General features: G+C 44.6%; 8 protein-coding genes across 11 annotated transcripts; 4 read left to right on the top strand and 4 right to left on the bottom strand.

Moving 5' to 3' along the window:
* The first annotated feature begins 33,527 nt into the window (after positions 1–33,527).
* Positions 33,528–35,409, top strand: COX6A1 (cytochrome c oxidase subunit 6A1). Its single transcript, XM_081546205.1, has 3 exons — positions 33,528–33,648; positions 33,795–33,937; positions 35,123–35,409. The coding sequence occupies exons 1-3, from the start codon at positions 33,546–33,548 to the stop codon at positions 35,204–35,206; spliced, it is 330 nt and encodes a 109-aa protein (XP_081402331.1). The 5' UTR covers positions 33,528–33,545; the 3' UTR covers positions 35,207–35,409.
* A 1,139-nt stretch (positions 35,410–36,548) lies between these two features.
* TRIAP1 (TP53 regulated inhibitor of apoptosis 1) lies at positions 36,549–38,805 on the bottom strand. The gene is made up of 2 exons (XM_081546206.1): positions 38,638–38,805; positions 36,549–37,512 (listed from the first exon to the last, which is right to left on the bottom strand). The coding sequence occupies exons 1-2, from the start codon at positions 38,782–38,784 to the stop codon at positions 37,429–37,431; spliced, it is 231 nt and encodes a 76-aa protein (XP_081402332.1). The 5' UTR covers positions 38,785–38,805; the 3' UTR covers positions 36,549–37,428.
* Positions 38,806–38,881: 76 nt separating this feature from the next.
* On the top strand, positions 38,882–45,503 carry GATC (glutamyl-tRNA amidotransferase subunit C). Its single transcript, XM_081546204.1, has 4 exons — positions 38,882–38,970; positions 39,066–39,238; positions 43,169–43,272; positions 44,457–45,503. The coding sequence occupies exons 1-4, from the start codon at positions 38,890–38,892 to the stop codon at positions 44,507–44,509; spliced, it is 411 nt and encodes a 136-aa protein (XP_081402330.1). The 5' UTR covers positions 38,882–38,889; the 3' UTR covers positions 44,510–45,503.
* A 232-nt stretch (positions 45,504–45,735) lies between these two features.
* Positions 45,736–52,101, bottom strand: SRSF9 (serine and arginine rich splicing factor 9). The gene is made up of 4 exons (XM_081546203.1): positions 51,806–52,101; positions 49,300–49,460; positions 47,645–47,817; positions 45,736–46,229 (listed from the first exon to the last, which is right to left on the bottom strand). Exons 1-4 carry the CDS (start codon positions 51,991–51,993, stop codon positions 46,086–46,088), a joined length of 666 nt encoding a protein of 221 aa, XP_081402329.1. The 5' UTR covers positions 51,994–52,101; the 3' UTR covers positions 45,736–46,085.
* Positions 52,102–79,086: 26,985 nt separating this feature from the next.
* DYNLL1 (dynein light chain LC8-type 1) lies at positions 79,087–81,530 on the top strand. Its single transcript, XM_081546200.1, has 3 exons — positions 79,087–79,240; positions 79,423–79,560; positions 81,109–81,530. Exons 2-3 carry the CDS (start codon positions 79,429–79,431, stop codon positions 81,244–81,246), a joined length of 270 nt encoding a protein of 89 aa, XP_081402326.1. The 5' UTR covers positions 79,087–79,240; positions 79,423–79,428; the 3' UTR covers positions 81,247–81,530.
* A 2,605-nt stretch (positions 81,531–84,135) lies between these two features.
* COQ5 (coenzyme Q5, methyltransferase) lies at positions 84,136–97,108 on the bottom strand. 2 transcript variants are annotated; one of them, XM_081546197.1, is made up of 7 exons: positions 96,880–97,108; positions 93,774–93,923; positions 90,833–91,054; positions 86,802–86,908; positions 85,300–85,388; positions 84,625–84,736; positions 84,136–84,540 (listed from the first exon to the last, which is right to left on the bottom strand). In XM_081546197.1, exons 1-7 carry the CDS (start codon positions 97,088–97,090, stop codon positions 84,439–84,441), a joined length of 993 nt encoding a protein of 330 aa, XP_081402323.1. In that variant the 5' UTR covers positions 97,091–97,108; the 3' UTR covers positions 84,136–84,438. The 2 variants fall into 2 exon arrangements, with proteins under 2 accessions (XP_081402323.1, XP_081402322.1); XM_081546196.1 differs by having other exon boundaries at positions 96,889–97,108.
* Positions 97,109–100,368: 3,260 nt separating this feature from the next.
* RNF10 (ring finger protein 10) lies at positions 100,369–134,922 on the top strand. Of its 2 annotated transcripts, none has more exons than XM_081546195.1 (17): positions 100,369–100,983; positions 111,625–111,821; positions 116,849–117,048; positions 118,098–118,188; positions 119,377–119,561; positions 119,641–119,777; positions 122,422–122,582; positions 124,147–124,272; positions 124,531–124,804; positions 125,018–125,151; positions 127,693–127,810; positions 128,052–128,153; positions 129,137–129,292; positions 131,038–131,138; positions 133,730–133,787; positions 133,882–134,040; positions 134,636–134,922. In XM_081546195.1, exons 1-17 carry the CDS (start codon positions 100,827–100,829, stop codon positions 134,710–134,712), a joined length of 2,433 nt encoding a protein of 810 aa, XP_081402321.1. In that variant the 5' UTR covers positions 100,369–100,826; the 3' UTR covers positions 134,713–134,922. The 2 variants fall into 2 exon arrangements, with proteins under 2 accessions (XP_081402321.1, XP_081402320.1); XM_081546194.1 differs by having other exon boundaries at positions 124,498–124,804.
* A 1,605-nt stretch (positions 134,923–136,527) lies between these two features.
* Positions 136,528–139,042, bottom strand: POP5 (POP5 ribonuclease P/MRP subunit). 2 transcript variants are annotated; one of them, XM_081546198.1, is made up of 5 exons: positions 139,004–139,042; positions 138,660–138,922; positions 137,278–137,427; positions 137,027–137,110; positions 136,528–136,928 (listed from the first exon to the last, which is right to left on the bottom strand). In XM_081546198.1, exons 1-5 carry the CDS (start codon positions 139,021–139,023, stop codon positions 136,813–136,815), a joined length of 633 nt encoding a protein of 210 aa, XP_081402324.1. In that variant the 5' UTR covers positions 139,024–139,042; the 3' UTR covers positions 136,528–136,812. The 2 variants fall into 2 exon arrangements, with proteins under 2 accessions (XP_081402324.1, XP_081402325.1); XM_081546199.1 differs by having other exon boundaries at positions 138,780–138,922.
* Between the last annotated feature and the right edge of the window lie 1,159 nt (positions 139,043–140,201).

The following is a 140,201-nucleotide window of genomic DNA, read 5'->3' as shown; positions in this document are numbered from 1 at the left end:
GTAGAATAGTTATATATTTTTAAAACTGGCACGTCAAGCCTGTGAATTCACAAGTAATCTTGCTTAGGTTAAACGTGTTTATAGCAGTGTTATTCATAGTAGCCAAAAACCAGGAACAGCTGAGACATCCATCAAGGAGAGAATGGAAGAACAAACCGTGGTACAGCTATACAATGGAATAAACTTACTGATCCAAGCCGCAACGTGGACAAATCTCACAGACGGAATATTGGATGAAAGAAGCCAGACTGAAGACAGTACATACTATACGATTCCAGGTATATGAAGTTCCAAGAACAGACGGAAGTCAGATTAGTGGCTGCCGACTGGGGAGGGTCTCAAGAGGGAAGTGATCCAAGGGAACCTTCTGGGGTGATGGAAATACAGTGTATCTTGATCGCGTGCGATCACATGGGTGTCTGCATAGGTAAAAATGCATCTGGAGGTACATTTGATGTTTATTCAAATTGATGTGTGTAATGTATGCACCAGTAAACCACTGTTAATAATTTAAGTTAAAAAATAATGAATTCATGTAAAGAAAAATAGTGAATAAATAGTAGTTGTTCAGGGCACATGCAGATATGACCAAAACCAAACCAAAAGAAAAGAAAAAAATAAAATAATAAAAAAGCAAAACAAACAAAAAACAACTCCAGCGACTAAAGTTAGGAGAAGTATAAGCTTAAGTTGTATTCGGCTTCCTCTTCTCCCAGAGTGCCAGATGAACGTACAGGAAGCCTGGTTAAATTTGAATTTCAGATTAAAAAAAAACAAATACTTTTAAAGTATAAGTATGTCCCATGCAATAGTTGGGACATACTTAACACTAATTTCTTTTTGCTTTGCTTTTTATGTGTTGTTTGCCAGAAACACACATTTAATTGGGCGTCCTGTATTTTTATTTGCTAAAATCTGGCAACCGGACCCTCTCAGGACCCCACCCGGTCTCGCAGCCCGGTGCCCACCGCAGGCGGGAGAGCCCCACGCGGGGCAGTCACGCCCGGCGCAGCCTGGCAACGCAGCCACAAAGGGAGCCCGGGAGGCGGAATCTTTCCACATGCCTGATCAATGGGGGCGCGGAGACGGCGGCGCAAACAGGCCTGAGACAGCCGCACAAAGAGGAGGCCCCTCGGCCGCTCCCGCCTTCCATTGATCCCGGCCCTTTGTGGCTCGGACAACGCGGGCACGGGGAGGCGCCTCGCGGGGACTCGGCCCATTCGCATTAGGGGGAGAAGGCCCGGGAGGACCCCTGCCTGGCCAGCCCGCCCCACCATTCCCCCTCCCGTGGGCTCCAGGATTCAAGTCCAGGGGCTTCCAGATCCCTTCAGGGGCACAGAGTCGGGCGGGACCAGGCCAAGGAAGACCCTGTAGTCCATCTGGAAAGGTCTAGAGCCTGCCAGTGGAGCCTGCCACCCAAATCCGGCCTCCCGAGGACCCCCCAGTCTGCCCTGGCAGGCTTTCTCTGTCCCCCTGGTTACAGGCAGGCCTTGCAGTTTTTTGTGTTTTTTTTTCTTTTTGAACAAATATTTATTGAGCATTTGCTCCAAGCTGTTCCCACTCTCCTGCGCCCATGGCCACTTACACTGGCTAACTCCTCCTCCAAGTCTCACCTCTCTGCGAAAGCACCCCTGACCCCTCTCCCACCTCCTGGATTGGGCAGGGAGTCCCCTTCTCTCTGAGTGTGCCACCTTCCATCATGGTAGGAACAGTTAACAATTATTGAACACTTTCTGTGGCTTCCTAGGTGGAGCTGGTGGTAAAGAACCTGCCTGCCAATGCAGGAGACATAAGAGATGTCAGGAAGATTCCCTGGAGGAGGGCATGGCAACCCACTCCAGTATTCTTGCCTGGAGAATCCTCATGGACAGAGGAACCAGCAGGCTACAGTCCATGGTATCGCAGAGTTGGACATGACTGAAGTGACTTAGCACGCACTCACGAACACTTATTATGCTTGCTGGGCTAAGCATGCAAGGTTGCCCTCTTGTTTCATCCTCACAACAGCCCTCTAGGTTGAAGCAGTTTTGATAACTTCCAGGAGGTGGGAACTGAAGCTTGGTATGTTAAGGTGGTCGGTCACCCAAGGTCACACACCTAGCAAGGAGCAGAGTGAGGATTTGAACCCAGGGAGTAGATTCCAGAGTCAGGACTTCCTCCCCACAGTGCAGGCTCTAGGTTCTATACAGGATTCATTACTGTGACCCAGCTGGCACACCCTTGATGTCTCACTTACTCCATCAGAACACTGATCACACTGTCTTGTTATGTATTTGTTCATTTTCTTCTGTTTTCCTGACTAGATGGATAGGTCTGTGACCTCAGCACCCAGCACAAATAAAGATGCCCGAAGTATATTTATTTGTGTGTGTATGTGTTTTGTCTGGCTGTACCGTGCAGCTTGCAGGATCATAGTTTCCCAAGCAGGGATCGAACCCAGGCCTCCTGCGAGTTCTAACCACTGGACTGCCAGGGAATTACCAAGGTATGTTTGTTGATCTGCGCTATTGAGTTTGAGAATAGTTTGCTAGACCCTGGGGGTCGGAAGAGGGAGAAAAACCTAAAGATGAATCTGATCCAGTTTCTGCCCACAAATGGGCTTAAAATCAGACACTCAAAGAATATAAGAAGGGTTGCAGGACTTGGGAATCTGGTGAACAACTTTTTCCCCTTTAAAAAAAATCAACTTTATTGAGATACAATTTACAGGCAATAAAATGTACCCATCTTAAGTGTCCAGTTCAGTGAGCATTGGCAAATGCATACACCCATGTAACTAGCATCTCTGTCAGATGTAAAACATTTCCATCTCCTCAAAAGTTCCCCTGTGCCCTTTCGCAGTCAATGCCTACCCTCCCCACTCCACCCCTGGTTCCTAGGCAACCACTGATCTGCTTTCTGTCACTAAAGGTTAGTTTGCATTTTCTAGAATTTCATATAAATGAAATCATACAATGTATACTCTTTTGTGTCTGGCTTTCTTCCCTCAAAAGCTAGTTTGGAGATTCAACCATGCTGTTGAATGACCCTTAGTTTCAAATCTCCTCTCTCCTGACCTCTTTGAACTTCAGTCTCTTCGTCTGTAAGATGCGAGGGGATGCTGGGAGGGCTTGTTGAAGGACTGTCAGCAGAGTGTCCAGAACCTACCCATAGTAGGCACATAATAAGTGTTCTAGATTTGTATAGCATTTCTGATAGATGGCAAGTTCCATGACACGGTAAGCACGGGACCTGGACACAGTAGGCATTCAGTAAATGCTCTTGATTAGCATTAACTTTCTGCTTGACCGCAAGCTCCACGAGGACAGGTACCTCACTAGACATGGTGAACCCAGAGGTTCACAGAGATATAGCAACTTGCCTAAGATCACACAGCTGGTAAGAGGCAGAGGTGAGATTGAATTCAGTCAGTCTAGTCTTGGGGTTCTTATCATTTACTATTACTGTTGTTATAATTGCTGTGAAATATATAGGATCTTCACTCTTTTTCTTTCTTTAATTTCGGGCTGTGCCACATGGCTTGTGGGATCTCAGTTCTCCGACCAGGGATTCAACCTGGGCCACGGCAGTGAAAGCTATAAGGTTTTGCTGTTAATCACTATACAAAACTGCCTCACAGATACTTTTCTCGTCTCCCACCATCTCCCTGAACCATTTTGTCACCATCATCTTTACCAACGAAGTGGCAGTATTCTTGCCTGGGAAATCCCACGGACAGAAAAGCCTGGTGGGCTACGGTCCATTGAGTCACAAAGAGTAGGACATGAGTGAAGCAACTTAGCACATATGCACACATGGGGGCAACATAGTGTAAAAAAGAACAACTTTACTACCACTAATATATTTTTTGAGTTTATGTGCCAGGCAATATTCTGAGCCCTTCATGTATAATAATTCGTGTAATTCCCCAACCACACTGTAAGGTCAGTTCAGTGTTTCGTCCAATTTTACAGGTGAGTTGGCTGAGAGGCTGCAATTTTGGAGTCAGGACAAGCCTGGCGTGGCCACGCTCTCCATGATGGGCAAGGCTCTTCCCTCCCCAGCCGCAGCCTGTGTGTTCCCCCTGCCAAGGCTTCCTGAGCGCCCCTCCCTGGCCTGCCTTCTCCTTTCTGACCCCTCTGCAAGGTTTTCTCTTCCTGTGGATTCTAAATTTCTTTCCCCAGTCACTCCCTGGGCCTTGGCAAGTCCAGGCTACAATTTCAAAAGGAGTTGAGTTCCTTCAGGAAAGGGGCTGGGTCTGAGCCCTCCCCACCCTCTTGTCTCTTCCCATAAATACCCCCTGTGTGCAGCACCCAGGGGCCCCAGGGAGTCGGGCTGCTGACCTGTAATTAGAAACTTTTCTCCCTTCCCCAGCCGGGAGGAGGAGGGCCAGCCATTTTGCTTGTCATGAATTATTCAGGAGATGGGAAGTGGTGTTGAGAGGGCTCCTCTGCTGACCAGACATCACAGGCTCTGCCCAAAGCAAGCTAACCCACCAGCTCTGCCCCTTTCTCTGGTTCAGATCCAGAGACTAAACAACCTATAGGCCAGGCTCATTTACAGAGGAGATATTCATTGGATCCCGTGAGGGAGGTGTGTCCTCCAGCTGAGCAGGGCGACAAGGACTTACCCAAGAACACAATGCTAAGAAGTGGACCACTGAGCTGGGATTCAAACCCAAGGACGACGCTGAAGAGAGGGCCAGGGGGCAGGGGCTGTGGGGAGCAGGCTGGAAAGAAAAGACAGAGGTGATTCCCTTTTTCTCCTTTGCCACCCTTGCTAAATCTCTGGGGGTGTTGAGAAGGGAGATAATGTGAGAAAACTAGCACCAGCTAGGTGACAAGCAGGCATTGTTTTGCAGACAATGCAATTTTCACAACTTTCTAAGGAATGTGTTATTATGCCCACTTTATGGATTCAGAAACTGAGGGGAGACTAAGGGAGTTCATTCAAGGACACATAGAGCTGGTTAGTGGCAGAATGGGCTCAAACCTAGCACATCCCTCTGTGGCACTCTTTTCCACCACTCCTGGAGGGTGGGTGGGAAGGTATGGCTGCAGAGATCCTGTCTCTTAAACCCACAATGATCCTTGGATCTGACTTCCCTGTTGTCAAACCTCTCAGTATCCAAGGCACCAGATCCATGGCTCTGCTCCAAGAGAAATCCTTTGAGAATCATAAATGAGCCTCAGGATGCTACCTGCCATCCCACACTGGTTAGCCTTTGCAAGGTAACCCTTTAGAAGACTCAGGGCTTCCTCTGTGGCATGGAGTTGGCAATTCTGAACAGACCAGCTCTAAACGTAGTTCCCAGAGGAGCTAAGATCACAGGATTTGGGAAAGAACCACCTAGTTCCACTCCTTACTATCTGTACCAACTTGGCCCAGTGCCTTAAACACTCTAAACATCAGTTTGCCCATTGGTGAAGTTAGAGGATGCCAAGGAAAAAAATATGAAGAGTAAATATGATAATGCCTACAAAGCATTTAGCATAATGCCTGGCACACGGTGAGTGCTCAGTAAGAATTATTTATTATTATTATTACTGATAACAGCCTCTCCTTAAGCTTGGTTAACAGAGGAGTGGGAACTACCAGATAAACATATATCTTCTTCAGGGAATAGCACTCCAGTTTCCCTGGGGAACTCTCCCTCTGCCAATATTAGTCTGTGTACCTTGGATGGGGTTTACTCTACCCCTGTGATCCAGCCTGGGCATAGGATTGTTTGGAAGATGGACCTGTGACCCAATGAGAGCCAGTCAGAGACAGCCCTGAGATTTTGGCTGGGAAGAGGCAATTTCCTTTCCACTAGGAGGAGAAAGCAAGCATGGGGCTTCTGAGGGCCATCCTGTCACCCTGGGGATGAGTGTATCTGCCAGAGAACAAGCCGCTGAGGAAACCAGAGCCAAGACATGGCAAGAAAATTGAAATCTTTGGATGCCTGGATCCAGTTATGAGCCACAAAATAATAATTATTATTAATTATTACTTTTTTTGTTTGCGTCAGTTTAAGTTGAGTTTCTGCTGCTTACAACCAACCATTCTGACTAAATATACCAATTATGTCCTCTCTCTCTCTCTCTGTATGTATATGTATAGATATATGTACATATATATATGTGCTAAGTTGCTTCAGTCATGTCTGACTCTTTGAGACGCTATGGACTGTAGCTTGCCAGGCTCCTCTGTCCTCTTGCCTGGGGTTCTCCAGGCAAGAATACTGGAGTGGATTACCATGCCCTCCTCCAGGAGATCTTCCCCACCCAGGGATAGAACCCACATCTCTTTTATCTCTTGCATTGGCAGGCAGGTTCTTTACCACTAGTGCCACCTGGGATATATATACATACATGTATATGTATGTGTACATATGTATACGTATACATAAATATACATGTATATTTATACACATATAAATGTGTATATTTATATACATATATGTGTATATTTGTATATGTATATATGTATATTTATACTTATGTTTATATATTATGGACTTCCCTGGTGGCTCAGAGGTTAAAGCGTCTGCCTCCAATGCGGAAGACCTGGGTTCGATCCCTGGGTCGGGAAGATCCCCTGGAGAAGGAAATGGCAAACCACTCCAGTGTTCTCGCCTGGAGAATCCCATGGACGGAGGAGCCTGGCAGGCTACAGTCCACGGGGTCGCAAAGAGTCGGACACGACTGAGCGACTTTCCTTTCCTTTCCTTTTCCTTTATATATTATACACATATATATGGTGGCTCAGTGGTAGAGAATTCTCCTGCCAATGCAAGAGACTCAGGTTTGATCCCTGGGTCAGGAAATGGCAACCTACTTCAGTATTCTTGCCTGGGAAATCCCATGGACAGAGAAGCCTGGCAGGCTATAGACCATGGGGTGGCAAAGAGTCGGACAGGATTTAGCAACTAAACAACAACAACAATATACATACACACACACACACACACACACACACACACACACACACATACATACATATACATATGCACACACATATATTTGTGCATATATATCCTTAATTAAAATGACAGTGTACATTGAAGACTCACTTCTAATTATTACTTTTGTTTTACAAACTTAGGTCAAGAGGTAATGCCGAGTAAGACTTTAAGATTCACAACACCTACGTACAAATTATGGGCCTTTAACTCCCTAAACTTATCCTGTCATGGAGTCACAGACTTAGAGTCATGGCTTGGCTTTAACCATGGTTTTCCTTTCTGCTTTCAGGAAAACATTTAATTTCCACCCTGGGCGTAGTCTATCCCAGCTTCCTTGTGGCGCGCTGTTTCTGTCTGCCTTTTGTCTGTGTGCTGGTGGTGTCAGAGCCGGTAACTCTCTGTTTACAGTTTCAGGCAGCAGCATTAATTGCCTTTTGAACCTCCCATTTTCCTCTAAGAGCTCCCCTTGACTGTCTCAACTGTCTCACTTGTATTTCTTTCTGTACAAAGAAAAATGTCTATTTTTTTCCCCATAAAGTCTGAGCACCTGCGAATCCCTGTGCATTCTCTCGTGAGGAGGCAACATGAGAGAAAAACATGTAGGCAGCAAAATATCTGTGTTGAACAGACTTCACAGGACAAGTTGTCACAACCCAGAAGCTTCGAGGCCAAACAAGGAGGCAGCTGTGGGGTGATAAGAAGACCCCTGGAATTGGAGTGAGACCAACTTTTGAAATCTGGTGTTTATTTATTTTTTGCTCATTCGCTGTGTGACCTGGGGCAAGTTACTTCATTTTGCTGAGCTTTAGTTTCCTCATCTATAAAATCGGCATGATAGTACCTGCTTCACCAAGTTGGACACAACAGCTGCCGGACAAAATCACTTTCCTCTGGAAAAGCACTTTCCAGTGGCCTTTACTTGTTGGGTATGGGTTGAAAACGATAACAAAACTAGCATTTATTGAATACATACTATGGCTCAGCATTATTTCAAGTGGTATTCAGCCTTACAACAAATGCTATGAAGGAGCTACTTTTTAAAATTTTAATAAAATTTTAATTTATTTGTTTGGCTGCACTGAGTCTTGGTTGCAATACTTGGAATCTTCTATCTTTGTTGTGATGTGTGTGTGTGCTAAGTTGTTCAGTTGTGTCTGACCCTATGGGCTGTAGCCTGCCAGGCTCCTCTGTCCATGGGATTCTCTAGGCAAGAATACTGCAGTAGGTTGCTATGCAACCTACTTCCAGGGGATCTTCCCAACCCAGGGGTTGAACCCAAGTCTCTTATGTCTCCTGCATTGGCAGGCAGGTACTTTGCCACAGAGCCACCTGGGAAGTCCTTGTTATGGCATGAGGGATTTTTAGTTGCAGCATGAGAACTCTTAGTTGCAGCATGTGGGATCTAGTTCCCCAGCCAGGGATCGAAACAGGGCCGCCTGCTTTGGCAGTGCAAAGTCTGAGCCACTGGACCACCAGGGAAGTCCTGAAGCTACTATTATTAGGCACCCATTTTACAGAGTGGAAATGGAGGATCAGAGAGGGTAAGTAAGCAGCTGAAGTCACACAGGTCAGAGGCTAAGCTGGAATTTGAACCCAACAGTTTCACTCCACAGCCTTTTCTTATTGATAAGTACATGGCTCCCACTGAAGTAGCAGATACTAGCCACCCTGGCTGGAAGCCAGGCAAGGTCAGAGGCTGGGACTGCTGCCTCTGGAGCAAACTGCATCATTCTGACTTCCCTGTCCTGATCTCCAAGTCTACTCCACAGAGAACTTGATGTTTCCAAAGTCCAGACTCCACTACTCTTGGAAGGCATGGTGGGAATAAGGACATGATATTTTGGGTTTGGAATCCAAATCCTGCCCCTCACCCCTGAATATTCATTGGGAGGACTGATGCTGAAGCTCCATACTTTGGCCATCTGAGCCTACTCATCGGAAAAGACCCTGATGCTGGGAAAGATTGAGGGCAGGAGGAGAAGGGGGCGACAGAAGATGAAATGGTTGGATGGTGTCATTGGCACAATGGACATGAGTTTGAGCAAGCTCTGGGAGATAATGAAGGACAGGGAAGCCTGGCGTGCTGTAGTCCATGGGGTCGCAAAGCATCAGACATAACTGGGTGACTGAATGACAATGTCTTATACACATACTTACTCCTTCTGTATACCAAGGGGAAGAGGGAGAGAGCAGGGAGAAAGGTCCTGTGAGAGCCTGAGTGGGGGACCCTGGGTGCACATACATCCCCACATGCCTTGCCCAGGTACACTCATGTCAGCAGAGCACATTTTTTTGTTTGTTTGTTTTAATATTTGTTTTTATTACTTACGTATTTGACTGTACCTGGTCTTAGTCACGGTGCGTGAGTATCTAGTTTCCTGGCCAGGGATTGAACCCAGGCCTCCTGCCCTGGGAGCATGGAATCTTAACCACTGGACCACCAGGGAAGTCCCCAGAGCACATGTTAACACAGGCACGTTACACGGGCGCACACTCATGCCGTCACACTCATAGTGAACACAGGGGTACATGCATCCCTCCCCCCACATTTACACCTCCACCCACCCCACCCTGCACTGAATTCCTGGGTTTGGTCAGACCCCAGTAAGCAGTGTAGTGTACTGGTTAAGCACACAGACTCTGGCTCTTGACTGCTGAGTATGAATCCACGCCAGTTGTGTGGTTCTGGGCAAATCCTCTCCGCGATCTGTGCCTTGACTTTCCCATCTGCAAATGGGAGCCATAAGACTATCTACTCCCTGAGGGTGTTATCAGGCATTTTGTATGTAGCACATAGTACACACACAAGTGATGTCATATCCTTTATCCAACAGAGGCAGACTCAGAGACAGAGAGCTTAGCACGCAGAACTTTATTAGGAATTGCTCCTGGGGCCGAATCCTGTAGAAAGGGAAGGAAGGAAGTGGAAGTGGGTAGAGGGAAGAGTTGGGCTCTAATGAGTCTCACTGGGGGCCCCAGCCAATCGTCTGGGGAGCTCTGAAGCTAAGATGGTCCATCAGAGTGGTCCTGAGTTGACATGAGGGGGCCGAGCATTTATAGCTGCATTGAACTAGCCCAAGCACATAAGTTACCCTGAGAAAGGGGCATGATCTTGGTGCAACTGCAGCCTTCAGCTGTGAGGAAGCCACAAAATGGACTCAGCCACGACCGGTCCGCCACCAGCACCTGGGAAATGCATGCCTACGGGACCAGGGCAGTGGCCCACGACATGTGCTACACAGGCCCCAGATCACAGCCGGGTGGGGGGGCCTTCTCCCTTCCTCTCATCTCTGGACTCCAAACAAGGACCCTGAATACAATGAATCAAGGAGTGGAAACCTCTGGGACTTCCCTGTCATTCCAGTGGTTAAGACTCCACGCCCCCATTGCAGGGGGCATGGGTTCGATCCCTAGCCAGGGGAACTAAGATCGTGCAACTCAACTTTCCCTGACTTGACCAAGGTGTTTGCTTTTGCCTTTGTTATCCATGGCACCTTATTCAAACCTCGGGGCCCTATATAGAACATTCTTGAATAATAATAGGTGGCATTGGGCTTCCCTGGTGGTTCAGTGGTTAAGAATCCACCTTGCAATACAGGGGACCCGGGTTTGATCCCTGGTCTAGGAAGATCCCACATGCTACAGGATAACTAAGCCCGTGGGCCACAACTATTGAGCGTGTGCTCTAGAACCTGGGAGCTGTAACTACTGAAGCCCCCATGCCCTAGAGCCCAGCGATCTGTGACAAGAGAAGCCACCGCAGTGAGAAGTCTGCATACCACAACTAGAGAGTATTGCCCACTCGCTGCAACTAGAGAAAAGGCTGAGCAGCAGTGTAGACCCAGCACAACCATAAATAAATAATAGATAAAATTATTTAAAAAATAAGTGGCATTAGACTAAGGAGCATGTGCCCAATAGATATGAACCAGTTCTGAGTACCTTAAATGGATTAACTCATTTAAGAATTACAACAACCCTCTGAGGTGACTATAATACTGTTATCTGTACTTTATGGATGAAAGAACTAAGACACCAAAGAGGCTAGGAAATCTGTCTAAGGTCACTTGATTATGGGCTTCCCTGGGGGCTCAGACAGAAAAGAATCTGGCTGCAATGCTGGAGACTCAGGTTCGATCCCTGGGTCAGGAAGATCCCCTGGAGAAGGGAATGGCTACCTACTCCAGTATTCTTGCCTGGAGAATTCCATGGACAGAAGAGCTTGGCAGGCTACAGTCCGTGGGGTTGCAAAAAGAGTGGGACATGACTGAGTGACTGACACTTTCACACAGATTATATGTGTGGTAGAGCCAGGATTCAAACGTGGAGAGTCTGATTCTAGCACTCCATCTTAACCAGCATGCCCACTAGTAAACTAGTGGTTAGTGTTAGCATGGGTGATGGATACCCATGGATAGATGGATGGATGGAGAGAATGACTGGCAAATGGATGGACAAATCAATGGATATATGAATGCATGAACAGATGAATGGATGAGGGGACAGATGGATGAATACATGGATGGATGGATATCTATTATCTTGACCTTTTTTGGAATTTTCCATTCTACTAGTTGTCTTCCCATTAGAGTAGCTGAGTCCATATGTGAGCAGGGAGTGTGGCCCAGGCCTAAGCAAGGAAGACAGAGCTAGTTTCACCTCCTGCAGCTCTGATCGTCAACCAAGAGATGATGGGACTGTAACAGAAGGGACTCAAAAGCAATGACAGAACCCAGGCGTGCCATCCATGTGGCTATGGAGAACCTACCTCTCTCTGCCGCAGAGACCTTATCTGTAAAATGCAGTGACTGGAACTTCTAGGTCAGGCACACTACAGTTCTTTGAAGTGGGAACTCAGGCTGGGACACTTAGTCCTCTCTCACCTGCGGGGACCAGCCAATTCTAATTTATTTCTTCCAGGCATCAATCTCCTTCTCCACTGCTTGTTTTTGCAGCCTTCCTGCAGAATGCACTCATTTTTAAAGCATTTTTCCTTCTCCTCTTCTATTACCTCTTTTCTGTTTATCTTAATACTTCATGCTCCCAACCATGGAATGGCCATGGCTGAACATGCAGTGGGGCTGCCCGATTTCCTCCCTGTCTGGGCATGTGGGTGCTTAACTGCTATTTCCTTTTTTTTTTTATGACTGACAGGCAGCACCCAGCCCTGGAGGGGAGACGCACAGCCAGGGCTGTGGTTCTGAGAGACTCTGAATCTTGTTGGAACCAAAAAGCCCCACAGGCGGATTTTCGAAGGCAAAGAATTTTGGAACTCCTGCAGTCTTAACTCCCTGGATTAGCGCCCTGTGACCAGACAACAGAGCACAGCCAGAAAAAGTTCAGCAATTTGGACTTAGACTCTTTCTGACTTGGGACAATTTGCATCCCTTTTCTGCCTCAGTTTTTCTTATCTGTAAAATGAGAGCTTGATCAGCCTATAAATTCAGGGAAAGGAAATCAGATTACCTGGTTCAAACCTTAGGTGAACCACTTGCCAGCTATGTGACCTTGGGAACAACACTTGCCTCCCTAAATCTCAGTTTCCTCGTCTGTAAAATGGGGATGGTAAGACCACCCACCGAAGAATTGATGCTTTTGAACTGTGGTGTTGGAGAAGACTCTTGAGAGTCCCTTGGACTGCAAGGAGATCCAACCAGTTCACCCTAAAGGAAATCAGTCCTGAATATTCATTGGAAGGACTGATGCTGAAGCTGAAGCTCCAATCCTTTGGCCACCTGATGCAAAGAACTGACTCATTGGAAAAGACCTGATGCTGGGAAAGATTGAAGGCGGGAGGAGGAGGTGACAGAGGATGAGATGGTTGGATGGTATCACCGACTCAATGGACATGAATTTGAGTAAGCTCCGGGAGTTGGTGATGGATGGGGAAGCCTGGTGTGCTGCAGTCCATGGGGTCGCAAAGAGTCAGACACGACTGACTCAGCGACTGAACTGAACTGAACTAAACTGAAGACCACCTACCTAATAGGATTCTTGGAAGAAGTCAGTGAGATAATGGGTTTACAATGCAAAGCACAAAGTAAGTGCTTAGTAAATCGTGGTGGTTGCTGCAATCCTAGAGAAGAGAAAGAAAGAGGGTATCTGGCAACAGACAGGCAGAGATATATATTTAAATTTCAAGTGTTCCCATCCAATCTTGCTGAACCCACCCTCCTCCAGAATGCCTGTGCCCATCATACACAGTGAAATGGACAGGACATTTTAGAGACTGTAGGTGAAATGTAAGGGAGGGTAAGGCTTGAGAAACACTGGACAATGCTTTCTAAGTGCCAGAGAAATGGATATTGCCTTTAGCCCAATAGCTCCACTGCTGAGATACAAGGACATTATTTGACACCCACAAAAAAAGATTTAAGTACAAAGTGTTCATCTGAACTGCTTATAATAAAAAAGTTGGAAACAATTTAGCAGTCATTAATAGGGGAAGATTTGAATGAAGAATATTTTGTAACATTAAAACTAGACCTGCAGGAATTCCCTGGCAGTCCAGTGGTTGGGACTCTGCACTTCCACTGCAGGGGGCATGGGTTTGATTCCTGTTCCGGGGAAATAAGATCTTGCGTGCCACTCAGCAGAAAAAAAAAAGACAACAAAAACCTGCAGTTGCAAGTCATTTATAATAACATAGAAGAGCATATAAAAATAAACTAATGAATTAAAGGAAAACACAAATTTACATATATAGAAGGAATAGAGTCTAAAAAAAAATCAACTCCCCAAAGAAAATGCTGCAGAGAAACATTCAAAGTTTATACACTAAAATGTAAACAGTGGTTATTTCTGAATAGTAGGGCTTGAGTGGTATTTATTTCCTAACTTTGCTACAAATATATCTTTTGTGTATATTTTTCCACTAGTGCATTTTTCAAAGTTAAAAAAACTTCAGAAATAAAACTAGAAGGAAATAAACCAAAATGTTAACAGTAGAGTCTTTGGATGGTGGTGGTGGCTAGGTGGCTAAGTTATGCCTGACTCTTTGCAACCCCATGGACTGCAGCCTGCCAGCCTCCTCTTGTCCATGCGAAAGATTTCCCAGGCAAGAATACTGGAGTGGGTTGCCATTTCCTTCTCCAGGGGATCTTCCCCACCCATCAAACCTGAGTCTCCCGACTGGCAGGCAGATTCTTTACCACTGAGCCAGGGAAGCCCTTTAGATGGCATAAAGGATTATATTTTGAACTGTGGTGTTGGTATTTTCCTTAGTCAACACTGTATTTCTTTAATGAATTTTGTGTTTATTTAGTAAATATTGTACTTTCTTTAATGAACATATATTAGAGTCATATATAGCTAAACTATATTTTTGTTCACTGGTTTAAAAGTGTAAATATAACATATGCTCACATTAAAAGAAAAATTCAATCAGTACACAAAGGTGTAAGGTGAAAGTAAAACTTCCTGGACCCCTCTTTATCCTTCAGTCTCTTTCCCCAAAAGTAATTGTTACCACTTTCATGTGTGTCCTAGAAATTTCCTGTGCGTGTACACTTAGATGTGATTATACATTTTAAAAATGTGTTTATATATAGAGATTCATACAATATAATTTTGGAACTGGTTTTGTTATTCAATGCAATATAGATTTTTAGGTATTTTTTGCATGTACGGTATTCTGTTACAGTGGCTACAGAACATTCCACTGTAATGTGACATAGTTTATTTAATTAATCCCATCAAGGTTGATGATGAACATCAAGAGTGTTGCTAGATTTTGCTTTTATATTATAAACGCTGCTGCAATGAACTTATTTGTTTATACTATTTCTCTTTTACCAACTCATGTGACTACCTCTGTAGAACAGAATTTTATTTTATTTTGTTAATTTATTTATTTGGTCATGCTGCTTGGCCTGCAGGATCTTAGTTCCCTGAGCAGAGATTGAACTCTTGATCTTCAAAGTGAAGGCACAGATCCCAATCACTGGTCTGCCAGGGAATTCCCTGTGGAATAGAATTTAAGATATGGAATTGCTGGTGCCCAAGGGTTTGTATATTTTAAATTTCAAGATATTGCCATCCAGTAACATAAATATAGATATAGACATTTATAATATTTAAATATATAACTTTATTACATTATATTTATATAATAAATGATATACAAATGTATACTATATTTATATAATGCATTTAATATATTTAAATAAGAAATATATATAAATACATGTACGTTTATATACATGCTTCCGCTGCTGCTAAGTCGCTTCAGTCATGTCCGACTCTGTGCGACCCCATAGACGGCAGCCCACCAGGCTCCACCATCCCTGGGATTCTCCAGGCAAGAACACTGGAGTGGGTTGCCATTTCCTTCTCCAATGCAGGAAAGTGAAAAGTGAAAGTGAAGTCGCTCAGTCGTGTCCGACTCTTCGAGACCCCATGGACTGCAGCCTACCAGGCTCCTCTGTCCATGGGATTTTCCAGGCAAGAGTACTGGAGTGGGTTGCCATTGCCTTCTCCGGTTTATATACATACATTTATACAAATTTAAATGTATACTATATAAATACATAAAACACATGAAGAGACAAGACAAATGGAAGAAACCTCAATATGTTAAGTAGCACGCAAGTAGGCAGTATAGCATGCAAAAAAAACCAAAATAGAATGGAAAAAGTTTGAAATAAATCACCGAAGTCCATATCCTAAATATTAAAAGTGACTTTCTTTGGGTGGGAACACGGGTGGTTATGATGATTTCAGTGTTTTACGTTGAATATGAATTTCTTTTCTAATTAGAAAACAAGATCACAGATATTATGAAAAGTATCTCTTTTTTAATTACAAAAGGCAATATGTAGCCATTGCACTAAGTCAAAACTAAAGAAAAGGGTTAGAGAAGAATGTTAATAACGCCCCTCTCCTCACCTCCAAGTTCGTTCCCAGAGGTTAACAATGTGCAGGGCCTGGTGAGACTACTTCCATACTTCTTTTCCGGAGCAGGTTATTTTTACACCGGAAAAGAAAGAATGAATAAAAGACCCTCAAAAACTAATTTTTTTTTAAATTAAGACCCCCACGGCCCTTTCGCAGACCTTCCCTCCTTTAACACCCACTGTGCCAAACTGTGTACCCTCTTTCCACGTCCAAACATGTTGCCCTCAAAGAAACTCACTTGGGGCCCAGCTCCCCGGAGGCACCTGCGCCTCTTCCTGGTGCAGTCCCAGCCCCGCCGGCCCCGGGCTGGGCCGAAGCAGGCTCCGCGCGCCGGGCCCGGCTGGCCCGGGGCTCCCGGCAAGGCCTCCCTCCCACGTGGGCGGAGCCTGCGCCCGGCCGCCCTCCCGCCCGCTTTCTCTAGGAGTAATTAAGAGTGAAATCCCCCTCCTGGTGACCCCCGTGCTCTGGGCCCGGGCTGATTTACACATGAAAGGTCTACGGAGGGCCTGGGCTTTCTCCTTTTCACATTCACAATGAGGCGCGGCCTATAAATAAAACCTCTCTGAGAAACGGGAGGCTTCAAAAATGTCTTTGTGTGTGTGTGTGTGTGTGTGTGTGTGTGTGTGATGTGTGTGAGAGAGAGAGAGAGAAAGAGAGAGAGAGAGAGAGAGCAGAGAAAACGGAAAAGGGACCTCTACCAAGAGTTGGGATTTCTTGTTGAGTGCTTATTCTGCTCAGCATCCTTGCTTTGCTCAGGTGAGAGAGACACCATGGTGCCTGTCTCGTACATGAAGATACTGAGGCCCAGGCAGGGGTCTGCCCCAGATCCCACAGTGAATCAGGCGGAAAGCTTGGGCTCAGGAGGTGGGTTGAGCATGAGATATAAATGGTGTTCTCCATTATGACGGTTACAGGACTGTGTGGATTGGTCAAAACTCGCGGGACTATATACCCTCAAAAGGGAGAATTTTACTCTATGTAAAGCATACTGTAATACAGTGTTAGTCGCTGAGTTGTGCCTGACTCTTTGCAACCCTGTGGACTGTAGCCTGCCAGGCTCCACTGTTCATGGAATTCTCCAGGCAAGAATACTGGAGTGGGTAGCCATTCCCTTCTCCAGAGAATCTTCCTGACACAGGCAGGGATCAAACCTGGGTCTCCTGCGTTGCAGGTAGATTCTTCACTGTCTCAGCCACCAAGGAAGCCCATACTGTAATGATTCTGACTTCAAAAAGGTAAAGGAGGGGAACTTCCCTGACTCTTCAGTGGTTAAGACTTAGCCTTCCAATGTAGGGGGTGCAGGTTCGATTCCTGGCTGGGGAGCTAAGATCTCACATACCTTGTGGCCAAGAAAACCAAACCATAAAACAGAATATTGTAACAAATTCAATAAAGACTCAAAAAAATGGTCCACATTAAAAAAAATCTATTAAAAAAGAAACAGTAAAGGAAAATAAAATACACATACACATAAAAAGAAACAAAGGTACTCATGGGCCAAGAATGAGTGAGGTCCCCTGGGTGCTTGGGGCCTTTCTGCACCTTCCATCTAGCAGGGCTGTTTCCTTATTCACCTCTGTATCCTCAGGCTCAGGGATGCGGATACTGGGGAAATGTTTGCCTGCTTCGATGAATGAATGAGCTAAATAATTCTCTCTGATCCCATTTCTCCATCCACAAAATGAGAAATTGATGAAACACTAAGGTGAAGTCCCCCAACAGCTCAGAGGTCACCTCCTCGGGGAAGCCTTCCTGGATCCCCTCCCACTCTTAGGCTGGATCTGGTACCTCTTCTGGGCTCTCACAGAGCAAGGTTATACTCTCATCTCTGCACTGATCATACTGGATGGTATTTGTTGCTTCTGTGTGCTCTTCACGTGAATATTCAGGTTCTTTGCAGCAGGGCCTGCGTCTGTTTTATACTCCCAGTGCATGGCACAGAGCAGGTGCAATGTCTAATGAATTAATGAAGTGATGCCTTTATTAATTCTGCTCTGAAGTCCAAAACTGAATCATGCTGGTGTTGGCTGGAGCTGGGCAAGGGTCTGAAGCAGCAGAAATTGTCCAGGGCACAGAACCAGGAAATCCCTGTGCAGCAGAAATGAGTTGAAAGGCTTGACTTGTAGAGCACCAAGAAAACAATCCTGCTGTGACCCTTGCTGGAAATCCAAGCCTCCTCTTGCACCAGGCAGGGGGGCCCGGGAGGAGAACAGTCAGCCTCCTCCGGAGGGCAGATGGTTTGGAGGAGGAGGGCTCCCCTGGCAGCAGAAGCTGGCAATCTGCCTGCATCTGTTTGGGGCAGGGGTTGGGATGGGACATGTGAGGTACGTGAATGTTGTTAGGCCCCAGCTCTCCTATTTCTTAGCTGTCCTTCAGCCTCACCAAGCCTCAGTCTCCACGTCTGTGAAGTGAGCAGAGAGTAGACTCCTACCTACTTCAACCCATTTATCAGGAGCGCCAAGGGACTTAGTGAGGTTGAAATGCCTGCTATCTCGTGGTGCTCAAAAAGCTTTTCAACCTCCTAACATCTTTTCCGTTTTCTCCCAAAGGTATTTCACCCTAATTAGAGCGGCCACTCATGAGTTCCTAATAATAGCATTAACTCTTTCTAAGGTTTATTGAGTAGCTGCTGTGTGTTAGACACTGTTGTTCAGTCGCTAAGTTGTGTGTGACTGTTTGCGACCCCGTGGACTACAGATTTCCCTGTTGGGCACTGTACTATGTGCATTTTCTCATTTCCTCTTCACAACTATCTTGTAGGTTAGGTTTATTTTTATTCCCATTTTCCAGAGAGAAAACTGATTTAGAGAAGTACTCGTCAGAGATCACACAGCCTCTAAGTGGTAACCTGGGATGTGAAACATCTGTTAATTCCGGGGAACGTTGTAATTCCCTGGAAGGTTTGTTCAAACACAGATGACTGGGCCCCGCCTCTAAATTTCTGATGCAGCGGGTCTGGGGTGGAGCCTGAGAACTTGCATTTCTTACAAGTTCCCAGGTGATATTGCTGCTGCAGGTCCCAGGAGCACACTTTGAGAACTGCACTTTGAGCTTCATACCAAGGTTGCTCCACTGTCATTATCCCCATTAGGCAGGTTATGTCATGTCCAGCCTATTACATTAGGCTCAATTCAAAGAGTTTTGGTGGTTTTTTTGAATTTATTTTTGGCTGTGTTGGGTCTTTGTTGCTGTGCTTGGGCTTCTCCTTGCAGTGGCTTCTCTTGTGGGGCAAGAGCTCAGTAGTTGCAGCTCACAGGCTTAGTTGCTCTGCAGTGTGTGGGATCTTCTCATATCAGGGATCAAACCCACGTCCTTTATGTTGGCAGGTAGACTCCCAACCATTGGACTACCGGGGGAAGTCCTCAAAGACTTTGAAGTCTAGTATAATTTATTTGGCACTTGGCACCTATGACCTTATATTCCTCATTAACTCAAAATAAATAAATAAATAAAAACAACTATCAGCTGTTTTAAAGGGTGCAAAAAATAACTAGAAAATATAAATGAGCAGAAAGGACAGAATTAGTTCCTGTTACACCAATTACTCAGAGAGATAGCTTTTTGTTATACATGATTGTATGGTAGAGGCTCTCTAGATTAACTAACTTACTGAGGAATTTCCTGGTGTCCAGTGTTCAGGACTCAGTGCTTTCACTAATGGGGCCTGAGTTCAATCCCTGGTAGGAGAACTAAGACCCCACAGCCATGATGAAGCCAAAACAAAAAAGCAAAAAAATACCCAACTCACTGGAGCTGGCTCCTGGATTAGCCGTCACTCACCTAGCCTACTGTAAACCCCAGAACAGTATGAAGCCCACAGCAGCTGGAGGACTGATCTCTAGGACAACCAACCTCTTACTCCTCCTGCTGACTTAACAAGGATGCAACTGGGCTTCCCAAAAGTCAGCTGGGTGGGTTCTCCAGTCACTTACTCTTGTTATTAAATTACATAATTGTATACGACTGATAAAGTAGGAGTGGGAAAAGAAAACTGATGTTGGGACTTCCCTGGTAGTCCAGTGGTTAAGAATCTCCCCGCCAATGCAGGAGACACAGGTTTGATCCCTGATCCAGGAAGATTCCACATGGTACAGGGCAACTAAGTCTGTGAGCCACAACTACTGAAGCCCCATGCTAAGCAATGAGAGAAATCACTGCAAAGAGAGACCTGCTCAGCACAACTAGAGAGTAGCCCCTGCAGCAACGAAGACGCAGCACAGCAAAAATAAATATATAAATATATTAAAAAAAAAAAAGAAGAAGACTGATGTTTCTCCAAATGCAGTTGAATGCTCCGGAAAGATTCATTTAAAAAGTTAGTTGGCATGTGTCATTACAAACGTGTCCACACTCATAGACAGTACAACACCGTCACATCAGAGTGAGCCCTAATGTAAACTGTGGACTCCGAGTGATAATGATGGTTTAATATAGGTCCATTCGTTGCAACAAAGTACCACTCTGGTGGGGGATGTTGAGAACGGACGAGGCTGGGTATGTGTGTATTGTTGATGGGGGGAGGGTTATGAGAAATCTCTGTACCTCTTGATAATATTGCTGTGAATCTAAAACTGCTCTGAAAATAAATTTAAAAAGAAAGAAAGAAAGACGGAGCAAAGCCTCAGCTTAACACACAATGACCACATAATAGAAGCACAAAGTAAACTTTGCCATAAACCACTGGGGCTGGGACTAGGGATCGGGGGATGACGGGGTCGGGGGAGCCTGAAGGGAGTTATTTGAGTGAGGTGTGGCCTGGACAACTAGAGACTATTGGGTGGCGATGGAATTCTAAAAATGTAGACAACAAGGGCCTTAGGATCTACATCAACTTATAGAAGCTCAAGCTAGAACTCAGAGGAGTGGTTTTTGCAGGAAGGATGTGGGGGAACGCCAACCAGGTAACTCAGATCAAGCTCAAAGAAAAGGTTCTGGTCCTACATCAAAAGATGGGTGAATGAATATACAGCCATAGGTTTTTAAGTTAAAATAGAATATTTCAGGGATATATCCTTTTTTTTTTATCATTTCCTGCTTCGATGGACTTTTTCAATAGACTTGCCAACTGCTCATCTGATCAGATGGAATGAGAGACACTCCTTACAGATTACTTTTTAAAATTGGAGACAAGAGGGAAGGGATGGTGCAGTTCTTGATTTTTTTATTCTTTTTTGTGTGTGGGGGTGGGGAGCATCTTGCTTGTGGGATCTTAGTTCCCCCAACAGGGGTCAAAACCATCCCTCAGCAGTGAAAGCATGGAGTCCTAACCACTGGACCTCCAGGGAAGTCCCACTTTCCCATCTTGAAATGGTTAAAAGCTAATGTCCTCTTTAGGAAGTGGGCAGGTATAGAAAATTTTGCACTCCATTCCCAGATGTTCATAGAACACCTTCCTGACCTCCCCCCCCCCATTATATGTATATCTGCTCTCCCCCACCCCCGTGCAGGACCAGGGACTGAATTGGTGCACTCTTCAGTGAGAATGTAGAGTCCTGATCACTAGACTGCCAGGGAATTCCCAACCCCCACTATGGAGAGGGTGATCCATGGACCCTTGAGTAGGGAGCCCCTGAATTTGAGGATCTAAAGTCCCTCAAGCCCCTCATTGGAAAAGACTCTGATGGTGGGAAAGATTGAGGGCAGGAGAAGGAGACAACAGAGGTTGGATGGCATCACCTACTCAATAGACATGAGTCTGAGCAAACTCCAGGAGATAGTGAGGGACAGGGAAGCCTGGTGTGCTGCAGCCCGTGGGGTTGCAAAGAGTTGGACATGACTGAGCGACTGAACAGTAACCAGCCCCTCTAGCTCTGATGTTAATAGCTGTAGTAAAAACAACAGCAGTAATAATAACAGGGTCCCGGAAGTCTTCAGACACTGACTCTGGGCCAGCACTGTTACTTCATCTAATCTCTTCACAGCCCTGTGAATAATAATGATGCAAGCACTCTTATTATTATCATTTCTACTTGCAGATGAAGAAACTTAGGCTTAGAGGGACTCAATAACTTGCTCAGGGAGTACAGCTGAGAAATAGGGGCGCCGGTTTCCAATTCAGCACTGTGAACACGAGAATTTCAACACTCTTCCACAACCATTCCAGGAGAGGATGGAAACCCCATGGGGATGGGGCTCTTTCAAGGTGAAAATCAAGTTGTCGTGTTTGGAGAACATAGGAATGCTGGCAACCATTCATTCCTTCAAACATTCATTCAACCATCATGCACGTGTCAGACACAGGCTGACTAATGTGTGGCTTATGATAGATGATTGATGATGGTCCCTGCCCTCAAGCAGCCCCCTTTACTGCATCCTTCCTCTGACACCCCCAGCACCAGACTCAGGGTGTGAACAACCCCATGGCAGATCCTCAGGCCCTGTTCCAGTCCCTGGAATCAGACTCTCCGAGGTTGGAGCTGAGAATTTACATCTGACGAAGTTTCCCTAGGGTGACTTATAGACACCAAGATGCAGGAACTCCTGGATGGAGGGTGAGGGGACTGGACAAGCAAGGCTTACACAGAGCAATGCTTACACAGAGAAAATTGTCTCTCTGGATTGTGGAGGTCACCAGGGAAGGCTTCTTGGAAGAGGTGACCTTTTGAGATGAGATCTGAAGGGTGAGTAGGAGTGAACAGACAGAGAGGAAGGGGAAAGAGACAGAGCAAGGAAGAAGACAGTCTCTGGCTTTAGGGAATTCACAGCGGGGGAGGGGGTAGTGAGAGGAGAGAGGAGGGAAGGGGATAGCAGCTTAGCAGAAGAATGTGCCCAGGAGGCTCTGGGAAGGTGGAAAAGGCATCTGACTCAGCCTGAGGAATCAGGGGTGACTCTGAAGAGGAGGTGACTGTCTTCCAAAACCCAGATGTAAGTATCTGCTTCATTACATTTTTTTTTGTCACATGGCATGGCATGCATGCTCCTCAACCAGGGTTGAATTAGAACCCCTTGCACTGGAAGCACCAACGGAGTCTTAGCCACTGGACCACCAGTGAAGCCCCTTCATCGCACGCACCTCAAGTGAAGAGAATGGGCGTGGAAAAGAACCAGGACTGGCCAGTCTCCCAGGACATTAGAGGCCTCTTATCAGCCTACTAACAGTGGGAGGAAGCCACATCATCCTGTAATCGGGATGCTATTTTCACCTCCATTGTCAATGCTAAGCCTTTGTTTGTTTGAACTAAGTCCTTCCATCTAGAGTCCTTAGTGCCCAGTAGTAAATGGTGGAGCAGAATTCCTTTGTAATGGGACCTGGAGCACACCCGCTTAGAACCACCCTATCATAGAAGAAGCACCCAATCTCTTCCTGCTCGGAATAACCCTTCTAGACACCACTGATGACTCAGATTAGGTGAATGGTAAGTAGGACTGGCCCTGGTCAGCCTGGACTCAAATCCCCTGCCTTCCATTTAAAAAAATTATTTTTTATTTACTTATTTGGCTATTCTGGGTCTTAGTTGTGGCATGCGAGATCCCTAGTTTTATCATTCAGACTCTTAGTTGTGGCATGTGGGATCTCGTTCCCTGACCAGGCATGGAACCCGGGCCCCCTGCGTTGGGACCACAGAGTCTTAGCCACTGGACCACCAGGGAAGTCCCCCAGCCATTTTCTAATGACCTGTCCTCGTGCTATGTGACAAGACTTTCTGATGCCTCCATTTCCTCCTCCGGCAACACAGTCTACCAATGGTACCTCCTGTCTCCAAAGAGTTATGTTGAGAATGGAATGAATTTTCCTATGAAATGCTTAGAAAAATACCTGACATACAGCAGGACCTCAGAAAATGCTGGGTAATTAATAAGAAGCAAAAGCATAGATTATGATTTGTTCTATTAAAAAAAAATGAGACTTCCTATAAAGAAAGAGGTGCTCTTTTAGAGAGAGGAACCAGGGAAGCCCTCTCCAAGAAGGTTCCTCTTAAATAAGGGGAGACATAACCACACGACAAGTTGGGCGAAGAAGATTCCAGGCAGGGGGCACAGCATTTGCGAAGGCCTAGAGGTGGGGATGAATTTGGCTTGTGCAAGGAACAAGAAAGCCAATACAGGTACTTGCCTGGTGATCCGGTGGCTAAGACTCCAAGCTCCTAATGCAGGGGTCCCTGGTTCAAGCCCTGATCAGGGAATTAGATCCCACATGCTGCAACTAAAGTTCCTGCATGCCTCAACAGAGATCAAAGATCCCGTGTGCCACAACTAAGACCTGGTGAAGTCAAATCAATACATAAATATTAAAAAAAAAAAGAAAGCCAACACAGCTGAAATGTGATCCTATCATTACTGTTGTCATCTTCCAGCTGAAGAAAAATGGCTCAGAGAAAGCAAATGACTTGTCCAAGGGCACAGGAAGTGTTAGAGGGAAGATTTGAATCTGGGTTCAACTTGACCCAGGAATTTTATTTTTTTCTAGCAGGGTTCAAGTTCATGCAATGTTTACAAATTTGAATGGAGACCTGGAGGCTGATTGAAACCTGAGAATGGGCCTCCATTCCAGGTGTGATTTAAGCAGACTTCCTCTTCACCAGAGCCACTGGTGCCAATGTCTACCAACTCTAACGCAGAAGATATATAATGTTAAAATCAATGCTATGTGCATGAACAACTACAGGGTGGGGTGGGGGCTAGAAATTAAGAAGAGAAACAGATCCTCCAAGATCAGGCTCACAGGCAGGTGGGTGAGTCTTCTCTTCCTCCTCTGAAAAGTCTACAGATGGAAACAAGGATATAGGAGCCATTTAAATCAGCAGTGGTGAGACTTCCGCAGGCAGTCTAATGGCTAAGATGCCACGATTACGATGGGGGACATGGGTTAGATCCCTGGCTGAGCGGACTAAGATCCCACATGCCACTCAGCATGGCCAAAAGATAAAAAATAAATCAGCAGTGGCTCTAAAAGGGAGGGCCCATTGGGAACTCATACCTTCTAATTTATTTCTACCTGCAGTTTTTACAGTTGACATATTTTCTTTTGTCACCAGAATAAGAACAACAGCAAAATAATAATAAAACTCTTAAATGTAAAAAAAAAATTAGAACAGTATTTATTACTGGGCAGCCTAGCGTGGGAAATGCAAACAGAGGCTGACTATCTGGGTGCAGTTTAGGATATAACTACGGGGTACACCAAATCATTAGATAAAAACAAAAGACATGGTGTTATATTGCATGAAAGTGAAAGTGTTAGTTGCTCAGTCATGTCCGACTCTTTACCATCCAATGGTCTGCCCATGGAATTCTCCAGACGAGAATACTGGAGTGGGTTACCATTCCCTTCTCTAGGAGATCTTCCTGACCCATTTTGCATGGTAGAATCCAAACGTTGTTTCAAAATGTAGCAAGCAGAATCATTTCATTAAAAAAATATATTGATTAAGCACCTGGTTTATGTCAGGCACTGGGTTTGGTGCTGGGATACAGGAGTAAGCAAAGTGGACAAGGTCCCTCCTCTTATGAAGCTCCCTGGCTACTTTAAAGTTATCAAGACAAGAAGTGGGAAGAGAATTCCTGGCAGAGGGAACAACATGAGCCAAGGCCCTGAGGTTGGGAGGGACTTGCCATATTTCATAAACAGAAAAAAGGTTAGCTCAGATGATGACTGAGGTGTCCTTAGCGAATCTGGTGGCCAGAGGCAGTGATGGCCCTTTAGAAGAAGTATGTACTCCTAGTTTGCTAGCTTGGGGAGTGGATGGATGGTGGTGCTATTATAAGGCCAGCTACCCAGTGACAAGGGACCTCTAAATGAATAATCCAGTAAGAAAGTCAGGGACTGAGACAAGCACCCCTTACTGGATTATTCATTTTAGGGGTCCCTTGTACCATCTTTCTCAAGGTCTCCTCTGTCATTTTCACAACCAATCAACCAGCAAGTGAAAATGTCTCCATCTCTGTTTCATCACAGCCCCTGTTGCTCTCTCCACTGGACTAGTGCATTAGCATGAGGGCTGCTCTGTCCTTACAGGTTCACCGCCTCCAATCTGTTCCCCACCGAGCAGCTGGGGTGATCCTTCTAAAGGGCCAATCTGACTAGACCTCTCCTCTCTGCAACCCTTCAACGGCTTCCTGTTTGATTAGGATAAAACCCAGCGCCTCACTCTGACCTCCAAGGTCCTGTAGGCTGCACCATCACTGTACAGTGAAATATGCTGGGAGAGGCTGGCAGGGCCTCTGAGGGCTGGGAGAGGGGTAGATTCTGCCTGGGGAGATTCAAAGGGAAAAAGATCCCAATAAATGGAGCTGTTGGAGGGAGGCTAGAGGCTAGGAGGCTGGGGAGATGGCATCGTGATGCGGAGCTTGGAGACCTATGTGGGTGACGCATAGAGTGGGTGGAGGCGCCCCTGGGAGGCCCTGCATGCCAATCCAAGAAGTCAGTGAAGAGAAATTACATCCTGTTCTAGAAGAAGAGGACTTGGTCCTTCTTAAATTTTAGGAAGTCATTGATGAGTGTGTGAGAGGCAGTAATATAGGTGTTTGTCTAAGTATCAAATATCTCTAGAAGGATCATCAGAAATCTCTAGTATGATGATCTTCTTTGGAGTGAAACTGGGTAGCTGGAGAACAGGAATGGAGGAGGTTTTTAAATCTTTTTTATTTATTATAATTATTTTGTAATTTGTACTGTATAGATGTATGTATTCAATGCTTGAATACTTAATATAGTTTTCAAAAAATAATTTAATTAATTTATTTATTTAGGGTGTGCTGGGTCTTCGTTGCTGCCAATACCACAGGAAGGGTAGATTAAACAAATGCTATTAGTATTTTCTTAATGTAATTTAGATTGGAAGACACCCTCTCCAAGGATGTCTCAGTTTGACACAGGATGTGGGGGTGGAGGGAGGTGGGGAGGCAGAGGTAAGAGAGGGGATTGGAATCAGACTCAGCTGCGGTCCGCTTCTCTAAGCAAGCACTACCTCTCTGAGGCGCAATGACCCTTGCCCGCAAAATGGGATGCTAGCACACCTCTCTTCTAAGATCAAAGAGCTACTGGGTGGGGGCAGTTAGTCCACTGCCAAGCGCAGCAGGCTGTGAGTTATGAGTTGTGAGGATGACGATCTTCGGGGAGGACCTCTTTCTGTCTCTTCCAGGTTCCGGGGGCCTTTCAGTTTCTCCTCTCTGCCTCTCCTTGTGGGGTGAGGTGGCGTGAGGGAACATTCTCTAGAAAGTAAGGTTTTCGTTTCCTTGTTTCAATCAGGGGAAGATGCTGGAGACGTCTCAGAGGCGAGGCCTTAAGAAGGAGTCCCCGAACCTGGGCTCTCTCTATTCCTCTCGCAGATTCCACCTCTCTCCCTCCTACAAGGATCCTGAGATCAGACAGCCACGTTGAAGGTCTCAGGCGCGACTCATCTCTGGCCAGACTCGTGGGCGGCGCCCGCACATGCGGAGCCTGCCACCCACAGGGAGAGTGCGGTACTGCAGGTGAGGGTACCAGAGCCGCCCCCATCTATCCGGTCACCTTTCCGTCCATTACTCCGCGCCTTTTCGGTGCCAGGCAGAAGGGATTCCTGCCCTCATGGGGCTTACAGTCTAGGGACGAATATCAACAACAGAAGTGCTGGGAGCAACTTCATGGTCTGCTTTTTGGTGAAAGTCTTTGTTTTCATAGCACAAGTAATAAATATTCACTGCAGGATTTTTTAAAAGAAAATTAAAACCCAGACATACCTCTTTTAACATGTAAGTATAATACTTATCAATCCCTGAATATTCATTGGAAGAATTGCTGCTGAAGTTGAAGCTCTGATACTTTGGTCAACTGATGCCAAGAACTGACTCATTAGAAAAGACTCTGATGCCAGGAAAGACTGAAGGCAGGAGGAGAAGGGGACGACAGAGGATGAGATGGTTGGATGGCATAACCAACTTAATGGACATGAGTTTGAACAAGCTCCAGGAGATGGTGAAGGACAGAGAAGCCTGGCGTGCTTCAGTCCATGGGGTCACAAAATCAGACACGACTGAGCGACTGAACAACAACATAACCCTTATGGCATTTTCCCTGTGCATTTTTACAAAAATAGAAACACACATTTCACCATATTTTGTAGCCTGTTTTGTTGTGTTTAATAGTTTTATTAACATATATTTCACAGACCAGACACTGGTTCTGTTTTTAACTTAATGTAACAGTGGTGGTGGTTTAGTTACTAAGTTGTGTCCGACTCTTGCAACCCCATGGACTATAGCCTGCCAGGCTCCTCTCTCCATGGAATTCTCCAGGCAAGAATACTGGGATGGGTTGCCATTCCCTTCTCCAGGGGATATTCCCAACCCAGGAATTGAACCCGGCTCTCCTGCATGGCAGGCAGTTTCTTTACTGACTGGGCTATGAGGCAATCTCAATGTAACAGTAGCTGATTAATAATAATATAATACAAGTTGCTGCTATTTGTTAAACAAGATGCTAAGTGCTTTTACACACATCATCACTTTCAGTCCTCCCAACCAGCTTATTAGGTGAATATATACTATGATACTCCTTGTTCTGCAGATGAGGGAACTGAGTTTCAGAAAGGTGAAGGGGTTTGCCAACAAAAGTAGCAAAGCCAGGATTTTAATCCAGCTTTGACTGAAAAACTGAGTTCTTAACCATTTTGTTATGACTGCTCTGTGTGGCAGTTCAGAGGAATCTTAGGAAAGGGTGGGGGAAGGGAGATCTGGAACTCAGAGTGGAAAAGAGATGGAATAGTTCTCAAATACAGTGCAGTGAGCTTAAACCTCGCTAGGGGACCAGAGACCAGGGGCTCGGTGTAACCAGGAAAGGCTTCCTGTAGGAGGTGAAGGCTGAGGGGAGTATGCAGACAAAGATGGACAACAGGTCAGGAAGGGTATTTCTAGCCAGGAGAGGCCAGCCTGTGCAAAGCCTCAGGTGCACAGTTGAGTATCTCTCTCCTTGCTTAAAAGCAAGTCTTCTCAGGGAATTTCCTAGTGGTCCAATGGTTAAGGCTCTGCACTGAGGGTGAGAGTTCCATCCCTGGTCAGGGAACTAAAATCCCACAGGCTGTGTGGCCCAAAAAACCCAGAAAGTCTCTTCAGTACCTTTTGGATAAAATCCTAACTCAGCATAGCCTGCAGGACTCCTATAGGGTTGCTACTATTATTATCCCCATTTCACAGATGAGGAAACTGAGGCACAAGGAGAGGTGGGGCCAGAATTCTTGGGTTTGAATCCTGGGTCAGTCACTTCAAGCATTGTGAAACTTAGGCAGATGAATTCACCTCACATAATTTCATAGCTAAGTAGCTGACCTGAGACTTGAACATGTACCAAAGTTCATGCTGTACAGCCTCCCATTGAAGAAACTTATCACACTGACAGTAGTAACTGCTTATTTGTCAGTCTCTCCCTCTAGGCTGGGTGTTCCATAAGGTCACTGCTGTCGTTCCAGTTCAAGGATGTAGTTAAGACTCCAGTTAAATGAATTAATGATGCTGAGCAGCTCAGACAAGTTATTAGGATGATGGAAGTTTTGGTCACTGCACCCCAACCTCCCCTGCAGCATACTTGCAAAAATATTTCATGCCTTCTGCATAGTCCAGTCCCCTCTGCTCTGATGCCATAGAACCTGTACCCTTACCATGATCATAGCAAAAATAATAGTGAACAATAAGTGAACATGTAATTGAGACACAGCATTAGTCTCTTGGCAGACGAATATTTACTGGTCCAGGAACTAGATGAACTCTTAGCTGGGAGAAACCACAAGAGAAGTAGCAGGCAGAATGCCCCAGATAAGCTTTCCCTTAAGCAAGCCCTGTCCTTGGCTAGGCAGCCTCCCCTAGCCTCTCTCCAATTACCCCACCAGCAGCTGGCCCCAGGATTGGGATGCCTGCCTGCCAGCTCTCTATTTCAAGGAAATAGAGCGCCAGAGACCTTAGTGGCTTCAGCATGAGTGTAAACATCACCAGCTGCCAGAGAAGATGACGTCAAATCCAGGCCTGGCTGGCCATGGCCTTGGGGAGACTCCTTACACAGAGAGGCCAGAGGCCCTGGGGGTCACTGTGAGAGGCAGCACAAGGTGGGAACTTCCAGCTCAGCACCTAGAAAACACATCTGATGGTTCCATTCATTCTCAAGGGCCCCATGATTTGAAATATTTTTCTTTCCAAACCTACTGAAATCAGAAATTATGTAGCTCTCTTTTTTTTTTCTTGCTCATCCCTGTTCAGAGCATCAGACTAGCATGAGCTTGACAGGGTGACCTCTCAGAGTTGATGTCGTTCTACCTACAGCAAAGTCTGTATGGCTTTGAGGTTAAAAGAACTGACTTAACGGACTTTCCTGGTGGTCCAGTGGTTAAGAATACGCCTGCCAATGCAGGGGGCATGGGTTCGATCCCTGGTCGGGGTAAGATTCCACATTCTGCAGAGCAACCAAGCCTGTACACCACAACTACTGAGCCTGCATGCTCTAGAACCTGTGCTCTGCAACAAGAAAGCCATCGCAGTGAAAAGCCCTCATCGAAACTAGAGAACTCTCACAGCAACGAAGACCCAGCACAGTCAAAAATGAAATTAATTTTTAAAAAATTTTTTTAAAAAAGAAGAACTTGAGTCCCACACTGCCTGGTTCCACCAATTGCCTAAAGCTTGGGGATCTTGGGCAATATCCTCACAACTTCAAGTCTGTTTCCTTATTTGAAAAGGGGGGGAGAATAGTATCTAGTTCACAGGCTCATAGCTCAGTTGGTAAAGGCTCTGCCTGCAATGCAGGAAACCCTGGTTCAATACCTGGGTGGGGAAGATCCCCTGGAGAAGGAAATGGCAACTCACTTCAGTATTCTTGCCTGGAGAATCCCATGGACAGGGGTGCTTGGCAGGGCTACTGTCCATGGGGTTGCAAAGAGGTGGACATGACTGAGCAACTAAACCACTACAGGTTCATGGTTGGGATTAATGTACATTCAGCGAGGTCATATAAAGGGGCCAAGTGGTCACACCAGTGAGCAAATCATAGTCCCCGCTCCAGGCAGACCATAAACCGATAAATATTTAATACAGCAGATGGTGGGAAGTGCCACAAAGATAGCTAAGGCACAGTAAGGAGGATAAAGTGTCAGCGTGGGGAGGAGCTATTTCACTTCAGGGTGGTCTGCGAAGGCCTTTCTGATAAGAGATGACTTCTAAGACAATCCCTGAGTGAAATAAGGAATCAATTCATGCGGCTACCTGGGGGAAACTCTTCCAGGCAGAGAGATGAGCTTGTGCAAAAGTCCTGAGTCAGAGGCATGCCTGGCACGTTCACGGAAAGGCAGGAGGGTCAGTGTTGCTGGCGTGAAGTAGGCAAGGGGGCAGGTAGACTAGATGGTCTCAGAGGGACAGCTGGGGACAAGGTGTATAGGATCTGGCAGCCTACTCTCAGGGCTTTGGCATTTACTCTGAGTGAGATGGGAACCACCGAGGATTTTGAGCAGAGGAGGAAGATGACAAGTTAAGTTAGAGGATTCCCCTAGCTGCTCCCTAAGAATAGACCACGGAAGGGCCAGAAAGCAGGGAGACCAGTCAGGAGGTTTTGCAATTGTCCAGGTGAGAGCTAACACCTTTGATCAGATTGGGAGCAGTATATGGTAAGAAATGGTCAGATTCTGAGTAGAAATTGTGTGTGTTAAAAAAATAATAATAAAGTACAATAAAATAAAATGTGTGGGGGGACTTCCCTGGGGGTCCAGTGGTGAAGACTCTGTGCTTCCACAGCAGGGGGCATGGATTTGATTCTGATGGTCAGGGAATTGGATCCCACATGAGAGACAGAGAAGAGAGCAATCAAAGATAATTCCAAAGTGTTTCACTTGAGGAACTGAGTCACCATTTTCTGAGGTGGGGAAGACAATTTATGCAAAGTGCTTGTCATAGATATGAGCATGAAGTAAATGCTCAGTAAATATTAGCTATTTGTTGTATTGATGACTTTGGTTTCCTGGACTGTCTAAACTCAGTCACCCAAGGCTTTGAAAATGCTGAGCATACTTGGCAAGAATATCACAGGTATCATGCCTGAGGAGGTACTGTGTTCCAAACATATGACAATCCTTACTTAGCAGTACCACCTTGCAAGATGTATTAAAGTCCAATGGGAAAATAAACATTTGTTGAATTTTTAACAAATCCCAGGCACTGGGTATTTTTTGCTTAATCCTGTCTCTGACACTGAATCGTAAATTGCATGAGAGAGTTCTTACAGCTTTTGCATACTACTGTGTACACTTGGCACATGGTAGCCACTGTAGTTAGTATTTATTAAATTAACCATCATTACTATGAATGGAGGTTGAATAACTTCCCCAGGTGGAGCTGTGTCTTAAATAATTGTTTGTCAGATAAAGGAATAAATTAAGTGCATATTACATTCCCACTTTAGAGAAGAGGAATGGCTGAGGGCAGACCAGCTTTGAACCCAGGAATTTCTGATCCTTGAGCTCAAACCCTTTCCATGGCTACACTGTAGGGCTTCACAGACCCTTTGACTCTGTTCAAAGATACCTAGAGATTTGACAATTCTAATTTCATCATAACATGCAAAACCCAGGTTACTCAGAGAAAGAAAGATCAGGTTGTGAAGCTCTAGTAATATGATCCTGTTTTTGTTTTCATGAAACTGCAGGATGTTAAAGCATTTGTTTTATCTAACTTGCTCAAGGTCATACAGGCTGTGGGGGATGGGAATAAAAAAAATGAATCCAGTTTACCCACACCAAGTCTCTATTTATTCCTCTAAGTAGGGGTTCTTAACTTGGAGCACAGGACTCTTGGGGGTCTCTGGGTGCACTTTATAGTACCTTCTTCCCCTCCCATTGTGTGCTTACACTGTGTGTGCTGAGAAGCTGTATTAATATTTTCTTAGAGGAAAGGATTCAGAGCTTTCATTATATTTTTAAAGGAACCTATGGTCAAGAAATTTACTTTCATTTTATCTTATGTATCTATTTTTAAAGATTTTATTTATTTATTTTTATCTGGCTGCGCTGGGTCTTAATTGCCCCATGCCAGATCCAGCTCCCTGAGGAGGGATGGAACCTGAGCCCCCTGTATTGGGAGGGTGGAGTCTTAACCACTGGACGACCAAGGAAGTCTCTCTTGCGCATCTATTTTTAAAACTGTTTTTAGATGAGTAGAAGAAGAAGAAAAAAGAACGGTAGGAAAGAATTGCAGAGATAAAGTATAACAGATGCCAACTGTTTCCCGTTGCTATTCATTCATTCAAACATATTTGTGTTGAGCACCTGTTACTTGCCAGGCACGATCCCGGAGTTTGGGGATGCTGCAGGGGCAAAATCTTTTGTTTCTCCGATAGAATATAAGCTGTATGGTGCCTACAAAATAATAATGATGACAATTATTATGTCCTGGTGTCTTGAAAAAAAAAATAGCGCAGAGTCATGGGATGGGGAGGAGCGGAAAAAGCATTTTAGACAGGAGATTTGTGCTCGGAACCTCCTGTTGATGCGCACGGACTCCAACGAAGGGAGCGACCCTGGATGCCAAGTTGCCCTTCCACAAACCTTTTTTTTTTTTTTTTGCTCTTAACTTCACCGCGATGCTAAACTTAGGAACGCAGGAGTGCTGAGCGCATGCTCCCTCTGGCTCCTGCGTCTCCACGCTTTCAGACTACAATGCGCAGCCTCCGCGGAAAAGGTACCGCCCAATAGGAACTTCCTTTTAAGACTGTGGTCCCACCCCCTAACAGCCAACTTTCTATTTCCGCTTCCGGCGCGGCGGGGAACCCAGGTCGAAGATGGCGGCGGCAGCTGGATCTCGGGTTTCTGGGCTGCTGGGTCGTTCCCGGCTGCAGCTGAGTCGGTCTATGTCCAGTGGCGCCCACGGCGAGGAGGGCTCAGGTACTAGGGCCGGGGTCGCAGGGCGGGCCTCAGGTCTACTGAAGAGAAGAGCGGCGGGACTTTGACCTTGGCTTGAGGACTTGGGGGAGGGAGATGAGACGCGGGCGGCTCCCCGCCCGGCCTGAGCGGTCGTGCCCCCTCTGCAGCTCGCATGTGGAAGGCCCTCACCTACTTCGTGGCGCTCCCCGGGGTGGGAGTGAGCATGCTGAATGTCTTCCTGAAGTCGCACCACGGAGACGAGGAGAGACCCGAGTTCGTGGCCTACCCCCATCTCCGCATCAGGTCCAAGGTACCCCTTTGAAGTCTCTTTGTGTGTTCGCCTTTCCCCAAATGCCCTAGTCCAAGTTCTTAATTCTCTAAAACTGTGGGTGCCGGGCGTGTACAATTTCTCATTTAATCCTCCCAAACACATTTTTATTTTCTCCGGGCAGGCCTGAGTTGTCTTTTTTAAGGTCATACAACAAGTGCCCTTCGGTTTTTTCTCTGAGTCATCCCACCGTTTACGTTCTGATACTGTTAACAGTTGTCGGTTATACAAAACTTGGAGGTTTGTGAAATTCCCTTAAGCTGGCAGAGTCGGAAGGCGGTTCACTTCTCTAAAATCTGGGCATCTGACAGCTACTAGCTGCATAACGAAGAGATTGACGGCTTCTGATCTTCACCTCTATGCTAGTTACCACCCCAGCTGTGTCATTCTTTGACTCTTGATGTAGATACTTTAACTACTATCTCACTTAGCCCAGGTGGAAAATTAAGCTGGATTCTTAAATTCAAAAAGAATTGATGAGCCTCAGCGCCACTGCCACCCTTGTACAATTAGAATTAGAAGGCATACATGCAGCGAAATGTCTTAACCTCAGTACCATTGACATCCGGGGCTGGATAATTCTTGTTGGGGCAAGGGGCAGTCCTGTGAGTTACAGGATATTAGCAGCATCCTTGACTTCTAACCACTAAGTGGTAGTGGTACCCCCTCTTCAAGATATCTCCAGATACTGGCCTGTCTCTCCACAGGGGCAGAATCATCCTGGGTTGGAAATCACTGCCCTGGAGCAATGATTTTCAAAAGTACCATGCAGAATAATTGAGGGTATGTTGCAGTTTCTAATCCAGAGATTTGTTTCAGGTGCAGAACTCTGCATTGAATTCAGCATCTCCTCCCCTGTACCCGCCTCTACCATTCTGATACGGGTGATGGGAGGACTGCACTTTCAGAAACACAGCACTGAGGTTTAGTTACAAGGATGAGGCTTATGAGTAACAAACTTGAGTTTGCCTTTCCTACTGGCTTCTTTATGGGCTCCCCTGGAATTTATAAGAGCTCTCTTAAATTATGGGAGCATTGAAACATGGCAGTTATGTAAAGGACTAATTTCCATTTTGTTTTTATGTATTACCTGTTAATTGCCCTGTTTTAAGCAGTTCATGGCAGTGCTGAACTGAGAATTGCCTAATTGCCATCTTCACTCCACAGCCCTTTCCCTGGGGAGATGGTAACCATACCCTATTCCATAACCCTCATGTGAATCCGCTTCCAACCGGCTATGAAGACGAATAAAGAGAACCTGGACCACTACCCAGTGGGGACCACAGCACTGGTTTGGACCATTACTCTGCACGCATGGACCAGAAAAGTATACGGGACCTTAAGCTCACCACTTTGTATCCAGTGATGACCATTACACTTGAGGACCATTATACTGATGTTCCATCCCTTTGCTTATAGCAGGAGGAGATGGCTTAAATAAATAATTTAGTCATGACCTGAGAGTTTCATTCTTTGGTTGTTTTTCCCTCAGAAATTAGCATTAATATTCTGTTTGTGCAGTGACAGTCTGTGGCTACTGTTGACAGTGTTTCAGGTCCAGTTCAGGCCTCCCGAAGAACAGTGTTTGTAACAGACCTGGTCTTGGTTTCTTGTGCCTGGGGTGGGTAAAGAAAAGATCTAAATTGAGCTAATAGTCAAAATTGGGCCCTGGCAGACTTTGGATGGCAAAGACACTAGCATTTGCTGAAGGATACTCCCTAAAATCAGACAGTTTTCTCCAGAGGTGGCAAGTTGGCATCTTGGGTCCTCTCTCAGCTCCCTTCAGGCTGGAAGGGTTATAAACTTCTGGAGAAATAAAGGCAGTATGACACTTCCTACATATAGTACTAGTTTTGTTTGTGGAATTAAAAATTTCCTGCAGCCATAAGAATTAGGAGAAACAACAATCAATAATAGTTACAAAATCACCCTTAAAGAGCAATTAAGATTTTCTCTTCAAAATTTAAAACCTTTGAAATAGCTCAGATAGTTGGTCATTTTATGGGCAGGATAAAGTAAAAATAGCATGAGGAACAATCAGAAAAAAATTATTCCCTCAGCAGCAATTACAGTAAAATGTTTTATTCTCAAGGCTCAACCAGTTTTGTGGTAAGATTCAAGAGGCCACAAGGTTTTGACTGACTTGTGGCCAGGCTTATTTCAGGGCAGTTATACCTAACTCCAGTTTGCTGCCTGGCCTCCCTCAGCTGGGTTCCAAATATCTTTTGTATAATGGACTTTAGCCAGCCAGAATATAAATGCAGAATGTACTGCAATGGCATTAAGGACTGGTCACGTTAAATATGAAGTTAATAACTGGTCAAGTGGAAAAGAGATAATAGAATCTAGGCTTTCTGTAAATCAAGTTTCATACTGTGTGGGCACATACAAAATTTTCTGGGTTGGGTGCCAGTATATAAACATTGAAATCAGGTTTCCATTTGCTATACCATACTACCTAGCTTACATAAATCTTCATTTTTAAATTATAAAGCATATAAAACTCCCTCAGTGTACATATGAGATGTGTGGGGTTCATAGGATGGAATTCGTTCCATAAAATGCACTGAGTTCCAGGAATAAATAATGAATATAAACTAAATGTTACAATTTATTCCATCTTCATGATTTCAGGCATTACAGGGCAGGGTGAGTAAACAATGCAAGTAAAGTAACCTCTTCACCCCCCCCCATTTAATCATATGCAGCATTTTGGCATTTTTATGATATACAGGTTGACTTAATTCATTGACTTAAGTTGAAAGCTGGCAGCAGCAAATCTTGGTAATTTAGGATCTTCCTCAGCCACTCCAAGGATTTTAATTCCCGAACTACACCAAGTGCTCTGACATGGTGTTCATGAAGCTTTCACATCTTGGTGTGAAATCTGATACCTCTTGTTAAGGTAGGAAACTGTAGAAAGCTGTCTTGCTCTTGGCTAACCCAGTCAACCAACAATCTTTAACAGTTAAATTACTATATAAAAATATAACTGTGCTTCCAAGCATTGACTGAAACTGTTGTGCTGGGGACCCTTTCTAGAGTATTAGCTCCCTCAGAGAAAAGAGATTTTAACCAGTTGCTTCCATGAACAAATAACCCCAGTAGAGTGTACGTAATGTCCTTGAAAGAATGACTTGAGGTCAGGCAACCTTAGTCATGCTGATAAGCTTACGAGAGTTTTTATACAAGATATATTTAAAACTGATCCCAGACCAAGTACTGCAACCATAATCCCAAATAATCCCATTATTTAGAATACTGAGTTCTTGCTGTGATGCCAAAGCCAGAAATCTCAAAGCAAAGAGTGATGGTTCATCATTTTTTACAGATGAGAGAAAGACACCAGGGAGGAAAGGAAATTCCTCCCTCCTAAATTCATCAAATCAATGCTGTCTTCAGTTTTAATTGACATGATCCAGAGTCCTCAATTTCCTGATTTGAGGAGTCCACTTTCAAGGTGACTGTCAAGGTCAAGAAGAGCTTTCAGGCTTTTCTTTGCCATGGCCCATGAACTCCAGTCCTTCAATAGGAATCTCCTTCTCCTTTATCGCTTTCTGATGGAAGAAAACATAGGATAAAGGGACTACGTGAAGCCTGAAGTCCAAACTTTAGTAATATTTTGTAGAATATTTTGTATTTTAGGTACAAAAGTAAATCCAACTGTACCATAAGGACTACCAAACATGACAAACCCTAAGTATGATTACAAAGAAATTAAGTGTAAGACCAGAGAGAGATTGGAGAGTTGTGACAAAATTCAGAAGTGCAATTTAAGCAGTATCACTACTCTGTTATGATACTTGTTTAGTCCCTAAATTGTGTCTGACTTTTGTGACCTCTGCCAGTCTCCTCTGTCCACGTGATTTCCCAGGCAAGAGTACTGGAGTGGGTTGCCATTTCCTTCTGCAGGGGATCTTCCCAACCCAGTAATCGAACCAGCATCTCCTGCGCTGCAGGTGAATTCTTTACCACTGAGCCACCTGGGAAGCCCCTATTATGACAGACACAAGTTCACATCGGTCCCAGGACTTACTGGCTATGTAACGTTGAGCAAGCCTCTCTTTCCAATCTGTATATAGGACAAAGACAGCAACTCCACCTGGACTTACTGAGGATGTTTAAGTTAACTAATTGGGAATGCCTTGCCCAGGGCTGTTCTTATAATCAGATATGTTTCACATTCACTGTGCTGGAATAAAGATGTTCTAACTGGCCAAGAAAAAAAAAATAGGCCGGTGAAGGCATTGTGACAACATAAGGGGACCCTCCATGAGGTCTAAGGCCAGAGAGACTTAACACCCCATCTTTCCCCTCAGCAACAGTGGAAAAGTGCACCACCGCAAAATCCAAGGACACTTGATTCTAGTGAACTTCGACTACTCGTAACTATTTCTGGGCGTGAGTGTTCCACGGATAAAATACAAATAACGGCTCACTTTGCAAGTTCAGGTTCATCACCAAATGAACCAAAGAATGTTACTGGGCTCCGCAGAAAGTAAGGTGCTGCAAAAAGATTTATCTTTGACATTCGGAGAGATACCAGGCATCCTGGGTGGTGAATGGTAAGGGAGAGAACTGCTGCCACTGGTCTCATCGAGGCTTTTCTTCCACCCTGCCCGTCCCAACCCCCTCGAGCCGGGGCCTAGGGCAGAGGCGAGAGGGCCCCGGTCGGAGCTCACCTGAACACACTGCTGGTAGCGCTTGAAGAGGTCGGTGCATGGGTCCCCGGAGCCGTCCCCCTTGAGGAACTTCTCGGCAAACCAGCGATTGAAGCACTGGTCGTACTCGCGCTTCATGTCGGTGCAAGCCTCCCCTACGCTGTTCATGGCGTCGGCGTCCGCGGCGGTGGCGGCGCTCTCGGATGTCATCACTTTTAAGCGCGTCGCGCGACCTTAGGAGAGGATGCGCTACGGCGGCCGAGACGGAGCGAAATGTGGGCGCGCGCCGTGCGCCTGGGTCTTCGGGCTGCGGCGCGCTGGCGCCGGGGCTTCACCTCCAAGGCGGATCCTCAGGTAGGGGCCGCGGCGTCCAGGCGGGTGTCGGAGCGGGGCGGAAGGCGGAGCAGGCCCCACCCGTAACCCACATCCTCCGCCTCATTCCCCCCCAGGGAAGTGGCCGGGTCACGGGCGAGCTGATCCAGCACCTGGAGCGGCTGTCGCTGGTGGACTTCGGCAGCCAGGAGGCCGTGGCCCGGCTGGAGAAAGCCATCGCCTTCGCCGACCGGCTCCGCGCGGTGAATACCGACGGAGTGGAGCCCATGGAATCAGTCCTGGAGGACAGGTAAGCTCGCGGCCGCGGCCCTCGAAGGCTTGCCCGCGGCGCCTTCGCTACCAGTTAAGGCTGGAGCTTAGTGTCTCATTCCACCGAGGGGAAAAAGAGCATTAGCCACACGCGAGAACTTGACCACGGTCACCCTGCGGGTAAGCGCTTTCGCTCTTTGCCTCGTTCGTTAAGGATCCTCTCCCTCCCTTTTAAAATCCTTGAGCCCTCCCGGTGTAACTAGGAACAAAATCCAAACGGCTAAGCTTTCACCTTCGAGGCCCAACTTCCTAGAGCGCCCCCTACCTCATCACTCCGACCACGTTGACTTCCTGCCTGTTTCTGCTGCACGCCTGATTCGTGACTTCTCTAGGTCTTTGCACTTGCTTTTCTTTTTGTTGGACAATTCATCTCTTTGGCCTCTCCTAACCACTCTAAATTCTCCCTCCACTCCCTCCAGTCACTACCTCCTTATCCTGTCGGGTTTTCTTCCACTGTTTTTCTTGATTATCTTATTTTTGTTGACTTGTACTATTTCTTGTTATTGGAATGTGAGCTCACATCTGACTTGCTCACTCCTGGATTCCTGTCTCAAAAATTTTTTAGACACATTTTCTGACCTAGTGGTTCCCTGTCTGTGACATATATCTGTGACAGTGCATCAAGATGTGTGCACGAGCATTCAGGGTATGCAAATCTGTTGATAATACAGAACAACAGAAAAGAAACAATCAGCGTCCTTCATGGCTAAATACATCTTCATACACTGAAATGGCAGTTAAAAATAATGAAATAACTATATATGCTGATATGGAAAGGTTTCCAGGGTATACTTATTAATAATAAAAGAGGCAAGGTTCAGAATATGGTTTGTGGGTTTATTGATACTTTATGTGTAATCTATTTTATATACTCTGGCGCACGCATTAAGTTTTGTTTTGTTCCATGAAAGGGCATGCAAGAAACTGTTAACCATGGTTACTGTTAGAGAAGGTGTAAATGCAGAGGGAAGTTTTACCTTTGAATGCTTAAGGGGGCAGAGTAATAACCCAAGTAGTGAAGTAGTGTAATGTAACCCGGAGTGCTGGGTCTTTGACAAAGCAGCTTGTGTATACTGTACTTACAGGGTGCAGCCCCTCACAACCTTTACCAGTTGTTGCCAAATCTTAATACATTTTTTAAAGAAAAGACTCTTTTTTGCAAAGCAGACTTGTTTTCCATTTGGGAGTGCAGCTTCTTGGGAAGGACAAGTATGCAGCTTATAAAGATAGGGGCAATCTACAATCCTGTCCTAGCCTTTTCCTGATGGAATTTTTAAAAATAAATTCCTGGTAGAAGTGGGAGAAAGCGGCCATTAGTCAGTGCCAGTCAGGAGAGCCATAGTGCTTGCTAGCCTCAGGACTTCCCCGGGGTCCCAGTGGTTAAGACTCTTCACTTCTACTGCAGGGGTCATGGGCTCATGGGTCCAGAACTAAGATCCTGCAAGGAGTATGGGGTGGCCATAAAAAAAGTCATCCCATAGAAACTATTTTTTTTCATCTCAGAGCCAGAGACTGACTCGCATGGCATCTCTGATTGCAGTCAAATAACTTCAATACTTAAGACATCCCTCAGGGTCTTGTTTGCCACATCGATTAGCTCTCATTTCAATCTGCATGAAACTAAATTAAAAGGCTTGTAGATGGAAGTAGACTGATGCCCAGAGAAACAGCTCCTAGCAGCCGATAGCAGGGAAGAGGCAGAAAGAAGCTAAAATAACAGCAGAACTGTCCCATTGATCAGCCCCAGGGCCAGCTGAGGCACTTCTTCCATCATGCTGCCATAGTGCTTTCCATGAAATTAAGTGCAGTGCCCACAGTTACTGGTTTAAGTGCCTTGTCCATGAGCTTTAGAGGGCAGAGATTTCTAATTCACAGTTGAAACTGTTCTCAACCAGGGCTTTTCATCTGATTGAGAACACAGAAAGATCAATGGACTCTTTTTCAATTCTTCCACGGATGGTACACAACTAACAACTAGACCAGATGCGTAGAAGTTGTCCTACATTTCTGAACTAAACTCTCTTGTAGAATCCCGACTGAGAAAGATGAGGTGAGGTAGACCTTCATAATTGACAGGACCTGAAGAGCTCATCTGGTCCTGTTTGGTGTTTTATGCATGATTCCAGGGTCAAGAAAAGTTAAGCAACTTGCCAAGTGAGGGGTCTGCTTGGTGTGCCACCCTCACAGAGACTCTGGGTTCAGTAGCCTATGGTTAAGAAAATAGGGAGGTGTAGATTTATTCTACACACAGCTTCATCTTAAGCAGTAATTAGGTAGAAATGTGTGATAGTTAAAGATGTGAATGTCATCCTTCAGGAAACCTTACTAGGAAACCCAATTACCAAATGAGTGACCCTGGGAAATTTTTTATATTGGCTGCGCTGGGTGTTCGTTGAGGTGTGCGAGCTTTGCTTATTGAGAAGCACGAGTTCTAGAGCATGTGGGCTTAGTTGCCCCCCGGCTCAGACCTTTTTAAACATCATCCCAGAAATTCTCTGAACCTTTTTAGAAATAAGGTAACTAATACATGGAAAGAATAAGTAACTTGCATACAGGCCATGTGCAGCTCTGGGGTTTGAATTCCACAGTGATTCAGGGACCTCAGCTCTTAAACGTTTTGTTACATTGCCCAACAGAATTACAAACTCCAGAAAGTCCAATGGTCACCTTTACAGATGATTTTTACTGTTGTTTTCCAAGCTTCCTTAAATGAGTATGAGTGCATATTCCTTATATGGTTTAAAAAAAAAAAAATCTAGCGCAACCTTCACTTTTTTGGCAAGAAACTTAAGGTCTAGAAAGATCATACTTGTCCAAGGTCACACAGTTAAGACAGTGCCAGTCCTAGAACAGAGTTCAGCTTTGAACTCTTTGTACCATTAATAAGTGTTTATCATGTCTCCTTCAGGGCTGGGTGCCCCAAAGAAACAGAACCAATTCTTTCCTAAAAGAAATTTATGATTACATCTGGGCTTTCTGTACAGCCTCTACAGATGTTGGTGTCACATCCTTGCCCTACTACGTTTAGCCCTCAGTCTGTGTCCGGTTCAGAGCAGAAAGAGCTTGGCTGCTACCCTGTTAGTGATTGAGCATACTGCTTACTTTTCAGCCCAAGTATCTGGAAGCCATCTCAAACCCCTTGTCATGCACTTTCAAACCTTAAAACAGTAGTAAAGCCCCACAGATGTGTTCAACTCCTGTTTGGTTTCACTAGTCTGCCATCTGGATAGTTAGTGGCTTCATTAAAGCCACTAAGCCCCGAAAACAGTACAAGATTCTTGGGCTGTTTGTGGTACATCTTGCAAGGGAAGGTACTTTTATATCCAAAGGTGGTTGTGATGAAGAAACCACTCATCTTAGGGGTACCAGAACCGGGCTCGGATCCCAACCCTGCCCCTTAGCAGCTTAAGTCACTTATAACCACTGTTGAGAAAGTTTCTGTACCTTACTCATTTCCCATCCCCGTCGTCCCCCACCCCTGAAATCCAGCTCTTTCTTGACCATGGTTAAGGGGTGACATCAACCTGAGGACTGCAGACTGGGTGGGGTCCCCTTATCAATTTCCTTGGCAAGCGTCGCTTACCTCATTAGACTTAATACACTGTATTGTAATTGCCTTTTTACTATCTCCGCCAAAAGCACCTTACCCATAGTAATCATCAAAAATATTAAAACTTGTCAATACCGAGGAATAATTATTAATACCACTTATCTCACAGGGTTGTTGGGGAAATCAATAAACGGTAGGCCGCTATTTGGTCTGCTGTTGACAATAGCACTTCTGTCTTTGAGCAGTGACCGTAACTCGAGTATATGCTGCTGTCTTCTTCCCTTCCCACCCTTGACCCTTTCCACCCATGCCCTTGAAGCTATGTTCTGAGAAGGTAATCTTAAGCTTCTGGTTTTGTAGATGTCTGTACTTGAGGTCCGACAATGTGGTAGAAGGCAGCTGTGCTGAAGAACTACTACAGAACTCCCACCGAGTTGTGGAGGAGTATTTTGTGGCTCCGCCAGGTACGTGCCGCCCAAAATGGCTTAACAGACTGTGCCACAGTAAACTGAGAATGCCGTAGGAACTGAGGCCCAGATCTGCTCTGTGAAAGCACTCTGACCAAGTATAAAGGGGCAATGGTGGTTGTCCAAGGGTACAGACTTCTAGTTATAAGTTAAATAAGTCCTGGGGATGTGATGTACAGCATGGTGACTCTAGTTAACAATACTGTATTGTATATTTGAAAGTTGCTAAGAGATAGATCTTAAAGTTCTCATCACAAGAGAAGAAACTGAGAGATGATGGACATTAACTAACCCTGTTACGGGAATCAATTTGCAGTATACACATACATCGGATCATTGTGTTGCACATCTTAAACTTATAAAATTTATGTGTCAGTTATCTCAATACAACTGGGAATAACAAAAACACAGTATGTACAGGTGGCAAGGTGGCAGGAGATTCCGGAAGTCACATTCACCTCTAGGGGTCAGCTGGTAACAGGAATGAGCAAAACAAAAACAGGACTGGAGTGGGGAGGGCTGTGCTGGAGCTCTGCCTTAAACGGACAGCTGGCATGTGCTACTTCTCTCATTCAGGGCCAGGCAGGGAGGGGAGCCCAGAGAACCTGGACATCTGGCATTCTGTGTGCTGGTTCCCAAATTTTAAGTGTTAATTGAAGATTTTAAAAAAGTAAAATACCATGAAAATAAAAAACATACCTGCAAGCCAGATGCATCCTGTGAATCATCAGTTTGCAACCCCAAGCGTGGAGATTTGCATCTTTAAACCTCACTGTAACTATTTTAAAACTCTGGGCCAATAATAACACCCAGAACTTTGGGTGTTCATCTCTGATGCTTGTTACTGTTTGAGCAGACATAGCCATTGATCACATCCGCTGTTTCTCACATAGGACCTTGTGTCAGGTTTTGCTTCTTGGGAAAAATTGAGTTCACAGTCTCTCCTTCCTCTCCTATATGCATACAAATTCTAATTAACCTGTCTGCTACTTATTGAAAAGTGTGCATTAATTAGGCTTCACTTATAACTGTCGTTCTTTCACAGTTATACAGGGTATAAAACAGGGTAATAGCTACACTTACTTCCATTATTTTTCATAGCAAATCAGTTAGCTCTGTGTAGAGCCAGCTGGGAAGCAGACTTAACTATAACATTCCCTTTTGTTATTCTTTTCAAACAGGTAATATCTCTTGGTCAAAGCTGGATGAAAAACAGCCCTTCTCAGATCACTGAGTAGCTATTCTGGGAAGGGGCGTTCTATGAACACCTGGAAGTGCAGCAACTATTTTGCAACAACTATTTTGTTATTATGAACACTAATGTACCACTTCCTTCAGTCACCTGAAAAAAGTGATGGCTAGGTATCTTTTAGTAACTAATTCTTCTGAAGATAGAACTGGGAAAGATCTAGCCAAAATAAGGCAGAGTCCCTGATGCCAACAGGAAGTGGAAGGTATGGCCGATTTCGAAGGAAATGGATCAAGTATATTCATAAGATACTCACAGACCATTCAGTATGGAAGACTTTATCCCTCCCCAAACTGCACTTAAGTGAATCTCGTTATGTAACTGTTACAGACCTTGCATCCAGTCACTTCGTGACAACCTTCTCAGTTGCTGTTTCCGTCAACCTGAGCAGCCTTTTATCTTTACTAAACATCCTTAAATTTGTTCTTGGGTACCCACTGTGTTTCAAGCAGAGTGCTGACTTTCTGCTACAGTTAAAGGTGCAGGGCGGCAGTTTGGGGAGGTGATGGGTGTTTATGACCTTCATGGTTGTCATTTCATGTGTGCATACTTCACCCCAAACTCATTGAGTTGTATAGCTCAATGTAAAAAGTACAGCTTTTTACAGGTTCATTATATTTCAATAAAGTGGTTTAAAAAAATAGCCTGTGACAATGTAGCCCCCTTCCCCCTGCTCCCTGCCCCCTGCCCCATGATTACTGAACTAAGCAGAATCCAAGACAGTGGGAGGTTTTGGTTTTGGGGTTTGTCTTTTTTTAAATAGATACCAAGGACAAATATGAGACAGATTTAGGAGTGAAAGTGACAGAACCAAAACTTAAATGAGTTTTTTTCCCTAACCAACTGCTAAAGTTGGTTTTGGTTAAGAATTTCCCAGTGATCTTTATGCTGGCACCCACTTATAAAAGCCTGTTTTTAGCCTTCTCATTCCCTTCCCCTATCTGCAATGCTCCCCTTTTCATTAAAGCAGCTTAGTTTACATGGTTGGCCTTGAATTATAAGAGAACCCTGAAACTTCCCTTGGATGTGACGTTCTCAGACCACCATCAGAGCAACTAACTTTATCCCCAAATAAGTAATCCACTCCTGCTCCTTACCATTGGGCACAAGTTGCCACTGCAACTCAATGTTTTTTGTTTTTTTAAACACATCAGTGTGCCTGTGTGCCTGTTGGTGAAATCTATGAACACAATCAAAGACAACCACACCTGTCAGTTATTAAACGTTTAAAATATATTTCTAAACAGAATGGGCCGACTCGGTCACAGTAACTGCTCATCTCCATAGAAGAGCAACCCACAAGGATACAGCACTGATTTTTTTCCCATCATCGGGGTGAAAAATATACAACTCGTTTCTGAACCAAAACCACAATTTCTGCAGTTAAAAATGTTTCACTGCTAATATGGCCCTGGTAGAAATTATGTAGTTTTATTTCCTTTAAAAAAAAAAAATTAAAAAAATCTCCTAAGACACTAAATCATCAATCTGGAATGTAGATTCTGAGCATAAAGCAGCTCAGTTCACCTAAAAAATAAAGAAAAAATTCCCACCACCTGTCTCAGTAGGGTCTGAAAGGAGAGAAGTAGTGTGGGGAACCCCTGCTTTGGTATGGAGAGTCACGGCCCCTCGACCCAGACCGAGACCGTGAGTAGCCATAGCTGGTGCTTCTCTCTGGATAAACTCGGATGTAGGATGTTTCACCCTGAAAATCGAACAAAAAAGTAAAGGAAAAAATAAGACCTAAAAGAATAAAGCACACCAACACCTAATATGGCCACCTAACAATAATGTAGTGTTGAGCACCGTTTGGCACGATAGTGCCACAGGTAGGTATTCTTGCTCAAGGTAACAAATAATAAATGGCAACTCGATTATGTGGTAAATAACTCAAATACTGGCTACTATGGTTAATGAACCTAAATTACTACCACTGATCCCCATAATCGAAGAACTGGAAAGGCTCTCAGAGGTCATAGATACATGGTTCAATCCCCTGCCACCTTTTCTGGTGGGTACCTACGGAAGAAGCTGACCAGTATTCAGCACCTCCCAGGTGTCAGGACCTGGGCAAGATGCTTCATAATTTAGCTTCCTGACAAGTCTTATAAGATAATGCTATTATTGGGAACTATTTGCATATAGAGGAACCAGGGTTTGAAGTTGCTCAGCTAAGATTTTAATAAGCAGCAGAGGAGTTTGTGTCCAGGCAGGCCTATCTCCAGGCTCTTTGCCCTCAGCTACCATTCTCAGATTTAAAGATGCTACGATGAGAGAAGCCAGATGCTTTTTCCCCTCAGTGAACTCAAGAATTTGATTACCCTAACCAAGGCCCCACTCTGTATAACTGAGAAACAGGTGCCGTTTTGTTTCTGCTCCAAATTCAAGTCCTAGAGGATAGTCTGAGCAACAGCACTGTTAAGGCATGCAGCCTCTGAGCCATAAAGTTAGGGAAGTGAATCCTCAGAAAAAGAAATGGGCCCCCAAGTTGATGTTTCAAGACATCCTTAAACCCCACAGCAAGCCAGGACAGTGTAACCAGAAAAAAAAAGTCCAATCCGTGGTATCAAAGGAATAGCTACCATGAGAATCAGACTGAGGTCCAAAACAGCAGCCACCTACTTGAAGGGAAGAACATGGAAAGCTAAGTCCCCAGGGTGAGATGATGAACAAGAAAACCTGAGCCAAGGGCTCAGGTTTCAAAGAGGCTTCTGCACCACTTTGGGAAAGGCAAAGGGAAGTGACAACCAGCCCCAACAGCAGTACCTAAGAGGGTAAGGTGATAAGGCTGGCTTGCCGAGTCCAGACCAGACTCAGAGGAGGGAGAGCCAAAATAATTAAGTTCATGGAGGGACACTGTGGATTAAGTCAGTCACCAAGTGACAGACTGTACCAGTATTCTCTCTGGATTAAAAATATTATGGCTGCAGACTTCTCTCTGCTATGACCCTGCATTGCCTGGCTATGAGGAATTCCTTGGCTTTGTCCACTTAAGATAGATCTTTACTGGTATTATAAGGTCATCGAATGGCAAACACATGGCCTGTTGCTACTGCTGCTAGGTCAGCTTCAGGTGGAGTGGTCTGGGAACGAGCTCCTCAACAGCAGGTGGGGACTCACCTCATGAGAGCGGAATTTGGTTTCATCCAGTTTACGCAGGGCATATTCCATGTCTTCTTTTCTGAGATACTCGACCATCCCCATTCCATCTTTCTGCACATCTGCGTAACAGACGTCCCCAGCTTCTCGCATGTGATCTTTCAGGTCCTGCCAGCTGCCTGATGGAGGAAGTCCTGGGCACATAGAACACAAGAGAAGAGGCCACATCCTTCATCCATGTTAAGAGCCCCAAAACCTAGGGTCCCTTCCCCTACTTTTAAATCCTGATGGTCCCCAAATCACAGATTTTGACAAGGGACACAAAACCAAAGAAGAACACTAAAGTATGGGTGATAAACCACCATAAGAAGCTGGTCCTAGGCTACTCTTCCAGAGACTAAGCCTTTCTTGACACAGCAAGAAGTCCATCCCATTACAGATTTAGTATCTCTAAGAATTCAAAGCATCTCTTTCTCTGTCCTTCACAATAACAAACTCCCAAGACTTTGAGTTCTAAATTTTTCCATTATGAAATTTATCGGTACCAATTATTTCTTGTCTGATTGGGTTCACAGGACATGGGAATTTTCAAACCATCCAATAAAATAACCAAGGTGTAGATGAAGTAACACAAGAAAAACCTTAAGTTTGTTTTCTTGTAGGTGGGAATGACTGACAAACTAGACAAAATACCTCTTAAAAGATCACCAACACTCTTCAATACAGTAGGGGGAAAGGTAAGACTCAGACGCTAAAACTAGTCGGGAGTCATACAACCCTACCTGATGTCATGAAAGGGAAATGTGCTCCTGCTCTCAAAGGCTGTGTTTACCGCTCACAGCTCAGGACTGCAGCCATTTCCTAATAGTTTTCTAAGCAGGATTTCAGAGCAGCATGGAGAGAAAAAGAGATATGTATGACATCCTGAAGGAGGGAATAGAGTTCTGGGGTTAAAAACTTACAAAGGGACACAGGCAGCTACTGACAGTATCCCTCTTCAGCACCACGGGAGTCTGCTGCAACTGTGTGACATTCACATCTAAGGTGCCAGGTTCCTCAATACACGTCACTCTGCCAGGGGCCTAAAACACCCAACAACGTGCAGAAGGCCCCAGGTTTTTACCAGTGTGTTAATATTTCCAAAAAATGCATAAATCTCTGAGCTTAGCATCTCATCACTTGTCAACACTAGACATTTTGTTCTGTCCTTTGCAATACAATCCCTAAGACTCCAAATTGTTGTTTGGTTTCTTTTTTACATAATTCCAAAACCATCACAAAATCTGGCTTATTTTAGGATCCAAGGCTAGGTATAATTTGTTCAAATCTGGCTTCCGGAATGTCTTTCTAGCAAGTCAGATGCCAAGGTACATTTCCAGAAGAAAATGTCTTTAGAATGCTGGCTGAAGAGGTTTGGCCATCATCTTCTCTTTCAACACTAGAAAAGTCCTTTTCTATAAGAAGCAAGTTTATGTTCTATCAAGGCTGCACTATCAGTGCAATTTCATTGGCAAGGTACGTGCCTCACCGGCAAGGCTTCAGACTGTCACTGTGCATGAGAAGAAAACCCCACACATCCTTAGGCACTGAAAAACAACAGCTAACATTTCTTGGAGGCCAGACTCTGTGCTAAGTATTTCACATGCATCATCTCATTGAGTTTGAAAGGAACATACCTGAAACAAGAACTCGGAAATCAGATCTTCTTGTAGGAGGTCCACTCCTCCCACCACGGGGCCACCCACCCCGACCTCCGTAAGTCCTGGGGAACTCCACACGAAGCCGACACTGGCCATAATCATAACCGTTCCTTCCATAAATTGCATCTTCAGCATCTCTGCAGAGAAAAGTCTGGAGTTAGTGTTGCTCAGGAGGACTGACTGATTTCTCTGTAAGGGGCATGAGTAACAGGTATAAAAAAAAAAACCTGAAGTGAGAAAAAAGCAAAAGAACAAAAACCAGGAATTTGATATACTGCTGCTTTGGTTTGAAGACCTTTCATGACACTGGAATTAAACTTACAGCTGTCACAGGGTTTTCTAGGTATGAAATGATAATGAATAAACAGGTAAGAGAATTCAGAAAAAATAAACTGTTAGCAGATGATTGATTTTGCCAAAGAACAGTGTTTCTTTGACCTTGAGGAGCTGTTTCTCAAAATGCACACCACACACTAGTCCTTTAACATTCTTCCTCAAGGCCTAGTACATTCAGGTCTACAGAAGTAAAAACTCGTTTAAAAATAGGTAAGGCTCAAAAGACAAACGAATATTAGTGTTTTGTGAGGAATACGGAATTCCCTCTAGTGCACCTTTTCAGCGTGGCTTCGAGGACTAAGTTGTCAAAACCACTCTCTGGGTACAGTTTTGCCAAAAGAGACAAATATTCAATAGAGTAATACTTTAAAGTCTTTCCTAGGGTCTAGGAGAGTGAGGAACACTAAGCTGGCTCTCCAGATTTGATAGGAAAGAGAATGCTCTGAGGCTGGGGGGACAAACAGCTGAAGACATACTAATGAGAGCATCATTCAGATGTCAGAGGCACATAATTGCTTATGAAGATTCTAGTCCCAGGATGAAAAGCAAGGAGGACCACATCCAGTTCAACCCTAGCTATATTCAGGATACACTGGGAGAGAGGCAGTACTGCTAAGGTTTAATGTTGTGAATAAATATTGACCTCAGTTCAAATCATTCTGCTACTTACTAGTAGTTGTCTCTGGGTAAGTATGTGATCAGGATTTCACATCTAAACTTAAAATGCTAGTTTTGAAAGGATTAAATAAGATAACTATGTGTGCAGTGCTTTGCTTGAAACTTGGCACTAATGTATCAAAAAGATAGCTTTTCCATTATGAAAGGAAGGAGAGGAAAAAAAGACAATGTAGCACATCACACAGTAAGTTTGTGTTCTAAAGGGCTGAACAGAGGGTTCAAATCCTACCTTCCCTGGTAGCCCTCCCTTTTATCAACTCTATCCTCAGTTAACTCATCTGTCAAAAGTAACAGCCTACCTAGTAGGCTGTTGAAAATGCTTAGTAATACATAGTATATAATACATGACACATAGCAACTGTTAAAAAAAAACAAAAAACACCGGTACTGTTAATAATTCTTAGAGGTGCAACCTTTTCCAGTTTAGGTGTGGAAACGCCTAGTTCCATTTTTGAGGCAAATGGCAAAGACACTAGGAACGATTTCTGTCAGAATCTTCAGTCATCAAAGCCTCAGGGTGCGTCCTGCCTCCCCATCCTCAGACGCTCCCCTTGCCTCGTATCACCCGCCCCCATCCCCCAAGATGGGCAAGACGCCTGCAGGGCGCAGACTAGGCAAAGCGCTCCCCGAGCCAATGCTGGAAACCGGGGAGCAGGCTCCGAGTCACCCCAAGCGTAGTAGCCAGCACAGTGCGGTGGCTTCTAAGAACCAACAACTGCAGTTTTGAAAGTTCCCAGGCCTTTTCTGGGAAACAAGGGCCGACACTCTGCAAAATCACAAAGACTCCTTCGAGCCCGTTTTCGGATCGAGCGCGTCCAAACCCTCGGAGACCTTTATTATCTATCGGTGCTTCCTCTTATTAGGGAAGGAAGAGTGAAATCCGAGACCCCATCAGACTATTTTATAAGTCTCCCCAAATCCCTGATGCTTTTATCAGAGCGAGGCTCTGGCCCCTGCGGGGCAGGGTGCGCGTGGATGGAAATCCGGTCCATCCAAGTGCCAGCCCGCTTTCGGCCCTGCAAAGGCATCCACATTGCCCCGCACTGTGCGCCCCCACAAAGGCGAGTTCCAGCGGAGGGGATGGGAGGGTAAAGAGGACAACCGGTCTCCTCACTCCTCACCGAGTCCTTTCCGGGCGGCCTCAGGGGCCAAGCTTCCCAAGCTCTGGGCCGCTTCCCCCGAAGGGTGCCTGGGTACCAGCCCCGAGGGTGATCTGGGCGGGCTTGAGCCCTCCTCAGACCCGGCTTTTGTATTTAAATAAAAAAAATAATAATAGAGGAAGTGACGGAGCAAAGGACTGCCTGGAGCCCCGCGGTGAGAGGAGGCCTCAGCCTCCACCCGGGGGCGCCCTGAGGGGTCTGCGGCGAGGGGGGAGGGGAGGCCCTGGAAGCGAAGGGAGAGAAAGGGAAGGCGGGGGCCCGGGGCCTCAGGCTGACTGACGGGCGGGCGGGAGGCGCGGGGCCCTCACCGGGGGTCCTCGAAGCGCACGAAAGCGAAGGGCACGAGGCCGTGCCGATTCTTGAGCTCGATCTCGCTGATGCGGCCGTACTTGTAGAACAGGTCCTCCAGATCCTTCTCGCGCACGTCGCTCGGAAGGTTCCCCACGTAGATGCGCCCGTCGCCCTCGCCGCCGCGCTCGTCCGCCCAGCCCGACATCCGCACCGCCCGACGCCGCGGGCCCGCCGCAGCCCACGTCGCCGCCGCCGCCGCCTCAGCCGGTGATCCCCCCACAGCGTCCCCGCGGGCTCCGAGGCACTCAGCCGCACAGCATTGTGGGAACGAGAGCGGAAGCGGAGGGGTCGGGAGGAGGCAAAAAAGGATCCTCTTAAAGGGGACGCGGCTGCGACGACTGCGCGTGCGCATGCGCCCCCTGTAGGCGCCCAGGGGACTCGGGGGGCGACGACGGAGGGGGATTTTAGAGTCCGGCGATTTGGATTCAGTTCCTGAGGGCAAGTCACACTCCCCAGCTGTGTCGACTTGGGCAAGTGACTCAGGCTTCCTGGGCTTCGATTTTTTCCCTGTGGAGCGCTGCCTATCTCACAGGCTTTTGTGAGCATTTGCTGAGGTAGACGCGGGTGTAGCGCCCGGGGTGGGTCCTCCGGCCGTCACTCCGTGTGCGGGGCGCCCGAGGGAGGGAGTTGGCTGGGGCCTCAGGCTGACCCCGCAGCGACCTGGAGGAGCACCCCCCCCCCCATCACTACGTTGAGCGGGGCCATCGCAGCCTTCAGCCTCAGGTCTGTAGTCCCCTGGGCCACTCTGTCCCTGTTTTACAATCGCTTAGAACTAAGAGGGTAAGGTGGACTATGATGAGTGCAAAGAGGCAGAGCTGGCCTCCGTAGCTTGGACACGAAGTTTATTGGAAACCAAGAGGGAGTAAAAGAATCAGAACTGGGAATTCCCTGGAGCGCGCTTCCTCTGCTGGGTCACGGGTTCAATCCCTGGACTGGGAACTAAGATCCTGCGAGCCGCGCGTTGCGGCCAAAAAAGGGGAAAAAAAAAAAGAATCATAACTTTAGCGACTGTCATTATAGGGTGCGACTTGTGCTTTTAATACAGAATTTGGAGGGATTCCAATATTTAAGGGGAGAAAACGGAGGTATCATAGTGGGTCAGGATTAGAACCCAAAGCCATACTTCCAGCCTATGCGCCGAGTCCTTCAGAAGTTGGGGAACTCAGATTCTCATCTTGGAACGTTTCCACACTTAGGTTCCGTAGTGCAGAGCATTGAACCCGAGGACGTTACAAGAATGAGTCTTGATCAAAAAAGGTTTTTCATGTTAAAAATGAAACCCCTGGGGGATTTGCTGGAGGTCCAGCGGTTAGGACGCCCGAACGCTTCCACTGCTGGGATCTGGGTTCTGTCCCTGGTCCCTGGTCAGGGAACTAAGATTCCCTCAGGCTGCCTGGGTTGATCGATGAGTAAATTATGAGAAGGCAAACGCGGTAGAATGTTAACTGTAGAATCTAGATGGTGGATGTGTTCGGTGTGTTCACTGTACCATTCCTTCAACGTTTCTCTGTATTTAAAAACTTTCATAATATTGCAGGGAGTTATGAAACAAAAGCAAGCTCCATTAATGCATAGCAATAGAGAGAGAAGAAAACCAAACATTTAGCTCAGTTGTAGCTGATTTGTAGTTATACCACCTCTGAATCTTTTACAATCAAACAAAAAAATGAAACATCCACATATAACTACTGAGTGTATAGCTTTTTGGAAGTCAGATTGATGGTATATATTAAGTTTTGATCATATACCTCTTGACCCAGTAGTTCCACCTGTAGGATTTTATCACAAGAATGTAAGAAATCCTCACAAATTTTGTACGTTTGTTGCATTCTGTGCAATTAAAAAATTAAACTCCTGATAATAAGGAGGTGGTTCAGTCAATAATATTGAATGTTACGCAAGTATTAAATGATGTTTTGAAGGATATTAAAGTCTTGCTAATTTAGTTAACATTAAATGGCGCACATGTATGCATATAACTATTCTGAAGGAATCTATTAAACTGGTTGACACTAATTGTCTCTAAAAAATGCAGTTGTGAGAACTTTCAATTTAGATGTCATACATTTCTATAAAATTGAAGATTGTTACTGCAGCTGTTTTATTTGTATATTTTAGGGGTAAAAATTGAAGTAAAGTGTTATGCAATATTGTTCAGTTCTGTGCAAGAGAATACATCTTTTTTTTTTTCATTGCTAACCTCCCAAATGTTTGTGGAGATATCTCTTGATGCAAGTGGTTTCTGTATTTTTATTTGTCCTTTTTCATGTTTATTGTCTGTAATTGACATGTACTACTTTCATAGTTGGAATAAAACAATAAATTATTTCTAAAATAAAACAATCAGAACCATTTGTTGTATTCTGGATTATGTAAAGCTTCTAGATGTTCTTTGCTGGCCTACAGAAAGCAAGCAGGAAAGAGCCCTGGCCAGAGTATATAGGCGCTTATGTACCCTAAAGGCATCCTTAAGTCCAGAGGCCTCCTCATTTGAGGGGTGTGCTTAGGTATATTAATACCATTCTCTGAGGCCTACCGCTCCTACATGGTGTGGCCTGGAACGTGTTGGTGGAGACAGTTGGGTAGTCTAGAGAGAGAGACACATGGAGTCAGCTAAGTGACCTAATAAGACTCTAGGTATAAATAATAATGATTCAACTTGTATTGTGCAAAGTTTTGCAGCTTGCGATTACCAAAGGCGTTCATACCTAACATTGAAAATGTGCCCAGATATGTGCTGTGACAAGTACAACCTTTCTGGATTAGGAAGAATACAGCTAAATTGCTAAGACGCATTATCCAGGGAACCCCAAAGAACCTTTGCAAGTTGTAACCCAAGTGAAGGCAAAATTATGGTCTAATGCTTAAGGGGCCCCTGGGCTCCATTCTCTACTAAGGCCACAGACACTAGGCGGGGACACCCTTTTGAGCTTTTGCTCATCTAGTTATTCAGCATTATCAAGGGCATGCTATAATTTAGGCCCTTTTTGCATGCAGTAATAATCACTCTGACCTGTTGCTCATCAGTCATTTAGAGCACAGCTGTAATAAGGGTAAACTACCGTGAGACTACCTAATGCGGTGTTAGAGATGATAAGAAAGGCTTCCAGGAGATGTTTAGGTTGAGCCTTAAGGGACAGTAGGAGTTAACCATAGGGAAGAAGGAGAAGGCTTTTTAGACAAAAAGAACAGTGTGATCAATTGCCCAGATCATGAGATGATGGCAGAGTAGGGGCAACCCCCCATCACCCTACAGTTTGGCTGGGGCAAAGAGTTCAAGTAGGGAAAAGTGGGGGTGAAGGAGCTAGGGCCGGGGGCCTGCAAGGTCTAGTAGACCATTTTATGGAGTTTGGACTCTACTGAGGGCAGTGAGTAGCCATTAAAGGGTTTTAAGGAGTTATGTCGGGATGAGACCTTCTCAGAAGGAAGTGGCAGCTGAACAGATGGAAAATAAAGAGTAGGGGAGGAGACGAAGAGCTAATTTGAATGGAGGGCAGCTGCAGGATAGTGGGGAAGGGAAACGGAGTCAGGGAGAGATGTGGCAACAGCTGCCATTATAGGAGAACTTGGGGGAAAAGGAGAAATAAGGGGTCAGTATAGGAAGTGTTGCTGTGTAATCGCAATGTAACCCCCTTCCTGTGACTTCATTAAAACTCTGCATTCTCAGGACTTCCCTGGTGGTCCAGTGGTTGAGATTTCACCTTCCAGTGCAAGGGTTGCAGGTTCTATCTCTGGTCGGGGAGCTAAGACCTGACGTGCTTGTGGCCTAAAGACCAAAACATAAAACAGAAACAATATTGTAACAAATAAAGACCTTAAAAAAAGTCTGCATTCTCTGTTAATGATTTTGATTAGAGTTGGATTTGTATTGTTCTGGAAAGATAAGACAGTGTGCTCAGATTAGCCTAAAGGTGAACATAGGTAAGAACAGGGATAGCCCCAGGTGGCCTATTGACTAGCAAGATAAACGAGGAAGTAACATAGGAGTGGGTGCAGGGAGACACCAATGGGGAGACCACAGTGGTCATCCATGAGATGCCAGTCGCCTGATGAAAGGTGATAGCGTGCTTGTGTGCTCAGTCTCTTAGTCGTGTCTGACTTTTTTCAACATCGTGGACTGTAGCCTGCCAGGCTCCTCTGTCCTTGGAATCTTCCAGGCAAGGATACTGGAGTGGGTTGCCATTTCCTCCTCCAGGGGATCATCCCCATTCAGGGATTGAACCTGCATCTCCTGCATTGCCGGTGGATTCTTTACCACTGCATCACCTGGGAAGCCCAAGGTGATAGAGGTAGATGCTAAGGAGATGAGATAGCCCAAGGACAGAATCACAGGACTTGGAGATAGATTGGTCATGGGGGCTGAGAAGGAGGAGGAGTCTAGGTCGATTCCCAGGTTTCTGGCTTGGGGCACTGGCAAGGCAGTGGTATCATTCCGAGATGGGGAATGAAGCAGATTGAAGTGATCTGCAAAAGGACGGATAGCAATGAGTTCAGATACACGTGGAGGAGGTAAGAAGGAAGGATAAGAAGTGTAATGTCTGGGCCTTCCCTGGCAGTCCAGTGGTTAAGAATCCATTTTTCCACCGCAAGGGCGTGGGATCGAACCCTAGTCAAGAAAGTAAGATCCTGCATGCCGCACAGTGTAGCTAAAACAACAACAAAACCTGTAAAAGGAAAAAAGAAGTATGATAACTCTAGGCTGTATGTCCCCTCGCCACTGAAAACAGAGTCCCAGGTGCATGAGCAGGTGATGGTGGGTGGGCACTGGAGTCTTCAGGTACATGGGATAGACCTGCTCTTCCTACAGGGAGGAGCTTTCATTTAAACTAAGTTGTTGTTCAGTCGCACAGTTGTGTCCGACTCTTTGTAATCCCATGGACTGCAGCTTGTCAGGCTTTCCTGTCCTTTACCATCTCCCAGAGCTTGCTCAAACTCATGCCCTTTGAGTCAGCGATGCCATCCAACCATCTTGTCCTCTGTCGTCCCCTTCTCCTCCTGCCCTCAATCTTTCCCAGCATCAGGGTCTTTTCCAATAAGCTAGCTCTTCGCATCAGGTGGCCAAAGTATTGGAGCTTCAGCTTCAGCATGAGTCCTTCCAATGAATATTCAGGGTTGATTTCCTTTAGGATCCCATGAACAGTCTGAAAAGGAGGAGAAGGGGATGACAGAGGATAAGATGGTTAGGTGGCACCACCGACTCAATGGACATGAGTTTGGGTGAACTCTGGGAGTTGATAATAGACGAGGAGGCCTGGGTGCTGCGATTCATGGGGTCGCAAAGAGTCAGACATGACTGAGCGACTGAACTGAACTGAACTGATGGTAGCTCAATAAAATTCATCATTCCTAACATGATGATAAGAATGGCAGCAGTGGGATTGTCTTCAGATTGAAAAGAAGCCTTTGACCTTGGCAGACTGTTAAGAGTTAATGCATTTCCCACAGAAAGCCGTGCATTTACTCCCTACTACAGAGCAGGGCAGTGCCCAATAAAAAATAATAAGAAAACAATTAACACTGGGGATAAAACATTCTACAAACCTGCCCATCTGGTTTCCTCCCTTTGCCTATGACATCAGTCCCCTCTGGCATTCAGGCAAAATATTTTCTTCTCTGCTAGACTCACTCATGAGCTTCTCCCAGACCCTGGCCCTTGGGAGTTGTGGGCAGAAGAGGAAGTGATGGGGCAGTAAACCATCGGTGGGAATATGAGTCATCTCAGAGAGACTAGTCCAGGCTGGCAGGGAGGGCTTGGGCTGGGTCACTGTGGAATGTGTGTCTGGCCGCTGTACCCTGGGAGCTTTCTGTCATTTTTTGCCACTCTATTTGTGCACTGGAGTCAAGAGAAACATTCTGGAGAGCTACATCATTAAGAACTGAGCTGTGCAGGGGAGGAAGGGGACAAGCAGCAGCAGAACTAGGAGATCTGAATAGAGTTTGGAAGGAGGAGCAGAGAGCTTTAGGGAAGCAAGTGCCATGTGTGGGAGGATGAGAAGACAGAAGAAAGATGGGCAAGATAATTCAAGTAGAGTTACAGTACACCGTGAATATTTGGTCTTTTCTTAAGAGACTGTAGAATCATTAATATCTTCAATTGTTTTTGGATAATGAACTGACGTTTCTTTTTTTTTTTCAATTAATTTATTTATTTGGCTGCATCGGGTCTTAGTTCGAGGCGTTCGAACTCCTGGTTATGGTATGCGGGATCTAGTTCCCCAACCAGGGATTGAACCTAGACCTCTGCATTGGGAGCTCGGAGTCTTAGCCACTGGGACCACCAGGGAAGTCCCTGAACTGATGTTTCTGTGAATGTGGCCAGACAGGTAGGAACACAAGGACCTGATTTTATGGGAGGTATATCTAAAGCAGTCAGCATGCTGAATTTGTAGCACCCTCCTTGCTTTATTTTTGCCAACATCCTGTATTCTGAGATGGAGGCATCAAATAGCTTGTTGTGTCAGGGGTCCTTTTTCTTGGATCCATAGGCTTCAACTGTCAGCAGAGCACTGCCTCCTCACCCAACCCCAACAGACACCACCCTGTGAAGCTGTAAAAGTTGTAAAGTTGGACACAAAGTATTGCACATGAGCAAGAAAGTCTTGATTCTGGAAGGATATCGGTGCAGTGCTAGAACTTTGTATGAAAACAGAAATGTTCTCTTATCTGAGTTCTGTATAGTAACCACATGTGGCTACATGTAGCTCTTAAGCACTTGAGTGGTGGCTGCTACAGCTGAGAAGCCAAACTATTAATTGTATTTCATGGTAATTAATTAAATTTTATTTTAATAGCCAAACATGGCTAGTGGCTACCATACAGGTCATTGCAGTTTATCATTTTCAAAGATCTGTAAATCTATACCCCTCAACTCCCCACAAAAAAGATTAAGAATCACTGGGACCAATCCTTTCCCTTTACAGTCCTGTGTGTTGGCACACAGTAAGTGTTTAATAAACACCTGTTAATTTTATTACCTAATACTTAAATAAGAGTTGTTCTAGCTCTAGAAAAAGGCGAACTGAAGTATGAAATGACAAACGGACTTCTCAAGTTCACCAGGTTTTGTTTTCTAAGCCCTAAATTCCTTACCCTCAACCCAGAATTTTTCCCTAAACATTTTCCAGTCTGTCACATACCTTGGAAACCAGAGTGAACCGGAAAGACGAGCAAAGGGTAGAAGGGGTGTGAAATGAATAATGACAGTGCTGATAATGTTTTTTGATGCAGCAAGAAGATGTGTTGATTTAATAGAATCCTATATTTTACATTCAATTTTTTATTAAGCGGATTTAAAAAAAATATTTATTATTTATTTATTTGGCTGTGCCGAATCTTAGTTGCGGCACATGGGATCTTCAGTCTTCATTGCAACATTCAGGATCTTCTGGTTGCCGTATGTGGGATCTGGGGCTTCCCTGGCGGCTCAGACAGTAAAGAATCTGCCTGCAATGTGGGAGACCTGGGTTCGATCCCTGGGTGGGGAAGATCCCCTGGGGAAGGAAATGGCTGTCCATTCCAGTATTCTTGCCTGGAGAATCCCATGAACAGAGTTGCCTGTGGGCTACAGTCCATGGGATCACAAAGAGTCGGACACAACTGAGGTTTGTGGGCTCTAGTTCCCTGACCAGGGATCGAACCCATGCCCCCTGCTTTGGGAGTGCCAAGTCTTAGCCACTGGACCACCAGGGAAGTCCCTGTACTAAGATGATTTTTAATGAACTGCATCAGTATAACTTGGTAACAGCACCTCAAAAGTTCACACACTCCTTAAAGGTAAAAACAAATACGGAATATATTTGGAGATTTTATAAAAGTAAAAAACAAAACAAAAAAACCCAGCCTTCCGAGCCGTCCCTCCCCCAGTGCTAACACGTGCACAGTAGCTGAATTTCTTTCTGTCTGGCTGAGGCTGACTCTCCCCCTCAGCCAGCACATGTGCAGGGCTTCTGTGAATGTCACATTGACAAACGTTCCCTGGAGCTAGGCAGCTGGGGACCAGTTTCTTTTGTTATTCCATCCTTCTCGTGGGCTGCCAGTTTTTCTCGTTGTGGTACACTCCTTGACCGCGCCTGCAGAAGACCAGAGGTTTTTTCCCCCTCGTGAAACGCCCTGACCCCAGCTCTAAAAAGCCCAGGCTTGTGTCTCTGGCATCTGCGACTTCGATGGTTTTCCCCACTCCTTGCCCACTTGACATTTGTTCATTCATTCAACTGGATATTTACTGAGCCGCAGAACAGCCTGGCTCTGTGCTGGGCTCCAGGGACACAACAGTGATTAAGACCCGCACTGTTCACAGACAACTAAAGGGACAATGGCAATGGGTGCTCCTGCAGCCCCTTAACCTAGAGCTGAGTGAGGTGTTCAGGGAAGGCTTCCTGGAGGAGGTGGCTTCTGAGCTGAGACCTGAAGTTGCAGCTGGTGTTAACCAGGTACATGAGGAGAAGAGAAAAAAAACATTCCAGGACTTCCCTGGTGGTTCAGTGGTTAAGAATCCACCTGCCAGTGCAGGGGACTTGGGTTTGATCCCTGGTCCAGGAAAATCCCACACACTGGGAGGCAACTAAGCTCCGGTGCCACAGCTAGTGAAGCACATGCTCTGGAGTCCACAAGCTGCCCATGCACCACAACTGACGAGTAGCCTCTGTGGCTGCAACTAGAGAAAGCCTGCATGCAGCAAGGAAGACCCAGTTTATTTTTTAAATTAAATAAATAAATAAAACTAAAATAAATAAATAAAAGCGTTCTATGCAGAAGGAAGAGCATGTGCAAAGAAAGCTGGAAGAACAGAAAAGAGCTTGGTGCTTTTCCTAACCATAGTTAGGTGGGGGTAGGGGGGGCAGGGCGTTCTTCCTTTTTCACTCTAAAGCCACCGGTGACTTAGGGTGAGAAGCCCTAATGTAAGTCAGAGCCCGGCTGGGTTAAATTATACATGTAAATCCTAAGTATTTCAGCTGCTCATACAAATGTTTATTGTATATCCCTGACTAGGATGATTGTAAATGGGATGAGACACTCAAAGCTGGGGGAAGGCGAGAGCCTGAGGGGAATATAGTCTCACAGTCTCCTAGGGGAGTTGTGCAGAGCAAAGGGGTGTTTGTTGGGAAGCCAGAGGGAAAGCAGAAGAGGACCAAGCAGAAAGCCGGTGATCCCTCTCAGGCCTGAGGAAGAAGGGCTGCAAGGGGGGCTATATTCAAACTGCTGGGATATTTATTCATAACTATGATTCCCTAAGAAACTGGAAGCATCTCAGGGTCCATCCAGAGGATCAGAACTACATGGGAAACATGCAGTTCTGAATACCATGCAGATGTTAAAACAACGAAGTCCCTAAACGTAGTTATGAAAAGATCTGCGTGATATTTCTGGAACACCTACTGTGTGTACTGTGCTAGATGCTAGGGTCCCAGTGGTGGAGGGGACAGTGTCTGTCCCTCTGGAGAGAGCCCTATCTGTTCCCTTTTATCTTGACCTTTGTGATTTGCCTCCAGTCTCTGCCTCATCTCCCATTACTCCCAAACTGCCAGCTTCTCCAGGATCTGCTGTGTCTCAAAGCCTGTACTCTGTCTTGCAGGGGCTACTTCTTCTTAGAACATTGATTTCTCCACCTCTGCCTCCTCAGTCTTTAGCCTGGTCAAACCCTCCTTGACCTTCAGGTCCCTGACTTAGTAAGTTAGTCTTCAGTGGTGCCAAGACCTGTGTGACCCCAGCCTTGTACTTTCCTCCCAGTCTGTAGCTACTGTTCCTTTCATTCCCTCAGTATTTTTGCCAGTTGATTTGTCTAAGTACATTCTAGAATCTTTTTATCAATTTCTATATGGCACCTTCTGGTTTTTTCATTGGAATTGTGTTAAATCTACAAATTTACTTGGGGAAGATTTTTAAATTCTTGCTATATTTGGCTTTCCCATCCAGAAGTTTGGTATCACTATTTATCTTTTTTTCTTTTCTCCTATATGTGGCTTATAATTTTTGTCTTTATTGCAGTCTATATCTCTAGCACTGGGCAGATACCCAGGGACTACCCGTGGTGTCTTCTTTTGACACCACCTCTAGCACCAAATGTGTCATTTTTCCACATCAATTCTCCAATGTCAACTCTGTGTCCAGTAATTGACAACTACCCAATGTTAGTGCAGACCTCGCCCACCCCAGGTTAAGGGCTTAGTCCCACAAGAATTACCCTCAGTTCAGATGCCAGCCACAAATGGGGTTACCAGTCTACCCATACTTCTTCCTGGGAACTACAAATTTGCAGTTCCTATAGATGTTTATGTATCCCCCAAAATTCATATGTTGAAGCCTACCAGTCTCCTCTATCCATGGGATTTCTTAGGCAAGAATACTGGAGTGGGTTGCTATTTCCTCCTCCAGGGGATCTTCCTGACCAGGGATTGAACTCGGGTCTCCTGCATTGCAGGCAGATTCTTTACCATCTGAACCACCAGGGAAGCGACTAACACACATAGGCTATTTATGTATCTCCCAAAATTCGTATGTTGGAACCTAATCCCCAATGTGATAGTATTAGAAGGTGAGGCTTTGGGGGAGATAATTAGGCCATGAATAGGATTGAGACCCTTATGGAGGCAACCTCAGAGTGCTCCCTCACCCCCTCCATAATGTGAGGACACAGAGAGAAGATGGTCATCTGTGAACCAGGAAGTGGGCCCTCGCCAGAACCTGCCCATGCTGGCACCTTGATCTTGGACGTCCAGTCTCCAGAACTGTAAGAAATAAATGTCTATTGTTTATAAGCCACCCGGTCTCTGATACTCTGTGACTGCATCCTGAATGGACTAAGATAAGAGTCATGAGTATAGAGGTGGTATTCAAAGCCTTGAAAATGGAAACTATGAGAAGTGGTCCAAAGAATGAGGCCCAGGACACTTCATCCTTTAGAGGTCAGGAAGAAGAGCTGGAGCAGGTAGATGAAGCTAAGAAGGGACAACCAGTGAGACAGGAGGGGAACTCTTCCAGGGATGCTGGAAGCCAAGCGAAGAATGAGCTTCAGAGAGAAGGAGAGCAATGGGGACGGTGACAAGTACATCAATGAAGGATGCTGAGAACTGGTCACTGGATTTAGCAGCATGGTGGTCACTGGTAACCTTGATAAGCTGGTTTGGTGGAATGGACTGAAAAGTGAATGGACTGAAGTATCTTAGTCTGTTTGGGCTGCTAGAACAAAATACCATGTGCATCTCATTCATTGTCCAATTCCTCTACACACAAAATGTAAACTCCATGAAGAACAGGAGCCACGTCTGAGATGCTCCCTTTCATGTCCCTCCTGCCTAGTTGGGGGCCTTGTACCAAGTAGGTGTTCGATAAATATCTCTTGAAAAAATGAGCAAGTGACTAAGACACAGGGCAGGAATTCTCAATGTTTATCCTCTAATCGGCCAAAGCATTTAGGCAGGAAAAATTAAATAAGTAATGGAGATTCTCTTGGGCAAGTGCTGAGGGATTTACATCTCTGTACCTAACACCTAGCTTGGGGCCTGGCTTTCAGTGAAAGCTCAGAAAATATTGCTACCTGGATAAGCCTTACCTCTTCTATCTACACATACTGCTCCCACTGGTGGTGATCTCATCATGTCCCATGGTTTTAAATGTCATCTGTAATCTGATGACTCCCCAAATGATAGCTCTAGCCTAGACCTCTTCCCAGAACACATATATCCAACTGCATATTTGACATCTCCACTTGAAATTCTAATAGGCATCTCAAACTAACATAGCCAAAACAACTTTTTGTTTCTCTTTTGGCCAGCATTCCCCATCTCAATCCACTCTTCTCACTGTTCAGGTCACAAGTCTTGGAGTTATGCTTGACTCCTCTCTTTCCCTCACACCCTGCATTTAATCAATCAGCAAATCTGTCAGCTCCACCTCCAGAATATATCCAGAATCCAGCCACCACTCATCCGACCTCTGCTGCATCTGTCCTGGTCCAAGCCACCGTCACCTCTCACCTGGACTATTGCAGGGTCCTGTCTTGGCCTCTCTGCTCCCACTGGCTTCAGCACACTCTATCCTCCACCCAATAGCCAGGTCATAAAGTCTTGGCTCAGATGGCACCTTCTCAGAGAGCCCTGCCTGGAAACCTCTGTTTAAGACAAGATCCCTCACTCTATCCCTTTTGGTTCTCTTATTCTATTTTTTTTATCCATTACACTTATCAGAGTCAGACATATTTTTGCTTGTTTATTATCTTGATTCACTTGCTAGAATATAAGTTCCATGAAGAAGGGGTTTTGCCTGTTTGGTTCTCTTGTGCATCCCTAATAGGGTTCTGGTCACCAATTACGATGTGTGTGGGGAGTGAGAGTCTCCCTCAGACCAACAAACAATTCTCTGGACATGAGCTGGTGTCCTAGAATTCAACTCAATCCTGACACCATCTACCTGGAGATGACATCAGATTCCACTGTCCAGTGTTCAGTTCTATAAGACTACCCCTCAGCCCCACTTCAGAAACCAGTTGCAAGCCTGGGTTGTTACCTATACTTTTGACCAACTGACTGTAAGTCAGAGGTACCCACAGCTCCCTCCTTGAGTTCAATTAATTTGCTAGAGCAGTTCACAGAACTCAGAGAAACATTTTACTTACTAAATCACTGGTTCATTATGAAAAGATATAAGTTAGGAACAGCCAGATGGGAGAGACACAAGGTATGGTGGAAGGGTGAGAGGGCTCACACGTCCTCTTCAGCACACTGCCCTCCCCAAACCTCCACGTGTTCACCAACCTGGAAGCTCTCTGAACCCCATCCTTTTGGGGTTTTATGGATGCTTTATTACACAGGCACGGTTGATTAAATCGTTGTTTAGTCGCAAAATCATGTCCTACTCTTTTGTGACCCCACGGACTTTAGCTCGCCAGTCTCCTCTGTCCATGGGGTTTCCCAGGCAAGAATAGTGGAGTAGGTAGCCATTTCCTTCTCCAGGGGATCTTCTCAACCCAGGGATCAAACCCAGGTGTGTTACATTGGAAGGCAGATTCTTTACTACAGAGCCACCAGGAAAGCCCAATTAAATCATTGGTCATTGGAATATGAACTCAAACTCCAGCCCCTCTTACCCCCTTGGGGGCCAGGGATGGGACTGAAATTTCCAAGCTTTTAATCCCATCATTGACTCCACTGACAACCAGCCCCCCACCTTAGGTGGTTTCTGAAAGTCAACTCATTAGCAGAAACCCATTTGTAGTGGAAAGGAGCTTATTATGAAAAATAATAAGCTTATAATAATAAGCTTATTATGAAAAAGACACTCATTGTACCTTTATGGCTCTGAAATGATTTCAGGAACTGAGGACAGGAGACCAAATATTATAACAAAAGATGTTATAAAGCTCTTGTTGTTCAGAAAATTACATGGGTTTGGGAGCTGTGACCTAGGAAACCGACGAAGAAAAATACATATTTCTTTCTATTTATTATGTATTTATTTGGCTGAGCTGGGTCTTAGTTGTGTTGCAGAGAAGAACCAATTCCGACTCCATGTTAGAACTGTTTCTTTGACTTGCTTTTCATTGCGGTTGCCTCAAAGGATGCTGCTTCTCCACCAGACTGTTAAACTCAAGTTCCTCGGTTCGGCTGATAGAGATTAACTGACCCTGCCCAACTGAATGGCTGCGAGAAAAAAAGAAGAGATTAACATAGCCGTTCCAAAGGCTGGCTCTTCCCAGAGACTTTTGCAAGACTGAAGACCCTTTTTTCTTTACTTCCTGACTGTCTCTCCCTCTCTATTCTGCCTTTTGACTTTAGTTTCTCGTTGCTTCTCTCTCTAGTTCTATAGGGTTTCCCTGGTGGCTCAGCAGTAAAGAATCCGCCTGCAATGCAGGAGCCTCCAGAGGCATGGATTCAAATACCTGGATCAGGGAAGACTCCCTGGAGGAGGGCATGACAACCCACTCCAGCATTCTTGCCTGGAGAATCCAATGGACAGAAGAGTCTGGCAGCCTACAGTCGAGTAAACAACTGTAGCTTACATGTGGCAAGCCTAGGAAACTTGGACTCGGTAAAAATTGTGGTATGTTGGATCTTTCGTTGAAGTATGTAGGATCTAGTTCCCTGACCAGGGATCAAACCTGGGTCCCCCTGCATTAGGAGCATGGAGTCTCAGTCACTGCACCTGTAGGGAAGTCCCTACTGATTAAAAAAGAAAAAAATATTTATTTGGCTGTGCCAGGTCTTATGGAGAAGGCAATGGCACCCCACTCCAGTACTCTTGCCTGGAAAATCCCATGGACAGAGGAGCCTGGTGGGCTGCAGTCCATGGGGTCGTGAAGAGTCAGACTCGACTGAGCGACTTCACTTTCTCTTTTCACTTTCGTGCATTGGAGAAGGAAATGGCAACCCACTCCAGTATTCTTGCCTGGAGAATCCCAGGGACGGGGGAGCCTGGTGGGCTGCCGTCTTTGGGGTCGCACAGAGTCGGACACGACTGAAGCTTCTTAGCAGCAGCAGCAGCAGCCAGGTCTTAGTTGCAGCATGAGGGATCTTCAGTCTTCATTGTGGCATGCGAGACCTTTAGTTATGGTGTGTGGGATCTAGTTTCCTGACTCGATTACTCGGGCCCCCTGCATTGGGAGCACAGAGTCTTAGCCACTGGACCTGGTTTTCTCTCAGCCGTCATGAATGTGATGCCCCAAGGATAAAGCAACATGGTGAAGGAGAAGGGTCTTGGAATGCAGAAACAGAAAAAACCAGACCCTTATCGCCCTTCCTGCCATGCTGTAACCACTGCGGAATTTTTGAGCCCTCCTGAGTAGTATGTCCTGTCTCTCCGCCTACCCCATATAAGGAGAAGGTATTTGCCTTCTTCTTCTCTCCCCCAGTATATGTGCACGTGAGTGCTAAGTCACTTCAGTCGTGTCCGACTCTTTGCGACTCTATGGACTGTAGCCCGCCAGGCTCTTCTGTCCATGGGATTCTCCAGGCAAAAATACTGGAGCGGGTGGCCATGTCCTCCTCCAGGGGATCTTCCCTGCCCAGGGATCTTACCCACATCTCTTACATCTTCTGCATTGGTAGGCAGGCTCTTTACCACTAGCAACACCTAGGAAGCCCTTATCCAATCAGCAAATGACTCTCAAGACCCCTACCCAGCTCCTTGTCCCCCCTTGGCTATAGAAACAGACCAAGGACTCGCTTTCAAGGTTGGCTCTCCCTGACTGTCAGGAAGTCAGCTCTCTGTGCTGACAGCAACCCTCTCTCCCCTGCTCTAATAAACTTTATTCTCCTTTCATTCTGCCTCGTGTCTGGAAGTTCTTTTTCAACCTGGACCACAACAGTGAATGAAAGTCTGAATGAACTCTTGAGTTCTGGGGAATTCAGGCTTTCTCCCAGTCAGTGAACAATAATGGAGATGCCAGAAGTCAGATACCAACTACCTGTCCTATTGTCTGGAGCCCTAGAATAACTGAGATTTTACTTGGGGCCACTTTGCATATAATTGAAGAGTGACAGCAAGGTCACCTAGTGAGTCAGAGGCGGCTCATATGCAGAGTCAGGTCCTGCCTCAGTCTGTGCAGGAGGGAACTTGCTCTGTAATTGGTAGACATTCCATCCCTTTGTAAGTAGGCCTGCCTGCCCTGTGGTCCTTACTCAGGGCTCTGAACTGAGGGATCTGAGGCATTCAGACTCATCCTAGATTATGTAGGGCTGCTGCTAAGTCGCTTCAGTCGTGTCCGACTCTGTGTGACCCCATAGACGGCAGCCCACCAGGCTCCGCCGTCCCTGGGATTCTCCAGGCAAGAATACTGGAGTGGGTTGCCAGTTCCTTCTCCAGTGCATGAAAGGGAAAAGTGAAAGTGAAGTTGCTCAGTCGTGTCCGACTCTTAGCGACCCCATGGACTGTAGCCTACCAGGCTCCTCTGTCCACGGGATTTTCCAGGCAAGAGTACTGGAGTGGGGTGCCATTGCCTTCTCCTTATGTAGGGCACTGGTTCTCAACTGGGGCGGGGGGGGGGCAATTTTACTCTCCAGGGAACATTGGACACTGTTTGCAGACTGGTTTTTTTTGGTCGTGGACTCTTAGTTTCCCAACCAGTGTTGAACTGACACCCTTGGCTGGGAGGGCGCAGAGTCCTAACCGCTGGATTGCCAGGGAATTTCCTGTCTGCAGACATTTTTGGCTAACAACTGGGAGTGAGTGCAATTGACTTCCAGTGGGCAGAGGCTAGAGATATGATGCTGTTAAACATCCTTCAATGCCCAGGACAGCCCCCCCATAATAAAAAACTTTCTAGTCCAAAATGTTGGCACTGAGGTAAAGAATCCTGGTTTAGGGAACCATTAATGATAATTGATAGCTAGCATCGTTGACCTTTGCTGTGGTGGTGGTTGTTTTAGTCGCTAAGTCGTATCCGACTCTTTGCAGCCCCATGGACTGTAGCCCGCCAAGCTCCTCTGTTCATGGAATTTTCCAGGCAAGAATACTGGAGTGGGTTGCCATTTCCTGCTCCAGAGGATCTTCCTGACCCAAGGATCAAACCCACATCTCTAGCATTGGCAGGGGGATCCTTTTATCTCTGAGCCCCCAAAGAAGCCCTGCCAAGTCGTTTACCACTTATTTTATTTTTCATTTATTTTTATTTTTAAAAATATTCATTATTTGACTGCACCGGATCTTAGTTGTGGCACTCAGGATCTTTAGTTGCAATATGCAGGATTTTTGATGATGGCATGCAAACTCTTAGTTGTGGCATGTAGGATCTAGCTCCCTGACCAGGGATTGAACCTGGGCCCCCTGTACTGGGAGCATGGAGTCTTAGCCATCGGACCACCAGGAGATTCTCTAAATCACCTGCTTTATATGTACCATCTCAATCTCCACATAGTCCTTGAGAAACAAGGACTATTACAATCCCCATTTCACAGATGAGGAAACTGAGGCTCAGAGAGGTACACACACAAAGGTCAAACATCTTAGTAGGGGCAGGGTAAGGCTGCACACTCAATTCTGCCTGTCTTCAAAGTCTGCACTTTTAGCCTCTCCTCTAGGTTGTTCTGCTTATTGACTGGGAGCTGCTTACTGACTAGGGCTCTCTGGACGTCCTTAAATTTATCTGCTGCCCCCATGTACAGGAGGCTGAGCAGTCAGGCCTTGGACGTATCTGTCCATTCAGGCCAGGCTTGGCTGTGGGCCAGAGGGAAGCGTTTTGTTCCCTGAGTTGTCCCAGGTCTGCCTGGCCTCACTCTCTCTGCACTGCAGTACAGTACTTGGCTCCAAAACTCAGTTCCCCTGCCAGCACCAGGGTAATGCCAGCCCTTCTTCATGGGGAGAAAGGTTCTAGATTGAGACCTAAGCCTTGCACACTTTTCCACTGAGCCCCTCCTTTCTGGACAGGGGTTCTTGAATCAACTCTGGGGACTGCAAGGTCATATTCCTCACACTTCCTTTCAGATAAGCGAGAGCTGGAGCTGCTAGGTTGGTGACAGAACTCACAGCCCAATGAAAGGGCTTGAGGTCCCAGAAAATCTTGAAAAGTGATTGCTGGACAGGGCTGGGGACAGTGCAGTCCTGGGCCAGTGGACGGGTGGAGGTGGAGCAGGCTGTGGTTTTGTGTCGCCCATTTGGGGAGGGTTGAGCTCCACTCCCTGCAGGAGATCCCTCAGTGTGCTTGTGAACAATTCCAAAGGGCTTTCTGAGGGCCCTGGGAAAGTCTGGGGACTAAAGTACAAACGAAATTTGTTCAGAGCAGAGCAAGACAGTCAAGGACCAATCTAGGGTCAAGTTTGAGAGGAAACAATGCTGAATTTGTTTGAGTTATTCTTTCTTCCATCCATCCATTCATTCATCCATCCATCCAACATATATTTAGGGAGCTCCTGCCAGGAGCCAGAGATGCTGAGAATCTCCAAGGACACTCATGGGCTCCATTTGTCTTGGGTAGGGGGGTGGCGGCAGCTCAGAGGCTCCATCTACTATGTGGGACTGTGGAGTCAAACAGAGCAGGGCTCAAATCCCAGCCCTGTCGTTTTCTAGTGTGACTTTAGGCAAGGGACTTCACCTCTCTGAACCTCATTTTCCTCATCTGTGTAAGGGAGAGACCAACAGCTCTTGACATCTGCCTCACAGAGTTGTGAGAAGTCAAGGAGATAATGTGTCCTAGATGCTTGGCACATAATAAGGTCTAAGTCAGCAGTAGCTACCATCTTTTGGACCTTGGCTAGGTTTTTTTTTTTTTTTTTTGGCTGTGCTGAGTCTTAGTTGTGGCAAGCAGGATCTTTGCTGCAGCATGTGGGATCTAGTTTCTTGACCAGGGATGGAACCCGGGCCCCCTGCATTGGGGAGCTCAGGATTTTAACCACTGGACTACCAGGGAAGTCCCTTGGCTAGGTCTTTAAGATGTATTCTTTAATATAATCCTTGCCACCACCCTACAATGAAGGTATTGCTAAGTCCCTTCAGCCATGTTCATCGACTCTTTGCGACGCTATGGACTGTCACCCACCAGGCTTCCCTGTCCATGAGGATTCTCCAGGCAACAATACTGGAGTGGGTTGCCATTTCCTCCTGCAATGAAGGTATTGCTGCTACTGCTGCTGCTAAGTCGCTTCAGTGGTGTCCTACTCTGTGCGACCCCATAGATGGCAGCCCACCAGGCTCCTCCGTCCCTGGGATTCTCCAGGCAAGAACACCGGAGTGGGTTGCCATTTTCTTCTCCAGTGCATGAAAGTGAAAAGTGAAAGTGAAGTCGCTTAGTCGTGTCCGACTCTTCGTGACCCCATGGACTGCAGCCTACCAGGCTCCTCTGTCCATGGGATTTTCCAGGCAAGAGTACTGGAGTGGGGTGCCATTGCCTTCTCCGAATGAAGGTATTATCTCCATTTAAAAGTCAAGGAATTCCCTGGTGGTCCAGTGGCTAAGACTTCAGTGCTCCCAAAGCAGGGGACCTGGGTTAGATCCCTGGTCAGGGAACTAGATCCCACATGCCAAGACTAAGACCTGGCACAGCCAAATAAATATTTTTTTTAAAAAATAGGAAACTATACCTCTGAGAGGCTAACTAACTCATAGGAGGACACACAACTTAGGTTTTTCCCAGGTATGTCTGATTCCGAAGGCTATGCTCTCAGTTTTGCCTCCCTCTAAATATGATTTTGGAGAAGGCACTGGCAACCCACTCCAGTACTCTTGCCTCGAATATCCCATGGATGGAGGAGCCTGGTAGGCTGCAGTCCATGGGGTCGCGAAGAGTCAGATGCGACTTCACTTTCACTTATCACTTTCATGCATTGGAGAAGGAAATGGCAACCCACTCCGGTGTTCTTGCCTGGAGAATCCCAGGGACGGAGGAGCCTGGTGGGCTGCCGTCTATGGGGTCGCACAGAGTCGGACACGACTGATGTGACTTAGCAGCAGCAGCAGCAAATATGATTTCCCGTAGTAAGAGTAGAAAATGCATGCTTTCAGGCTCAGAAGGGTTCTCAAGAAAATTTAGCAGCTAGGAGTGGAACAGAGTGAGTTGCCCAGGTATGTAATGCTATGGAACCCCAGATGGGTCAATTCAGTAGGACATGGTGAGAGAATCTTGCATTCATTCCAGGAGTACAGGTTATTGTAGAGCAATTGTTCTTTATCCTCCTTGGGTTCTGAATCCCTTTGTGACTCTGATGAAAGTTATAGATCCTTTTCCTGGAAAAATGCTTGTAAGCACAACACATATCTTGTACATAATTCCTGGGGACTTGTGAAACCTTTGCAATCCATACGTGGACCCCCCCACACACCTTAAGAACTCTCCGCTAGGGCAGCATTGCCCAAGTGTGGGACACATATCACTAGTGGGGTCCCAGGTAAGTTCAGCACTATGAGGACAAAACCTTTTATATTCTTTTTAAATTTCATTAATTAATTTTTGGCTGCACTGCATCTTCGTTGCCGCACGTGGGCTTTCCCCAGCTGCGGTAAGCAGGGGCTACTCTCTAGTTGTGGTACATGGGCTTCTCATTGTGGTGGCTTCTCTTCTTGTGGAACACTGGTTCTAGGACACGTGGGCTTCAGTAGTTGTGGCCCATGGGTGTAGTTGCTCCACAGCTTCTGGAATCTTCCTGGACCAGGGATCGAGTCTATGTCCCCTGTATCGACAGGCGATTCTTCATCACTGGACCACCAGGGAAGTCCAACATTTTATATTTTAATATTATTTATATTTTATAGTTATATTTTATTTATGATGAATGAGACTAGTTTTCCATTTATGGAATGATCCAGATTCACCTTTTAAAAATACACTTATTAAAAATAGGGAGTTTAATTAAAGAAAAATATTGAAGAAATAACAAAAGTAGGGTGCAGGTGTGGTAAAAATCATAAGGGTAAAAATCATGATTTAGGATATGTCTCAGGGGTTTCTACTTGGTGGAGTCATAGTGGGTTTACTGTAGCATCATATGAACTTCCAGAGGACTGTGGAAATGATCTATTCCTGGGCTCTCTACATCTGATGACATGGTGCTGATCAATCAAAAATGCTGTTGAGTCTCCACTTTCTTGCCTTCTCATGGAACCCCACCCCCACCCCCTTGTGAGGAGCTGAACCCTCCCTGCTGCCAATCAAAACTACATCAGATACTGTCTTCATGTAGCTCTGAGTGCAGGCATTTTGGTGCTGTACCCACTCATTTATTCAGCATCTATTCAGCAAACATCCTATGCCAAGTAGTCAGCATAGGCTGAGCTCCATTCATTTCCAGAAAGTGTGAAACCTCCAGCACCCAAGGGTGAATAAAGCCAACCTGTGTGATGTGATGGAAAGAGCACTAGGTTTAGAGTCAGATGAGGATCTTAGAAATCTGGTTCCATAACTAACTCACTGTGTAATCGCAGACAAATCCCTTTGCCCCTTCCCTTCTGTGGTGTCTTTTCTGACATCACTTCTGATACCATGTTTATTTATTTATTTCTCTTTCTTTCTTTTTTTGCGGCACTGTGGGGCTTGTGGGATCCCAGTTCCCCGACCAGGGATTGAACCCACTGCTCTCAGCAGTGAAATCATGAAGTTCTAACCACTGGACCACCAGGGAATTTCCTGTTTGTTTTTATTACATCAAATACTTATTTTTCCACATCACTTCTCCAATATCAACTAGATGTCCAACAATTCCATTCTGACACTGATTATCAGTGTTAATGCAGACCCACAGGCTAAAGGCACAGTCCAACAAGACTTCAGATGCCAGCTGCAAATGGTATTCCCAGGTTACCCTCACTTTGCCCAGCTAACTACAAATTTGGGTTCCCACAGTTACCTCCTCAGGTTTGATAATTCTCTAGAATGACTCACAGGAACTTAGGAAAGTACTCTCCTTACTATTACAGATTTATTATAAAAGATACAACCCCAGGAACAGCCAAATGGTGGAGACGCATAAGGCAGGGTATTGGGGGATGGGGTGGTAGAGAGTTCCCATGTCCTCTCAGGGTGCACCACCCTCATAGCACTTTTGGAGTTTATATGGAAAATTCATTACATGGGCATGGCCACTGGTGACTGAACTCAATCTCCAGCCACTCTCCCCTCCCAGGAGGTCAGGAGATGGGTAAGTAGAGGAAGGGGACATGGGAAGGAAGACAGGGTTGAAAGTTTCAACTCTCTAATCACATGGTTGTTTCTTTCCTCTGGTGACCAGCTATCCAGATATCTGAAACTATATGTATATCTGAAAGCATCTTGCCCGCCTCCTCACAAAGAGTCACGTCACCACATTACCTAAACGCCAGTGTAGTTGATAGGGGCTCATCATGATAACAAATGATGCTCTTAGCACTAAAATATTTTCAAAGGTTTTAAGAGTTCTGTGCCAGGATCCTTGGACAAAGACCAAATACATACATACATACATACATACATATACATACACATATATATATATATACACACACACACATATAAGTCAGTTCAGTTCAGTTGCTCAGTCATGTCTGACTCTTTGCAGCCCCATGGACTGCAGCATGCCAGGCTTCCCTGTCCATCACCAACTCCTGGAGCTTGCTCAAACTCCTGTCCATCGGGTTGGTGATCCCATTCAACCATCTCATCCTCTGTCGTCCCCTTCTCCTCCTGCCTTCAATTTTTCCCAGCATCAGGGTCTTTTCCAATGAGTTAGTTCTTCGCATCAGGTGGCCAAAGTATTGGAGTTTCAGCTTCAGCATCAGTTCTTCCAATGAATATTCAGGACCAATTTCCTTTAGGATTAACTGATTTGATCTCCTTGCAATCCAAGGGACTCTCAAGAGTCTTCCCCAACACCACAGTTCAAAAGCCAAAAGCATCAATTCTTCGGCACTCAGCTTTCTTTATAGTCCAACTCTCACATCCACACATGACTACTGGAAAAACCACAGCTTTGACTAGAGGGACCTTTGTTGGCAAAGCAATGTCTCTGCTTCTTAATATGCTATCTAGGTTGGTCATAGCTTTTCTTCCAAGGAGCAAGCATCTTTTAATTTCATTGCCTCAGTCACCATCTGCAGTGACCTTGGAGCCCCCCAAAACAAAGGCTGTCACTGTTTCCATTGTTTCCCCATCTATTTGCCATGAAGTGATGGGACCAGATGCCATGATCTTAGTTTTCTGAATGTTGAGCTTTAAGCCAACTTTTTCACTTTCCTCTTTCACTTTCATCAAGAGGCCCTTTAGTTCATAGCTTTCTGCCATAAGGGTGGTGTCATTTGCATATCTGAGCTTACTGATATTTCTCCTGGCAATCTTAATTCCAGCTTGTGCTTCATCCAGCCCAGCATTTCTCATGATATACTCTGCATATAAGTTAAATAAGCAGGGTGACAATATACAACCTTGACATACTCCTTTCCTGATTTGAAACCAGTCTGTTTTTCCATTTCCAGTTCTAACTGTTGCTTCTTGACCTGCATACAGATTTCTCAGGAGACGGGTAAGGTGGTCTAGTATTCCCATCTCTTGAAGAATTTTCCACAGTTTGTTGTGATCCACACGGTCAAAGGCTTTGGGGTAGTCAATAAAGCAGAAATAGATTTTTTTCTGGAGCTCTCTTGCTTTTTTGATGATCCAACAGATGTTGGCAATTTGATCTCTGGTTCCTCTACCCTTTCTAAATCCATCTTGAACATCTGGAAGTTCACGGTTCAGGTACTGTTGAAGCCTGCGGGCACAGAGACTCATTAGCTGTGGCTCATGGGCTGTAGAGTGCAGGGTCACCAGTTGTGGTGCATGGGCTTAGTTGCTCTGAGTCACGTGGGATCTTCCTGGACCAGGTATCGTACCTATGTCTTCTTCACTGGCAGGTGGGTTCTTATCCTCTGCGCCACCAGGGAAGTCCTGCACTGTGTTTTAAGAAATGAATTTGTGACCAACATTTGAAAATGATGGTATTTATAATAATTCCGATTTCTGGTCTCTCTTGAAAATCAGATGATTTAGCAAAACTGGGTCAATATTCCAATGTGGCAACATGGCACCTTTATTTTTTGGCCCCGCTGCTGCTTTCAGAATCCCCGGTCAGAGATTGAACTCATTCCCCCTGCGGTGGAAGCACAGAGTCGTAACTGCTGGACCATCAGGGAATTCCCTGCCTGGCACCTTTAAATGGGTTTTTCTGTTTGCCACAATTCTACCACCTCCCTCACCTCATTCAATGTTAGCTGCTTGGCCCCTATGATGTTGGAAAGATTAGGTTATTGTGAACCTGAAACTCGAGGATGGCACTGTAACTGACTCTGGTTGTATATTTCAAGCATCCAAATCCTGCACAGTACATTTCATTTACAACTAGGAGATATTTATTGCCTGCCTCAATAAATATCCTATAAGCAGATAGGAAATGAGAAATGATTCTGCAAAAATAAATGGTAAAGGAATGAAAAAGGCAGTTGGTTCCTAGAAACAATAACCCCCAAAAGATCTCTTGGGGTTAAACACAAGCCAGAAAAGCGTGAGTTTCTGACAATGCTCTTCCTTCCATTACAAAGGAAATAATTAGGGTCAGGAGCTGGTTGAGGTGGGCAACACAGGAGACTCTAGGGAAGGCAGGTGCTATAAATGGAAAAAAACCTACAGGCATTTATTGAACAAATCCTCTTATCTGTTAGAAAACCTTAATGTCATCCCATTTCAATCTCCTTTTCTTCAAACTGTAAGAAAAATGCACAGTCTCCTTAGCTCCTTAGCTAAACATATTAGAGTAATATTGAAGTTAAGAGAATGGTTTTTAGGGTCATCCAGACCTGGAATTTATTCATTAATTAACTGCTTGAGCTTTTAGTGAAAGTCAGTTTTCTAATCTGTAAAATAGGGAAATAAGACTTGGTATTTTTAAAAAATATTCATTTATTTGACTGTGCTGGGTTTTAGTTGTGGCACTTGGAATCTTTAGTTGCAATATGTGGGATCTAGTCCCCCGACCAGGGATAGAACCTAGGCCCCCTGCACTAGGAGTGCAGAGTCTTTGCCACTGGACCACCAGGGAAGAACCAAGACCTAGAATTTTTAATTCAATGCATATCTAAGTCAATGTATGCTATGTGGCAGACTCTGAATTCGATGCTGAAGATGTAGCAGTGAACAAGACAGGCGGGGACAGATAGATAATAACCAAGCAAATAAAGACATGAGATAATTCACGTGAATTTATTCTGCAGGAATAAATGAGGCAAGTACCATAGAGGAAATAAATAATAAAGTTATTTCAGTAGAGAGTAACTGAATGTGGTGGTAGAGGGTAAGTAGAGATGATTCCCTAGGGAAGGAGGCATTTGAGCCTCCTTCTGCTCAAATCTAAATGAGCAGAAGTTATGGCAAGAGGGAGATGGGAGCAAAGGGGTCCTAGGCACAGCTGTTGTGAAGAACAACTGAGTGAACGCAAAGCACTGGGAGGTAGGCAACCACTCAATACACAGCTGCTGTTCTACCTCATCCCTTTAACAACTCTCAGCTCCTTCTGTTCAAACAAGGAGAATCTGGCCAAACCATAGATCACAGAGAATAAAACTGTATCTATGAAAAGTAAAGGCCCCCAAGAGAGATTCAGGCTCTGGCATCATAGTTAGATTCCATAGCTCTGAATCATACACCCAAGTCAGGCAGAAGCACTAACCTAGCTTCACTCCTGTTGCCAATTCAACTTCTTCCTCAAAAGTGACACCAGGTAGAACTACATTAACTCCTCAAATAAATAACCCCACCACTGGAAACCTGAAACTGGGAAAAGCCTCTTAATTTAATTGATATGCATGTGTCCTACCAGAGTTTCTGATTATTCCCACCGGTTTCTCTTTGACTCTTGTGTGCCTTTGATCAAATTGCAAGGGGCTCTGGATTCCCTGCTGATTCAGATGGTAAAGAGTCTGCCTGCAGTGCCAGAGACCCAGGTTTGATCCCTGAAGGAAACAGCAACCCATTCCAGTATTCTTGCCTGGAAAATCCAATGGATGGAGGAGCCTGGCAGGCTACAGTCCATGAGGTCGCAAACAGACACGACTGAGCAACTTCCCTTTTCTTTTTTTTTCTGGACTAATGAAAATGGGTGGTCAAGTAGAAATAGGCAGAAATATAAACAGAAAGCTTTTGGTTACATGGTTAAACTGGTAACTTGTTTATGGAAGTTGAATAACACATTATAGGCGTTGAAGGGTTGGTTGTTCAAAACCTTGTCATGACTCTTGGGACAGTGCCCTAAGTTGACAGTTAATGGCAAAGTTCTTCCAGCCCTTGCTATGTGCAGAGTACTTCAAATGCTTTGAACGAAAGCGTGCAAGTGTTAGTCTCTCAGTCGTGTCCAACTCTTTGTGACCCTATGGACTGTAGCCCTCCAGGCTCCACTGTCCATGGAATTCTCCAGGCAAGAATACTGGAGTGGGTAGCCATTCTCCTCTCCAGGGGATCTTCCCATCCCAGGGATTGAACCCGGGTCTCCCTCATTGCAGGCAGATTCTTTCCCGTCCGAGCCACCAGGAAAGCCTATAAACAAATTACCAGTTTAACCATGTAACCAAAAGCTTTCTGTTTATATTTCTGCCTATTTCTACTTGACCACCCACTCTCACTAATTCAGGGGAAAAAAAAAAAGTGAAGTCACTCAGTCTTGTTTGACTCTTTGCGACCCCTTGCTATGTGCAGAGAACTTCAAATGCATTAGTTTATTTAATACTCCCAATATACCTATGTAGTGGTTTCCTTTTATATTTAGTTCCTTTACAGATTAGAAAATACGAGGTCCAAAAATCTAGTAAGATGACAGGGCTAACATTTAAATACTTAAAGCCAGACTTGACCCTGCTCCCAAATCCCCCACCCAAGTCCCTGTTGTTTTTTTAACCACTTAGTTGTTAGTCTCCCTAAACCAGAGGAAATACCTCTGAGGGATGCCTTTCTATTCATTAGGACACCTCGGCCCTAGAGGTAAATCTCCACCAAGAAACTCCCACACCGGAAAGACTGCCTCATCAGAGCAAGAAGCCCTACCCTGGTCACATCCCACATCAGCACTCCCAAATCCACCCAGAGGGTCCCCCACCCCCTTAACGGAGGTCAGCATTGCCCAGCCGGGAGATCCCACTCTTGGGAATAATCTTTAATTTATAAGGAAGCCCTCTTCCATTCCTGAGGTTCTCCGACTCTCCCCACCCCCCTATATTTCAGAGGCGGTCCGGCTGCATGATTTGCATGGCCCGATGCAATATAAAAATGTGGCGTTCCTTGTTTAAAAATAAAAATAAAAAAGAATTTCAACAGTGAGACAGCAGAGGATTAAACCAAGCCCTAGGGCTTCTTTTCTGAGACTGACCTGATCACTTGCCCACGAAGCCCTCTCAGCTTAAGAAATACCCTTTAGTGAAGGGACTGACTACCTCAGTCGAAAGGGTAGTTCTTTCTGACCTGGGGAGAGGCGGGGGGGGACGTAGGATACCCAACTTCAAAAGACTATCTTTATTCGCGAATGCATCCTGGGACAATCTCCGAAAATTTGTAATCACTTCTCTCGGCCCTGGCGGAAGCTCCCTTTGCACCTCTCTAGCTCCGGGTACATCCTCGCCACCCCGCCCCTGCACCATCTTCGCGATGTTTGGGCCTCACCTCGTGCGGCCCATTGCCGGGGTAACCGACGCCTAGAGCGGTGCATTGTGGTCTGCAACAAAATGCAGGAGAAAGATCCTGAGGGAACCATTGAGTCTATGGGCCAATGGGAGAGGTCTAAGGGCTGCGTCAAGCCAATAGGGACGGTCGGCGGGGGGCGGGGTCGACGGTAGAAGGGCGGGGCTTAGGTACTAGGCGGCGGCGGCTGGCGTGGGGCTCCTTAGATGCGCCACGGCTTCGGTAGCGACCGCCTCTCTACGCGGTTGAGAGCTTCGCCAGCCCCTCCCCCAGGAGACCGTTGCAGTCGGCCAGCCCCTGCTCCTTGGTGAGAAACTCAGGGTGCTCCGCTCTCTAGCTTCGTCCCCTGAAGGACTTCTCCCGCCTTCTGTTCGCGCGGCCCGCGCTTCCTGAGAAGTGGGGTGGGGGGCGGGCAGAGTGGGCCAGGGAAACTGCTCCTGCAGCCCATACTCCCAACTCCTCATCCTTTGCCTCGGCCTCGCCCCTCAGGTAACCATGTGTGACCGAAAGGCCGTGATCAAGAATGCCGATATGTCGGAGGAGATGCAACAGGACTCGGTGGAGTGTGCTACTCAGGCACTGGAGAAATATAATATAGAGAAGGACATTGCGGCCCATATCAAGAAGGTGAGGACGGGGCGCGGGCGGGGGGCTCGGGCAGTTTGCGCACTGTTGGGGCGAGTCACAACTTCTTCCCCTCGATAACACGTCCCCAGAGCGCTGGCAGGGATCTTTGGGGGCGCGCAAGGTGGCGCGGTGTAGAGGTTTCCAGAAAAGGACGCAAATGAATTTTGCACTTCTCTTGAAGACGGCCCCTCGGCGCCCGAAGTTTTTTTTTTTTTTTAACCCAGCTCCACGGGGAAAGCGCCACCTAGCAACGGTTTCTAGGATCAAGGAGCAGCGGTTCCCCCTTCTGCATGATTGCTGCGCCCAGGATCCATCTGGGTGTTGGAGAGGGGGGAGCTGCGTGGGTGTTTCCAGCAGGGCCGGAGGGAGATCTTGCCAGCCTCCAGTGGGGAGTCAGTCGGCAGTTGAGGGAAGGTGGGTGGTGGTGGTTAGGGACTGGGTTGGGGGATTGGTAAATGGCAGTCTGTAGAAAGCTGGCAGGTCTGCCAACTTCTCGAGCTGTGTTTTCTAGAAGGGAAGGAAACTGGCAGCCTAAGCCGTAGGAGGGTTCCAGTCGAGAATGAGATGAAAGATTTCAGATGGAACAGAAATAAATACCTTTTCTGAAAAAAGCAGCAACAGCAGTACGTTTGTCTAGTCTGTAAGAATGGTATTGCCCTTAATCTAAAAGACGTTCCCACTGTGTACAATACAGTAGTAGCCAAATTTCGCCTAACTCGCCAGAGACTCGTAATACTTTTATAGAGAAAGATTTCAGAGAAAGACTAGCTTTGGCCCCTACCTAGAGCTATCTAGTGATGAAATTAACACAGGCATTCTAGTTCCTAGAGCCTCTGGGGGTGGGGAAAATAGGGAAAAGTTGTTAGTGCAATTTGCTAGCCTTGAGGACCAGGTGGTAGGGTAGATTGGCACCATCAGGATAGATGTGGGAAGAAGGGCTGTTGACAGTAAAGATAAAGTTTGCCCAGGTGGCTGTCAGGTTCTGCTTCCAGCATTCTTTTTACGGGGACAGTGGAGTGCCAAGTGTCTTATCCTTTTAAATTTTGATCTCCAGTGGTTTAGCTGCTCACTGAGGCTCTGTTCTTTTTGGAAACCTTTTTGTTTTCAGCAATACTAAAATGAGTTACAATGGCGGTGTTTTGGGCTATTCTCTTGGATTTGGGGGTACATGTCATACGGTAGGATAGCTTAGTTCTTTTAGACATAAAAACTAGAGGGTAAAACTAGAACTGATGTCACCTGCTGTCCCTGAATATTATAGAAGTTAAAAAGTGTAATTACTATGATAACAAAGCATTCTCAGAGGCTGCCCTTTCTGACTTTTACCTCCCCAGCCCCCATTCCCAGTTTAGCTCAGGCCGCAAGTATGTTTGCATTAATGCAGTATGTAGGCGATTTGGAGCTGGGGAACATTCTTTCATTCTAAGAATTTGCAGATGCCGAAGTTCCTCCTTTCTGCTCCTACAGGCTCTGTTTATCTAGGAGGCAAACTCTGACCTCAGGTTTAGCACTGAAATTCTGTGTTTTTTCTCCACCTCCTCCCCCCAGGAGTTTGACAAGAAGTACAACCCCACCTGGCACTGCATCGTGGGGAGGAACTTCGGTAGTTACGTGACACATGAAACCAAACACTTCATCTACTTCTACCTGGGCCAAGTGGCCATCCTCCTGTTCAAATCTGGTTAAAAGCATGGACTGTGCCATACACCCAGTGATCCATCCAAAAACAAGGACTGCAGCCTAAATTCCAAATACCAGAGACTGAAGTCTTCAGCCTTGCCTAAGGGAACACCTCCATCTTTGAACCTTTATTGTGTTTTGTACAGGGCATTCTCTGTACTAGTTTGTGGTTATAAAGCAATTAGCAAAACAGCTTACATTTGTATTTATTTTCTATTCCATACCTCTCTGCCCCATGTTTTTTCTCCTCAAAATCCATTCCTTTGAAGAAATAAATCTGTTGAAGTGTGCGTTACTGTTTGTTCAAATCTATTGAAGATGGCCTATTACTTGATCTTGGGTAGGTTGGTGGGGGTGATTCCTTGAAGTTTCTGTGGGATGTAACAGACTAGCCTAGTCAACACTCTTGAGTTTCATTCTTGCCCATCCTGCTCCTGTTGTGCATGGAAGACTACTACTCAAAAGTGCATGTTGAGAAATGCATGGCTGAGAAACGACTGGATTAACTCTTACTCTTAACCTGATAAATACATTCCTTAAGTGCTCCTTTTGTGATAACTGCTCTCAAGTGTTCTGGGCCTTAGGCCTCAAGAGATGATCAATGTGTAGTAGAACTCTCCAAGTTTTCTATGGCTGTAAAAGGGAAATAAGCTGGTGAGAAAGTTGGGCTAATGAGAAATTTGTTGGGCTTTAGACATTTTCCCTCCCCTGCCTTGGCCAAAGTATCCTCTAAAGATGAAAGGTGGTCTTAAAGGGAAAAAGCTTTTGAGCAGCGGCCCTCCATTGATTCTAATCAAGTCTGCAGGAGTTTAAACGGACAAGCCTGCTGTGCTGGGCTTTAACTAGCTGTGTTCACATGTGAGTTGAAGCTTTCATTAAAAGGCCCAATTAAAGCTGTGTATAAGTCAAGTTTTCCTGCTATCAGTTTTAGGAAGACAGATCTCTGAATAAAAGCAAGTACAGCAGACAGCTTTTGTAGATAAAGGAAATGATGCCGAGGCTAAAACAACTCACATCTTGGGAAGCTGCAAGGAAAGTCCTGGCTTTTAGTTTCCCTTTGTTTTCAGTGTTTACATGAGGTAAGGCTCTTTTGTTTTAGACCTTGCAGCCAGGCTACAGCTATACAGAGGAAGTGATAGATTTGAACTGATCAATGACTCCCATCTTAAGAGTGGTATTAAATCTGTAACATCTTTGGGAGACCATCTTAATGAGAACTTTGGGGGTTTTAGAAGTTTTGATGAAGCTGAACAATGTTAGGACTGGGAAAGTTTCAGGGTAGAAAGCAAAAAATTAGGATAATGAAAATGGAAAAAGTTTTCCTGCTTTCTGCAGGAAAAGGATAAGGAGGTACTGTGGAACAGGGGGCTGCAATTGGGGTGATTGAGGTTTGGATTTATGTGAACAGACCTAAAAGGTTCCTGTAATTCATCTTTCTTCTAGCTCCTTTTCCACTTTTGTGATCTGGCTATATTTGTTTGAAACTCAACAGGTATTGAGCCTCCAAAGTTGCATCAATCTTTTCGATTTTAGCTCTTCTTAGAAGTAGTCCAGCAAAGAGCCTAAAGCTGCTTTCAGGCCATAAACAGCTGGACAGTGGAAGTTCTAATTTGACCTGGCCCATATCACCAGGAAGTGACAGCTTTTAACTTTTATTTCTTAATTCAGATACGAGAATCACTGCCACTGAGATAGGACTGGGTTGATCACCTATGAGGATTTTTCAGCGCCTGATCCTTGTTAATTTCAAAGACTTCAACTGGCTGAAAACGTAAGCTGAAAGTTTTTCTAAGGTTTAGCATTGTATCAAAAGTTCTTAGGTGCTGTTGTTTGAGACACTTGTATATAGAGAGTTGTATCTGGAAGCTTTTCAATGACAGGGCAAGATCTTGTGAGTGAAGGTACATAAATGACCTCTTATGTGCTGGGGCGAGAGGTGGCCTATCTGAAGACATTTCAAATAGCCTTGAACTGAGGTCTCTAAAGGACCTCCCTGATGGCTCCGCAGTAAAGAATCTGCCAGCCAATGCAGGAGATGTGGGTTCGATCCCTGCGTCGGGAAGATTCCTTGGAAAAGGAAATGGCAACCCACCCCAGTATTCTTGCCTAGGAAATCCCATGGACAGAGGAGCCTGGTGGGCTACAGTCCACGTGGTCGCAAAGAGTTGGACATGGCTTTAGTGACTCAAAAACTACAATAGCAATGTCTCTGCAGTTAAACTGCCAGCAACTCCCAGGTCGATTTCTGTAATTTCTTACCAGCCCTTCTCCCACCCCTACACCCCTGCAAAAAAGAAGACCCTTAAATTTCATCCACACTGAAAATATTTATGGTTTGATTTTAACTTCAAACAGTGGACTTTATTAAGGAGACAAGAGCTCTGCCCAGCTCTGCTGAGTACTGGAGGGGGCTTGGCTAGATAAATAGTTACCAAACTTTTTTTTGGCTATAAGATCCTTTCTTCAAATGTATTCTGACAAGCTCTCAAATTTTTAAATGTGAAAGCAGGAGTCTGCTGGTACATTTATTCTTTCAACAAGGATTTGTCAAGTTGTTTTCTTTATGACAGGCCCTGAGGACACAATAGTGGCTTTTGGTAGAAGAGTACTGAATGAATGATGAAGAAAGTGTATTTCTTTCACCTCCCTCAAGAAGAAACTGACAAATCCATGAAAATTGTAAACTCATTTAGTGTTTCAGTTGCACAGTTCTAGTTATGATCCTTAGCCCTCTACTTTGGGCCTTGGCTTTTGGCCCCAGTCTTAGTCGTAGGCTGAAAGGTGGACTTGGGTATAGCTAGCAAGTTTTCTGGTTCAAATCATCATTGGATTCAAATGATTCATTATCCCTCTGGAAGGCAGCACTGGCAGAGAAACTACAAATACACTTCAAAATTGAGTTTTAGTGCTGGTTTTACCTTAACCACATACTACTGCACAGCCAAGAAAAAACAGGAGTTAAGCAAAAAGTACAGACCAAATAACTCTGGGAGAAGGCCTGAAGCAGCCCCTAAGGAAAGCAGTCAAGTGACAGGAACTTGGTTCTTTCACTTTGAGATTGGTCACATCAGAACATGGGTCCAAGGTACACAGCCTTAAGCGGAGATGTTCTGCTGCTGGTCACACTAACCGGATTATCCTCCAGCTCCAGACTTCTGACCGGATATAACTGGTTCACGTTTCAGAATCTTAAAGGAGTTACAGTTTGAAACCAGAATGAATGGCTACAATGCCTGATGTGAGATTTTCATAAGTCACCTTCTGAAAACCTGCATCTTCTATCATCTCCTTGAACTCCTCCTAAAACACAAAGAAAGATACAGCAGAAATTGCCTGGATTTCAACTGTGGGGCCTTGGGTTGTAAGCTATAGATTTTTTTGTACCTGAGATGGGAACTGTCGGATACTCTCTACAAGGTATTGGTAGGACTTCCAATCTCCTGCAATGACTTCTCCCAGGACAGGAATGACCTGGAAGCTATATACATCATAGAGGCTAAACAAAATGGCAAAAGATTACGATTAGAACCTGACCGTTAATAAGCAAGAAGGTCTAAGCCTGGGATTATAAACTCAAAAATGCCTATAGGGGTCAACCAAGTACCTGAAATAAGTGACCCAGTTGAGGGTGTGGTGACAGGCACAATTAGGAAGGTCCAGAAAAGTGGGGAAGGGGCAGTTACTACCCAGCTCTGATTATTGCCATGTGGGAATATGGGCTTAACCAGGGTTGCCATATTTCTGACTTCTCAAGTGAAGTTGGAAATCCAAATTTTTATGTAAAATTCTCAATTTTAAAATATAGACATCTAAGTCAATTTTCTAAAATAACCATGAGCCAAACAAAATTCATATGCAGGCCCACTTGAGTCTCTGGTTACTGGTTTGAGACTCTTCTGGTCTAGATGTTGTCATTCAGAACTGGCTGACCTCACAGGTGGCACTGTCCCTCAGGGACTCTGAGGTTCATGCTTAAAGCTACTGGCTATTTTCTATCCATTTGGGGATGGGAAACCCTTGGCTGGATGGTGAAAATCAAGCCCTGTTAACAATACCAACCTGGATATGAGGGGATTGTTTACTTGGCTGAACTCCAGACAGAGAAACCTTCCTCCTGGTTTCAGGACCCGATGGGCTTCCTGTAGTGCCTGAGCAAGACAAGAACAATAGGACACACTCCTCAGCACCCCTCACTCATCTCTGGAAAGCTGAGGCGGCACTAGCTTCTGTGGGCGTTATAAAGAGTGCTTCCCACAGACCCCACGTTCAATCTCAGCTGGGAAGCTGTTAACAGCAGAACAAACAGTCTCCTAAATCTTTCAGGCATTCCGCTGCCCATGACTAGAGGTTACCTGGAGTAATCTAAACTGACTCAGATTGGGTGAGGGCAATTTTTGAATTACTTCTCAAAATTACGATGGATATCCCTCTTTGATCCAGCAATTTTCCTTCAAAGAGTCTGTCTTACAGAAATGCTTCTACTGTGGAAATGACGTGGGGTTATTCATTACAGCACAATTTGAACAGCGTAAGAGCAGAAGCATCTTAAGCATCAATGAGAGACTGGTTATATTAGGGAATATTTATACAAACGGAATCTATGCAGCTATTTAAAAAAGGAAGAGCCAGAGTTCTTTATGTGCTGACATGGAATCCAAGTCTGGAGATATATACATATGTATATATTTTTTGCAGGTATATTTTTAAGGGGAAAAAAAGCAATGGGAAAAATGTTTCATATGCTAATATTTGTATTAAAAAAAAGGAAATGAATACACTTAATATGCACAAGACATCTTTGCAAAGATATGCCACTCAGAAATTGGTGACCACGGCGGGAGGAGGCACTGACTGGTTAGCACACAAGGATGCAGATTTTTTAGTGCTGCTTGAGCTTTTGTGCTGTTTGAGCTTTGAATTTATTAAAATTTATTTTTTTTTTAATAAACTGGCTATAGGCACAGGAAAAAAATGAAATTGAAGTACACCATAAACGACTTCCCACCCAAAGCAGGCAACCAGGCAACTGGAGTCCACGTTACAGAAATGAAACTGGGGGCCTTGCCTGTCATCTTCAAATGTTTGGACAGAATGTTCAAGTAGAAATAAAAGAAGAGCTGCATCAAATTAAAGGCTGAACATTCCCTTCTTCCAACAGAGGATCCGTGAACCTAGACACCTTCTGCCAAAATAGGGGCTGAATGCCTTTTCCTGTGTCAGCCTTGGGAATTGCTCTGATCTGCAAACTCTGAGTCAGGAGGCGTCACGGAGAGAGAGGAAGCAGATGACATGAGAGAGCGAGACTGACAGGCTCGAAGATGTGAACACCAACTCAGACTCAAGCAACAAAGGCTTCTATGGGGATCTGCTCTGTGGTTTTGGTTTTTTCAATTTTGTGAGCAGGAAAATTGGCAACTTAAAGGATTAAGACCACTCAGCCTGAAACATTCAACTCAGGAGCTGGGCCCAGAGAAGAATCTCTCCCTTTCCTCATTCACTGTGGGGCCACCCCCAGAGAGCTAATATCCTGGGTCATGCCAGCAGATGCGGCCATTGGTTACCTGATCAATGTGTGTGACATTCCGGATCCCAAAGGCAATGGTGTAAACATCAAACTTGTCATCGTTGAAGGGCAGTTCTTCTGCATCTCCCAATATCCATGCAAGTCCTGAAAGAGAAAAGCAGTTCTGGCCTCAGCATGGGCTGCTGTCTCCTCTGCACCCAGGGAACTATCAAGCTTGAGAAGGGGGTTGTGGGAACCCCTGAATTTGTAGTCAGCTCGACAGAAGTGTGGGTACCCTGGACACCCTGTTTGTGGCTGTCTTGTGAAGTGGGGGCAGTCTTGTGGCAATAAGCCCTTAAACCTGTGGAATCTGACGCTAACTCTGGTAACTAGTGTTAGAACTGAATTGAATTGTCGGACAGCTGGCTGGCGCTGGAGAACTGGAGAACTGTATGGTGCTGGGGGAACATCACATGTGTGGTATCTGAAGCGGTGTCAGAAAACACACCTGCCTTCTCCAGTGGATTCCTGGCCACTGTCTTCAGGATGTCCTTCAGTCCTGAGAACTTGAAGTTTCTGCTGTCCTTGGAGTTTAGAGAGAAGTTTCCCCTAAGGTTCTCAGAGTAGGCACTGGTTACTTAGTTATGCCTTACCCTTAAGCAATTATCCAATTAGGGGTAAAGCACTGTGGTTAAGAGCCCAGGTCCTGGTGTTGCCTGGGTTCTAATGCCAGCTTCCCCAGTTAGTAGCTATATAACCTTTTTTTTTAAATAATACAAGTTTTTGAATAGAGTTATTTTTTATTTTTGGCTGTGCTGGGGCTTTGTTGCTGTGTGGGCTTTTCTCTAGTTTCAGAGAGCAGGGGCTACTCTCTATTGTGGTGCATGGGCATCTCATTGTGGTGGCTTCTCTTGTTGTGGAGCACAAACTCTAGGCTCCCGGCCTTCGGTAGTTGCAGTACGTGGTTTCAGTGGCTGCAGCTCTCGGGCTTTAGAGCACAGGCTCAGTAGTCGTGGTGCATGGGCTTAGCTGCTTCATGGCATGTGGGATCTTCCCGTACCAAGGATCAAACCCTTGTCTTCTGCACTGATAGGCAGATTCTTGACCACTGAGCCACCAGGGAAGCCCCTAGCTATATAATCTTGGATAAACTACGTTGCCTCAGTTTCCTCATGTGTAAAGTGGAGTCAATAGTAGTACCTACTTCAGATAGTCATTAGAATTTATTCTAAGTACTTAATTTAGCATGGTTATATTGGTTCTATTGGACTCACAGAGAAGCAGACCCCAAGTCTGGTCATGAATTCAGAAAACACCCAAGGGAGCTCCCTATCAGGGTTCAGCTTCAATATTATTCGACCTGCAGTGAATCAGACACGAAGTATGATTCAGAAGGGAGGCTTCATAGAGGAAGGTAAATGGAAATAATCTTCCTGGGAAGCACACTAACAGTATTTAACAAGAGTCTCGGCAATGAGCATACCCTTTAACCTAGACATTATCATCAAAGCTACTGCTTACTAAGCCCACGATGACGAGGTCTATGTAATCACTTTACATAATCTTCTACAGGCCCTCTGCAGTGAGAATGCAGAGTCCTAACCACTGGACCATTGGAATTCTCAGAAATTTTTCTTTTTAAGACTTTTTTTTTGATGTGGACTGTTTTTAAAGTCTTTATTAAATTTGGTTACAATATTGCTTCTGTTTTATGCTTTGTTTTTTTTGACTGTGAGGGGCATGAGGGATCTTGGCTCCCTGACCAAGGACCGAACTCCCACCTCCTGCATTGAAAGGCAATGTCTTAACCCTGGACCACCAGGGACATCCCCAGAAATTTTTAATAACATAGAAAAATCTCATGATACAATGCTGAATTAAAGCAGGATACTAAATTGTACCTCCAAGATGTTGTCAATATTATAAAAAGGAAGTGATTAGGAAAAAGCTCGGGAGGAAATCAGAGAAGGCAATGGCAATCCACTCCAGTGTTCTTGCCTGGAGAATCCCAGGGACGGAGGAACCTGGTGGGCTGCCATCTATGGGATCGCACAGAGTTGGACACGACTGAAGCGACTTAGCAGCAGCAGCAGCAGCAGGAAGGAAATATACTAAAATACTGAGGGTCATCTCTGGATGCTGGAACTATGGTTAATATTTACTTCTTCACACTTTTTCAAATGTTTGATTTCTAACATACCAAATTTTCCCAAATATATCACTTTTATAACCCATCAAACCTTTTTAAGGTTTCTGCCCTCCAAGCTTGTACTTTGGGAGGAAGTGCTACATGTAAATAAAATACATAATAGTGCTACACACAAAAAATGCCTTTATATATTAACTTTTATAATTATTAAATCATTTCTAGGATCCTTCTACTTAGTTTCAACTTTATTTTGGCATGATATGTGTTGCAAAGGCATTATTATTGGAGACTGGTACTTGGTAACTCAGCTGGTAAAGAATCTGCCTGCAATGAAGGAGACCCTGGTTCAGTTCCTGGGTTGGGAAGATCCCCTGGAGAAGGGAAAGGCTACCCACTCCAGTATTCTGGCCTGGAGAATTCCAAGGACTCCATGGGGTCGCAAAGAGTTGAACATGACTGAGTGACTTTCATTTCACTTTCAAAGCAAGGAGGAAAAATAAAACCAAACTCTGCAGCACATAATGATTCCTACACAGGTGAATCTGTCTTGGCTGTTAGGAGAGCCTGAAGGGCAAGCTATGCTATAGCAGAGATGATTCCAGAAGTGGAACGTTACCCATCATTCCCATCTTTGTTCTCCACTCTTCATGGCTGAGCACCAGAGAGAAGGGAAACACGTTTCTCAGTAGGAGTAAGAACACAGTGCCTTTGTCTAGAAACACTAGTGACTGTCGGCCTTCTGATCAGTGTTAATGGTTAACAAAAGAGCCCTTCATCTGGGGGGCCAAATGGGCTGCAGTTCGTCTAGGCAGCTCGTTCTGGGGGTGGAAGTAGGAGGAGGAAGAATTGAGCTAAAATAACCATAGACACTCGTGGTGGGGAGGTGGTGGGGGAGGAGAAAAGTGCTGATGTTGACCCAAGGGACTTGGGTTCTTTGTTGGGTACCACTGCCTCTCACGGGGGCTGCCTGCAGTGCTCGGCCATTGTGGAAGAGGGCACTACAGTGGCTCTGAAAAGCTGGGTATATGTGCTGCAGCTGCCAGATCAGTACGTCTATTGGGGCAAAATACTGGGGGCAAAAGTATTTCAAAATATTAAAACAGAAAGCCAAATGTAAAATGTGTATCTTTAAGCTAGAGCAGAAACTGTCCATTTGGGAGCTGCAGCAGCTGCCTGGAGATACCCAGTCACTTTCCCCTTGGCTGTAGAGTGGACTGTGTGAGGGAAGTTTGAAGAGTACCATTTATGGGTGATTCTTCAACTGAATCAGTTGTGCCCTCTGAGGCGCAAAATTTTCTTTTTTTGGGGGGGGTTGGTTGGGGGGTGAGGGGAGACACCTGGAAAAAAATAAAAAGAAGAGGAAGCCAGGATGTGTGGGAAGAGCCATGAGACCTTGATGCAGATCTGAGAAAGGCCTAGCTGACCCAGCAGGGGGCTCTGGAACAACTACCTGTGAAAAGAGCCCCCCGTGGCATATGGTCAGGCTTGGGAGCCCCATGGTCCTCAGTCACTGGCTGGGTGCTGCCAGGTTGGAAAGCTGAGGCAGAGCTTAGTTTTGGGAGGGGGATGAAATGGCTCAAGAACAGGGCATTGGGATCATTGGAGAGCTGCTGGGAATTGAAAGCCAAACTTCTGTCTCAGGGTGCAAGAGCTGAGACCCAAAGAGTCAGTCCCCATTTCGGATCTGCCATTTAAACTGCGTGACTTGAACAAGATACTTAACCTCTTTTGGTCTGGGTTGTCTCCCCTGTCACTTGAGGCTGATAACTGGTTGCTGAAATAACATATGTAATAGTACACATGCTGGGCTCGGCCACACAAATTATCTTCCACTCCTATGTATCTATAAGTTTTTGAAATCTGGAAAAGAAAGCACTTCAGCATTGTACACATTCCATCTTATAAACATCTCCTCCAGGTCCACTTTCTGCAGGACTTACCAGCTTTGTATCCTTGAGCATGGGCTTTCTGTTTTCCAATCTTTAGCATCTCCTTGTTGATGTCACAGACCATGACACGAGAACCGCCCAAGGAATCCTCTTTATTCTGGTACTTTCTGGCAATTTCTTCCCAGGATAAATTTTGTTGGGCCCTTAACTGCCTCTTCTGCTTTCTCTGATTCTGCGCCTGAACATAATTAAGGAACCGGAATGCAATGTCACCTGTGGGAAGCCAACAGGAGGAAAGATCAAACACAAACACAACTGCAGCATTTCTTAAACCCAAAAGGAGCAACAAAGGTACAGGGGTTGAGGAGTGTATGAAAACTGAAGGTTGTACTCATTTCAATAGTTACTTTTTTTTTTAACAGCAATTTTTTAACTGCCAAGATTCTTTAAATAAAAAACCTTTAAAAATTGCATATGTAATACATGGACACATTCTTACTCTAAAAGATTCAATACTTAAATACATAGAATAAAACATGAAAGTTGCCATCTCTGTCCATGCTCTGTAGACATAACAAGTGTTAAGAGCTTAGTGTACTGCTTCCTAGTCTTTTTCTAATAATTTTTGTGACGGTAACATGAAGGTACACTCACAAGCAACAACAACTCACTGCCCCATCACTTCCCATAACCAGTTCAGTTCCCCACAGACCATCTTTCCCAATCCCTTTAGCGGTTTCTTCTGTTGGTTACAGCTATTTCTTTACTCACAAAATTTATAAAGCTATCCTGCCGCCATCTCTGCTTGCCTCTGTCCTCCCAATATATTTATATCACTTTTAATAGTTCCTCACAGATACCTTTGTAACCTAGAGTAATAAACTAATCTATATTTTCTTTCTTTTTTTAATTTTTATTTTTTAATTAGAAGTACAGTTGATTTACAATGTTTCAGGTATATAGCAAGGTGACTCAGTTACACATATATTTTCTTTTTCAGAGTCTTTTCCATTATGGTTTATTACAAGATATTGAGTATAGTTCCTTGTGCTATATAGTAGGTCCTTGTTGCTGATTTTATATGTAGTAGTATATATCTGTTAATCCCATTCCAAGTTTATCCCTCCCCCTTATTTTATTATTCCATCAACTATAGATAGTATCTCTTGACTCCTTTCAACCTTCCATCATATATATATTTGCTCATATGTGTGTGTTCTGTCAAGCCTGAAAACATTGTATTTGTTCTATAGCTCTAAGTTTTCTGTGCTTTGTTGATGGTTTGAGTTTACAAGCAGAAAATCAAGTGTTTACATTATTGTGACCATGTCGTAAATACTGTTTAGGCAAAGCCAGTGCTTTCAGGATCATATTTCCCTTTTTATAATGTTATTTCCTTGTCTTTGTTTTCTTCTTACCCTGTTTGTAAGAAATATAGCCTTAGGTTTTTCCATTTTCTCCATCCAATTAGGTATTCTCCAGTCACTTTCCTATAAATTTATATATAGTTATATGTACTCACATGAAACAACTTAAACACAAATGAGGGTTATATTATATCCATTGTATATAACTTTTCTTTTTCTTCCCACTTAATATGTCCTTGATACTGTTCCACCAGTATTTATAGGCTTTTCTCATTCTTTTAAATAGCTACCTAATGTTAATATTTTATAGTATTGATGTATCTTAAAGTCATTTCTTCATTGAGGTAGAAATAGGTTACTTCCAACTTTTCACTATTACTAAAAATTATGCAGTGAGCATATTTGTAGCTCTATGTTTTAAATGTCTCTTTAAATATATGAGCTTACTTTTTCATTGCATTTTCTAAATGGGCAGTTGCTGGCATGTGGTAACGTTACTGGCTGGGTGCACTGGAGATGGCGGCAGCTCTGACTGAACCTTTTCTGTGGCTCTATCTCTGCGCAAGGTTTTTTTTTTCAGATGAAATGTCTCGAATTGGAATTATGGGATCCTAGACTAAAAAGCATTTTAGATTTGGATAGATTTTGCTAAACTGTCCTCTACCTCACTGCCCTCTCTGCTTCCTTTTGGGGAGAGGACCACACTAACAAAGCCAAACATAATCGTGAACATTATTCTATTGCAATTTATTATTATACATTATTCTATTAGTATAGATTATTACATTATTACATTATATGACATTTTTCTCTCCAAATGACTAGTCTGCACCAAGAAACAAAGGACCATGCATAAATAAAAGAGGTGTTTTTTTTTCAATAGAAGAGCTTTTGATATCTGATATGATAGTAGATTAGGCAGAAAAGGCTGCCTTGAAAGCTTATACGATAAAAGCCCCTCCCCTCCTCAGCAAAGAAAGAGGGCAAGTGGGCTAAAGGTTAAACAGAAAGTAAAAATAGTTGTTTAGATGGGGAAAGGACACTGGAGGAAAACAATTCGTGAGTTTACTTTGTAATCCTCTGAATTTTAGAAAAATAATAGGCACAAAGCTGATATTCTGTGTTTCTGATTGGCATTCAGTAGGGCTTCCCTGGTGGCTTAGTGGTAAAGAATTCACCTGCCAATGCAGCAGACAAGAATTCACTTCCTGATCCTGGAAGATCCCACATGCTGTGGAGCAACTAAGCCACAACTACTGAGCCCATGCTGTAGAGCCAGGGAGCTGCAACTGCTGAGCCCACGTGCTGCAGCTACTAAAGTCTGTGCACCCTAGAGCCTGTGCTCTGCAACAAGAGAAGCCACCACAGTGAGAAGTCCATGCCCACAACTAGAGAGTAGCCCCTGCTCGGTACAATTAAAGAAAAGCCTGAGCTTCAGTGAAGACCCAGCACAGCCTAAATAAATAAAACCGAAAAAAGAAAAGAGTAAATTTTTCTGAGAAGTGTATTGATTTTCAATCACCATGTTCAGCCTAATGGAAGGTGAGCTAGCTCATTACAACAAGAGAAACTAGTTTTTATAAAAGGAGCTCAATGTTACCCACGGAGACCAAACTGGACATTACCTGTGCCTCCAGCAACATCCAGCAACTGGGTCCCAGGAAATGGGCGCATCTTCCAGAGCAGCAAATCCTTCCAAACACGATGGATACCAAGACTCATCATATCATTCATCACATCATACTTCTTGGCCACACTTTCAAACACCTGATAGACTTGACATGAGACAAATACAGCATGACTGGGCTACTAATAATATTAACCTGGAAAAGTCCTAAATGTAAGAAAGTTCCCCGCTCCCCCCATAAAATTAACTGTCTGCAAGGTGGAGCCAAGTCATAATGCTTGATGCCCAAATCTGCACGTTACCGCTTTTAAAAAAAGGCTTAACTAGGGACTTCCCTGGTGGTCTAGTGGCTAGGACTCCACACTCCCAATGCAGGGCACCCCTGTTTGATCCCTGATTGGGGAACTACATCCAACATGCCACAAGTAAGAGTTTGCATACCACAAGGAAGACGGAAGATCCTGCCTGCCGCAACTAAGACCCAGTGTAGCCAAATAAATAAAGAATTTAAAAAGGCTTAAATTGCTTCAAGGAAGAAATAAGTCAACCTCTTTTCTGTTATCTTAGCTTCACATAGGACCATTACCTTGCAATAATGCCATGCACATACTTAGTAGTAAATCACATTCTTTTTTGGCCACGCTGCATGGCTTGCGGGATCTTAGTTCCCTAACCAAGGATCAGACCCAAGCCGAGTCCTAACCACTGGACCGCCGGGGAGTTCCCCAGTTTCCATTTCTTAGAGGAAAGGGTGGGGGGATTGGAATTTTTCTAACAGTATCATAATAAAAGACAACAAAATCCATTAGAAATACATGAAAAATGGATGGGAAGACCTCAGCTCATCTCTGCCTGTGTCACTGAGAAAAACCTCAGGTTCAACTTGGTGGGCAGATGAATGGTAGGATGTGAGTCAGGGCCACGTTGAATTGTAGAGGGTCCTTGTGACTCTCCACAGGACCAAGGAAGAATGTGGGATGTGGACTGGCTGAGGAGTTAAGGAATTTACTATCTAAGATGCTTCAAAGCTCAGGCTACATTTAACTCCTTTGCATCTCCATTTCTGTTCATGAGATAACAATATCAGTGCCAGCCTCCTACCTACCTGCCAAAAGGACTGAGTCAGGTAAAGAAGGGGAGGTATGTTGAGTTCCTTAGATAAAATGTGCTGCTAAGACCCACAACATTACTGTCCTCTGCTGAATCAGCAGACGATAGAGCCCTCCTCCTTTCACTCAATCTTGAACATCTATTCTCAACCCTGGGATCCTGTAAGCTTGCTCTTTGCTTTTGAACATCTGGGATATTTAGAGGGACACTCAGGCTCAACCCACTGAGTATAAGCCCTTCTTACTTTATGTGGTTCTAATATGCAAGAACTTCAGTTATTGTGGAATAGTTCAGTAACACCAGTCCTTTAGCAACATCATTCAAATACAATGATATATTAACTGTGATTAATTGCAGAAAGTACAAATCTTGCTAGTAGTCCTTCAGTCCACAAATCATGCATAAATAAGAGAGATGCATCATGATCGGAAACCAATTATGTCACTTCTCTCACAGTTTGTAGGGGGTTGGTCACTATACATCCCTTATTCACATGCAGACAGCAAAGCATGTAGCTGTGTTACCTTCTGATCTCAGTTGTGAATCTCTGTGGCATTTTACAAAACTAGATAACTGAAAGAGGAAACTGGACTACAAAAATGAAAGTGCAACAAAATAATGAAAAGGGTAACCTTGGAGGTGAAATTTGAACAGAATGTCAATGGAATCATAGGAGAAACATTACCATGGGGATGTCAATACTGCCACCCCACTCATTTTGGAATTGCAGCCACAGGAACTCTGGGAAGATGAACTTATGAAGTTTACTATCATTTTACCTGGCTCCACTTATTTCACCCCACAACCAGTTATCACGCTCCTAATGTGCATCAGATGCTGAGAACACAGTTATGAACGAGTCTTAACTTTCTGGGGATTCACAATGAAATGTGTTAATTTACATTTGATATTCAAAGAGTTATAGTAGAGCTATGTATTTTGTAAGGTTGCGCTGAAAGGTAATACAATATACTAGCCTATAAGAGGATAAAAAATTCAACTGTAGGCTCTTTTTCTTATTTCCTGGGTGACTACAGGCCAAGTTAAGGAACCTCTCAGAGCCTCACCTTATCTATCTGTAATGTGAGCATAATACCTTTCTCATTACAAATGGTACAGCTGGAATTTTAAAACAGGTCTTTTCCTTTCTCAAGTCTTATGGTGAACACAAAGAAAGTGCAGAACAATATCTAACATTTACTGAGCAATTAGGAAGTGCCAGGCATTATTCAAAATTCTTTAGTGTATGAAGTAATGTAATCTTCACAAGAACTCTATGAAAGAAATTACTATCTTCCCTACCTGGCAAATTTGGAAGCTGAGGTACATATTAATAGAAAATAGTTTTCTTCTTTCTTTCTATAAAAGATGGCCTATCGCTTTAGCAAGAGATTATCAATATGAACTCAGTAGTCAGACCGAACTGGGTTGGAATACTAGTGCCACCACTTACTATGTTAAACTGGGCAAGGTTTTGCTTAACCTTTAAGTCTATTTCCTCATGTGTAAGATAGAATAACAATACTCCCCATCAGGAAATTGAAATGAGAATTGTAAATAATGTCTGCACACTGCCTGGCACATCATAAATGCTCAACTGATAGGGTTCTGTGATAATTACTTGAAAAGAGGAGGCTGTAAGTCTGGCAGAGACAGACTAAGGGTACTCCTTGGAGGTCAGGACTGCACAAGTTAATGCATCAGAGGCGCCTGCGTGCGTGCTAAGTGGCTTGAAGCAGTCGTGTCCGACTCTGTGCGACCCTACGGACTGTAGCCTGCCAGGCTCCTCTGCCCGCGGGGATTCTCCAGACAATAATACTGGAGTGGGTTGCCCTGCCCTCCTCCAGGGGATCTTCCCGACCCAGTGGATTCTTTATCTCTAGCGCCACCTGGGAAGCCCCTCAGCGGAGTTCACAGGACGTTAAATCAACCCTTGGTTTGGGCAGAAGAAACTAGATCGTAGACGGTCAGATCCTCCCTATTCACCCTCTCACCCCTTTCACCTTTGCCCCCCTTCTCCTCTTCCGACACGGTCTCAAACCCGAAGTGCGTTTCGGTTGCCTCCTTCTCTTGGGACAAGAGCCGTGCACCCAGGGGGCCCCTGGGCGAGGAGCTACGAAGCCCGGGGAGCCTGCAGCCCGACACTGCCCGCGACCACCCACGGCCGCACACGCTCCATAGAGCCCAGCTCCTGGGGGCTGCCATCTTGACAGTCGGGTGACCGCTGTCAGACAGGACGTAGCGTTGCATCGCTAGATGGCTGACGGCGGCCGACCGGAGACATTATTAGCTGAACGCGTCTTGAAACCTGATGTTAAGTAGCTCTGCAGGATCTCTGGGATCCCGAGGCTATTTGGTCTTGAGTACGCGAAATCCCTTTCTCTCTGCCTTCAAATTAAATATAGAATTTACAAGGAATCAACGGACCTTAGGGAGAGCCCCCAGTCACTTCAGATGCCAGGTCTCTGAATCCTGCCAATCTGTAGTGTGTGTTAGTGTCGCTCAGTCGTGTTCGACTCTGCGATCCCAGACTGTAGTCCTCCAGGCTCCTCTGTCTATGGAATTCTCTAGGCGAGAATACTGGAGTGGGTAGCCATTCCCTTCTCCAGGGGATCTTCCCAATCCAGGGATCAAACCCCCATCTCTTACATGTCCGGATCGAATCCGCGTCTCTTGCGTCTCCTGTATTACAGGCGGATTCTTTACTGTCTGAGCCATTGGGGAATCTCTAATCGGTAGTACTAACTCCGGAGATAGCAAGTAGCTCCCTTTTTCCGATGAGGAAGAGGGCAAACGGAGCTTTTAAATCAGTAAATGAATGAATGGAATGGATTCTAAGAATCTTTTTGATCGAAATTCTCTGGTGATTTGTATGCGAGGGATGTGCAGAATAATCTTGAGAAACATGCTAGATTACTCTGAATGATAGACATAGGAAAGACAGTTCTTTGGTCTTTTCATCTTATGAACCTAGGAAGTTCATAAATGGGAAGGACAGCTCTGGTATGTATTTAACTTCCTTTTATTTATTTACTTTTTGGCTACGCCCTGCAGCACGCAGGATCTTAGTTCCTGGACCAGGGATCCAATCTGTGCCACCTGCAATGGAAGCTGGATTCTTAACCACTGGACCACCAGGGAAGTCCTTCTGGTATCTATCTATTTAGTAAGTCATAACCAAGCACCATTCAGCCTGTCTCCTACTATCACAAAGCTACATTTCTAGCTCCAGCTGGCACAGAATGAGTGTTTTAGTTTAACCTTAGACTTTCCCATTAGTTTCTATGGAAAGGGTAACGTAGACCATCTTGCGGAAAAGAGGATGGAAGTGGTGAGTTTTATTTGGATTTCTGTGTGTTTCTGCTTTACTTCTCTGTAAATGTATGTTTCCTGTAAATGTTTCACAAGGAGAAAGTGCCAAGGCCCCTAAGAAACTACTTTGAAAGTGGAAAATCTTTTCTTGGCTTAATGTAGCCTAACAGATGGACACCTACTGCTTTATTTTGGAAGAACTGCATGGAGCTTTCTCTCTTTTTTTCACTTCTAAGAGTGATAGAAGAAAGAAATGATTTCCCCATGTCATCAGAGTTCCCACACCTTTGTTAAAGGAAATAAAAACTCATCCAGGAATCTTAGTATATCTTCCAAATCTAGTCATACATAAATATGGACTTTCAGGATTTTCTAGACTTAATTTGATGCATTATGTGGCCATTCTCTCATTTCAGTATGATTTGTAGGGGGAAAAACTGGAAAAGAAAAAACAAGATAAGGACTGGTGGAGGGCATTTAAGAAACATTAAAAAATGTGAGATTAGTATCTAATTTCTTTTATCCCAGCTAAAACTGTTAAGTTCAAGAAATTGACTTCTATATACTTACTAATGTTTTGTATAACATATGATGATTAAAAAGAAACCCCAAAGGGCCTAATTAGGAGATGTCTAGGATTTTGTCTGTTTATTTATTTGTTCATGTATGACTGCCAAAATTCCACTCATTTTTCTATGCTCAGCTCAACTGACATCACCTCTGGGGAAGCCCTCCTTTACTCCTCCTCACTTTTTGTACTTCTCTCCTTCAGGCCTCTCTTCTGGTCAGCATTTTGTGTTAACTTTATTATAGTCCTTATCACATTCTCCCATTAATGTATTTTGGAATTCTTTGTTCTCAGCACAGTGCCTGGCATATAAGAGGTTTCTAACTAGCTAAGGTTAACCTTATTTACTGTAATAAGAATTATTTATCTTTTTCACAGTGTTTTTCTGTGATCCTTTGAATCTCAAACTGCTATGGTTGGAAGGAATCATTTATAATGTTTCAAAGTATGTGTGGTTGTCATATGATTTCTAAAATACATATATAATTTTCTAAGTCTCAATGTCCTTATCTGTAAAAGGGAGAACTGCTTATCTTACAAGTAGTTGAGAACATCACTTATTAGCTCTGTGATCCCATTTCCTCGTCTTTAAGTTTGAGTTATTGTGAGGAAAGATGTGATACTTCATATAAATTGCACAGAGCAGTGTCTGCTAATAATAAGCACTCAATGATAACTATTAGGGGTTCCCTGATGGCTCAGATGGTAAAGTGTCTGCCTGCAGTGAGGGAGACCCGGGTTCAATCCCTGGGTTAGGAAGATCCCCTGGAGAAGGAAATGGCAACCCAATCCAGTACCCTTGCCTGGAAAATCCCATGGACGGAGGAGCCTGGTAGGCTGCAGTCCATGGAGTCCCAAAGAGTTGGATAACTATTATTATTAACAACAAAATGAAATGTTAACAATGATTTATATTAATAAGTGACAACGATAAAATGAAGTAATTGTATGAGGAAGTGATATTAAATGTAAAGTATTGTCATTATTGTCACTATTATCATTATTATTAGGGGACTGAATAAGAGCCATAAATAAATTGATATTAATATTAGAATAAGAACTACAAAATAATGAGTCAGTAAAGGAATTCCACAGGTAGTCCGATGTTTGGTTGCATTATTATAAGGACTGATGCTGAAGCTGAAGCTCCAATACTTTGACCACCTGATGCAAAGAACTGGCTCATTAGAAAAGACCCTGATGTTGGGAAAGATTGAAGGCAGGAGAAGGGGACGACAGAGGATGAGATGGTTGGATGGCATCACTGACTGGATGGACATGAGTTTGAGCAAGCTCCGGGAGTTGGTGATGGACAGGAAAGCCTGGCGTGCTACAGTCCATGGGGTCATAAAGAGTCGGACACGACTGAGCGACTGAACTGAACTGATCAGTAGTTTCTATTGTTATTACGTGCATTAGTGTAATATGACTAAAACCTGGACTGCAAGTCCAATCACTCTGTAAGCTCTCTCACACATTGAGGAAGAAGGGAAAAAAAAAAAAAGAATCCCTAGACCCGGATGTAGACAGAAAACTACATCTCCCAGCATGCTTCACGCTCACACCTCCAGTATATATATAGTCCATCCGGGTTCTTCGAGATGCTGTTTGGCGACTCGTCGCCATTCCCGGAGCAGCTCGGCCTCGGTCCAGAGGCGACTGTCGGTCGCTGTGTCGGAGACACCTGTCCCCGACACCAAGAAAGCCAGCCCTCTCCGCTGCCCCGCGGCGGGAGAGCGTGTCCGGCCGGCCGGCGGGGCTCGCGCACCCTCCCTCCTCGCCTCCCCTTCCCCCGCAGCCTCCGCCCCGCCAGGCCCGGCCCGGACCTCCGAGCCCCGGCCTCCTCCTCCTTCTTGGTCACCGCCGCCGTCGGGCTCAACAGCCCCTCCCGCCGCTTCTCCTTCCAGTTTGAGAAGCCGAGAAAGGAAACAGGGAAAAATGTCGCCATGAAGGCCGAGAACCGCTGCCGCCGCCGACCCCCGCCGGCCCCGAACGCCATGAGCCTGGGTCCCCGCCGCGCCCGCTCCGCTCCTACCGCCGCCGCCGCCAAGGCCCCCGTTGATGCCGCAGAGCTCTCCCAGCGCCGCCGCCACCGCCTCCGACATGGACAAGAACAGCGGCTCCAGCAGCTCCTCCGCCTCTTCGGGCAGCAGCAAAGGGCAACAGCCGCCTCGCTCCGCCTCGGCGGGGCCGGCCGGCGAGTCTAAACCCAAGAGCGGTAAGGGCGGGTTCCCACGGCTGTGGGCGAGGTGGGGGGGGGGGCGGCGACGGCCCCTAATGCTGGGGTGGGGGTGCGGAATCCTTGCTCGGATGTCTGCTGGGTCACCCAGGGACAGGCTCCGCATTCTACTATTCTGATTTCTTTTCCATGGCTTCCATTACTTCCAGTTAACGCTTAATGAGAACTGCCTGGTTTACATAAATGCTTGCATTAAAGTTGGAAACACCTCGAGGAAGTAGGTGCTGTTCTTATTCCCATTTTGCGTATGAGTAAGCTGAGGTTCAGAAAAGGTCAGGTCACCCACCTAGTCTGTGCAGCCAGGCCCGAAGACCGGTTTGTCTGACGCATCAGTGTACAGCTCCTAAAACCACCAAGTTGATCTACCCTTTAATGTTGAGTTAGCATTGGATAGTATTCAAGTATAAACAGAGGAGGCTGGCCTAAATATTTGTTAAACTCACATTTTCATGTTAAATAACTTGACCCCAGATCCGCTCTGACGAAGAGGACTCATCTTAGAATGGCTTTGTTTAGTGTGGAGTAGGAGTTAAGAGCACAGGCTCTGGATTCAGTCTTTTTAGGTTTAGACTTCGAGTGAATGTCTCAGTTTTCTTACCTGTAAGTTGGAGATGGTGAGAAAATAAATTAGCAAACAAATGAACTAACTGATGGCTCAGGAGAGTACCTGACACCTGTTATGCACAAAATATACATGGACACCTGTTAAGCTAGAGTTGTCCTTTTATGGGAAAGATTTTGTCATTTCTGTAACCATGTCTCTCAATACTGAATTTCGACCATCATGATGGTTATAGCTACCGTTTATTGAGGGCTTACCATGTGCCAAGTGCTGGACTAGGCTTTTACTTGTTTTTTTCCAATACTCCAGTCACTAACCTGTCCAGCAGGGTGGAATTGTTCACATCTAAAGAAGGAAAAAGGTGAGAGGCCAGGAGTTGGCAGAGTCTGGAGTTGAATATTCTTTGCCTTACTTCAAAGGCAGAGACACTTGTCTCTGCTCTTTTGTATTTCTGATTATATTAGCAGTAATAGGAAAATGTTTTCCGTGGGAACAGGGGGGATGTATGGCAGAGAGGGGAACATTCGGAGTCCTGAAATGTGGAACTCCAGTTGTTTAAAGCGTAAAAAGATTAAGAAAACTACCGAGCTAACTTAGAAACCACATAAACAGCCATAGTGCTGATTTTGGTTCAGAGTTAATCCACTTGATAAAGCAAACTTGTTTACCTGGTATGTTGAGGGTTTCTAGAGCTTGCTTTTGGAACTCAGGTGGAAACGAGTTGTCTTGATAAGAAATGAATGCTTTTAATATCTTAAGCAGAGATTAGTGTAGACTCTCAGGCCACGTCAGGCAGTATTATGGAGACTACTTTTGGAATTTTGCACATGTGTAGGTTTATCTCAGATCCCCTAGATCTAGAGATTTGCCAGTCCTCTTGGCTCATGTTGGAACTGCTTTAGAGTGAGTGGTCTGCCTATTTTTCAGTGTAGTTGATAAATTACTTTTGCATTCTGTTCCTAGATGTTAAAGATTCTGGTTCTCTAGCTATCTGAATTCTCAACTGATTTTTCTGGGGGCTCCTGTTTAAGCGACTAACATACAGTCATGAGTCAGTTGCAATAAATGCCTGAAGTTGTTTTACTGTTCAGTGAGGCGTCAGGTGAAAGTTTGCCAGAACCTAGACAAAGTAAATTGGAGAAGGAAATGTCAACCCCCTCCAGTACCCTTGCCTGGAAAATCCCATGGACAGAGGAGCCTGGTAGGCTACAGTCCATGGGGTCGCAAAGAGTCAGACAGGACTGAGCAACTTCACTTTCAGACAAAACAGCAACAAAAAACTGAGGCACGTAAAGCGTTTCCCTCTTGTGATCTCTGACTTTGTGACGATGTTGACTAGTGGAACTGTCGTTAACCAATAGGATGATAACAATTCTCTTGTGGTTTGACCAAAGCAGGTATTTGTCAGACTGGTACAGAGTAAATATAAGTTGTTGAGTTCATTCTGACTGAAGTGAATTTTTTTTTTTTTTAACAAATACATGAAGGGACTTCCTGACTGTCGAGTGGTTAAGACACTGCTTCCATTGCAGGGGCGCTGATAATCCGTGGTCTGGGAACTAAGATCCTGCATGCCATGTGGCACGGCCAAAAACCAAAAACTGCCCCCCCCAAAAAAACCAAAACACAAAACACTCTATAAAATACTCTTAAAACACTATTCAGTTTATTAATTGAAAGCTTCTGAGGAAGGAAGTAGAAACTCGGTTCAAGGAGTTTTTCGCTGGGTTTTATGCAATACACAGGTGTCCCCCTGTAGCATTAGTTTTTGTTTAGCGTGTTTGTAAGAGAGCTTGAATGTTTGCCATTGCTGTTGCCTACTTTTCTGACAACTGTTATTTATTAATATATTCCTTTAGCAAAAAGGAAGGATAGGTCTGTAGCAAAATAGAATTCTTCATAGCATATTCTGCCTTAACAACATTACAGCTAAGACCAGTGCAGATACCACAGCAGATACCACTCAGCACTTCTTATTCAGTGACTTCTCCTTCTAGGTGGCCACTCTTAACCAAACACTAGATTCAAATTCGGCATAATTCTGTAAAAGGATTTCTGTAGGAAAAAAGCTGACTCAACACTTGATGTACTTGATTCAGCTGGAAATTGTTGAAAGGACCTCTTGAGTTTACGAGTACTAAGTTGAAGGAAAAACAGGAAAAGTAAGGTGAAAAGACATAACTTGTCTTTCTGTCACCAAAATAAGCTCTTCAATTTTTAACTATTTAATTGCCTTTTCCGCTCCCCTTTCCCTGCTTCCCATGAGAAAAAAACCTTTGGTTTCTAGCCATGCATGTTATAAATGGTTATTTGCTTCCTAGTTACATGATTAATATACTTGAAGTTTTGTTACTGCGATTGGCTTAAGTTTGTCCTTCATGCACACAGGAAATAAGTCAATTTGGCTACTAGGATTTACTTGATCTTTCTGGCCAGATTGGCATACCAGTTTCTTTGCTTTGATTAATTGCTTCAAACATTCACATAATACTTCTTTTCTTGGCTCTCTTCCTATGGTTTTGTTCCAGTAGAGTTAAGATGTAGTTCTAAGAATGTTCAACAGTGAATATCCCAGGAATGTAGCCCAGAGGAGAGAGGTGGGTTAGAGTTTGGGGAAAGTTGTTTAAAAAGAGCAAAGAAAGCAAAAAGAGGCAAGAGAGAGACCTGGCTGTTTATAGGCAAACAATGGACCCTGGCCCAGAACCAGGTTCTTGCTCCATCTTCCTGGGTGGGGGATGGTACTGCCATGGAGGTGAAAGGAAGGTCAGGTATTATGAAGCAGTTATTTTGAGGTTGGCGATATAAAGCATTGTCCTGACCCTTTTCCTCTTATTCTGGTACCAGAAGCCAGGTTGCTGGTGGTAATCTACCTTAAAGAAAGCCTCTGAGCTGTAAATGGACCTGGAGGTTAGATAGATTTGAAAATTGATGTGACTTGAAACCTTCAATAAGCACCATTTAGTGAAGTTACAAGAGTTTCCAAGCTGGTTGGCTTGAGTCCTTAGTTCTGTGGCTTTGGGGGAGTCTAATAGTTGCTCTTGACAGGAATTTTAGATTTACTAACAATAGGCTTTCAAAAAAAAAAAAGTAGACTTTCAAATGACAGTAGCAACTGTGTGCCAGCCACCATTGTAGGCTTTTTACAGAAATTTTCCCTTACTCCTTGAGACCCTATGAGGAGGGAGGAGAGAGGATTAACCCTATCTTGACTGCCGAAAACCAGAGCTTAGTTAGAGTGATTGTCCAAGTAAATTCCTAGGAAGTCCCAGGCAATATTCCTGAATATACTTTGTATAAATTCACTCAGCAAGCATGTAATTTACTGGCATATGCATATTCCTGATATCTGCCCCGCCCCCTTCCTTTCATTCAGAATGACTAATTTCAGCTGGAGTCAGTTTGTTATCAATTGATCCTGTAGTAAACCATATGCTGCCCCTCCGGAGGTGCTTGTCAACCACCCTGGATGATGGATAAGCAATTTGCTTGTGGCTACAGTATGAATCAGCAGCAGAAACTTCCTGGCTGGTATTCTGACCTCTAGGTCGTGCCACCTGTTAAAACATCAACTAGAAATATTGATGATGCCAATTTTTTTCACTAAAAAATTTATGGGCTGTGATTTGGTGATGAGGAAGAGACTGAGATATGCTTCCTTTTACCTGAAGAGACCTTTCTTGGAGGGAAATGTGAACAGCTGAGACACACTGGATTTTCAAGTCTCTTGTTGACTCTGGGATCCTGAGTGCTGAATTTGAGCCATTTAACTAATGGTCCGGTCTGGAATGTGTCTCGACAGTAGTTTTTGGCAGTTCTCAGCTCTGGGTGTGCATTAGACTCTCCTAAGGACTTTTTTTTTTTTAAGTAAGGATGTGTGGGAATGTTCTCTAGCAAATTCTTTCTGATTCTTTCCGTCTAGGTTGGGCCCTGACATCCATAGTTTTAAAAGCAGCAGCAGCAGGTGATTTCTCTTATGCAGCCAGGACTGAGAACAACCACTTTGAAATCTAAAACTTTCAGCAGAGAATATGTTTGTCCTAGGAGCTTTAGTTTGACTGTTTTGTCTGTTTTCCAAAATCTAAAGCAGATCACCTCATTGCTGTCTCCTATCAGAGAAGCGGGGGCAAGTTCAACCCCCAAGTTATTCACATGTCGATTCCGGCAAGTTGCCTATAGGACACTTCAAAAACAACACTTGTGAGTTTTATCTCTGGGGCCCAGGCCTGACTGTTCCTTCAATCTTGAGCTGCCCGTTGCCTGGGTCTAGAGATAGGAGCCAGCCTCTCACTTGAGATGTCTGACTTCATTGTTGTTGTTCAGTCACTCAGTCGTGTCTGACTTTGCGACCCCATGGACTGCAGCACTCCAGGCTTCCCTGTCTGTCTGACATCATACCTGTAGGTAAATATAAGATGAAAGAGTTGGTTTTAGCAACTAAAATCGTGACTCCTTATGTGGTCAGTTGTTGAAATGTTTTAGGAGTGAGCAGTTTTCACTGTGAGAGAGCAATTCTGTAAGCATTATGAAACTGTTTCCTTGCCAGTGTGGTAACAAGTGAAGAAATGAAAACAGCCCTTCTTCAGAGTGCCAGCTTGCTTTCTTGAGCCCTTGCAGTGTAGAACCTGACTTGACCTAAAACTGCACAGTCTAAATCTGTTAAGTTTTGAAAACAACAGGGTCAAATGCCAGGTCATCTGAAATAGCCTTGGATAGTAAGGTTTGGGGAACATACGTTTTCTGTATATGCCTGTCCTCTTCATAAAAACTCACTTATTTTCATGGTAAAGTTAGCTGGAGTTCTGTATCCCTCTGAATTCTCTGTTTATTTGAAATGTTACTATGAACTAATTCCATGGGTTGAGAGCAAGGCAAAATTTGTATGAGATTTGAAGCCTCACTTTCTAGTTGTTACTACTGATGGCCATGTTTGACAGTAACTGTTGCTAACGGAAATAGTAGGTAAAAGTCTAGTTCTTAAATTCTAATTTAAGATTAAACTTGGGTCACTTTCCGTGACTGGGATTAAAAGGTGACGGACAGGAGTGAACCCTAGCCTGGCAGTGTTTCTTGGACCATCTGTTCTCTGTTTATAGTGCTGCCATCTCCCAGGACTGATGGCTTACCTCTCATTTATTTTCTGTGTTGCTGGCAAACTGAGGGTGAGGTGCTTGCTTTCAAAATTTGGACTCTGGTTTATCAGCTACCATTTCCTTTTCTCTGAAGATATGCTTCACCTTGGATTTATTTAGTCTGCTGTAAAGAAGCTGGTCATTTTGCTAGAAATAATTTCTTCTAGGTACTTACAGTTACTAAATTATCCAAATCATTAGTATACAGAACAGTGAAACTGTTCATTTAAGTCAGAATCTTAGAGGGTGAGGCCTCGGCATGAGAATCCCTTAAAAGCTCATCTCGGAGACTCCTGTCACCTGTCAGGGTTGAGAACCATTGTATTAGGGCCAGAGTGAACAGTTTTGTTCCCCAAAGGTTACTGTCATCAACAGCCTGCTGTGTTGTCTCTGTAGACATGTTTCTATTCATTGTACGTTTTAACATAAACAGGATTAAACTATGGGGGGGCGAGGATTTGTAGTTTCTGAGGCTCATGCTGGAGTCTTCTTGATGTTGAAATTAACCACCTCCTTCAAGTTTGAGGGTAAGCCTAGTGGATTTCATTAATTGTCCCTCCAACTTCTGTTTTCTGTTTCTGTTAAATTAAAAAAAAAATTTATTGAAGTATAGATGACCTAAAATGTTTCAGGCACACAGCAAGGTGGTTCAGTTATACAAACACACATATGTTACTTTTTAAAATTATTTTCCATCATGGGTTATTACAAGATATTGACTGTAGTTCCCCATGCTATATAGTAACCTTTGTTTCATGTCTATTTTTTAATTAGTAATCTATAACATTCTATTCATGCTAAGTCAAGTGGAATCAAAATGTCATAACTTTTTTAGTTAGGCAAAAATTGGTAAGTTTTCTGAAGTATATATACTATACATGTTTATATATGTATATACAAAAGCTTTTCTACTACACTTGATAAAGGCTTGAGAAAGAACATCAAAAAAAAGAAATTGGAGAACATAAACTAAATGAAATGGGAGCACTGAATATGAAATAGAAAAGTGAAACAGATAAAAGTAAAACTTCATTATATAGTCCAGTTTAAACATGACTGCTCATTAGAAACATATCTGGAGCTCTGGAGGGAAAAAGCAATACCTGAGTGTGTGTATTTTTCAAAAATTTCAAGATAATTCTGAATCAGTTTTCACAATCAATAGCTAGAGAAAAAATAAAAGATAATTACAGTTGCAAGCCATAATGAGAACATGATTAACTTAACAATATAGTTACCTACACCTTGGAGGGGGTCAAGCAGAGTGATGTGGTAAGTGGAGGTGCGTACATGCACGTGTTGTCCTCCACCCAGCCGGTCTGCATCTTTTGGTTGGTGCATTTAGTCCATTTACATTTGAGGTATTTATCAATATGTATGATCCTATTACTGTTAATTGTTTGGGGTTTATTTTCTGTAGGTCTTTTCCTTCTTTTGTGTTTCCTGCCTAGAGAAGTTCCTTTAGCATCTGTTGTAAAACTGGTTTGGTGGTGCTGAATTCTCTTAACCTTTGCTTGTCTGGAAAGCTTTTGATTTCTCCATCAAATCTGAAGGAGAGTCTTGCTGGGTGGAGTCTTCTTGGTTGTAGGTTCTTCCCTTTCGTCACTTTAAATGTATCCCACCATTGTCTTCTGGTTTGTCGAGTTTCTGTTGAGAAATCAGCTGATAGCCTGATGGGAGTTCCCTTGTATGTTATTTGTAGTTTTTCCCTTGTTGCTTTTAGTATTTTATCTCTGTCTTTAATTTTTGTCAGTTTGATTACTGTGTGTCTCTGTGTGTCCCTCCTTGGGTTTATACTGCCTGGGACTCTCTGTACTTCCTGGACTTGGCTGACTATTTCCTTTCCCATGTTCGGGAAGTTTTCAGCTCTTATCTCTTCAGATATTTTCTCAGATCCTTTCTCTCTCTCTTCTCTTTCTGGGACCCCTATAATGTGAATGTTGGTGCGTTTAATGTTGCCCCAGAGGTCTCTTAGGCTGTCTTCTTTTCTTTTCATTCTTTTTTCTATATTCTGTTCTGTGGCAGTGATTTTCACCATTCTATCCTCCAAGTCATTTATCCATTCTTCTGCCTCAGTTATTCTGCTGTTGATTCCTTGTAGTGTATAATTCATCTCTTTGATCTTTAGTTTGATCTTTAGTTCTTCTACGTCTTTGGTAAACATTTCTTGCATCTTAATCTTTGCCTCTATTCTTTTCCTGAGATCCTGGATCATCTTTACTCTCATTATTCTCAACTCCTTTTCTGGAAGGTTGCCTGTCTCCACTTCATTTTTCTGGGTTTTTCTGGGGTTTTGTCTTGTCCCTTCTTCTGGGACGTAACTTTCTGCTTTTTTATCGTGGTTAACTTTCTGTAATATGGTTTTTGTTTTAGCTCCTGTGAGATGGTGCTTCTTGCTCTTCTGTCTGCCCTCTGATGGATGAGGCTAAGAGGCTTGTGTAAGCTTCCTGATGGGAGGGACTGGTGATGGGAAAAACTGGGTCTTGCTCTGGTGGGTAGGGCCTTGCTCGGTAAAGCTTTAATTATCTGTTGATTGTGGGGTTGCACTCCTTCCCTCGTAGTTGTTTGGCCTGAGGCAACCCAGCCCTGGGGTCAGCAGGCTCTATGGTAGGGTTAATGGCAAACTCCAAGAAGGTTTACGCCAGGGGGGACCTTCCAGTGCCCCCGTCCCTGTGGTGAGCCCCTGCCAACCCACGCTCCACAGGAGGCCCTTCAACACTAGCAGGTAGTTTTGGTTCAGTCTCCTGTGGGGACTCCTCTCCTCTGGGTCTTGGTGCATGCAAAATTTTGTTTCTGCCCTCTGAGACTGGAGTCTCTGTTTCCCACAGTCATGTGGGAGTCCTATAATCAAATGCCGCTGACCCGCAAGGTCAGATTTCCTGGGGATTCCCAGTATCTTTGCCAGATCCCCAAACTGGGAAGCCTGACTTGGGGTTCAGAATCTTCACAGCAGTGTGAGAACTTCTTTGTTATTATTGTTCTCCAGTCTGTGGGTCACCCACCCATAGGTAGGTATGGGATTTGAGTTATCGTGATTGTGCCCCTCCTACCATCTCACTGTGGCTTCTACTTTGTCTTTGGACATGGGGTATCTTTTTGGTGGATTCCAGCATCCTCCTGTTGATGGTTGTTCAACAGCTAATTGCAGTTTTGGTGCTCTTGCCAGAGGAGATAAATGCATGTCCTTCTGCTCCATCGTCTTGAACCAGAAGTCCTGTTTTTGCTTTTAAAGCCATTGAACTAGTGTACAGAATTGATTTGGTCAGATCTCTATGTTGAAATAAGGCAAACTGGAGTGAATAGTGAAGGAACAAGAAAAAATTAGTCTTTTTTTTTTTTTTTTTTTTGTCCAAAGACTAATCTGGGTTCCTTCCACTGTTATCCACCTTTATTTACTTGGTGTGGTTCTCAGGTTTTATTTTGCGCCCCCCCCTTTAAGCTGGTAAATTTTAGCACATGTTAACTGTGTCTGGTCAGTGTTCTTTGTTCAATTTGGGACGAAATAATCTATGCAGTTCAGCTCCCCAGTAGAAAAAAATGGGGCAAAAAATACAAACGAATTCTTTACACAAAATACAAATGGTTAATAGAAAAAATGTTTGCTGCTAGTCTTCAGAAATTCATGTTTAAAACAAACTATTTTGACCTTTCAATTTAGCAAAGTTTATCCAACTCAGTATTATAAATAGTGTAGTAAGATATTCTCTTTTGTAGTGTTGTTAGAATATAAATAAACTGGTATGGCGATTCTAGAAAGCAACTTGAGGATTTTGTAAAAGGCTTTATGATCATACTTGATCTGCTAATTCTACTTTGAGACTTTGACAATCATGCACACAGGTCTGTGTATGAAGAGGCTCCCAATGCTGTTGATGGCATCGTGGTAAAAGAATCCGCTTGCCGTGCAGGAGATGCCAGAGACATGGGTTCGATCCCTGGGTCAGGAAGATCCCTTGGAGAAGGAAATGGCAACCTACTCCAGTATTCTTGCCTAGAAAATTCCATGGACAGAGGAGCCTGGCAGGCTACAGTCCATGGGGTCACAAAGGGTTGCAGTGAAAAGCTACGACGCAAATTGGTTATGTTACACTGTAAGGATACAGTAGGTACAACGTGGCCGTTAATCTTGCTTTTGAAGCCTAGGGCTGCATGAAATAGCTCATGGATTAATAAGTGGAAGACAGTATATCTTATATGCCTATCACTTTGTGGAAGTGTGTGATGAGTGTATAAAATGGAGAATAAAAGGAAATTAAACACTATAGTTTGGTATTCTGTGGGCAATGGCAAATTTTTTCTTTCTGAATTCCAAAATTGAGCATATGTTCTGATAACTGGAGAAAAAAAAGCAGGAAGCAGTTTTTAAAAGGATATAACTCAGGCTGATATACTGTTAGAGCCCTTCGTTTTGTGAATTTAGTAGCCCCTCAGTTTGACCTCTAAAACATGATGTAATTATTGTTTTGTTTTTGTGCCTCTTGAATATATATGTGCTGCAGTATAGGATCTAGCTGTGCTGCAGTAATTTAAGAAGAATGTCTTTTTTCCTGCCTCCAGATAAAGTACTTTCCCTGATATAGACAGACTGTTCCTTTTCTATCACTGTGTCTGAATGGACTTTTGCAAGAGCAGTGGTTAAGTTCTATTATAAAGAAAGACATTGTGAACTGAGTCTACCTGGTTTGATCTGTAGTGTGTCCCTTCTGAGGGAGGGACCCTTTAGGCTTCATTAAAATAAAAAAGGAAATCCACCTTACTGTGTAATGTCTTGCCCAAAGCACTAATGGTCTGGGCCAACCCAGATTTCTTGGAGGTCGTGGAAGGGACCATTTCCCCTTGTTTAAACACAATTTTGTTGGGAGGTGGAGGGTAATTGGCCAAGTATGTGTATCATTTCTTAACTAATTTTTGCACATTTCTTGCTTTCAGATGGAAAGAACTCAAGTGGATCCAAGCGTTATAATCGCAAACGTGAACCTTCCTACCCCAAAAATGAAAATTTTATCAACCAGTCCCGTCGCTCCAATTCACAGAAAAGCAAAACTTTTAATAAGATGCCTCCTCAAAGGGGCGGCGGCAGCAGCAAACTCTTTAGCTCTTCTTTTAATGGTGGAAGACGAGATGAGGTATGGAATTTTAGAATGTCCTTCTAAAGCATGAGAAGCATGAGGTCTGACTCCCCCACCCCCAGTTTATTAGTGGTTGGAGAAGATGTGGAGCAAGAGGTCCCCACTTTTCAAACTGAGTAGTTGAAGAGCCAGAGGAGCAGTCTTGAGTAGTTGAGGGTTAACTCGGTTTGGAACTTTGCCTCCTTTCTTCTCTTAAAGATTATTAAAATTTCCTTGGAGGAAGAAGACATTATAATCATGGATTGTGAGACATTGTAGCAAATTTGTTGTTGTTCAGTGCCCCAGTGGTGTCTGACTCTGTGACCGCATGGACTTTAGCACGCCAGGCTTCCCTGTCCTTCACCATCTCCTGGAGTTTGCCCAAGTTCATGTTCATTGCATCGGTGATGCCATCCAGCCATCTCATCCTCTGATGCCCTCTGTAGCAAATTTAGGGTACCTTAATTTGTATCATCCTTTTATTACTGCTCTTGATTTGTAGGTACCCCTTGGAATATTTAGGTAATAAAATGGCATTATTTAATGACATTAATTTGCCATATGAAGTGAAGTGAAAGTGTTAGTCGCTCAGTTGCGGTCAGCTCTTTGCAACCTCATGGACTAAAGCCCACCAGGCTCCTCTGTCCATGGAATTCTCCAGGCAGGAATGCTGGAGTGGGTAGCCATTCCCTTCTTCAGAGGATCTTCCATGAGTCTCCTGCATTGCAGGTGGTTTCTTTACCATCTGAGCCATGTATGGTACCCAGCAGTCCCAGGTACTCTGATTTTCGGAGTTCCTTAGATATCTTCTGAAAGTGCATGAAGACTTACGTACAAGGGAGTTCACTGACACGTTGTAATTGCATGATTAGGAAACAGCCTAACTGCTCTCAAAGTTAAATATATTATTGGTTAAATATATCATCCTGCTGTTCTATACTGTGTTCCATACATAACATTCCATACTGTGTAACCAGTATAGAATAAGATTTAATGGATGCACTCATGGAAGAATTCATTCATTTACCGGAAATTTATTCCTCACTTACTGTGCACTAAATACCATTTAGAGCTTGAAATACAACATTGGGTTGAGTTTATATTTTAGTTTGGGGAGACAAATTGTTTTGTAATAAATATAATGGTAAGTGCTTATTAAATTGAAAAACAGTAGACTGAGAGGAAGAGGGATAGAGAGTAATAAAGACAAGTTTTAGGAGGTGGGTGAGGAGAGCTGCCCTGAGAAGGTAAAAGGCTCTCTGAGGATTCTGAGTCCTGAAGGAAGTAAGGAGCACACAGTACAGTTTTGAGGAAGGCTTTGTTAGGCAGAGCGAATTTACAAGTACACAGGACCAGAGATGGTAGTGTTTTTGCTGTGTTCAAGGTCAAGCAGATAGGCTACCATGGATGGACAAGTGGAAATGAAGCCAGAATGAGAGAGAGGGGTCAGATCACATGGACCCTCAAAGGACTTTGGCTTTTGTTCAGAGAGATAGGAAGCTATTGGGGGCTTCAGAAGAGAAGTAAGGTAACCTGCCCTGGAGTTTAAAGGGGAGAGTGGGAACAGGGAGGCTGGTTAGGAGCTTACTAAGGTATCCCTGGTTCGAGTGATTGAAACAGAGTGATAGTGATTAGAGATGCGCAGACTCGGGGAGATATTTGCAGAAAGAGCCAGCAGAATTTTTGAATAGACTAGATGTGGGGCCTGAGCGGAGAAATAGTGACTAATGTTTTTGATAGGGGCCCGATTCAGGTACCATGTGCTGAAATGGGGGCAATTTCAAGAGGTACAAGGTTTTGGGCTGGGGAGGAGAGGGGATTTTGAGATAAAGAACTTCATTTAGAAGTGTTGCCTGTTGGATCTCTAAGTATAGCTAGGCTCTTAATAACTGAGTGTAGAGTTCAAGAAGACCTTGGCTAGAGAGCTGTCCAGGTACACTTGGTGTTTGCAATTGTGCAACTAAGTGGGATCACGAAGAAGTGAGTGTTGCAAAAAGGGAGTGGATTCAAGGACTGAGCTGGAGTCAGGGTGATGAGGAACCCGCAAAAAAAAGGAGAAAGAACTGAAACCGTTTGGAGAAAGTGATCAGTTTTGTCCTGTGCTTCCAGGCTGGGTAAGATTGAGTTGGACTCAATCTTCTATTAGACTATTAGATTTGGAAATATGAAAGTGGATTAGGCTGTTGGCCTTGTGCTGCTTTGGTGGAGTGGGCGAGGACAAAAACCTCATTGGCATAGATTTAGAGAGAATGGGAAGAAGAAAGAGCAAGTTTAGGTAATTACATTCTAGTGGTTTTGCTCTTGTAAGCGACCACCTCTTGTAGAGTTAAGGCAGTGGCTTGAGGGGATTGTGAGTTCAAAAGAGATTTTAAGGTTCAAGAAATTGCAGCATACCTCTGCTCATGGAATTGTTCTGGTGAGAGGGAAAAGATGATGGAGAGAAAACGGAGAGAATTGCTGGAAGTGACCTTGAGTTCTTGAGGAATTGGCTTAGGAGCTTCCCCAGTTCATCCACAGTAATAGAGGAAGGCAGGCGACTGGAAGAAAGGTGTGGGAGTTCTCTGATTGTTCTTACTGTCTCAGAGACATATCAAAGAGGAGCTGAGAGAGAAGGTTTGGAAACCTGAGGACTCGAGAAGTTGTCTGGGGGACAGAGGGGAAATCAGCAGAGCACAGAAGTGTAATCGGATTGTAGTGTGACTGCTGGGCAGCACAAAAGTCTGCTTTACTGATGCTGGTTGGCACAGTATGGTTGGCATGGCATGGCTTCAGCCGTGTTTACTTGCTCTGATGCTGGTGTGGATTAATCAGGGGAAAGTTTTGCCAGATGAGTACAGTCACCAAAGAGAATGGGGCAATGGACCATAAAATCAGAGCCAAGGAAAGAAAATTTGGGGAGAAGGGGATTGGATCACTGGTTTGGAGATCCCAGTGGAGGTGAAATTGTCAGAATCAGAACTAACAGAAACAAGCTGAGAAAGGAGGGAGATTCTGGTAGAGGGCTCAAAGCTGAGATGGTGGAAGAGGTGGAATTGTTACCACCACGGTCTGTACTGCAGAGCAGCATCCATTTGAGATGCTAAGCCATTGGGGGAGGGGAGGGTGGGAGGCTCAAGAGGGAGGGGTTAGATGTACACTTACGGCTGATTCATGTTGTTGTACGGGAGAAACCAACACAACATTTTAAAACAACCTCCAATGCAAAAAAAGAAATGAAAGGCTAAATAAGCCACATATGTAACAAAATTTTCTAGTTGCCACAGTAAAACGGTAAAAACAGTGAAATTAATGTTAATATAGTTAATCCCCTATAGCTAAAATGCTGTTTCACAATGTGGTGTACTGGCCACATATCAAGTGCTCAGTAGTCAGCATGCCTGGATAGCAGTGGCTGCTTTATTGGACCGTGCAACTCTAGGTGGTGTGCTCATGGGCGTGGGTAGCAGAGGTGGGGTAGAGGGTAAGCTGATCAGAGGAGAAGATGTCAAGGAACTGAGAGGTGACAGGTTGGAAGTTATAATCAGGAATTATGATGGGCAGTGTCAGAGACAGTGGGCCAGTTAGAGTAAAAAGATCAAGGTAGAGGTTGAGAATGTGGAGGGTTTTGTTGAGTGAACACAAGCTCTTATCCACGTTTGGGGCATTGGGGCAGAAGACTGATTGGGGGAGGTGGAGCCAAATGGAAATGAGAATCTAGGGAGTAAGAGATAAGGGATGACCAGGAAGTCCTGGGCTTCCTGTGGTGAGTTACGTAAACAGTGACAGTGACGCGGTGGGGGGGGTATGGAGTGTTGTTTCCCTAGACATATTACATACGAGCTTGCCTGACTGTATTGTGTGCTGTTGTATTTAATCATAAAGGTCATATACTCTGATTCCATAAGCCTAAAAGATCTCAAGAGGGTATATTGGTTGCTTCTGAAATGGAAGGTATCTTTGACTATATCCTATTTTGTACTCTTTCGATTTCTTTATCACATATGTACAAGTGCTGCTTATATACTAATAAGCAGCAAAACCCTTAAATTTGCATTTCCTTTGATTCAATAATTGCTACTATACATTCTAAAGAAATAATCACAGGCACTCAAATATTTGTGCACAAAGGTCTGTCAAGTGTATTTATCATAGCATTATTTTGTTAACACTGGAAAAGCCATGAATAGTCTGCGTCCGATACTAAGGCTTAATAGGAGACTCATGTAATGTAATGGTACATAGTCTTGTAAGGTGACTGTTTACTAGTATTTAGTGACAGGGCCAAGTGCTTTTGACATTAAGTGGAAAAGTGGGGTTAGAAAATGCACTGACTGACTTACAGCAGGTACCTGTACCACTTCATTTGGGGAATGTCAAGTGGACTGAAAAAGCCCCAGCACCATAAAGATTCCATCTCTGCGTGCAGCGGCATTTCTCATAGCTAGTTTCTTGCTAAACTGTTTTGGAATGTGCTGATTGGATTTATTTCTGGACACAGAGCTAGTCTGCCTACGTGTTCTAATTCTGTCAGTTTTAATTAACAGTGAATAACAGTGTGTGTCTTAGACGGGAGGTCTCTGGCAGGATCCTGAAGCCTTTGGTAGTTAGCAGCTGCCTGCAGGCCGCCTCCAGAATGTAGTTCCACAGACTCAACGTTGGCCAGAAACAGACCAGAGAGCAAGTAGCTAGCAAGAGTGAAGGTATAGGAGTCTTATGGGACTGTGGAAACATTAATCCAGTAAGTAAATCTCTGTGTTTCAAGATAGCTAGAGGAGTTCATGCTGGGTTTTGTCATGTAATGGTTGATTGCTATTTAGGGCAGACTAAATAGTTTGTAAGTATCTGTAATTGTATGTTAGAGGCTCTTTTTCTCTTTTCCACTCCCATCTAGATCTTGGGTGGCCTTTTCATTACCCCCTCCCTAGGAAGATTGTTTACTAAATGTCAGCGTGTGTTTTACTTAGTTCATAGTTTAAGCCGGGTAGGAGGGGTGCGCTGGCCTCTGCTGTCATGCAGCAAGTGTCATCCTAACCGGAAATCCTCTGCTTCACTCTCATTCTCTCTAGGTAGCAGAGGCTCAACGGGCAGAGTTCAGCCCTGCCCAGTTCTCTGGTCCGAAGAAGATCAACCTGAACCACTTGTTGAATTTCACTTTTGAACCCCGTGGCCAGGCCGGTCATTTTGAAGGCAGTGGACATGGCAGCTGGGGAAAAAGGAACAAGTGGGGGCATAAGCCTTTTAATAAGGAACTCTTTTTGCAAGCCAAGTGAGTACGTCTGCTCTTAGGAGGGGAGTGAAATTGAGCCTCTGGGTGTTTGTGGTGCTGAGAGGCTTTGTTTAAGCAACTGTAGGAGAGAGGCGGAAAGGGAGTTGGTTCTGCCTCTCTTTCTCACCTGGCCTTGAAAACACAGATATGTTTCAAGCAGGTGTTCTTGGTGTTTAAAAGAATATAATGCTTAAATAAGTAAATTAAGTAATGCTTTAGTATTGTGATGAGGTAGTAAAAATGTTTCCTTTGGAATTGAATCCAGATTTGAATCTTATTTTGGCCTCAGACTTTGAGTAACTTACCTAACTACTTTGAGATTTAGCTATTCCTCTTACATATAACGGAGGAGAAATTACTTAAGGGAGAACTGAATGCCACGCTGGAGTGTTTGGCATGCCTTTGTTCAAATACTGATTCTCTTTTGTTTCCTTTTGTGTGACCTTAGTTCATGTAAGGTTTGACCTTGGGTCTAGACTGAAGTAACCATTTAGTACTTTATGTAAAAAAAAAAACTGGTAGGAATTCCTGGTGGTATGGTGGTTGTTCTGGGCTTTCACTGACGTGGCCTGGGTTAAATCCCTAATTGGGGAACTGAGATATCCCCCAAGCCACACTGTGCGGCCCAAAAAAAACCCCAAACAAACAAACAACAAAAAAATCCTGGTACTCAAATGATTGAGTGGGGACGGTCTTTTCTACTGCCTTGGAGACTAGTAGTTTCTGGTGGTGGGAAGGACATCTGGCTTCCCTTCTTGTTGAGGAGCCACAGTCTGGGTTAATTTTAGTTCAGGGGAGGGCCTGCAGGCAACATGGCTGGGCCTGGAAGCAAAAGAAACAGAGTTCATGGATTTGGACTCTCCCCGCTGAGTCTTTGGATTCCCTCCAGAGCCAGGACTTGGAACTCAGGCTGAAGTCCTAGTTCAGTGCTTCACAAACCCTGGCTGCTTATTCCTGCGTTTGACTTCTAAGTGAAGAGATGGTGACTTTCTACTGAGGGCTTGTTGGTGATTTCTGACAGTCTGCCTCTTGTCTCTCCCTGTCTCTAGCTGCCAGTTTGTGGTGTCTGAAGACCAAGACTACACAGTTCATTTTGCTGATCCTGATACCTTAGTCAACTGGGACTTTGTGGAACAAGTGGTGAGTAAGCTGAGAGTGAACTAAACAGAGGGACTGTGGTGACAGCAGCTTTTGGCTGAGTTTACTGCTGATCCGTCTTTCTGTCTGGCCTTACTGTGGGCGTTTTCCAGAGATCACTGCTGGTTTCGTCTAAAGTTGATTTTATGTTAATTGGCTCCTGCAGAACTAGGCATTGGAAGGTAATAGGGTAATAGCAGTCCCGTCTGCTACCTCGTCTCTTCTGGGAAGACAACCAGGGGAATAGAGAACTCTGGTTATCCTCCTGACCCTGGATGGGCTCACTGAATGTACACTGCTTCATTGGTAGCCATGTGTAGTCATCAGTATGAGATTAGGCCTTGGCCTTGTGACAGGTGAAATGAGCCCCACAGCTGTACTGTCCAAACTACTGCTGTATTTGTCTTCTCTTGAAGTTATGGGCTCTGGGTATCTCTTTGTCACTCCTGGTTATATGATGTAGAATACCTTTCAAAGTGATAGACTCCAAGGCCTGCCTTCTCATTACTGTGAAAATTCATAAAATCATCTGAAAGTGACATAGAAAGCCATGAAACTTAAGTCCTATATGCATTGGTTTAGGGAAAAAACAGACATATTGTGGAAGTCTCACTGACTCCTTTGTTGGAAGTTACTGGTACATTACTTCTAGACCCTTTTTATGCATGTGTGTGTGTGTTGTGTGCGTGAGTCACTCAGTCATGTCTGATTCCTTGCGATTCCATGGACTGTAGCCCACCAGGCTCCTCTCTCTGTGGGATTCTCTAGGCAAGAACACTGGAGTGGGTTGCCATTCCCTTCTCCAGGGGATCTTCCTGACCCAGGGATCAAACCCAGGTCTCCTGCATTGCAGGCAGATTCTTTACCATCTTAGCCACCAGGGAATCCTGCCTTTATGTATGTGTACATATGAGTCTTTTTTTGTAAATGGGAGATCTATGTTGATTGTCATTTTTTCCTTTTGATGCTGAATGCCGAAAATAGCTGTTCTCTGGAGGTTTTACTATATTATTGTTTTGGTTTCCTTAATGATTTGCTTGAGGTGCTCTTGTGCATATACCTGCACTGTTGAACAGTATTATGAAGATGTGTTGTTAGAGATGTAGAGGGATTAGGAGGGGGATGGAAGAAGCTTTGACAGTCCCCAGTCAGTTCTGAAAGCAGTTTAACCTGTGGTGGCGTTTGTTTCAGCGCATTTGTAGCCATGAAGTGCCATCTTGCCCAATATGCCTATATCCACCTACTGCAGCCAAGATAACCCGTTGTGGACACATCTTCTGCTGGGCATGCATCCTGCACTATCTTTCACTGAGCGAGAAGACCTGGAGTAAATGTCCCATCTGTTACAGTTCTGTGCATAAGAAGGATCTAAAGAGGTAAGATGGAGGTGTTTACTAGATTAGACCCCCGTCTGCCAACTGCTTGCCCTTCTACATATGAATGTCCATTTTACAGTGTTGTTGCCACAGAATCACGTCAGTATGTTGTTGGCGATACTATTACAATGCAGCTTATGAAGAGGGAGAAAGGGGTGTTGGTGGCCTTGCCCAAATCCAAGTGGATGAATGTAGACCAGCCTATTCATCTTGGAGGTGAGTTTTGTTAATTTGGGGAACACATAATGGTGGGTATATCCGTTAAGGCTGCTTGAGTATGTCTTTCTACTGTCAAAAACTGAGCCTTTAAGCTAGCCTTTTCTAGCATTTCCAAACTAGACATAGGATTCCAGTAGGTTGGGGGTGAAGTTTGCAGAAAATGATTTAACTCTTGGTTTCGAGTTTAGTTCATTTGTGAAATGAAAAATTAAAATACATATAAGGCTTTGTTGAGTAGTGTCTAGCGTTGTGCCCAGTTTGAGGGGGATTCCACGGTCAGCCAGTCTTGGCACCTGTCATCAAGGAACTCGGTAGTCTAATCGAAGAGATAGACTGGTAGCCAGACATTTGGATCTAGAGTGTGGTCAATGCTTACGGTGGGGAAGTGCAAGGGGTTGTATTCTCTGTGTTCATATGGAGATGAGCATTAAAGTGACATTTCAGTTTTTGGGCAAAAGAGGATTTTCAATAAATGGTATTGAAACAGTTGACTTGTATGGAAAAAAAAAATTAGATCCCTATCTCGTACCATTCATAAAAATCAATTCCTGATGGATTGAAAAATCAAATATAACAAAATTCAAAACTTTTAAAAGAAAATATAGGAAAATATCTTTATAAATCCTTGGGGTTTTACCTGGGAGGGTGTTTGAACCAAGCTGAAACCATCAATGCTATAAAATAAAAGATTGATAAATTTGATTTTATGAGAATTAAGATTCAGCAAAACTCCTTAAAGTCAACAGGTGATAAATAGGGGAAGATTTTCATGTTCAAAATACAGATTAATGTCTAGAACATACAGATGTTCTATAAATTAACAGTCTAGTAGAAGAATAGGCTAAGCATGTGGCAAAGTATGTCCCAGGAGAGGATATCTGAATAACCTCCCAAGTTTCTACAGAGGTTTAACTTTGCTTAGAGTTACACAGATGCAAATCAAAATGCCTCTAACAGTGACACACACACAGGATGAGGCAAATACAGGCATACCTCATTTTACTGTGCTTCACAGATAGACATTTTTTACAGATTGAAGGTTTGTGGCAACACTGCATTGTCAGATGATGGTTAGCATTTTTTTGCTTTTTGACTGTGCTGGGTCTTCATTGCTATGTGGGCTTTTCTCTAGTTGTGGTGCGTGGGCTCCTCATTGTGGTGGCTTCTCTTGTTGTGGAGCACATGCTCTAGGGAGCTCAAGCTTCAGTAGTTGTGGCACATGGGCTCAGTAGTTGCAGCTACCAGGCTGTGGAGCACAGGCTCAATGATTGGGGGGTACAGGCCTAGTTGCTCTGAGGCATGTGGGATCTTCCCGGACCAGGGATTGAGCCCGTGTCTCCTGCATTTGCAGGTGGATTCCTTACCACTGAACCATCAGGGAAGCCCATAGTTAGCATTTTGTAACAGTGTTTTTTAATTAAGGTATATACATTGTTTAGACATAATGCTATTGCTAGCATATAGACTACAGAATAGTGTAAGAATAACTTTTGTATGCACTGGGAAACAAATCTGTGACCTACTTTATTGTGATGCTCACTTTGTTATAGTGGAACCAAACAGGCATATCACTGAGGTGTGCCTGTGCTGGGTTTTGGCAGGGGTGGGGAAGTGGGTACTCTTGTTCTTGGTAGGAGTTTAAATTGATAACAGCCTTTTGTGTGTATGTAGTGGGGTGGGTAGTATATAAAATAGACCTAACCTTTGATTCAGGATCATAAATCATTTGTACCAAAGAGCACATATAGGGATTTTTTTGTTACAGTTGTTTTTTGGTTTGTTACAGTCGTAATAGAAATTGGCAATAACCTAAATGTCCACAAGAAACTTGCTCGTTAGAGTATATCTTCATGTCTAACACAATACAGAGGGTAAAAAAAGAAATAGATCTAGACCTTTCTTTATGAACGTGGATATATAAATGTATAGGAAAAAGTGTGAAGGACACACATTCAGATTTGTAAATAGTTATCTCAGGGTTTTTTAAGTCCATAAAATATGGGAGACGGATGTTAAGGAAGTAAGTCATCCTTGATCCTTTTACCTAGAGGTACCTCAAAATGTTAATTGTAGAGTTTTTTCCTATACATGTATATTTTTGTGAGATTGGAATTGTTTTCTTGTTTGACATCTGTTTTTTTTCCCCCCATGTAATGTGGGTATTTCTCCATGTCACTAAATTCTTCCTTCTTAGAAAAACATTTTTAATGTCTGCAAAATTCTCTTTAATGAATATACCATCTTGTCACTATTTCTTTATTGGACTTAGTAGTTGGTTGCAGCTTTTCTGTTACTAAAGTTTTTGGCGGCGGGGGCGCGCATCATATTACTTTTTGAATCTTAGTTCCCAACCAAGAATTGAACCCAGACCTTCAGCAGTGAAAGTATGGACTACCAGGGAATTCCCAGAACATTAATTTTTTTTCTACATCTTTGGTTTTCTTAGGATAGCTGTCTTGTGTTATGGAGTCAGAGTTGTAAACTTTAAGTTAAGGGTCATTGCTAAATATTTTTTTTAAGGAAAATTCACTAAGTCATTGTTTTTCACCTTAGAAAAAAAGCTGTATATGAAAGTCGTTATTTAGCCACACAGCCGTGGGCTTTGAGTTTTGCCTCTGTGATCTCATTGGCGTTGTTGCAGATGAACAGCACAGCCAGTACTCCAAGCTGCTGCTGGCCTCCAAGGAGCAGGTGCTGTGCCGGGTGGTGCAGGAAGAGAAAGCGGCGCTGGAGCGGCAGCTGGCAGAGGAGAAGCACACGCCCGAGTCCTGCTTTATTGAGGCAGCTATCCAGGAGCTCAAGGTGAGGGGGAGCCCTGGAAGTGGGGCAGGTGGTGGGAATTAGCTACTTCAGCCCCACCCATGTTTGAGATGATGAGCAGGGAATGGCTAAGAAAGCAGGTTTGCTCTAGGCTTTGGTGATAGGCGGGAAAGGTTGACCCAGTTTTTCAAGTGCTCCCTGGAACTGAAAAGATCAAGTCAGGGTGATCTTACAACTCTGGAGTTTCTTAGATTAGCTGTGTTCTTTTTTTGTTTTAAGATTTATTTATTTTTGGCTGCTCTGGGTCTTCATTGCTGTGCGTGGGCTTTTCTGTAGTTGCGGCCAGGAGGGGCTGCTCTTCGTTGAGGCATGCAGGCTTCTCACTGCAGTGGCGTTTCTTGTTGCCGAGCACAGACTCTAGGGCGCTCGAGCTTCAGTAGTTGTGGCACACAGGCTTAGTTGCTCCATGGCACGTGGGTTCTTCCCTGACCAGGAATTGAACCTGTGTCCTCTGTATTGGCACATGGATTCTTAACCACTGGACCACCAGGAAAGCCCTAGCTGTGCCCTTAATTAAGCAGCATAGGCTTTTGCTTGTTTTTTAGGAAAGCGGCTGGATTAATTTTTGGAGATGTTTTATTTAGGGAACATTGTGAATAAATTATTATGGCCTCTCTAGCAGGCTCTACCAATGCCTGCTGAGGATTTTGGAGCAGCAATATCCAAATACAGAATTTCCTATGTCCTGTGTCCTCTACAATAGGAATTCTTAAACTTTAAGAGGCAGCAGAATCGCTAGTTGTTGGGCTCTACCCTGAGAGACTGATTCAGTAGGTCTAGGTTCAGTAAGGTTAATAATTTGCATTATAACAAGTTCCAGGGGAGTCTGGTGCTGCTCACCCCCAGATCACACTTTGAGAATCACTGATCTGTATTGGAACAATGAAAGCCCTGATGAAAGGGCATGTGACAGGCCCTTTGCTGAGGTGCTGCACTTGTATTTATCTCATGTAAGCTTCATGACCGAGTGTGATAGAACAGCTGTCCCCTTTCACGGATGAGGAAAGTGGAATCATGGGTTAGGTAATTTACTTGAGGACATACAACTAGTAAGAGGTGAAGCTGGTATTTGAATTCCTCTCTCTCTCACTTACAAGTCCTCTTTGGGCAGGATTCTGTGTATTTACTTTTTATTTTCTTTCTGTAATGCAGGACATTAGTTCAAATGCATTTCAGGGAGAAGGAAAGCTTCATATAAGTAGATCTGTCCAGGTTGAGGTGGGGGTTGCCCAAACCCTTGTTTCCCTCAATGGTTTTCACTCTCTAAGCTTAGTTCATAAAAATGAGAAGACCACTTCTGTGTCCTTGAATTCTGTTCGGGAAGCTTTTTTGTAGTATTGTCATTATCACTGTCAGAGATGCTAAGCAGAATACCATCCCATTGGAGTACCAGATGCTTTTGCTTCCTGCTTTCTTTAAAGATTGAGAATTTTAAGTACTTATACTCTTCCTTTTTGCCTTTTAACTTTTGCTCCTGTCGAGCGGCCATTGTAAACTTTGGTCCTTCGGACTCAGTATGTTTCTGGTTTTCTCTCTGGTGCTGTAGGCTCGGGAAGAGGCTCTGTCAGGATTGGCTGAAAGCAGAGGGGAGGTCCCTGGTGTCGTGGCTGCTCTGGAACAACTGGTGCTGATGGCTCCCTTGGCGAAGGAGTCCGTTTTTCAACCCAGGAAGGTTGGTGTCCTTGTTACCAACTGATCGCCATTCTTCTCCAGCTGGTAGGCACTGTTAGATCTGGAGAAAAGGGAACTATGAGTATTTCCTATGTGCTTTTTTTTAAAAAAAATTATTGTTAAGTTTTTCCTGTGCGTTTGTCCCAGGTGTGTTCTTTCCTCAGCAGTGTTAAGTCCATGACAGCTAAGATAGACCTCGAGAGCCTGGTCCCTGCCTTTGCCCCAGGTTCGTTCTGTAACCCTCAGTTTGTCCCGGCAGGGCGTGTTGGGGTACCTGTCTGCTTTCGATGAAGACACCACTGAAGTTTGTTCTCTGGGTCCTCCTCGTCCTGTTGCTCTCCCTCTGGTAGAGGAAGAGGAAGCAGTGTCTGAACCAGAGCCTGAGGGGTTGTCAGAGGCCTGTGAGGACCTGGAGTTAGCAGAAGACAATCTTGGAGAGGGGACCATTTGTACTGAGTCCAGCCAGCAGGAACCCATCACCAAACCAAGCATCACACACCTGAGCAGCTCTCCTTGTTACTACTTTTACCAAGGTGAGCCTCCCTGAGGGGGATGGCTGGGTGCCACTGGATGTCTCAGAGAAGTGGTCTGGCTCTCTAAGAAGACGGAGGTAGGGGCACTAGACCCTGGTTGGTTGGGCCTGTTGTGCCTTTCAGCCTGGGGAGGGAGAGTTGGGCCGGGTAGGAGGAGCGCCCTGATTGGAGGACTGGCCAAGACCGAGGTGTGACAGATACGCTTGTCGGCAGCGGAGGATGGGCAGCACATGTTCCTGCACCCTGTGAACGTGCGCTGCCTCGTGCGGGAATACGGCAGCCTGGAGCAGAGCCCTGAGAAGATCTCGGCCACGGTGGTGGAGATCTCCGGCTACTCCGTGTCTGAGGTAAGGGCCTGCCTGCCTTGCGAGGTGGAGGGGCAGGGAACCGCGTTAACCTCGACTTTCTGTGCTGGGTCTAGCCGATCCAGGTTCACAGACCTTCAAAGGCCTTGAGTTTTTGTGTGTGTGAGTGTGTGTGTGTGTGTGAGAGCCTGTGAATTTTTAAAAACTTAAATCGTGCTCCCCTGCCACGTGGGGGTTCTGTTAGGTCAGTCTACCACTGCTGTCTGTATCACAGGTTCCTTTATTGTGGTTTGGGGATAAAGATGTCTCCTGCTTTCATTTGAGATGAGTTTGTTTTTGTTTCTCTTTCTTCCTACTGCTTGGGAGAAATGGCCAAGAAAACAAAGTCCTTGGAGGCTTTAAGGAACCTTATGAATTTTGGCTTAGCAGATACCTGTGAATTATTGTCGGATAATTTACGTATGTGAATATTTGCCCTTTGAGAATTACCCTTGTATTGATCACAGTTTAAAAGCGTAAGAGACTTTTTATGTACTATAAACTTTCCATCAAATGTGAAGAAAAAGGGTAAAAAGAAAACTAAATCAGTGAGCTTCATTTTTATTGTTTTAGGCCAAGCTTTGTTCAGTAGGGAAACCTGCTTTATCTGCCTTCCCAGTTACCATTAATTCTGTTGGTGGTTCCCAGATTTTTTGCCAATAAGTAACTCTTGTCTTCCTTATTCTCCCTTTTTGTTGTGGACCCCCAGAAAATCAGAAACAGCTGATCAGCTATGGATCATTCATTACCGGTCTCAATTAATTTATTTGCATCAGTTCAGTTCAGTCGCTCAGTCGTGTCCGACTCTCTGCGACCCCATGAATTGCAGCACGCCAGGCCACTCTGTCCATCACCAACTCCCGGAGTCCACCCAAACCCATGTCCATTGAGTCGATTATGCCATCCAACCATCTCATCCTCTGTCGTCCCCTACTCCTTCCACCCCCAGTCCTACCCAGCATTAGGGTCTTTTCCAATGAGTCAACCCTTCGCATGAGGTGGCCAAAGTATTGGAGTTTCAGCTTCAACATCAGACCTTCCAGTGAACACCCAGGATTGATCTCTTTTAGGATGGATTGATTGGATCTCCTTGCAGTCCAAGGGACTCTAAAGAGTCTTCTCCAACACCACAGTTCAAAATCATCAATTCTTCGGCGCTCAGCTTTCTTCACTGTCCAACGCTCACATCCATACATGACCACTGGAAAAACCATAGCCTTGACTAAACAGACTTTTGTTGGCAAAGTAATGTCTCTGCTTTTAAATATGCTATCTAGGTTGGCCATAACCTTCCTTCCAAGGAGTAAGCGTCTTTTAATTTCATGGCTGCAATCACCATCAGCAGTGATTTTGGAGCCCAAAAAAATCAAGTCTGACACTGTTTCCACTGTTTCCCCATCTATTTCCCATGGAGTGATGGGACCAGATGCCATGATCTTAGTTTTCTGAACGTTGAGCTTCAAGCCAACTTTTTCACTCTCCTCTTTCACCTTCATCAAGAGGCTCTTTAGTTCTTCTTCACTTTTTGCCATAAGGGTGGTGTCATCCACATATCTGAGGTTATTGATATTTCTCCCAGCAATCTTGATTCCAGCTTGTGTTTCTTCCAGCCCAGCGTTTCTCATGATGTACTCTGCATATAAGTTAAATAAGCAGGGTGATAATATACAGCCTTGACGTACTCTTTGTCCTATTTGGAACCAGTCTGTTGTTCCATGTCCAGTTCTAACTGTTGCTTCCTGACCTGCATACAGGTTTCTCAAGAGACAGGTCAGATGGTCTGGTATTCCCATCTCTTTCAGAATTTTCCACAGTTTATTGTGATCCACACAGTCAAAGGCTTTGGCATAGTCAATAAAGCAGAAATAGATGTTTTTCTGGAACTCTCTTGCTTTTTCAATGATCCAGCGGATATTGGCAATTTGATCTCTGGTTCCTCTGCCTTTTCTAAAACCAGCTTGAACATCTGGAAGTTCACGGTTCAGGTATTGCTGAAGCCTGGCTTGGAGAATTTTGAGCATTACTTTACTAGCATGTGAGATGAGTGCAGTTGTGCGGTAGTTTGAGCATTCTTTGGCATTGCCTTTCTTTGTGATTGGAATGAAGACTGACCTCTTCCAGTCCTGTGGCCACTGCTGAGTTTTCCATATTTGCTGGCATATCGAGTGCAGCAGTTTCACAGCATCACCTTTGAGGATTTGAAATAGCTCAACTGGAATTCCATCACCTCCACTAGCTTTGTTTGTAGTGATGCTTTCTAAGGCCCACTTGACTTCACATTCCAGGATGTCTGGCTCTAGGTGAGTGATCACACCATCGTGATTATCACAAACCCAATAATTGCTTTTGGTTGCTTATTCTACCTTACTGTAGGTTAATTGACAATTTCTGTTCAGCTTTTCAAAATGGTGATAACTTGAGCACTGCTCTGAGCTGCAGTGCCATCTGAGCGAGAGTGTTTCCCTGCTGGATATCTGAGTGGGAACCTCTGCTCTCAGAGTCATAGCTGGTCTTAGTTGAGCATCAGCCCCTTTTCCCTTGTAGGATGTGCGACAGCGTCATCGATACCTCTCTCACTTGCCGCTCACCTGCGAGTTCAGCATCTGTGAACTGGCGCTTCAGCCTCCTCTGGTCTCTAAGGAAACCCTAGAGATATTCTCAGGTGAGAATGCTCTCTACTTTGCTTCCCTTTTTTAGTGGAATTCAGGGATTCTTAGGACTAAAAACCCAGTGTAGAAGGAAGTAAGGACTTCTGTCGTGAGTCTCCGAATCTCCTGATACTCTCCGTCCATTTATCCAGTCCGGCTGGGCCCTCCCTCGTGCCCCTAGCTGCTAGTCACCTGGGAGGAGTTAACTGCCAGGCTGTCCTGGGTCTGCCTCCTGACCACCTCACCACCCCGCAGATGACATTGAGAAGAGGAAGCGCCAGCGCCAGAAGAAGGCCCGGGAGGAACGCCGCCGAGAGCGCCGGATTGAGATGGAGGAGAACAAGAAACAGGGCAAGTGTAAGTTCAGGAACGCTCATGTGTGAGGAGCACAGCTGTGCATCATTGTACAGAGGCCCTGGGCCCCGCCCAGTCATAGCTCAGCTCTGCCATTTGCTTTCTTCAACTCTTACACATGAGTTGTGAGAGTACCTCCCTCATGGGCTTCCTGAGAGAACTGGAGTTGGCGCTGGTCCAAGTGTGTAGCACATAGTAAGGAGGAAGAGTAAGTTCATCCTTGGCAAAGTGGGTGAAAAAAAACCCGGGGCGGGGGTGTGGGTATGGAATTGGACATCTGCTGAATGCTGGGGATAATTGGCCCGTGAGCTCTCTGGGTACGTTGTTGACCTCGCCTTCAACTCTGGAGACATCTGTACATAGCCAGTCTACCAGGAGAGTCTGAAATAGTAGAAACCTGTTGACATACTAGGAAATACATGTAGGAGTTAGACTTGAGCTCTCTCATACCAGTAAGTAGAGTCTTTTAATCTGGTTCTGCAACATAAGTGTCACTGAACCAAGGATTGTGTGACATGAGGCCCTCCTTAACCTCGAGAAACAAGGAGTTGAATCCTTGGCTAGGGAAAAGACTTGACTATTTTGACTCCACATGGTATGGTAGATATAAATTTTACTTCTGTAACTGGGATAAGTATGTAGCTGGCATTCTGGTGTTGTGTAGCTATTTGGCACAAGTCCTAAACAGTTGAGAAAACTGATGTTTCAAGAACAAAGACTTTTAACTTTTTTATTATGGGAATATTCAAAAACAATTATACAGAAGAGTATAATTAACCCCCAGGTTTATCACCCAGCTTTAACATGAATAGTTAAAACAAGGGTTTTATATTAAAGACATAAAGTGGCAAATATTACAAATTTGGGTTTTAAAGCTGTCTCCATCCTTCGTACACCTAGGAGATTCATATTGGCCATCCATAACTGTTGGAAAAGAGTCAAAGAATTCTGTAAATGGGCCTACTGTTCTCATCTTGTCTTTGCAGACCCAGAAGTCCACATTCCCCTGGAGAATCTACAGCAGTTTCCTGCCTTCAATTCCTACCCCTGCTCCTCTGATTCTGCTTTGGGTTCCACCAGCACGGAGGGCCGTGGGGCGCTCTCCCTTTCTCCTCTTAGCAGAAGTCCAGGTTCCCAAGCAGGTAAATGGAGTTGGGATTTAGAGAATAAAGTTGACCACCAGCCGTAGACCTTAAGCTGAGCCCTAGTGTCTGAATTTACAACAGTGACCTCAGCATGGTGGGGGTCTTTAGGGGACTAATTTTATTTGGGTAGTTAATAGATTCCTGAGATACACCAAATTCTTACCATTTGATTCACTTTTCCATTGGCTGTATGGACTGCTTTATGCCCTGCTAGCTTCTGAATACCTCAGGCAGCCCGTACAGCAGGACAGTTAAACCTTGATTCTTCTCTGCAGCCCAGCTGTTTTATTTCTAGTTCTACCTTTGAAGTACTCCCTCTGTATGTGTGAACATCTTTATATATTTCTTCTTACTGTAACATTGTTTATGGTGGGGGGTGGAGGAAACAGCCTACAAAGTCTACTGGTAGGGAAAAGGCTCAATTACAGCATTTTTACTATGGAATCCTTTACACCTACTGTAAAGGGAGATAGCTCACTTTCCGAACCTTTAAGATGAAAGGAATTTGTGGAAAAAGACAAAGCATGACACCATTTTTGGGTTAAAACAGCCACACAAAACAAAGCATTTCAGTGTAGGTTTATATATCGAAATGCATAGAAAAATCCTGGGATGATTGTGTTCCAGACCACTAACAGTGTTCCACTCTAGGAACTGAGATCGGGATTGAGAGGCCGTCAACTTTTAAAAACAGTTTTGCTTATATATAGAATATATTATTGTGTTATGAAATTAAACACTTATAATTTCAGAGAGCTGTCTTCTGATCTTCATCCACCTGGCAGATCGTTTTCGATACTTAAAATTTATTTTTCTCAGGCATTTTCAGTGAAATGTCCAAGACCAGAACAGTTGGTGACTCTTGTGATCATTTGCCTGTCACTTCGCAGATTTAGGAGCCTGAGACGAAGGCCGGGGCTTGGTTAGTGGCAGGGACTGGGACTAGAGTGTAAGGGCTGCACAGCCATCATGCTCTTCAGTTTAACTGAGACGAGAGCTACTGTACAAAGGAACATGGCAAAACATTGACTGCATCATCTGTGGCACAGAGATTGTGTTTTCACAGACTAGCTTTTCTGAAGGTGTGTGGGCTTTAACACATTCAGGCAAGAGCAGTTGGTCGGGCCTACAAATAAAAGTACCACAGAGCCCTGGCTGACTGTGGAAAGGCCTCTCCCTCCCAGCAGTGATCAGGGCAGTGGGTGGACTGATCTGTGGGAAATGTTCAGCTTTGGGTCAGAAAGGATGAAGATGACAACCTAGTGAAGGGAGTAGCAAGGAAAAGCTTGCATTTTGCTGGGTTTTGTTGCTGTGTGTGTTTTGAATTCTAACTGAATATTCCCCAGGTCATAGACATCTGCTGGCTGGAACAGAAATGCTGACCTGATTACATTTCATTTCTTTTTCTTGAAGCTTGTTATCCATATAAAACTAGTCCATGACATCCAGTACGCTACGCCTTGAGCGCTGACTCACGTGGAAAGGGTTTTTCTTACTGTGGGAATGGATTTTGCAATGCCTTCTAGTTTTCTCATAACCTTGAAACTTTTTTCTCCCTATTCTGATCACTCGTGTGAACAGTAGGCCATGTTCTTGGCTTTATAAGCACATGGCAGAGTTGAAGGTAGATCAAGGGTTAGCTTTTTGAGGCAGTGTTGCTAATTATCCAGACCTGATTCGGGGTTAATCTCTTCTGTCTTATTAATTTGACTTGTATAATCAGGTCTCTGGTTCCTTTTCAGACTTTCTGCTGACCCCTCTGTCACCTACTGCCAGTCAGGGCAGTCCTTCATTCTGCGTTGGGAGTCTGGAAGAAGACTCTCCTTTCCCTTCCTTTGCCCAGGTAAACCCTCTGCTTGTAAAGCAGCCCACGGGCATTTAACATGAACTCTGCTGCTTGTTCTTCCTGGAAATTTCTTTGCTGGAGACAGGGAGATTTACAGGCTAATGTTGCACTGACTTTCAAAATCATGGAAGGCTTTTTAAAGAGAGAAGCTCATGGATTTAGTCTCAGATACTACCATAAACTTACCAAGGAAAGAGGCCAAGATTAGCTGAGGAAGAATCAGAGTTTTAATTATTTAACAAGTCACTAGATTATTCATGTACTAACACTGATCTAGGGCCTGGGGATATGTCAGTCAATTTTAACTGGTCCCTAGTTCTGGGACCTCTGACTTAGGTGGTATATATCTGTTACATATAATAAACCATTCTTTGCTTTGGGAAAGGGAGGGTTGTCTTGGTTATCCTGTAACTAAACTAACTAGCCAAAGTGGCTGTCTTGAGATGGGTTGAAGGCAGCACTAGGCTAGTAAGATTTGATGTCAAATCAGTATCAGTCTTTAAAATAAGCAAACAGTCAGCATTCTTGCATTTGATAACTGAGGAAGATGGACAGACAGATTGACAAGCACCCCATAGGAAGTTAGTGTTCACTTCTTTGGGACTAGTTTGGACTCATTTGCTTAACAGTTCTTTAAACCAGGTAGTTGATACAGACGTTTCTCACATATAGATGGCAGTTTGTGCTGAGAAATAAGCAGGAATTCAACTTTGGTGAGGAGAGTCCTTGAAGTCAAGGATGAAATAATTGAGAGTGATCCTGAAAATGAATTACTTGGTTTCAGAGGTTATAAGCAAGTGGCTCCCAGGTGTTAGGTCAATGCCTGAGTTGTTTTTTTAGCTAGGTTTTACTGCCATTGCGTTTTTCATCTTTATATTTTGAAAAACTTCAAACTTAAAGAGTTGAAAGGATAGTGTAATGAATATTCATACTTTTCACTAAGATTCACCAGTAGTTACTGTTTTGCTATATTTGCTTTTTCTCCCTTTTTTTGCTGTGTTGAAAATAAGTTATAGACCTCATGAATGACATTTCACCACTAAATACTTGGGAGATACATACCACTCAAATGACATTCTCCTATATGCCCACAATTATCATTGTTACATCAAAAACATTCAGCTGATTTAATACTAACTAAGATGGCACATATTTCTATTTGCCCATTTGTCTCAGTGTCCTGTATTTTCAGTCAGATTTAATCAGACTATTCATTGCATTTAGTGTCAACTCTCTTCAGTCTCCTTTGACCCATAACAGTTCCTCTGGCTTCTGGTTTGTTTTTTTCCTAACATGTGGCATGGATGTTTTGGGGGCTTCCCTCATAGCTCAGTTGGTAAAGAATCTGCCTGCAATGCAGGAGTCCCTGGTTCTATTCCTAGGTCAGGAAGATCCCTTGGAGGAGGGCATGGCAACCCACTCCAGTATTCTTGCCTGGAGAAGGCATGGACAGAGAAGCCAGGCAGGCTACAGTCCATGAGGTCACGAGAGTTGGACACAACTTAGTGACTAAACCACATGGGTATTTTTGAAGCATCTAGGCCCGTTGTTCTATAGATGATCCTACACTGTAGATTTTCTGATTGTTTCTTCATGAGTGGAACCAGGCTAAACATTTAAACATTTTTGGCGAGATTAAAATACAGGTGATATTTTAATGATCTTATAAGATGATTCAGATGTTGTACTGTTAGACCCCAAACTCTTGGGGACCAAGGGAGCAGATTCTCACAGTAGTACATGATGAAGAAAGTTTATCAGTGAAATCAGTATCTGCCAGTTGAATTCATCTTGCACAATATGCAAGCCCCAGTTTGGGACACATTCAGGACAGGCATGCTGACGTGAATCTTGTGGGGTTTGTTTCTTGGTACAAAGCACCCTAAGTGGCATGGCATGTGTGGTAGATAGGATGCAAAGTGACCCTCAGCACTTACAGAGCTGGCCTTGGCCAGCTGAGATGAAAAATTCCTCTCTTGGGAGGGATTGTTCTGATGTTACTATACTTTCAGGAATCTGGTTTATGGCTGAATCTAAATGTTAATAGTTAAGGAGCTATTGGAAAAGCAAAGACTGAAAGGTAATGAGGGCTGTGGGAGCAGTTTCAGGATAAAGTTAAATTGGTTTTTGTGGCCTTAGGTAACTGAGGTTTGCTTGGCAGGTGGTTTGTTTTAAACTTGGAAGGTCCTGTACACTCCTTACTGTAAGAGGAGTAATGTTGATGTTTTTAGGCGTCTCCAGAAGAGGAGGAAAATTTTGTCCAGAAGAAAAGAATGACAGAAAGTCGGGATTCCCCACTTCAAAATCAGAGTATAAATCTCTTGTGCCTTCTTTGCAGTATTCTTTACCTGTTTTCCTAAGGAACAGAACAGCTTCTGGTTTCCCACCTTGTTAGTTTCACTGCCAGTTCAGGATATAGGGGACATGACGAAAACACTGTGTTTGGAAAAGAAATATCCAGAAAATTTTTTCCCAGTGTGGGTAGTTGATTCTTTGTCCTCTGTACCAGTCAGTGTCAAGGGAGGAATCTGGAGAAGAAATGGGATCGGTAACTTAAATTCTTTCCCTTCCTTTTCCCACTTTGGCAGATGCTGAGAGTTGGAAAAGCAAAAGCAGATGTATGGCCCAAAACTGCTCCAAAGAAAGGTGAGAATGGCCCTCTGGTAAAGGGGAAGCTTGGCCCCTTTCAGAAAGTAGAAGGCTCTGGAGTTGCTGCAATTTTAACACTGGTGTGTTTTAGATGAAAACACCTTAGGTCCTCCTGCCCCTGTGGACAGCGATGGGGAGAGTGATAACTCAGACCGCGTTCCTGTGCCCAGTTTCCGGAATTCCTTCAGCCAAGCTATCGAAGCAGCCTTTATGAAACTGGACACACCGGTGACTTCAGATCCGCTCTCTGGTAAAGGCGCAGGAGCGGGGTGCTCGGCTCGGGGCTGTGGTTCCCTCCTGGACCCAGGGGCACTGATCGCTAATCACTGGACGCTTTCCCTCTGAGCCTCAGGGCTCACATTCTAGTGTTAACTAACATTCCATCTGGTGTATCAGATAGCTCCTTTTTGCACCCCAGATTAATTCTTGAGGCCTTTGTGAAGTTCTGCGTAACTTTTTTTCCCCAGCCTTACAGATTTCTGAATCCTGAGGTGGTGAAGGTGGCTAATAGATAGATGGAGGTCATACTCAAAGCACACCCCCAACTCTGTGGTATTCACTACTAGCATTTATGATGTGCTTCCCACACGCCTAGCATTGTGCTATTTTTATTCTCCCAATAACCATATTAAATGGGTGTAACTCACATTACAGATGAGCTGGGCTGGGCATCTAAGTGATGTGTCTGAAGACAAACACCCGGAGAGTGCAAGGCCCAGTATTTGAGTCCAGGCCGTCTAATTCCAGAGCCTGCACTTGTGTTGCCTGTGACTCTCATCAGTGGAAACTGGCCAGGGGGCAAAGGGGTGGCATTCTAAGCTAAGTTCTTTCTGTTTTCTGTTTAGAAGAGAAAGGAGGAAAGAAAAGAAAAAAACAGAAACAGAAGCTCCTGTTCAGCACCTCCGTCGTCCACACCAAGTGACACTACTGGCCCAGGCTAATTTCTCCATCTGGTTTTCTTTTTATTTGCGCTTTTGTTTTGCTGCTGTCATTTTTAAGTATTTGAGTTTGAACAGATTAGCTCTGGGGGGAGGGGGTTTCCACAATGTGAGGGGGAACCAAGAAAATTTTAAATACAGTGTATTTTCCAGCTTCCCGTCTTTACACCAAAATAAAGTATTGACACTCACAAGAGAGCTCTTCCTGCCAAGGTTTTTAGTTTGTTGCCAGGTAGTCTTTTTGACCCATGTGTAGTTTGTCTCAACCCCAACTTAAGTTTTAGTCTCTTGGAGCAGCCCAAACCAGTGTTAGGGCACCTTGCTTTCAGCACACTTATCGGTGTGTCTTTTAAAAATAGTTGAATCTTTTCTATCTGTTAGTACTCCTTTCATTAAAGAAACAGAGGGATGGAAATAAAAAGGATGTAGGATACCCAGCTTGAATTGCAGTTTTTCTTTTGACAACCAGGCTGTGGTGTCAGACCCGGGTTGCACTTGTATGTGTGATGGAGGGTTTTACCTTCTGTTTGGCACAGAAAGTTGTAACTGTCATTGACTAAGGAGGCCCTAGGACCTGATAGCCTTTAGGTCAAGCTTGTTTCAAGTGATAGTGGCCTGAATGAATTACAGAAACGGAGGAGTCTGGCACACCCGGAGGCAGAGCAGGACAGGTTTGAAAGCAGTGGGGATGCCTCCCCCCTCCTCTGCCCCCCACTGCCTCCCTGTTGTCTAGAGCAGTCTTATGCCTTGGTTTGAGCTGAATGAATTTGAGTGATGTGAATTATTTTGCTGCTTAATAAAGTGACCTCTAGGTATAATAGACTATGAAGGCAAATAGTTGCAATAAATCACCTGCATAAGCATTGTGAGCTTTCTGGTTTCTTTAAGATTTATTTCAGGTCAGCTAGACATATACTTCTTAATAGGTTAAGGTAACAGCTGCTGTGAACTTAACAATTCTGTTTTCATGGAGTCGTGTCTTTCCTAGTGTCAGGCCTAAAGGGTTCTTGATTTGGGCTTATTAGCTCTAACCTCCCATTCTTAAAATGACAAATGTTTGTTAAACGTGTTAATATGTAAGGAACTTTTGAGTGATGTCCATTTTATGAAGGAGAGAATAGGTCCTTGAAGTGTCTCTAGTAGGTAGCAGATCAAAACGGGTCATGTCTCTTGTCCTTCCTAATTCCTGTGAGTGCATTGTCTCACCTACCTTCAGGTGCCAGGCAGGTATAAGGCAATAGAGAAGGGTGGAACTGCAGAAAACAACCAGATGTTGGCAGCTGCTATTTGACTTTGTAATAATGAGGTCAGGTGACATCATTATTACAAAGATATTTTCCCCCACTCAAAAGTGTAAGAATTGTATTATTATTTGTCAGGTTACCTGGTTAAGTATTGGCAAAGAATCTGTTTATTTTTAAGGTCCTTTGGGTCATTGAGACCAGCTCTAGATCTGTGCCGGTTTAGTTGCTGTGTCTCACTAACACTATTACTCTGAGGACTTCCTGGATGTCCAGTGGTTAAGACTCTTGAGTTTCCACTGCGAGGGCCCTGGGATCAATCCCTGGTTGAGGAGCTGAAATCCTACATGCCCCGCAGTGTGGACAAGTAAACTTCAAAACTGCTACTCCTAATGACCTAGATTGCTTAGGGCCCAACCGAGGGGCAGGGGTATATCGGGTCTCCAGTGGGAGACTGTACATCTAGTACCACACAGGGAGCTGGTCTTGCTACTGAGGCCAGGGATAGAAGGAGAAAGAGACTAGGCCAACCACGAACTTCACATGCACACAAAGTGCTAACAGAAGCCAAATACATTTATTAAACCTGCTCTCAGCCAGGCAGTTAGATACAAAGACGTCTATAAGGGCAGGGGCTTCACAACCTGCATGAACCACTTAACCAGGCAATGCTGAGTAGAGGTGACTTCGATTAGTTTTAAGTGAGTCCATTTTGAGCTGGTCACCTGGCCTCGGGTCAGCAGTCATCCAATTTGGGAACTGCAGAAGATGCTGCTGCCTCTCAGAATGTTCCATCCCAGCGAGTGGACCCTGAGGCCTGGGCACAGCACAACGTGCAAAGGTTCACTCCATTGGCTCAGCAGCCTCCTCGCCGGCACTATCGGAAAGCTCCTCCCCAACTGACTCCTCCTCCAGTAAACAGCTTTTAGTGACAGACTTCTGGATAGCCTCCCGCTCTCCTGGAGAAAGAGCATGGTGAAGAGCATGAGTGACCTCTCATTCAGCCAGAGGCCAGGGCCAGTCCCTGCTCAGTGGGCACAAGGCTAGCATCCCTTACCTTCATCAGTGCAGTTCTGCAACAGGATCAACAGCTGTCTCCTGTTGTACTGAATTAGGAACTTCTGGCATGTTCTAATTGTACCTGGCACAGGTAAAGAGCTTTGTGGTCAGCAGCTTGTGGAAAGTTATTTGCCTCAGTCTTGCAGAGCTCAGAAAAAGTATCTTGCTCTTAGCAGGAGAGCAAGAATACCCACCTACCACAGAATGCCGAACCTGCTACAAAACCAGCCATATCTCATGCACCCCTACCTCCCACGTGTAAGGTGTTGAGAAAACACGGGTAGCGATGTCCTTTGTTCTCCAAGTATGTGATGAAGGGAAGAGCTGACCACACAAGCCGGTAGAATTCCTTCCTGCATCGAAGTAGCACTATTCCGGTATAGGCATTGAGGTATCGCACTACAGGGGAAAAAAAAAATCATTTGGGGAAACTAGACTGTCAGGAATGTGTTAAAAATCTTTGGATAATTGAGCACCTATGTGCTAGAGATCAGAGATGGCTCAAGACAGTGGCACCTGGAATGCATCAGTAAGTAAAAACGATTTCTGAAGGGGAAAAAAAATTAGTAGGACAGCCCATTCACAGACAGTAAAGAATCCCCCTATAATGCAAGAGACCCAGGTTTGATCCCTGGGTTGGGACGATCCCCTGGAGAAGGGAATGGCTATCCACTCCAGTATTCTTACCTGGAGAATTTCATGAATTCCACGGACCAGAGGAGCCTGGGTTGGATAAGACTGAGTGACTTAACATGTCATTTACGGAAGGGAGAAACATCCAGTGCCTTGCACACCACTCAGAATTGGTGAATTTAGAATTTAAAATGTTCTTCTAATTCATTGACTAGTTAACTTAATAAATGGGTGGGGAGTGCAGAGATCCACCTTCCTCAGAAAACCCCTGGCTGAAAGCCAAGTTGTCCTGTAACTGGGCTATGTAGGTTTTTCAGTCAACTGAGTCTCACCTAAGGTAGGACAGCTATGCCTATGTGTATATCACCTCATTCAAAGAATATGGTAAAAGGATATGCAAGTAGTGTGGCTATTGAGAGGGCCTGATCCTGTTTACATACAACTATGTGTCCAGTACTCTTGCCTGGAAAATCCCATGGACGGAGGAGCCTGGTAGGCTGCAGTCCATGGGGTCGCTACGAGTCAGACACGACTGAGCAACTTCACTTTTCACTTTTCACTTTCACGCATTGGAGAAGGAAATGGCAACCCACTCCAGTGTTCTTGCCTGGAGAATCTTAGGAACGGGGGAGCCTGGTGGGCTGCCGTCTATGGGGCCGCAGAGTCGGACACGACTGAGGCGACTTGGCAGCATGTGTCCTGTATAGGCCCTTTTCAAGGGTAATTAGATACAAGGGGTTTTTGCCCAATGTCCCACTGCCTATTAAGTTGCTTCATTCGTGTCCGGTTCTTTGTGACCCATGGGCTGTAACCCGCCAAGCTCCCTCTGTCCATGGGATTCTCCAGGAAAGAATACTGGAGTGGGTAGCCATACCCTTCTCCAGGGGATCTTTCCAACCCAAGGACTGAACTCGTGGCCTACTATTAGCTAGCTCTCCGCCCAACTGGATTCACCCAGACCTCAGGATGGGATACTGCTAAAAAGAACGGTATCTTACATAGGACAGTACACAAAGCTTGGCAGTTCCCAGGGTCGTTCGTGCCCCTTCTTTCTCCCTCCTGTGGCCACCGCCCCTTCCAAACCCCGCCGTCCGCCCGGTTCCCAAGCACCCTCGCACCCGCGAAGCCGATGGAACAGGCGGCAGCACCGAAGGTCCCGTGCACGCGGGCGATCGTGTCCCGTACCAGGGTGCCCAGCACTCGATCCTCCAGAGTCAGGCGGCAGCGGGGGTCATCAGACACCACTTCGCAGAGTAGGTACCTGCAGCGGGCGAGAGGGGACTGAGCACGGGGCCAGGCCCACAGGGACCGGGCAAGGGGCTGTTGGCAAGAGACTGTTTACCGGTGCTTGAACCGCACCATGGCTGCTTCCACCTCCGGCGGCCAGACGCGCAAACCGGATGTCAGCTTTCTCGTCGGTGGCCAATAGGAAGTTGGCTTGGCAGCCACTCAGGGAGGCGGAGCTAGAATGTAGGCGGAGTCCTGTGTCAGTCTCCCCTGAGCTCCGCTTCTCTCTGCGGTGCGCAGGCGTCCTGCTCAGTTCTGAACTGATGCAGTTGGGAGCTAGGCTGCGCGATTGGTGGATTTTTGTGCCTGTGATAGGTGGTTATGCCCACTCATTAATTCTGTAGGATGCACCCGCGGCATTTGGAGCCTCCACGATGTTTACTTTCTATTACCTTACAACACAGTCGTGCGTGCATTTATATTTTCTCCCCAGGCTGGAATGTCTTGAGGGCAAGATCTTGCACTCATAAGACAAGGATTCATAGAGGAGAAATTAGGACTCATATTCAGATTACAGCTCGGTTCAATTTCCCCTTACAGCCAAATATGTTATTACTGTTTAGGCCTTTCAACAACCTTATGGAGTCAGGTGTATTGTCTCATTTGTTGTGCAAAAACTATCTGTGATCATTATATTTTGTTTCTGTTTATTCTGTGTGTACTCGTTTTTTAAACAGAAAAGCACAAAGAAGCAAATAAAAATAAGTTATAACCCCAGCACCAAGAGAGAATAATTTATCAGGTAGTGGGTTTTCTTCCCTAGTTTTCCCCCCTGTACCTGCAGTTCTCTATGTGAGGTCCAGGAACCCCTGAGTTTTCTGAGATTCTTTCAGAGTCTGGGATCAAGTTACTTTCATACTACTACTAAGAGCTATTTGTTTCACTCTCTCAGAGTGGACAGTAAAGTTTTCCAGAGGCCACATGACATGTACTGACATTGTTGCTCTGATGGTGAAAAGAATTGTGCATTGTGTTTTAAATATTTCTCAGTTTTAATAAACATGGTAAATATCAACATATTCCACAGAACAAAAGCTCTTTGGGATCCTCAATAATTTAATGAGTGAAAAAGTGTCCTGAGACCAAAAAAAAAAAAAAAAACACAGATAACTTCTGCTGTATGTTAAATTATATTTTTCCTCTTATTTTCTTTTTAAGAATAGAATCATACAGTTTAGTATCCTTCCCCCCCAATGCCCGAATATCCTTTAAAAAATAAAGGTTATCTTAGTGAGGCATAACATAAAGTGCAT

This window comes from Giraffa tippelskirchi, chromosome 11 (assembly GCF_054371585.1).
Source record: "Giraffa tippelskirchi isolate mGirTip1 chromosome 11, T2T-mGirTip1v1.2.pri, whole genome shotgun sequence".
Lineage (NCBI taxonomy): Eukaryota > Metazoa > Chordata > Mammalia > Artiodactyla > Giraffidae > Giraffa > Giraffa tippelskirchi.
The sequence above is the reverse complement of the archived record's forward strand: the minus strand, read 5'-3'. Positions and strand labels throughout refer to the sequence as shown.

What these genes read in the sequence shown, in the direction of transcription:
- TRIAP1 (XM_081546206.1), bottom strand. Translation starts at nt 38,784, where the DNA reads ATGAACAGCGTAGGGGAGGCTTGCACCGACATGAAGCGCGAGTACGAC. An exon ending in GCTACCAGCAGTGTGTTCAG is followed by an intron (nt 37,513 to 38,637) that starts GTGAGCTCCGAC and finishes TTCTTCCATCAG; the next exon opens with AAAGCGATAAAGGAGAAGGA.
- COX6A1 (XM_081546205.1), top strand. Translation starts at nt 33,546, where the DNA reads ATGGCGGCGGCAGCTGGATCTCGGGTTTCTGGGCTGCTGGGTCGTTCC. An exon ending in CCACGGCGAGGAGGGCTCAG is followed by an intron (nt 33,649 to 33,794) that starts GTACTAGGGCCG and finishes CCCCCTCTGCAG; the next exon opens with CTCGCATGTGGAAGGCCCTC. An exon ending in ATCTCCGCATCAGGTCCAAG is followed by an intron (nt 33,938 to 35,122) that starts GTACCCCTTTGA and finishes TTCACTCCACAG; the next exon opens with CCCTTTCCCTGGGGAGATGG.
- COQ5 (XM_081546197.1), bottom strand. Translation starts at nt 97,090, where the DNA reads ATGGCAGCCCCCAGGAGCTGGGCTCTATGGAGCGTGTGCGGCCGTGGG. An exon ending in GGATGTTGCTGGAGGCACAG is followed by an intron (nt 91,055 to 93,773) that starts GTAATGTCCAGT and finishes GGCTTCCCACAG; the next exon opens with GTGACATTGCATTCCGGTTC. An exon ending in ATGTCACACACATTGATCAG is followed by an intron (nt 85,389 to 86,801) that starts GTAACCAATGGC and finishes TGTCTTGCTCAG; the next exon opens with GCACTACAGGAAGCCCATCG.
- GATC (XM_081546204.1), top strand. Translation starts at nt 38,890, where the DNA reads ATGTGGGCGCGCGCCGTGCGCCTGGGTCTTCGGGCTGCGGCGCGCTGG. An exon ending in CCTCCAAGGCGGATCCTCAG is followed by an intron (nt 38,971 to 39,065) that starts GTAGGGGCCGCG and finishes ATTCCCCCCCAG; the next exon opens with GGAAGTGGCCGGGTCACGGG. An exon ending in GAATCAGTCCTGGAGGACAG is followed by an intron (nt 39,239 to 43,168) that starts GTAAGCTCGCGG and finishes CTGGTTTTGTAG; the next exon opens with ATGTCTGTACTTGAGGTCCG.
- SRSF9 (XM_081546203.1), bottom strand. Translation starts at nt 51,993, where the DNA reads ATGTCGGGCTGGGCGGACGAGCGCGGCGGCGAGGGCGACGGGCGCATC. An exon ending in GTGCGCTTCGAGGACCCCCG is followed by an intron (nt 49,461 to 51,805) that starts GTGAGGGCCCCG and finishes TTTTCTCTGCAG; the next exon opens with AGATGCTGAAGATGCAATTT. An exon ending in TTTCCGAGTTCTTGTTTCAG is followed by an intron (nt 47,818 to 49,299) that starts GTATGTTCCTTT and finishes CTATGTGCCCAG; the next exon opens with GACTTCCTCCATCAGGCAGC.
- POP5 (XM_081546198.1), bottom strand. Translation starts at nt 139,023, where the DNA reads ATGGTGCGGTTCAAGCACCG. An exon ending in AGCTTTGTGTACTGTCCTAT is followed by an intron (nt 137,428 to 138,659) that starts GTAAGATACCGT and finishes TTTCCCCTGTAG; the next exon opens with TGCGATACCTCAATGCCTAT. An exon ending in CAACACCTTACACGTGGGAG is followed by an intron (nt 137,111 to 137,277) that starts GTAGGGGTGCAT and finishes TACCTGTGCCAG; the next exon opens with GTACAATTAGAACATGCCAG.
- DYNLL1 (XM_081546200.1), top strand. Translation starts at nt 79,429, where the DNA reads ATGTGTGACCGAAAGGCCGTGATCAAGAATGCCGATATGTCGGAGGAG. An exon ending in TTGCGGCCCATATCAAGAAG is followed by an intron (nt 79,561 to 81,108) that starts GTGAGGACGGGG and finishes TCCTCCCCCCAG; the next exon opens with GAGTTTGACAAGAAGTACAA.
- RNF10 (XM_081546194.1), top strand. Translation starts at nt 100,827, where the DNA reads ATGCCGCAGAGCTCTCCCAGCGCCGCCGCCACCGCCTCCGACATGGAC. An exon ending in CCGTTTTTCAACCCAGGAAG is followed by an intron (nt 124,273 to 124,497) that starts GTTGGTGTCCTT and finishes CCTTTGCCCCAG; the next exon opens with GTTCGTTCTGTAACCCTCAG. An exon ending in AAGTCCAGGTTCCCAAGCAG is followed by an intron (nt 129,293 to 131,037) that starts GTAAATGGAGTT and finishes GTTCCTTTTCAG; the next exon opens with ACTTTCTGCTGACCCCTCTG.